At 32.5% G+C, this 144179-nt stretch overlaps 5 protein-coding genes and 1 pseudogene across 7 annotated transcripts; 1 reads left to right on the top strand and 5 right to left on the bottom strand.

Moving 5' to 3' along the window:
* Positions 1 to 1331: 1331 nt before the first annotated feature.
* LOC139526427 (uncharacterized) lies at positions 1332 to 8386 on the bottom strand. The gene is made up of 4 exons (XM_071321575.1): positions 8339 to 8386; positions 7554 to 7617; positions 4566 to 5063; positions 1332 to 1579 (listed from the first exon to the last, which is right to left on the bottom strand). The coding sequence occupies exons 1-4, from the start codon at positions 8384 to 8386 to the stop codon at positions 1332 to 1334; spliced, it is 858 nt and encodes a 285-aa protein (XP_071177676.1).
* Positions 8387 to 10995: 2609 nt separating this feature from the next.
* LOC139527771 (myb-binding protein 1A-like) lies at positions 10996 to 62946 on the bottom strand. 2 transcript variants are annotated; one of them, XM_071323436.1, is made up of 36 exons: positions 62729 to 62946; positions 62053 to 62157; positions 58713 to 58802; positions 57791 to 57862; positions 56762 to 56872; positions 55686 to 55808; positions 53998 to 54090; positions 53414 to 53519; positions 52498 to 52589; positions 51135 to 51236; positions 50138 to 50272; positions 49455 to 49519; positions 48994 to 49171; positions 48360 to 48456; positions 47468 to 47535; positions 46644 to 46700; positions 45290 to 45343; positions 44842 to 44937; positions 43987 to 44056; positions 43018 to 43160; positions 40398 to 40458; positions 33754 to 33962; positions 31905 to 32038; positions 31028 to 31085; positions 29322 to 29435; positions 28244 to 28319; positions 27409 to 27458; positions 25623 to 25685; positions 22990 to 23060; positions 20883 to 20934; positions 20119 to 20190; positions 18618 to 18662; positions 15788 to 15853; positions 14197 to 14292; positions 12858 to 12967; positions 10996 to 11391 (listed from the first exon to the last, which is right to left on the bottom strand). In XM_071323436.1, the coding sequence occupies exons 1-36, from the start codon at positions 62879 to 62881 to the stop codon at positions 11298 to 11300; spliced, it is 3381 nt and encodes a 1126-aa protein (XP_071179537.1). In that variant the 5' UTR covers positions 62882 to 62946; the 3' UTR covers positions 10996 to 11297. The 2 variants fall into 2 exon arrangements, with proteins under 2 accessions (XP_071179537.1, XP_071179538.1); XM_071323437.1 differs by having other exon boundaries at positions 33754 to 33959; positions 62729 to 62940.
* Positions 62947 to 65918: 2972 nt separating this feature from the next.
* Positions 65919 to 72136, top strand: LOC139527787 (centromere protein M-like). The gene is made up of 6 exons (XM_071323461.1): positions 65919 to 66091; positions 68141 to 68220; positions 68824 to 68922; positions 69536 to 69615; positions 70558 to 70649; positions 71771 to 72136. Exons 1-6 carry the CDS (start codon positions 66029 to 66031, stop codon positions 71900 to 71902), a joined length of 546 nt encoding a protein of 181 aa, XP_071179562.1. The 5' UTR covers positions 65919 to 66028; the 3' UTR covers positions 71903 to 72136.
* Positions 72137 to 73163: 1027 nt separating this feature from the next.
* LOC139527783 (cytochrome P450 4F4-like) lies at positions 73164 to 88047 on the bottom strand. 2 transcript variants are annotated; one of them, XM_071323456.1, is made up of 13 exons: positions 87935 to 88047; positions 86403 to 86578; positions 85411 to 85612; positions 82352 to 82479; positions 80927 to 81051; positions 80492 to 80554; positions 78725 to 78851; positions 77761 to 77890; positions 76573 to 76696; positions 75366 to 75561; positions 74591 to 74673; positions 73915 to 73980; positions 73164 to 73427 (listed from the first exon to the last, which is right to left on the bottom strand). In XM_071323456.1, the coding sequence occupies exons 2-13, from the start codon at positions 86571 to 86573 to the stop codon at positions 73328 to 73330; spliced, it is 1515 nt and encodes a 504-aa protein (XP_071179557.1). In that variant the 5' UTR covers positions 86574 to 86578; positions 87935 to 88047; the 3' UTR covers positions 73164 to 73327. The 2 variants fall into 2 exon arrangements, with proteins under 2 accessions (XP_071179557.1, XP_071179558.1); XM_071323457.1 differs by having other exon boundaries at positions 87926 to 88038.
* A 4746-nt stretch (positions 88048 to 92793) lies between these two features.
* LOC139526428 (Na(+)/citrate cotransporter-like) lies at positions 92794 to 105450 on the bottom strand (annotated as a pseudogene).
* A 1150-nt stretch (positions 105451 to 106600) lies between these two features.
* On the bottom strand, positions 106601 to 124752 carry LOC139527781 (Na(+)/citrate cotransporter-like). The gene is made up of 14 exons (XM_071323453.1): positions 124630 to 124752; positions 121800 to 121949; positions 119066 to 119181; positions 118341 to 118498; positions 117012 to 117057; positions 116092 to 116274; positions 115024 to 115143; positions 114094 to 114183; positions 113221 to 113325; positions 111911 to 111996; positions 111401 to 111519; positions 110240 to 110401; positions 108976 to 109113; positions 106601 to 108049 (listed from the first exon to the last, which is right to left on the bottom strand). The coding sequence occupies exons 1-14, from the start codon at positions 124726 to 124728 to the stop codon at positions 107879 to 107881; spliced, it is 1743 nt and encodes a 580-aa protein (XP_071179554.1). The 5' UTR covers positions 124729 to 124752; the 3' UTR covers positions 106601 to 107878.
* Between the last annotated feature and the right edge of the window lie 19427 nt (positions 124753 to 144179).

Below are 144179 nucleotides of genomic sequence, written 5' to 3' on the forward strand. Positions count from 1 at the left end.
ACCATGTAAAATCCACTTCACTTTGTAAGATAGTAGTCTCATTGGTAATAATATCCTATCTTTTTGAAGTGGCAAAGCAGGATTGGTCATGTTAGTCAAAGATTCTTGTTAACAAATCGGTCATCTGTGTCAATATCGCGATATTAAAAATATTGAACGGATGTTCACCTAAAACCCGAGAGTCATTACTTGCTTATAAACGACCATGATATTACAAATTGAATTTTAAAGCGATGATATCTAACACGTTGAAGTATAAATCTATCAAAAGGGCAGACACTATTAATCTCTACATGATGATATGGAAATAAACATCAAATGAAACTCGTTATTAATATAATATGAATTAAATAAAGTATGATTAGTAGATTTTGTATATAGTCAAGCGTTTTATATCTCAATACAATAAACTATGCACACATTCAATTCTGTTAATATCAGACGAATATAGATATTAAAAGTATATCAAATGCACTAGACTGTTAAATGTTCTATGCAACATAAAAAAAATCATGAATTTTAAAAGTACGCGGATTATTTGTTTTATTTTGCGCAAAGGAGCAATAAAGAATATTGTATTCTTATTCCGGATCATTTAAGTAGGTTGGGTTTTTTGTAATGGAATATTGAAATGCATTGTAAGACCGACAGATTTTGTATAAATTCAAACTTTTTAGGTGAGCATTTTGCAGAGATCGTTCAAACAAAACTGCGATTGCGTCTGGGCGGGGCATCTATAAGGAGTTTTATTTACCACCACTTGATTGATGTCACTGCTGGTGGGATTTTTCTTCCAGGGGTTTCAACAGCCCAGCAGTCCGGACTTCTGTGTTGACATGAATTATCATTAATATTGTCATAATTATAAATTAATTATTAACAAACCAAAAATCTGGCGTACAATATTTCATTCCTGCTATAAATGGTGAGGTTTTTTATTAGGTAACAAGCAAGGAAAGGAGCAATCTAATTTATATATATTTAGTAAAACACTTATTTTGTCGTGTTTTGATAGGATTAGAAATAATAGATATCTAGCAAGTTGATAGATTTTATCGTTCAACATAGGACTGTTTGATTCACAAAACAATGGTTTTCTTTTATTTTCACTATATTTAAGTGCATTAACGAAATGTTTCATACATGTTCAACTTTTTATTCTTGTTTTTTCCCAGATAATTTAAAGATAAAAACGCATAGTAAAGCAGGGCAAGCCAGCAACACAGTATTCAAATGATGCACCCCCCTACACACAAGTTTTCGTTGACGCATTTTGTGTAAAATGTCCAGTCATGATCAACATACCAGACCACCGGTTAGTTTAAACATATTTATTTATAGTGGATTGGGAAACAAGTTTTGCAACTTATATTAATCCCTTTCCACTTTGCGGATGCCGGTTGACCTCTAGCGACAAACTGACACTCTTTGATTTTATGATTCATGTTAATTCCCATGCAATTCTGAAGTAATGCACATTCCAAGGCACAGCTTATTATACTGGAATCCATTGAAGTGGTCAGAATGACCATATCACCATATATCCCATTTGCACCACAGTACTGACCATTGAATAGAGCTACAAAAAAGAAGATAGATCATCATTATAAAAGATGATGCAAGATACCAAGTTGACATAACCAACTCAGTGAGGAGCAGCTCACGGGTGACACATGTGGAGGAAAATCTGCTTATCCTTCCGGAGCATCTGAGATCAACACAAGATTTTGGTGGGATTCTTGTTGCTTTATCTTTGGTTTTCTATGTTGTGTCTTGTTTACTATTGTTTGTATATTTGACGGTATTTTTAAGCCATGTTCTCGATCTATAAATTTGAATGTCCCTCTGGTATCTTTTGCTTCCTTTTACAACGCCATGACAAAAAAAGAAAGACGACCAATAGTCAATAAGTTTTAAAAAAAAAGCACTACATAGAAAAGAAATGAATAAGCAAATCCTGAAAATATTTGATAGCAATTTACCCGAAAGGGCTCAGCAATCCGACCATTTGTCGTGTTGTTCACTGAAGGTATTTTTCGGTGATGTCATAATCGGCTAAAGAGGTGGAATTGTGATAACATAAATATGCATCAAACTAAAAGTGTCAATACTTTGTTTTAAGTATCAGATATGATAGGAACACCTTTTCGATATTTTCGATTGAACAGTTATTTGATGTTGGAATTCTTTGCGACTGTCGTACAAGTGAGAGGTTTAGCTATCTATAAACCTAGATTTGATCCACAATGCTCAACACAAGGAAATGCATGTACAAAGTCAGAAATGTGACAATTGAATTCGGTATTTTTATAGAGGACTTTCCGTTTTGGATTTCCCTTAGAGTTTTGGTATCATTGTTAATTTCCCTTTTTTATATTGATAAAAGTGAATATAAAGGAGAACTTTGGAAAATATCGTCTCTCCGTTACATTTTTACAAAACGCAATACCAATTGTCTTTTAATTTAGGTATTGACATGCAAATTACGTTACTAAGTTAAACACCCTTTTCTGCCGAGAGTCTGTTTTTCATATTTTATAACACCCAACGTCCACACAGACGAACATAATTTAAACATTATGATTATGTTTAAAACATGTAAAACTAAGCATCATATAAATACTTTAATGATAACAGGCTTAGTTATAAGATCAATTTGTCATTGTTACAAAACATGAACTTAATAAATATTTCAATAAACTTCAATTGATCTTTCCTAGCATAAAATGTAAATATGTTGCAATTAATATATATTGCTATATTTTTTCAATAAATAAATATTTTGCGGCTAATTTTTAACTGTAATTGTTATATTACAGCTGTACTACTAAATAATGGAAGCCTGTTGCTTACAATGTAACAAAGGTTTTTGATGAAAAAGGTCATCTACACATCAGATGTGTCACATATAGCGCAATGAGTATGTTCCATTTATCATATTCTGTTACATTTTTTTTTATTCGGCCGGATTAAGTAATGAACAACATGAATTATGCGGGTAGTGGAAACTGAGGACCGTTGCTCCCTCCCAGATTTTGGTTTGGCTCGTGTTGCTCGGTGGGGTATATTGCTTTATATTAGTGTTTCTTTGTTCGTGTTTCTCTTTCCTTCCTTCAATTATCGTTGTTGATTATCACAAAGAACAAAAGAAACATGATTTTACTTTTTACTGTACCCATTGGAAGTTATTGCATAAAAATAACAATATTTGAGTAGGTCCGGTAAGGGCCGATTTTGGCCTCAAATTTCAAGTTCATCTGACGAAAGATTTAAGACACTTTTTAAAAACTTAGATGTTTATTTCAGTTGGTTCAATTAGCTTATGTGAAAGAGTTTAACTCATTCTAGCTTAATATGATAATCGATCAAATATGCCAAAAAATGTCACTTTTCAGATGGTTTTTGTCAAAAATGAAATTGGCCGCATCCGTGTTCATCCTCAACCTTTATACATGTTATGTATTATCATCAAATACAACTTACATTTCAATATTATGAATGAACACAAATGCGGCCACTTTCATTTAAGACGGAAACTGTCTAAAATTTAACAAAAATGCTAAAATTGTGCATGACTTAATGATGCTAGTACTCGATATATGTGCAATGTATTGTCAAAAACAGCCCATATTCATGTAGCAGAAGCATTCTTTCCAATAATTAACTAAAAGCTTACATTTTAACAATTTTGCAAAACTGATATATTTTGGGGCCAAAAAGGGGTCTTACTGAACCTACTCCTTTGGACATACATCACCGAGATCTTAAGTCAGCCAAATGTTTTAAGAATTATTTTTTTCTCAATACCACTTTTAATATAACATTGCAAATACGAAAGTCTTCAAAACAGGCAAATGCAAGCAGATAATCATCGGCCATGACCTTTAATTGTACACATTTGCATTTACTTGGATATATAAAAAATATTAATCGAAATTATTTTTTTGTCAGTATGACACTCAGATTATCACGCTAGAAGTATCATTTGATACTATAGTTAGCCCATAAACAATGACATCGATCCAGTGATAGATCAATTGTTATATAGCCGATTGAAAATTGCAAAAGGATAGATGCATTTGTTCTGCAGTCTTTTACCTGCAAATGCTATTGAAAGTAATAATTGAATATCTACTCTAATTTCCATCATTTTTCCTTTTAATTACATTTAATTCCAGTGTTAATTCACGTGGATTGTATTAACGTCCATCAGTGTAGAAATATATATCTAAAAAAGTTTCTTTTAATTAAGTTTTCTCGTAAATATAAGGTTATACATGAAACGATCATTCTTATCGAAGAGTTTCAAAATAAATTAAAATGTTGTTCAATTGGTCATTACCTTGAACAAATATCATCGTACTAGATGAAAGACTTTCAAATTACAATGCCAATATATTTTAACGTATAAGTGTATACATGAATTTGGTAGCTGCTGTAACACTGCATAATTTAATCAATAGATATAGATACTGACTAGAATGAATTGTATACAAAATTTTAACATTTAAACAGTTATTACTTTTTTTTATTCACTAGTAACACATTCAAACCAAATAACTTACATAAGTTCTCCACAACCCATGTTCCGTCAGACCCCCAAGCGCCCACAAGTCCGACACCTTGTACATCTATAGGTATATTTCTGTCAGTCCAATTCATGACAATTCCCTTAGTTTCTGACCACAGAGTTATTGTACTGGAAACTCCCCAATTAAGTTCAAATAACCTGTAATCTTCACAGCTTAACAAACCATAACCATTAAACGCATATTGTTCATAATAGTTTGTTACATTCTGTCCAAGTTTACGTAGGTATACTGCTGTGTTTTCTGCTCCACCGATGCATACCTCATAAAAGTCCGGAGATTGTAGATCGATTGCAGCAGAGAGTAAAACTAAAGCGGCATCAGATGTTTTAATTCGAAATCTAAGAGATCTTCTTTGTGCGGGAAATATCTGAAATGTTGATAAACTGGTGTAATAGTTGAAAACATTTGGAGTCCTATAATCAACCTCTCCACTGTCTGCTGTTACAATCCACACTTCTTCCAAAATATTCCCTGCAATTACAATATGTATTTGAATATATTATTTTTGACATGTTTTTGTGCGATACTAGCTAGACAATTTACAATAATAGAAGATTCATACCACAAAAATTCCATTTGTCTAATAAACAAAAAAAGGTTGACAATTTTTTGTTGTGCTTCTATAGAGCTTTTGGTCATCTATTTACTTAAATGTTCCCAGGTAAAATTTACGAGCATGTTGGGATCTGTTTGGCTGTGCAAAAGCGTATATTTTTAAAGCACAGACTGGGTACGAACATAAACGTTAATGATGATGCATCATGCAGAGTGAGTGAGTAAAAACTTGACAAATTAAAAAAGCTAGAGTTTCAACTCCATCAACAAAGTTGGTAATACCAGAACATGAAGAATTTCGATTTGTTTATGTACTTTTTGAAGAGAGGTACAGTATTGGACAATCGATTTGATAGACACTTTATGCATGTTATTGGAAAGGTTATCTATTATTTCATAGTCTAACCTAGACAATTGAGTAAACTTGTAAGACCAAACAATTTTAATTGGGTATTAATTTGCCACCATTTGTATTCACTATATGTATCTATTCAATCGATTCTTTACAAATAGTTACATTGTATAAATTCAATTATATAACCAAAATTTACAAGGAGCAAGATTGTGCCACTGCTGATCAACTCAATTAGTTCTATTAATTTAATCTACTGGGGAAAAGATCTTATCGATCATATTCAATACGTGTATTTTCTACAATTTTAATTTGACAACCTTTGCCTTACCAAGTTATCCTTATATTTGTTATTCCCATCGGAATTCGTCTGGTGCTTAGTCCGTTTCTGTTTGTGTTAAATTTTAATTTTGTGTCGTTGTTCTCCTCTTATATTTAATGTGTTTCCCTTAGTTTTGGTTTGTTATCCCGATTTTGTTTTTTGTCCATAAATTTACGAGTTTTGAACAACGATATACTACTGTTGCCTTTATTTATCCTTACATTTTTATTAAGAATTAAACATTGACTGCTATACATCTGAATACTAATAAAACTGTAACAAAAAGGGCTAGTTATACTGTATATTTTCATAACTATTGATTTTTAAATTTTGTTATTTTTTTTTTAATATACGTTAAACATTAGATGGTATGTTCATATAGAAAACTAGTAAGTAATTGCTAGTATTCAAAATTATAAAATATATACAATATATTATTATGTATCCATTATTTCCATAGTGTTCAATAAAAAGAGAATTGTATTTAAGAGAGAAGGAGAGAATATTTTCATAATATTGTCAGGTTTCAAACAGACGATCATACTACATTGAAAAAGAAAGCCATCATTTCTTGTCCAATACACAATTTTCCGCTACGTACTTACATTATTGTTCGAAGAAAATATAAGTGATTGGAGCATTTGAGTCTCTGGCGGAAATATACAACTCTTATCACTGCACAATGGACAATACTAAGTTAAAAGAATAGACTTGTGTTCAACGTTTAAATTTCAAGTTTCTAAGAAGGAATTTTGATTCATAAAGTAAGTAAATAGTTTATCATAGTGTCACGATTCAATATACATCATCATATAAGCAATATAAACATCTTTACAACAATATTAGATCCCTGCCTTCAAAACATATATGAGACACTTTCATTTACTCAAAATTAAAATATATGCTATAATGTCAAAGTTAATTTAAATAATTAAACTTTCAAAATGCTACTAAAAATTCTAAAACTGTGTTTTTGCAGTTCCGTATTTACTGAAAGGTTAAACGTTCTTTGCTGGGAAATATCATTCGTTTGTGGAATTGATTGATGCAATTTATGTTGAATGGATATATGAATATCAATCAACACGATGAAAAATCACTTACCTTGATTGAAACATATTTATCAATCTTAATTTTGCATAAATATTTCGAATATTTTTCGCTTCATCTATACTTCATGTCTATAATATCAAACAATTTGAAACCTCGGTATATAACTAACATACAATGAACAGTATAGGTACACCTATAAGAATAATAAATATTTTTTTGTTTTTTACTGCAGCTTTTCAAAGAACGAAGGAAGAAATTGATGGTCATTCGTGTCATGTACATGGTGAAACAAAGAGTACTGCATAATAGAGAGGAATAAAATATTAAGAAGAAGTATATGCGCCAATGCAGGATGTAGGGTAATCTATGACACCAATATTTACAGGATGGATTGGATAGAGAGTGGTGGTGAGGTTGGAATGAAATAGTATGTGGTTGAATTTTTTTCTTCAAATACTAGTATCATCAAGCATAATCAAACTGCATAAATCTTTAACGTAGACTAGGTCAAATTTTTTACATTACCATCATATTATTGAATAACAGACCACTGATAACCAATTTCGAACTGAAACGGCATTTTTAATTGAATGTCCACAGTTGTAAATTCAATAATATTCAGACATTTTCTTTGCATTTAATTTAGATCTGTTCAGACGGTTCGGTAGTTGTTACTTACCTGTACGAAACAACAATATACTGATTTTGTTTTTAAACAAAGCCTTTGAACAGTTCTGTTTTGACTGCAAACCAAATATTCAGTTCTGAATTTACATGAATATATATCTGAGAAGTTAATTCTTATCAAATCCTAAATATGTTGATATTCGGATTTTCAAATGAAATTATTAAAGTTCATTTGGCCCTTTGAGACTCAGATGCATTTACTAATGGAAATAAGGTAGTATAAAGCCGTTCTAGATCTATTATGCATGTTTTCAACAAGAAATTATTTGTGTTGAAAGAAAAGGATTTTGCTTTTTTTAATTGAAATTCACAGTTATATTGTTTTCTTAATCTTGAAATAACTAAAATATCGGGAAGGTACAAAATGTATTATTGAGAAAAACTCGTTAAAGCTAAAACAACGCATTATGGCGTTCATTATTTGTGAAATACGACACGATAGGTATGCAAACAAGATCTTCCTATAATGACATGATTAATCTATATGTTCATATAAATAAGGTTATAAAATTAACGGTATCAATTTTCTTGCACCAGATGCGCATTTCGACATTACATGTCTCTTCAGTGATGCTCGTGGCCAAAATATTTGAAATCCAAAGCTTATATAAAAGATGAAGAGCTATAATCCAAAAGGTCCAAAAAGTATAGCCAAATCTGTGAAAGGAATCAGAGCTTTGCATGAGGGAGATACATTCCTTAATTTATAATAATTTCTATCATTTTGTAACAGTAAATTTTAATAACACAAAAAAATCCGTATTTTCATGCCAGTACTTCGGTACTGGCTACTGGGTAACAGGAGAGATGTCCTTTCGTTACCATGACATATGTGTCTACTTTTTGGAATTAGACCTTCAAGAAACATGGTATTTGAATATTTTTAAGACTGTTGTTTATATAACAATTAAATTTAATGGTATCATTCATACTGCACCATATGCACATACACAAAAATACTGAAAACTGATAAATTTATATTGTATCAGAACTACACAGAAGAAATACATTATTACGCATTTCCTAGATATCATTAAAACATTGGTGTGCGTATGCTAGTGTCGGGTCTGTTGTACTCTTGAGATTGTACTACAGTACTTTGCTGCTGAAACCTTGGGACTACCAGCAAAGCTAAAGACTATTATGTATAGACGTAAATAATGTTACTGTAGTTATGGAGGTCAAAAGAATTTTTCAAACCTAATAGAATCGTTTAATACCTAAATAATCGATAAGAATCTCAAATGTAGCTTAACCAGGGCAAGGTATGGAAAGCTATCAATTCCAGAATGTTAATCAATTATTTGGTTTCCTGAGATTTGGCAAGATTCTGCGGATTGCCGGTATCTGAACAGGTACCAAAAGTGCATCCCTAAAAGCTATCCGTTTTTATATTCAAATGAACCACAATCCATACTTAAAATGAGAAAAGAAAGAGGGCAATAAAAAAAGTCATGGCTAAAGGAAAAAGGATGAAAATAAACAACAATAACATTTTTTACATATAACAAACTTGACTGAGCAACACGAAATCCGCAAAATTGACTGATAAACAAAGGTTATTTTAGAGCTCACATTTCAGGGCTGAAATTATCAGTTAACTTGAAGGTCTGTTCCAGTTTTGTTTATTCATGGACTCAGGTCAACATACAATTTACGACAAACTAGATTGTTTTAACTTTTACATTGTCAATTTCAATGTACTATCATTTATTCTAAAACATCATATGGCATTTCATATTCTGATGGATGTATTTCGTGTTTGGCTATTCGCTCAAACGGATTTCATTAACAGGAATATGCTCCTTTACAAAACATCAACGATCTTCATTTGAATTTCAAATGGAGTTACAGTTTTAAACATATATAGACTATTGTTGTATTTGAGAACACCCAAATTCGTTTGTACAAAGTAAGTTTGTCTAATTGATATACGTTTTTTATGTTTAATTTAACGATCACAGCATTATTATTTTAAGTTTTAATTTAAAAAAAAATGTGTAGTAATTTTCTGTCATAGTTTAATGAGTGAATACAACAAAGTCCGAATTTATTTAGTATAATTTAATATAGGCCCTTTTTCATAAACAGTGACAGGTGGTTTTGTGGAAAGGGATTATTTAAATTCGCAAAAAAAGAGAGCATAAGCAATTGAAGAATTAACCCAAACAAATTATCAATACAGTAATTTTAAATTTAATATACTGAATCCGATACTGACATGATGTATCACAAACTGTTTTAATAGTTATCAAAGGTACCAGGATTATAATTTAGTACGCCAGACGCGCGTTTCGTCTTCATAAGACTCATCAGTGACGCTCATATCAAAATATTTATAAAGCCAAACAAGTACAAAGTTGAAGAGCATTGGGGATCCAAAATTCCAAAAAGTTGTGCCAAATACGGCAAAGGTAATCTATGCCTGGGATAAGAAAATCCTTAGTTTTTCGAAAAAATCATTATTTATAAGTTCCTGACACATGTACATAGGCAATGGTAGATTTAAAAAGATCCAATTCTTCATCTTTAGCTGGAATCTAACAGAAGAACAAGAGTGCAAAAGATGCTTGACTATTCATGATATGTTTTTAAGTTTATATTTCTAAAGATAATTTTTCTTCAAGTAACAAATAAACTTATGTTATCAATGATCAATAAAAATGAGGTAAACTTAGACAGACAGATATGTACACCTTGCAATCATTACAAACAGAAAATATAGTCTACCTATGGTTTATGGTATCTGAAAAATAAACCTGACCTGGAAACTTGTCTTTAACCAATGAACCATGAAAATGAGGTCAAAGACGGGTGACAACTGCCAGACAAAACTTAACACTTTACCATCATATCATACACAGAATTTAGTTGACCTGATCTATTGCTTTTGTATTAGAAAACCCAACTTAATCAAAAGAACTTAACGTTGACCAATGCAATAAACCATTGAAATACGGTCAAGGTCAGATAAAACATATAAGACAGACATGTACATGATACAATCATTCCAAACACTACATATAATTATCCTATTACTCATTATAAGTGAGAAATACTCTAACCAAAACAAAACTAATTTTCTTTTTATAACGATCAAAGAACCTTGAAAATAAGGTCAAGGACAATGATCATATGACAGACAGAAACTTTGTAACGTACGTATATACACAAAGTATGTAGCCTAAAAATCTGCTATCCTCTGAAATATATAGCTTAATACAAAAAGTTTAAAACCCATCTACTGTCACCACCAGATTGAAATTCCTATAAGTCATTGCAGGTGAAACAATAAAACATTATAATTCTATTTACAACTATGAAAAATAATGTTTGGTCCTTCATCAACAGAGACCAAAAGTTTATCATGGAGGAAGAATAAGAAATCAGCAACATTCAGATCATTGTAGGTAGATGAAGCAGGAGTGTTCCTAAAACATTTGCTATCATTGTATTAACATTTCACATGGATTTAAGACACAGGACTTACAGCTAATGACCCATTTTCATATAAATTGAGTTTTCAAGTTCGATTTTAAGGTTAATGAAATCAAAAAGACCCTGATTTATTTGTAGGTTAATGTTACTTCTTTCATCATTGATATGGGAAAATATGACCAACATCCATCCCTATAGATATATGTCCTGTATAAATTACTTATACTTGGTTGTTCACATGGGAAAAGGAAAGGATATATCAAATGCAAAATACTATTGTCACGTTTAATATATATTTTTATTGTTCTTCTATTTTTGTCTTCTTGTCTGTTGATATCTGTTCTGTTTTCATATCTGTATCTGATTTTCTTTTCTTTTGTTGTGACTGGGCACTGCAAAAACAACATTTTAAGTTATTTGCAAATTGTCATGATCGTGGTTCAATTATTCATATATTTAAAATAATTCTTATACAAGTTGTAAGAAGTTTTATATTTGAAATAAACTGCACAGAATGAGAAATAATAAAAATAATAAGAAATACTGAACACAATGAGAGATATACTTAACACCATGAGAAATACAGTACACATCATGAGATATACTACATACAATGAAAAATATACTACACACCATGATGAGAAATACTACATACAATGAAAAATACACTACACACCATGAGAAATACTACATACAATGAAAAATACACTACACACCATGAGAATTACTACATACAATGAGAAATACACTACACACAATGAGAAATACTACACACAATAAGAAATAATACACGCAATGAGAATTTTACTTCACACCATGATAAATACTACCCACAATGAGAATTATACTTCACACCATGATAAATACTATCCACAATGAGAATTATACTTCACACCATGATAAATACTACCCACAATGAGAATTATACTTCACACCATGATAAATACTACCCACAATGAGAATTATACTTCACACCATGATAAAAATACTACCCACAATGAGAATTATACTTCACACCATGATAAATACTACCCACAATGAGAATTATACTTCAAATCATGATAAATACTACCCACAATGAGAATTACTATCCAGGCAAAATGTAGTAGATTACCGCATCTAAACTGAGCAGGTAGAACCACAAAATGTTAATACAACTGAATACCAAATACATTGACTTACAATAAGAGGTTCCCTTAAATTGACCTTACCACAAACTTAGTATTTAAACTATGCAGAAATTACGAAGTCAATGAAACATGACTGAGGGGTTAGGGACTGACAAATTATGTCAATCGCAATGATCTTTTTAGGCTATCTATCATAATTAAATAAAGCCTGTTACTAGTAGTCATGGTAGTGCTCATTATGAAAGTTAAACCAATAAAAAATTTACACAAAACACCTGTATGTGTAAAATAAATATTATTCACCCAGTTACTGACTCAATTAATAAAACCCAATCTTTCTAGGAAACAACAGTCAAAATTCAAATATCTATTATCATGGACTTGAATGACAACATTTTATTCCATTTGATGTAGTGCTTAATCTATACATAGCTAGTTCTTAAAATGAATAATATTTTTAAAAAATAAACTATATGAGAGTATTTTATTATCTCGTACTGTTGATTCATTTATTTTCGTGGGTATCAATTTTCGTGGATTGCTGAAAACTTGCATATTCGTGGATATTTGAGTTTGTGGTTTTTCCAATATTTAAAAAAGCCTATTGAAAATATGCTTTTCATGGAACATTTGAATTCGTGGTGCACCTGTACCCACGAAAACCAAGAAAATTAATATCTAACAAATAATAATGAATCCATAGTAATTAGACAAACCAAATATATTACCTATAAATGTGTGCCTGCTGTTTATTCATAACTATATTGCACCTCCTTCTAACATTTGGGCTGAACTTCTGTTTATGTGATAACAGAATTTTAACTATATCTCTGGACAGCTGTAAGAAAGATTACAATAAGAAGTATTAGTTATAAAAAAAAACAAAAAAAAACACAATTCTGGAAAAGCTACATACAAATACTGTTATCAAAATATTAAATCACCATTACAGCTAATTTCCTATTGCTTGTAGAGTAAAACTTTGGTTGGATTGCTTGCTTTGTTTGAACAAAGTTTAACCTTTAGGCTTTGTAATTAAGATTGACATCTTTAAACAATATATATAGGCATATTCAAACCTGTATACTTAGTGTTATGATTTGATTGAATGTTATCTCAATATACAAACAAAGCAAGCAAGCTAACCAAAGTCTACAAGCTTTAGGAAATTAGCTGCAATTTTTGAGAAACCTATCTTGTTGTAAATTTTGCAGTAACAAAAACATCATAAAAACTTTGAGTATCGTTATTTACAAAGACTTGAGTACACTTCAGCTCAAAAGCATTTTTTTCAGTATTATCTGATCACAGTGGGCACAGAGCAGATAAAAACTTCCATTAATCTTTATTGACGTCATGAATAAAACTCCAAGGAAACACATAATCAATGTCACAATCAAGGCAATATACAGTCAGCAGGGTTTCTTTCTGCTGGCAGTCACCGTTTTTGATTTTTTGAAGAAAAAATAATAATAATTATGGCGATTGAAACTGCAGGCAATTTTTCGTGAATTAAAGAAAACTATTATGTTTGGATATTTGATTTCGTGGTTTAAATGGTTTAGCAAAAGTCTGCATAAAAGGATACAGAAAATTTCTGATTCATTGGAGATTTTAATTCATGGTTAACCTGTACCCACGGAATCCATGAAAGTTGGTATGAAACAAATAATAATGAATCCACAATAAACATCTTCATTCCACAATTCACAATAAAGATCTTCATTCCACAATTCACATTGAGCAAACACAAACAGTATAGTCATGATCAATGGCCATAGAATTACAAATTATACAAGAGAAAATGAACAGTTGTATATCTATCCCAAATTCATGTATTTGGTTTTGATGTTATATTTGTTATTCTCATAGGATTTTGTCTAATGCTAAGTCCGTTTCTGTGTGTGTTACATTTTAATGTTGTGTCGTTGTTCTCCTCTTATATTTAATGCGTTTCCCTCAGTTTTAGTTTGTTACCCTGATTTTGTTTTTTGTCCATGGATTTATGAGTTTTGAACAGCCGTTTACTACTGTTGCCTTTATGTATACAAACATGACAATCCTTACCACAGCTTTCTCTGACATTTGGAACAGCCTGCTCAGAACTATAACTACTTCTTCCAGTAATTTACTCTTTTGAAATCTGTCCATATTTCTCACAGCCTGTAAAATAAACTAATCATAGATACCAGGATTGAAGTTCTATATTTGGGCCAGATGCACAGTTGGTCTACAATAGACTCATCAGTGACACTCGAGTAAAAAAAATGGTTAAAGGCCAAATAAGTACGTAGTTAAAGAGCAGTGAGGACCGAAAATTACTAAAAGTTTTGCCAAATACGGCTAAAATAAATATAACTTTAAGGAGTGAATACTAAAGAAATGCATTTATGTCCAGTATATGTAGAAGTCTTAAAAAAGGTGACTTAAAATCCTCATGATTCTGTTTGGTAATTAGTATATATACGCTTAATACAGAATATTAGAATTATTGATGATTAGGTAAAGACCTCAATAACACTACTTTGTTACATAGAAGTTAAAAATTTTCCTTTGGCATTTTTATTTTTTTCATATTTACAATTGGCTTTCAGTATTTCAAATTTGATCAGAATGACAAAATAAATTTTAGATAAGAGCAATTCTAAATATCAGGAGTAAATTTAATGCAGATCTATCCATTGGCTTTAAAAATTTTACTTTGAATTAACAGGAATTTTGTGATACAACAGTTTGAGATAATTGTAGTATATTGTTAAAAGTCCATGTACTATAATTTTTTGGTAGATTATTTCATAGCAATACATATCATTCTGCTATGCAGTGTTTTGTACTATAAGTATTATATTTCAAACACGACCCAGATTTCAGATAAGACAATTTGTATTATTCAAAAACAGATTTAAGTATTAAAATGTGTTCTTTTCTATTGGGAATAGCTTGCCATTGAAGTGTGTATAAATGCATGTGTTAAATCGTGCAAACGTGATTACAAGAAAACTAGAACCTTGTAGTGCATGCATATTTTATGTTTGATGAAACAAAAAGCATTAAGTCAACATAAAATATCTGAGATTTTAAATACTCAATGGAGTATTGTTAAAAAATAACCACTACTGATCATGAAGCGTATATCCTTTCATATTAATATTGTCAAAAGCTTAAATCTTTCCCGCAACAATCTTTTGCCTTTGAATCTATTAATTTTAAAATAAACAAGCATTCTGAGAGTATTGAATGACAAGAAAACCATGTTTGCTAATATTGTCAATTTAAAAAAATAAGGATACATTGTCAAGAAATATTACTGGTAATTGTTCAAGTGTGCAGCGATATTGGTAGAGTTTAATGTTATACTGCCACCATCTTATGTTTTTCATGGAATATTAAGTTGCTCACCAATAAATTACAATTTCAAGTTCAGTGTAATCGTCACACTTTCATCATTCCAAATTACGCATTTAATCATTCACTAGACACCATACCCAAATTACGCATTTAATCATTCACTAGACACCATACCCGTTCCTCCATTGTATTATTAACAATATTGAACCATTCAAAATAATCAATTAGGGACCAACAATCATTCAAATGACCACATTACTTCAGTGTTTTTGTGATGCAAATAACAATGTTTGTATAAATAAAAACTTACATATTCAATGGCCTCTAAAGACTCTGTTGTTAAGTTGTCCCACTCAGATTCTTCCAAACTATCTTGCTAAAAATATAATGTTTTATGTTTGATATATTATAATAAAACTCTGTTTAAGGGGGTAGACCTTGGTTCAGGGAGATAACTCTTTAAATCAGTTAAGCGTTTGTAAAAGTCAAGTTCATCAATGTTTTTTAAGCATTTACCTGAAACAGATTAAAAATAATCTATGTAACCTAGAAGCTTAGAATATGTTTTTGAAAATGGTTGACACAAACGTACTGATGATTTTAAGAGTTATTTCCCTTAACCTAGGTCTACCTCCTTAAGGACTAAGAGTAAAAAGTCTGGAAAATGACAGTTTTTATCCATTTGTTTGATGTGTTTGAGCTTTTGATTTTGCCATTTGATGAGGTCACATCCCGTTTTGAATTTTCCTCTGAGTTCAGCATTTTTATGATTTTACTTTTTAGACTCGCATAAATTTAATAAATGCCATATTATCTAAAAACATATACAGCTTGCCAACACTACTTTGAGTCTACAGCAACCTGACAAAATCAACTAAACTAACATGACATAATCAAAGCTATGTTATCATTTCAACAAATCATGGGGCACACATGTATAGCATCAAAATTTAAATTGCAACCCCGACAAAAGATCGAAAAGGACATTTCCATATGGGCTTTAATTGCTATGAAATTCAATAAAACTTGAGATAAATTTACTCTTCATACAACCATGAATTGTGTTTTTTCTCTTGAAATAATGTTCCTTATGGCTGCCTTTGAGGATGTTTGAACAGTTTGCTTCAAAAGAAAAAAAGTGAAAAAAGGGTGAGTTTTATGGGGATTGAATCCCCTTTCTTTGGATAATCAATGCATTTGAATGGGGACATATGTTGTTTGAAAACCTCCCCCCTTTTATCCTGGGTTGGAACCACCTCCTTTTAAAAAATGATGGATCTGCCCATACATGGGTATCAATTTTTGTGGATTGAGCAAAAGTTACATGTCCTTGGGTTCTTGAAATTGTGGATATTAGATTCTGAAATTTGAACCCATCAGAAGCAAACTTAAGATGTTTGAAAATACTCATATGGTGTTCATTTTCCCTAACATGTTTATTTTTTATTTCTGACAACATGCAACAAATTTTTGATAAAATAATTGCTTTCAGAATTAAACTCATTTATCTCTGGAATATAAATTGTCAGAAGTGATGACACTAATTACATGAATTAACCAGAGATTGAATGATCAACAGATCAAAGATCATCAAAAGTTTTAATTGGGTCCTAAACATGCCGTTTAAAGAAAACGGTTGCATAAAAAAGCCACAAATGTACTTTGAATTAATACTTATGAAATAAAAAAACAAGACCAATATGAAATTATAATTTTTATTTGTCTTTCATTTCTGACAATCTCATCAAATTTTTTATAATAAAATAATTGCTTTCAGAAATAAGCTGAATCATCTCTGAATACAAATTGTCTCATTGAAGGAAATTGCAAATTAATTATTCTAATTGTTGCACACCTGTAATCAGATGTTATGACACTAATTTACTTGAGATCAAAAGATCAACAGATGAATGATTATCAAAGGTGTTCATTGCACTATAAACATGCCATTTAAAGAAAAAGGTTTCATAAAAAAAATGCCACAAATGTACTTTGAAGTAAAACCTACCAATTAAAAAAGCAAACCCAATATGAAATTTATATTTTTTTCATGAGAGAATTATGAGAAACAAGATTGTGTCCTCAGTACACGCAGGCCCCACTCGCACTATCATTTTCTATGTTCAGTGGACCGTGAAATTGGGTTAAAAACTCTAATTTATAATTAAAATTACAAAGATAATATCATAGGGAACATGTGTTCTAAGTTTCAAGTTGATTGGACTTCAACTTCATCAAAAAGTACCTTTACCAAAAACTTTAACCTGAAGCGGGACAGACAGACGGACAGACCCACAGACGCACGGACAAATGGACGCACAGACCAGAAAACATAATCATGATAATGCCCCTCTACCATTGTAAGTGGAGCATAAAATATAAAGATTTAATCTTCATATTCATTCATGTTATTGAAAAGAAAATGCTTTAAATATCACTTTTTCTACCTTTAAAAGGTGTACAACTCAACGAAATTAAAAGCAAAAAAAAATCAAAATCGAGCTAGACATTCATTTGGTCATAGCAAAGACCATATCTAATTTTGATAGGATTTTGTCAAAAGTGAATGTTATTGCATGTATACTGTTTAACAACTGCCCACCAGCAGTTGTATATCATATTCAAATTAATAACCAATATATTTCCTTTGAATATTCAGTAAAAAATTGTACTTCCTTAGTATAAACATTGCGTTTCACATATAAGAAGATGATATTTTATTTCCAATTATGAGCACCAAAGGGCATAAACATTACAGCATCAATACTTTTCATAAGACAATACAAACAATGAGATAAAAATAATAATACTTCCAGTCATATGATATTTGAAACATTTTCTGTATCTAGGGAATCTTAACACTATTCCAAATTAGAACTGCCAAGGAACAATTCAACAAACATTTTTCCTTCTCAGTTTAATATCTGCAGCACTAATGAATTTCTTCCATTTCCATGTATTTTCCAATAATTACTATCTAATGCTTTTAATATATAATTACTGCATTTGATCAAAACAAAACTTATTGGTAAGATATATAGATACAAACATATAAGTGGTCTATACATTCTTCCTTACATTTTCTTAGACAGCTTGAAAATAAAATACCTAATTTTGTTCTACCTAATCAATATACTCACAACATTTGTATTGATGATCACAGCTAACAAGGAACAAGCCTGGATCTGTAAATAAACACAATAATATTAATATTGTGAAATATTTGGAGGTTTTTATGCTTGGCTTTTATGGTCAGGCCAATCATCATTGTTAATCGGCAGAAATGCTTAAATAGTTTTAAAACTAAATATACTTAGAATGATTGTGATCACGTTTGATTTCATATGACTGACGATGCATGATCACAAAAAAAAAACGGTGATGGCCATTTTTTTAAGATGAGCTTACTGAAAATCAGAATTGAAGAACAAACACAGACTCTTTGCTGATACTGAGCAGAGTCTAGTCAACCTGTGATCCCTAAAAACCAGTATAACCTTCAATATCAAACTTTTCACAAACAGGACCAAATGCCTACAAATATAGAATCACATCGGTTCCAGTTGTAGGTTTACCAAAATGTAAGAGCTGACTTTTCCCTGCTGAGAACGCAAAGCTCCAACCTTTGCTGTACTCTTCGCAAAATTTGACCATAACTTGTGAAGATAGGCGATCAGTTGCAATTATTGAAATATCGTCATAAAAAGTATGTATTGTAAACTGGTTTCTGTCCGACTACAACACTGTATGTTCGAGTGTAGCGTTATACAAGCAGATGCCAGTTAGTATGTAAAATAGTAAATATGAAATCGAGTGCGGAAGGCGGAGAAAATAATCCACTTCTGTAAGTTCTGGTCAATGGTATCGGAAACATGCCACTGATAGCTTAATTTTCCAAAAATGTGAACAACAACAATGCTATAAATTGGTATTGCAATAGTGAGTTTGGACCAAACAAACTGTCTTCTTCCTATAGGTCAGTGTGGAAGTGATCATAACTGTTTTGTTTAATGAATATTTACATCTGCCACAACATGTGAGGAACAATGTTATGAAAAGAGAATGTAGAAATTAGACCAATACAGTGTCTGAATATGTGTCACTGCATCTAATTGATGCAGGTTTTATCTCTACTGAAGCATGACTGACATATCCCAAAATCATTGAATCCAAGAAAACTATGACAAAAATTGTCCTTGAACAGCCAGTGATGTAAAATTTCAAAGTATCAGCAAACAGGAAGTGCAAACTCAACATTATCAAGGGATAAACCAAAAATTCAACCATTCTCTTCCAAAGAAGCCAAGAAAGGTTTGACAAATATTTCCTTACACATTAAAATTTGTCCATCCAAGATTTTTAGACTAATGAATGGACAAATAGAAAGACAGACAGGCGGATGACCGACCTTCATATCCATAAGTTACTAGACTCGCTTCCACAATCAGCAACTCAGGTACAAAAAATTGAACACATACTTGGCAAATTTACCTTGACCTTTTGCAAAATTAAATAAATATAAACCTGATAGATTTCTGAATTATCTCCATCCCGCCCTTGGTGCTATATCTCCCTTTAATGATGTAATATGTAGCTAATCGTATAGTATAGTAAATCAACTTATATATCATATATACTTACTTTGAAGAATCCTTTAGGATCATCCCCTTTCAGTATTTTAAATAATGTTTTAGATAACGGCCAGTATATTGCCTGAAATGTATAAAATAGAGGGATAATATTTTTTTTTTCTTTCGAACATTACGACTTCAAGGTTAAGTAATCATTAGGGACTTTCCATTTTGAATTTTCCTTAGAGTTCAGTATTTTTGTGATTTTACTTTTTTCTCCAATGCATTAATAAAAATAAGGTAAATTCATAAATTATTAAGAGGTTTTTGTTAATGTAAAAAATGCAACTGGTTGAATAAGGCAACAATAAAAACATGCATTCAGATATCAGATAAATATATTTGTATGCCGATTTTCATGAAATTAAATTACGTAATATCATATTCATGCCCATTCTTCAAAAATGGTAATAAGAAATGATTGCAATAATTTCTAAATTAACAGTATTTTAGAAATATTTGTAAAGGGGAAACACTTCTTATTTACCATATTTTCAATGTCACTCTGCAATAGACATTGAAGAATATTTACATTTTTTTCAATATTAATACTAGTCTATAATTGTTAAATGTTTCTAATTGTTCTTTGATAAATGTTGGGTTGCTGCTGTAATGGAGTGCAAAACAAACATGGGTTTATTGATGTCTAAAACTTTAGCATGAATCATGAAAATTCTTCTGATTTTTGAATTCATACAGCAATATATGTACTATTTCAAACTTGTTTGGAGTGTGTGTATTTTGATATTTCTTAAGTCTAATAAAATTACTCACTGGATCTTTGGAAACAAGGTTGGTAAAGAATTCCATATTTATTTTACTCTTCCTGAAAATGAAAAAAAATATGCATTGCTGATTCATTTAGCACATAAACAATTCAATTTTTATTTTTTTCCCTTTGAGAATGAGCTGTTCAGAGCATTTTTGTATTTGGCGCACACCCCTGATTATGAAAACAGTATAATAATTTGTGTTGTTTGGTTGATGTTTTTTGATAATTTCTGTTGTTTGGTTGATGTCTTTTTTGATAATTTTTGTTGTTTGGTTGATGTCTTTTTTGATAATTTTTGTTGTTTAGTTGATGTTTTTGATAATTTGTGTTGTTTGGTTGATGTTTTTTGATAATTTCTGTTGTTTGGTTGATGTTTTTTGATAATTTTTGTTGTTTGGTTGATGTTTTTTGATAATTTCTGTTGTTTGGTTGATGTTTTTTGATAATTTTTGTTGTTTGGTTGATGTCTTTTGATAATTTCTGTTGTTTGGTTGATGTTTTTGATAATTTGTGTTGTTTGGTTGATGTTTTTTGATAATTTCTGTTGTTTGGTTGATGTCTTTTGATAATTTCTGTTGTTTGGTTAATGTCTTTTGTTTTTTTGTATAGTTTGGTTGATGTTTTATTGAATTTACTAGATATAGGAAGATGTGGTGTGAGTGCCAATGAGACAACTCTCCATCCAAATAACAATTTATAAAAGTAAACCATTATAGGTCAATGTACGGCCTTCAACACGGAGCCTTGGCTCACACCGAACAACAAGATATTTTAAAGTAGTTTTAGGTATACTACTTATGTGTATAAAATTCTTCCAATAATTAGGAATACCAAGAAAGTTCTGTCATATAAATACATAATTTAACACTAGATACAAATTGGAGTGAATATCAATAATAAAACTATACAAACAAAGCTAGCTAAAACTTCCCTGTACAGATTTAAGGAGAATAATCTTGATTTTTATACAAATGTAGTACGAAGAAGTGAAAATTAGTAGATATTCCAAATAATCAAAGCTGGTATATAGACAAGATCCATATAAATTAAAATAACAAAAAAACATTATACAAAGTATCAACAGGTTGAATTAACAAGAAAATACGATTTGAGAGTACTCGCAGTTACTGACAGCTAGTTAATAGCCAAAAACAATTAATAATAAAAAATCATGCATAAGAGACTAAAATCAATTTAAAACACATCCAAGGGATTTAGTATTTTAACATCATGAACAGGCAGAGAAGACATGACTTGTGCAATGCCAAAAATAAATGTATTGACAAGTAGTAGGATAGTGTTGAGCGACTTCTTTAGAGATAAAAATTAACATGTGTGTGTCTCTATACATTCCGCCTCAAAAGAAGATACAATTTAGTTATGTTTTTTAATTTGCTAATGACAAAATCGATATTAGTGCCAATGTTAACTATATTCAGAGATCTAATTACAATATTGGTACAATAACCCTTATAAGATGAATTTACACAGATCACATAGTACAATATTACCGTAAAATTTAGGATGTGAAATACCATTTATAATAAGTTTTCTACAGGTACAGCCAAATTTAATAAACAAATCTTTGCATCTTTAAAAGAATTAAGTAAAGTTTTAAGTAATCTATGGTATCAAAATCCCTGAAACAATAATTTCCCAGTGATGCATTGATTACGTTCGTTAAAATCTATGACATAGGAAAACACACACAGGCATACAGAACGAGTTGGGATATATAAACTAACATGTTTAACCCCGCCACATTATTTATGTATGTGCCAATCCCAAGTCAGGAGCTTGTAATTCAGTGTTTGTCATTCGTTTATGTGTTACATATTTGTTTTTCGTTCATTTTTTTTATACAAATAAGGCTGTTAGTTTTCTCTTTTAAATTGTTTTACATTGTCATATCTGGGCCTTTTATAGCTGACTATGCGGTATGGGCTTTGCTCATTGTTGAAGGCCATACGGTGACCTATAGTTGTTAATGTCTGTGTCATTTTGGTCTCTTGTGGACAGTTGTCTCATTGGCAATCATACATGTTCTTTTTTTATATCTAAATACTTTCCTAAATACATTAAGGCAGTATGCTTCTACTTTTTTCTTACTTTTTAGTTAAACATATCTCTAATTCTTCAGCCAATATTCTGATAACTTCTTTATGTAATCTTTCATGTTCCTGTCCAGAAAATCAAAATTATGTAAAACAAATATTGATAAATGAAACAAACTGAGTAAACAATATAAACAATATATATATGTTCCAGACCGTATGAGTATTTGGACCGTACGCGTACGGTCCGGACCGTATACTTATACTCGTACGGTCTGACCATACGCGTACGGTCGGACCGTATGAGTATACACGTACGGTCCAGCTGACCATACATGTTTTGGGATCATATGGGTTAAATTCAAACAAATATTTATCAAAATCCTGAATTATTATTAGTTATACAAATTGTTATTATTACAATAAGATGGATAAAGTGAATAAGCGAACAATTGAAATTGAATATTTGTTTGATTTTATATCCGTGAATCGGTTTGTGTTACTCTGGCCCAAGGTGATACTTGCTTCCACAAGGAACGTCATATTTTTTTTACATTTTCATGCATGTTCCTTTGCATATGCATTTTTTTGTAAAGTTCCTAAATATTCTTCAACAATTGTCCTCCCACATTATGTTTACTTCCGAGAATTTCAATGAGCATACTTGGCTGAAATTAATGAATTACTGACATGCTTAAGACAGGAGATTAACAGATTAAATAAGCGTGACTTTTTTAAAATTTAGAATATTAAGTTTTTATTTCAATTTATACCATAATTGAAATTTTTATATTAATTTGAGATAGAAGTTATTTTGATACTTGTTATATATACATTTGTATGTATTAAACCTGACCAACTTCTTAATATTAGTCAGACCGTACGCGTACGGTCCGACCGTAAGCGTATTTTGAACAAGTACGCATACGGTCCAAATACTCATACGGTCTGGAACATATATATATAACCCTGATCTCTTAATAATGGGTTAAATATCAAATCAAAATTAACAACAGCCTACAATATTCTAATGCTGTGCATTTGATATTCCATTTTTGTTCTTTTTACAATTATTGAAGGAAAAGCTATTAAACATCTAATACATTAAATGAATTAAAATGAAAGTAAATGTCCGGTAAAATTATTGAATAGAAGCATGTTTTCAGCTTCTTTTTGATAGCTAAGGCCTAAATTAAAATATTGTTTGTTTCCCCAATCCCGACCCTGCCAAGTCAGGTGTGGGTAGGTAGGTAGGGAAATAATTTTATTTTTCCAAAAAGCTTGACATTATCGGACGATCCGGCAAGCCTGAAAATCCAAAATGAATAAAATAATTTTTCACTTAGTTTTGACAATAAAATTTTATGAGTAGCACCAATTTTGCAGGGTCGGTCGGGATTGGGGAAACAAACAATATTTTATTTTAGGCCTAATGGATAGTTATGATGATAACAAGACTCAGCTAGTGTTTTTAAGAAGTGTCCATCGAAATCACGGTTGTGTTTGCGTACCTTAACGTAATATTGAGAACATTGCTAGAAAGATAAACACAGGGTTTTGTCAAGAACGAAATCAGTTGAAAAAAGTGAAAGGCCTAATCAATTATGACATAATATGTAGTTGGAAAGCATCGGAAACCAAAAGTTCTAATAAGGGACTAATTAACCCTGATTTATGTAAATTAAATTGAACAGAAACATTCAAGTATAATTTTAGTTTATATATTATTTTTTCATTTTAGTTGATATCACTCATCAACTAAAATGAAAAAATAATAAAATGAAAAAAATGAAAAAAAAATGAATACACATATTGGTTTTTTTACGTCAATGCAGCTTGACACTTTCTGCGTTTTTGGTCTAATTGTTTTGTATGCTTAAGATAGTTGTCTTATTGTGCAGTATAAAGTTGTCATTTATTTATTTTATGTTGGAGAATTATTTGTAAATTAAGTTGAATGTGGTCTCCATCATTAAACCACCTTATAAATCTGGTCAAGGTTTTTGGGCTATATCTTAAATTTTGAAACTACTTATTATTTTTATTCAAAAGCAAATCTGGCAAATGGGTGAAAGAACTGGCAAAACTTTCTTACAGCACCTAAATTTCATATATATTACATATAATCTAAAACACTTAGCCACACTTATCCCAACTAAACTGAAGGGTAATCATATGGGATCTAGAAGGTAATCAGTTACTGTCCAACTATAGTGACACCAGCTGCAATTTATAGAAATTGTGAGAAAATACAATACTGGCAGAACGTTTAAAACGGGACACAAAAATGTACAATTGCTTGTCAGTGAATAAACCAAATAAAACAGCTATCACATATACAAAGAAAGATACATATTTAAAATTGAAAAACATCTGGGGTTGATATATATATATATATAACATGCCTAAATATTCAATATGTGTTGATGAAAAAAACAATACATTAAGGAGTTTGGTGGTGAAAACCCCAATTTGAGGTATGTTTGAGGGGTGAATTAGAATTAATAATGCAATTAAAAAACTTCATCACTCAATTACATAAAAAAATGGTGGGTAAAAACCCCAATTTGTGAATTCTTATCTGCAGCTCTGGGGAGGGTTGGGATCCTGCTAACATGTTTAACCCCACCACATTCTGTATATATGTTTTGTCCATTGGAATCATTTTACTAACCCGAAATAACTTACCTCTGACTTTGTCTTCTTGGGTTTTGCAATGTCACTGGGTTCCACATTTATTAATAATTTTGTCTACAAAATGAATGAAAATTATTCAATGATTAACTTAAGGTGGTATGGGTGTCTAAATTAAAAATGATATAATTTTTTCATACTTTGCCAAAACATAGTATATATTGAAAAATATAATAAAAATAATAGGTCACCGCGCATTTTCTCAAGCTACAGGTTGTGACAAAATGACAAATTTTGTATAGATTATACAGGAAAAAACATCATTATGTGAATAGAAGCTAAACTAAATGATATAATTGTAAAATAAAATTCAAGATAGCTTTTGGAAAATGCCTTCAGAATGTCAAAAGAAAATAGGGTCACCGTGCATTTTTCCCGGCTAAAATACAAAAAAGCAAAATTCTATGTAGATTCGTTCAGAAAATGCACTATTTCAGAGTTACCTCCCCTTAAAATGCCAATCTAAGAACATTAGAAAATCAAGCAAAAATAATTTGATTCGAGCGTCACTGATGAGTCTTTTGTAGAAGAATGCGCGTCTGGTGTAAGTGTAAATTTTTAGTCCTGGTATCTATGATGAGTTTATCTGCACTAGTAAAAATATTAATATTTTTAAGGTAAAATCTTATACATTTGTTCTTTTAAATGCAAATTCATATTAGTTATCTGCATTCAATAGATGAAAAGTAAGCAAAAGTTTCAAGGTCGAATAGACAATGACTAAAGGCGGCGGAAACAAATAATCTCCATGGAAATGAAATATGCCAGTGCTTATACAACTGCATACCAAATATCATTGACCTACCACTAGTGGTTCCCTATAAACTGACCAAATCACTAACTCATACATGTAAACTAAGCAAAAGTTTTAAGAGTCAATAGACCATGACTGAGGGGTTAGGGACAAATAATCTCCATGGAAATGAGATATGCCAATGCTTATACAACTGCATACCAAATATCATTGACCTATCACTAGTGGATCCGCATAAACTGACCTAATCACAAACTCATACATGTTAATTAAGCAAAAGTTTAAGAGTCAATAGACCATGACTGAGGGGTTAGGGACAATTAATCTCCATGGAAATGAGATGTTCCATTAATGCTAGTACAACCGATACCAAATATCATTGACCTACCACTAGTGGTTACCCACAAACTAGACCTAATCACAACCTAATACATTGTTGACAACAACGCTGCAGATGCTGGAAACAGCATACCTATGTCTAGCTTTTTAACACTGTCAATTGAGACATATTTATAAATGTATAGTAGGATTTGGATTTGGAAATGACACAGAAAGGGAAATGACAAGGCCGTATAATGGCCTATAATGGTTTAATTTTACAAATTGTGACTTGGATGGAGAGTTGTCTCATTGGCACTCTTTCCACATCTTCTTATATCCATTAATAACAATAATTTTGCTTCAAGCTTTTAAATGAGTATTTTAAACAAAAACGTGTACATAGAACATCATAGTTCTTTGAGGAGGTAGGACCTTTATCGGGACTCAGGGAACGGGTGTTTTCAAGCTCGGCATTTTGGGATTGATCCTTTTGGGATACAGGAATTTCGGGATGTCAGATTTTAATTTCTTTAAATTCTGGACCTCTGGATTCCATGTTTTTAAAGCCCCCACCTCTTCTTTTGATTCATGTACAGCTATAAAACACATTATTTTTAGTTAACCTATAAATTCACTGACTTTCAGTGTCAGGTTTATCCATCCTTTTTAAAACTCATATGTTGGTGCTTAAAATTCAATACTCACTATAAGGAAATAGGCATCTGATACAGACAGCAGCAAGGATCTGTCAATTACTGAAAATAAATCATACCATATATTACTTATATCACATTTTATTACACTCACTTCTGAAGGGTAATGGTAGTATATGTTCTGATTTTTTTTGTGGATTTTGTGGGTAAGTGTCCACTACAAATTCAAATGTTAAAAAAAATGAGCAATTTAATTATTGTATATGTTGGTTTGTATATTTGCTAATTTCAAAATAACTCCCACTTTTTGTATCAGTCATAGTTAAACTGGTTCACCATTCCATCTATATCTTTGCACCGAAGGAACGGTTGGAGCCATTACCACATTGGCATTAATTGGACGAGTTTAACAAATTCATTGATTTGCTATTAATAAAACTGACCAATTATATTGATAGGAAATTGACCTCCAATGATAATACTGTGAAGCCGGGAAATAAACAAGTATCTGTTAATTAACCCCATGGTGGTAGCACAGATAAATGAACAACAAGCGTGTTATCATGTTTTTGACAAACTGAGCTGGTGTCTTTCATTCCCTTGAGAACTCAGTAGGGTTATACATGTGTTAATTTCTCGTTTGATTACATAATTAACACAGCACATGATGCACTAGTCTTGTCGAATTATTAAATCCCGCAGTCAGAATTCTGACCACAGGATTTAGGCCGTACCTGTTGTCAGTGTAGCGATAAGTGAACACAACAGAGGTTCAGTTTACAGTCATAGTGAAAGATAAAACAGGAGAACCAAACAAAGGGAGACAAGTTTTGACAAACTCAATCAGATAACAAACAGGGGGAGATAACTTTTGGAAATCAACATACCTTTTTTAGACATCTCAATTACAGACTTTAAAGATTCCAAACTGCGTTCTGTATCTGCAATTGCACTGCTGTTTACCTGAAATTAACAATGCATTTTTAAGAATTACTTAAGATCTATATTTTTTCCTTACTATAAATTTTCTTTGCCATTGTTTTAGTGGCATAAAATACCTGATTTCTACATGTTCTAGGGTTTATATTTTGTTTTTAAGGATGTATTCTGCTGATGTTTCATTCTCGTTGAAAACTCATTTTGGAAAAATCTCTTTCTGAAATTATTTCCAAAACATGTAAAACAAGTGGAATACATGAATGAATTTTAAAAAATCATAATCAAACTTAACTCTAGATCTGTGAAATATTGTGTATCTAAAGTAATTTTTGAGTAATAAAATTAATTGTGAAACTGTGATTTTTTTATGATACTAACCCAAAATTGGGTAAAAAGGGACGAAAAATGCAAATATCATCAAAATTGGGTATTTTCCAATTACTGTAGCCAAAAAAAAAGTGCACCACCATATGATTTTTTCTTGGCCAATTACTTTTAAAGTCATATAAACCCAAAAATCAGACTAAGAAAAAAAGATTTACTTCTAGAAATTTTCCACTTTTCAGAGGTATATATCCTAAATTCAATTATGTCTCTATCAATTACGGAAAATAAAGAAGTCTTTTTATCAAACCACTTCTTGTTTTTTTTTTTTTTTTTTAAGTTTCCTAGTCTTATTCTGATTTATTTTTAAACAAATGTCTCTTAATTTAGTAAAAATTCAAGATTTTTTTACTCTAAAATATACTAATAAAGATAGTTCATAAAGGTTTGGTATAAATGTTTAAATCTCTATTTGTACATATTGTAAAGGGTCCGGCAAAAATAATTATCACCAATTGGAAACTAATACAAAATATAGTTATTGAAGTTAAAAAAAGATTGTTTTGTGACCCTCAAGCTCCAGCAGAATATTTCATCAAATCTCATGTCATCTGCTGAAAAACTATTTTTTATTGTTTTTTTGGTAACAAAGTTGTCATACACCATATAAAGTGTACAAGTTTAGTGTACAAGTTTTCTCACCTTTGCCCTCTTGTACAACTGTTTGAAAACTCCACATGCCTTGTTACTCAGTTCCCTGTTCTCTTTTTCTTTTTCTCCATGTATCATAAGTTCCAACAGTGGAAACAGTAAATCCTTTAATTTAGAAATTGATAATAAAATACATTTATCTTTACTACATGTATTAGGAGTTAATGTAAAAAGTAAAATCACACAAATACTGAACTCTGAGGAAAATTTAAAACGGAAAGTCTCTAGTCAAATGGCAAAATCAAATGATAAAACACATCAAACGAATGGACAACTGTCATATTCCTGACTTGGTACAGGCATTTTCAAATGTAGAAAATGGTGGATTGAACCTGGTTTTAAAGAGCTAAACCTCTCACTTGTATGACAGTTGCATCAAATTTCCTTATATTTACAATATGATGCATGAACAAAACAAACATAAGTAAAATAGTCAAAATATGGGTACAGCAGTCATCACTATGTCACAATCTCAAAACAAACAAATATTTAACAAAAAGCATCCAGATTTTTAACTCACTGCTGAAGGGTAATGGTAGTACTTACCATATAATTTACCATACAATTATAAAAAGCATCTATCAAATTAAAAAACCACATTCATTGCTTCGCGTATTTAAAGTCATAAAATGTCAACGTCACACAGGAAGAAATAGTAAATATTTTTTTCGTTATTGCTTATATGATTATCTTGTCTAAAAAAAAATTCTTCTAATGGTTTTTTACTGACGCTTAGGTTATCCCCCTTTGTTTAACCTATTCCTTTCCATAAAATCATTACTACATTAGCAATTGGACATAAGTAAAATCTCCAAGATTTCAAGGGAGACAAATTTGATAAAATTATAATATAAATTGGATTTATTTGTTTTGACTTTTTAAATTTATATTCTAATTCATGCTCACAAAATCCTTGAAAATAACAAACTAATAATTAACCTGAATTTTCTAGAGTTTTAAGGACTTATTTGTTGATCAAATATTTTTTAAGCTACCATGGTCAAGTTGTTTGCTTGTTGAATACAATGAGCACAATAAAGAAACAACACAACATTAGAATTATTCTAACCAAGTTCAAATCTAGTTTGCCCAGTGGTTTCTTTTAATAACTGAATGAATAAGTGAGAGATATAGTATGCCAACATTACAAAGTTATAACATTGATTGCATCACCATTTGGGCAAGTTTAGTATAAGCAATTGCTACTTTGCCCAATCTTAATTATTCAATAAAAGCTTTATAAAGGATGTTTGCTTTTTTTTTTTGCTAATTAATTTTATTTCTATATTATAAGGAAACAGATTTTAATATGTATATTTGTTTTATCTTTTTACAGCTGATTTCAATGACTGTGAAGCTAAAGGTAATATCTTTGGTTAGCGGGCTTTCTAGCAGAACCGTGAAGTCATTGTGAGGTAATGTATACTACTATTTTACCAAACCTATCATTATCAATTGACTTCAAGCTAGCAAGCAAGCTAACCAAAGATATTACCTTTGCCTACACACTCATTGAAATAGACTGTAAATAACAACATCAATTTTATACTAAAATCTTAAAAATGTGATTCGCTGCTCTTCAATATATTTGTATTTTACGTTCCTTTATAAGTTTTCAGAGAATTTCTCTGCATCATTTAACTTCTATAGCTTAAACCATGCTAGCTAATATTTCCTTTTGCAATCAAATCTCTTACCAATACAAGATCTCCAGAAAGTGGTGTTCTAACCAGTGTTTCTACCAAATCTAATACCCTGTAACATAAAATTAAAAATTATTTTTTAAAAGCAATTAAATTATGTGACACTTGGCCATCAGCTACATGGAAGATTTGTAAATTTACTTTTTAGACTGGAGATGATTAGAGCTTGACATTCTATATAGACTCCTTCTATACATGTATATTGTTTTTATTTATCTAAGTTGTAAACATAATGATATAATTACATGTAGTTAAGTTTTAAGGTCTATACTTTTATGGTAATTATATCTGTTTGATAGGATAATCTAGTTTACCAATTAGAATATAATGAAGACTTATATAGACTTTTAGTTGTCTTTTTGTTATTTGTGTTATTGAGTTGATTTTCTGATTAACACATTCCCCATAGATTCTTTTATTCAACACCTATGAAGATAATTAAATGATATCAGAAAACAGGAATGTGTCCCAAGTACACGGATGCCCCACTCGCACTATCATTTTCTATGTTCAGTAGACCGTGAAATTGGGGTAAAAACTCTAATTTGGCAATTAAATTAGAAAGATCATATCATAGGGAACATGTGTACTAAGTTTGAAGTTGATTGGACTTCAATTTCATCAAAAACTACCTTGACCAAAAACTTTAACCTAAAGCGAACTGACGCACAGACGGACGAACAGACGAACGGAGGCACAGACCAGAAAACATAATGCCCCTCTACTATCGTAGGTGGGGCATAAAAATCATAAATGATTCTAATGTCCCTCTGTTAAAATCAAGATATAAAATCTCATCACAAGTACATAGAAATATTCAGGATAAAGAATACTGGTGCATTGACTGATTAACTGCTTTAGTTTGACCAACCTTAATTTGAAAGAGCCAAGTTGTCTTTGTGTTTCTTTTTTCTCCTTGTCTTTATTTCTCTTGGAGTTTTTAAACACCATTGCCAAGGCAGCATCTAACTTAAACATCTCACTGTCACTCATATCTTCATCCTCCTATAAAACAAGCACACAAACTGGAATCTAAAATCTGGAAAGGTATATTGTTCTTGGGGATGTTATATTGTTCTTTTATTTGTCTTTGTTCTATTATCAATATTACTTTTACTACTGTAAATTCAGAGATTATTGCTATGTTTTTATTATTGCGAAAATTGTGCCAGTGTTAAAATCGCAATAATTTAAACTCGCATTTTTGAAATTTAGTATATGACTTTAATAGGATTTTTCTCAATATCACAAAAATTAAAATCGCATATTAGTCTAGAACGACAAAATCGCAATAATAAATGCACACAATAATTTCTGAATTTACAGTATTTGGTCTGTTTTCTCTGATATTTATTTGACGTGGCTAGGTACTTATACATCCCGTCAATATGTTTGTATAATCTTTCATTTTTGCTGGTGTTTTATATGTGACTTTTTGTGTTTCTTTGGTACATATGACATGACTCTGTACTTTTAAAGATCCCACTATTGTGTTATTGTTCTATTAAATGTCATTATGTTATTGTTCTATTATATGTCATTATGTTATTGTTCTATTATAAATTTGAAAATACTTTGAACCACATAATTGTTTTACTAGCGTAGTGGTATTAACCATATGTGGATTCTTAAAAATTCCACAGAACTTCTGGATAATTTTAAATCTCTGTCTTCTTCTGAAATTAGTTCTAACAAAACTTTTGATTTTCTAACCCTGTATACCTCCATTCCCCTTCTGAAATTATAATTTCTTTGAACGACAAAATTATTTTATATTTCATCATTTGTGACAGTTACATTTTCTTACGTCAAACACGAGAAGCAATAAATGTGGATTTTAAATTTGAAAGATGCTTTTTGCACTTTTTTGTTAAATATTTGTTTGTTTTGAGATTATGACACAGTGATGACTGCTGCACCCATATTTTGACTATTTTACCTATTATGTCTGTTTTGTTCACACATTGTTGTAAATATAATGGAATTTGATGTGACTGTCATACAATTGAGAGGTTCAGCGCTTAAAAACCAGGTTCAATCCACCATTTTCTACATTTGAAAATACCTTATACCAAGTCAGGAATATGACAGTTGTTGTCCATTCGTTTGATGTGTTTTATCATTTGATTTTGCCATTTGATTAGGGACTTTCCGTTTTAAATTTTCCTCAGAGTTCAGTATTTTAGTGATTTTACTTTTTTTGTTCCATTAAAACATACATGTTGCCCAAAGAAGGAACTTTGAAAGTAGGGAAACCACCTACAAAAGCAATATTCCAATAGGCAACTTCAGTTATTTCGGCCATATTGAATAGGGGGCAAATTTTTTTTTGAAAGAGGTATAAATAGTATAATAGTACGGGAAATCCAATGCATGTTTCAAAGTAACTGCACTGTTTTAATGATGTTTTCCCATATTTTTCAGACCTTTTTTACCTCTTTTATGAAAATCCGCCCTCTATCCAATATGGCTGAACTTACAGTGAAGGGGTCAATTTAAATGTGAACCACAAATTTGAATGAACAATAAAGTTTCACTATCAATAGGCTTGTATGTTGAAATTGTCAGAACTTCAACTGCAGTAAAATATGTTGTTGAATGAAACTAACAGGAAAGAAATTCAAAGGTTTGGAAAAAATCAATGGAGATGTCAAGTAATTTAAGAGAGGAGCACCTCTCCTCCTCGATAGAGGGTGATGATTCCGTAGCTATATTTATACCTCCTCATCGTCATCATCCTCCCCCTCCTCCACAGCAGCAGGGCCTAAAGCTGATTTGATAGCAGTCCTAAACTCTTCATCAACTTCGTCTTTCTCCTCTTCCGAATCACTGCTATCAATATCCTCATCAGCATCCGACTCCTCTTTTTCTTCTGCCTCTTTATCCTGGTCTTCTTCCTCACCATCAGATTCCATGTCTTCCATATCTTCTGAAATTCAAACATTTTTAAGCTAAAAAATTTTGCTTCCAATTTCTTTATTTGTTTATGAAACTCAAATTAATATTTGTCTTTGATCAATACTGTTTACTATTTTACATGATTGTCTGGGTGGATCTAGTTTACAATGTTATAGATCATCTTCAGGTTAATCCCATGCACATTTGTTTAAAAGATAAAATTATCAACTAGATATCATTGAGATGGGAGCCATCTCTGTGGGCCCCGCTGTGAATAATGTGCATTAAAAAATTGTATCTTTACCATAGGACATGAGTTTGTCAACTAAAATCAAAGTGTTTGACCTTGACCTTTGACCTAGGAAGTTGTAAATGAAATTATGACACACCCTTTGGTGTTGGTTTATAAACATGTCAAGTATAAACTTTGAAATGATAACGGTTCTCAAGATATAGAGCGTACACGATCTTTACCATAGGACATGGGGTTGTCAACTGAAACCAAAGTTTTTGACCTTGACCTTTGACCATGGAAGTTGCACATAAATTATGACACACCCTTTGGTGTTGGTTTATATACATGTCAAGTATAAACTTTGAAATGATAACGGTTCTCAAGATATAGAGCGGACACGATCTTTACCATAGGACATGGGGTTGTCAACTGAAACCAAAGTTTTTGACCTTGACCTTTGACCTTGGAAGTTGCACATAAATTATGACACACCCTTTGGTGTTGGTTTATATACATTTCAGGTATAAACTTTAAAATGATAACGGTTCTCAAGATATAGAGCGGACACAATCTTTACCATAGGACATGGGGTTGTCAACTGAAAAAAAGGTTTTGACCTTGAACTTTGCCCTAGGCAGTCGTTCATAAATTATGACACACCCTCTGGTGTTGGTTCATATACATGTCAAGTATAAAGTTTGAAATCATAACGGTTCTCAAGATATAGAGCGGACACGATCTTCACCACAGGACACAGGGTTGTCAACTGAAACCAAAGTTTTTTTACCTTGACCTTTGACCTAGGAAGTTGTACATACATCATGACACGCCCTCTGGTGGTGGTTAATAAACATGTAAAGTATAAAGTATGAAATCATAATGGTTCTCTAGATATGGAGCGGACACAAAGTTAAAGTGTTACGGACGAACGGACGGACAGATTGATCACTATAGGGCGACCCGCCTAAAGGCGGGGCCCTAATTACCAACCTCTTCTTATCTTACACTGGGAAAAATAAAGTCTAAAGTTCAATAAATATCATTAGATTTTCGATATGACAATATAGTAAGACAAAAATTTTATATAATGTCTACATAAAAGTTTAATGGCATCTTTTTCATAAAATATCATTAAACATTATAAAATAACTACATTATCATATCGGGGCCTTTTATAGCTGACTATGCAGTATGGGCTTTGATCATGTTGAAGGCAGTACGGTGACCTATAGTTGTTAATGTCGGTGTCATTTTGGTCTCTTGTGGACAATTGTCTCACTGGCAATCATACCACATCTTCTTTTTCATATATAATATATTTTTGGGGGAGAAATATGATTGACTGAGGCATGTTTAATATCAAACAGCAACCATTACATTAAATGCACAGTCACAAAGGTAAAATGTCAATGTGAATGTGCCCTGCATTGTACTAGACCAACACACTGGGTCAGATATTTAAGTAGCTGTCTGCCTAAAAATCATGCAAACAGTGGCATACTGATGATCTCAGATTTTGATAAAAATTTGCATAACACTTCATATTGATGGTCTAAATTAGCATTCAAAATGAAACTTTCATCAGTCTTTGGTTGCTAGCCAAAATGAAGCTATTTAGTTTCCATAGCAACTTGGTTTGATATTTTGGGCAAAATCAGAAAAATTACTAATTTTTTAGTTAGATTAGAAAAAAACAAGAATGTGTCCAAAGTACACGGATGCCCCACTCGCGTTATCATTTTCCATGTTCAATGGACCGTGAAATTGGGTAAAAAATCTAATTTGGCCTTAAAAGTAAAAAGATCACCCAAAAGGGAATATGTGTTCTAAGTTTCAAGTTGATTGGACTTTAACTTCATCGAAAACTACCTTGACCAAAAACTTGAACCTGAAACTCACACTTTAAATTTCTTTGTTCAGTGGACCATGAAAATGGGGTCAAAAGTTTTGGTTTTTTTTTTAAATAAGAAAGATCATATCATAAGGAACATGTGTACTAAGTTTCAAGTTGATTGGACTTCAGCTTCATCAAAAACTACCTTGACCAAAAACTTTAACCTGAAGTGGGACGAACGGACGGACGGACAGACGGACACACGAACAGACGGAAGGACGCACAGACCAGAAAACATAATGCCCCTCTACTATTGTAGGTGGGGCATAAAAATCATGTTTTAAGTAACTAGGTGTCGCTCACCTTGGTCTATGTGAATATTAAACAAAGGAAGCAGATGGATTCATGTAAAAATTGTGTTTTGGTGATGGTGATGTGTTTGTACATCTTACTTTACTGAACATTCTTGCTGCTTACAATTATCTCTATCTATAATGAACTTGGCCCAGTAGTTTCAGTGGAAAATGATAGCAAAAATTTACAAATTTTATGAAAATTGTTAAAAATTTACTATAAAGGACAATAACTCCTTAGGGGGTCAGACCATTTTGGTCATGTTGACTTAATTTTAGGTCTTACTTTGCTGTACATTATTGCTGTTTACAGTTTATCTCTATCTATAAAAATATTCAAGATAATAACAAAAAACAGCAAAATTTCCTTAAAATTACCAATTCAGGGGCAGCAACCCAACAACCTGTTGTCCAATCCTCTGAAAATTTCAGGGCAGATAGATCTTGACCTGATAAACAATTTTACCACTGTCAGATTTGCTCTAAATGCTTTGGTTTTTGAGTTATAAGCCAAAAACTGCATTTTACCCCTATGTTCTATTTTTAGCCATGGCGGCCATCTTAGTTGGTTGGCCGGGTCACCAGACACATTTTTTAAACTAGATACCCCAATAATGATTGTGGCCAAGTTTGGTTTAATTTAGCCCAGTAGTTTCAGAGGAGAAGATTTTTGTAAAAGTTAACAGACGACGCCGGACAACGACGACGGACGCAAAGTGATGAGAAAAGCTCACTTGGCCCTTTGGGCCAGGTGAGCTAAAAATGTAATTTATTACATGAAAGATACATATAAGCATAATACATTAGGTATATATCATAGACATATATTCTCCAAAAAAATTTGACTGCTAGCCATAACGCAAAAGATGATGTTTTATCTCTTAGTGAACTTTTTAGTCAAAAACTACAAAGCAGTTGTGAAGAAGATGATTTACATCATGTGAATTTTAACTCTTGTAAACTGTCTTTAAAACCCTTAGTTGATAAAAAAATTATTAATGCAACAGTTTGCATTAAATTAGCAAGAAGTGGTATTAATGTTACACATTTAAAACTTGCAAATTCTAGAGATGTAAATGGCATCAAACTCATTTTGACAGATAACAATGTAAACAATAGATATGCGAGTTCCATTATTGGGCATTTGTCAGGTTGTGAAGAATAATTTTTATGGAACAATATACATGGATAATATACATGTTATTTATTTTTAGTTCACCTGCATTTCACATCAGTTGGCATTTTTTGTCCTTTTATCATGTTTATAGTTTAACATAGGACCTCTAGATGTGAAAGACATTTTAAAATATTTTTTTCAGAACAAATGGGCTAATTAGAACCAAACTTGGTGGCAAGTTTAAAAAGTTTTCTTACTGTTGTGCATCTCACTGCAACTTTTAAGATAAAGAACAGCAATCAAAGAGTTGTTCCTTCTTGCAACTTCTGTCTTATGTACATGTATATTACCTTTTTATGTCAAAGTCATACCCATCATATCCTTTCCTTCATATGATTCCTATCTTTTGTTTTTTTTTTCCTCTAAGATTTCATATTTGATAAAAACACAGCACCTATCATCTTTATTTTTCTTATCTGATTTATATATGAGAATAATAGTATTGATGAACATTATTAACAAATAAAATTTTTCTTTTATTTGTATTTTTTTTTTTAAAATGTGTCTGGTATTTGTGTGATTGATTGGTTGGAATTTTGATGTAGGGATGGACAATTTTGACAGGAAATGAAGAAAACTCTAATTTTGCTCCGACTATCAATCAGAATTTAAATGAAATAGAGGAATTAAATATATATATATATTTAAATGTAAGTGTCTATACACATTGAAAACAAAGAAAGTTAAAAAAAACTTTTGAAAAAATATAATTTCATAAATTATTGTTTATCTCTTTGATATCATGGCAACTAATGTGTATGCTGTTTCATACTTAAGGAAGTTATCTACTCAGTTCCAAAATAAATAGCTTTTCATAAAACTAGTATATATTGATAGGGGATTAATAAAGGATGCAAAAAATATATAGAAGTCAATGTGCTTACTTTCGAGATACTAGCTTATATATATAGCCATTGAAATTTTGGCGGGAAAATGTTCTCTCTTGATTTTTCATAGCTTGATCATTGACAAGTTAAAGTTCTCAAAAACTATTAAAAGATAAATGAAATTTTAGAAGACTTTTACAAATGGCTTATAATTATATATGTATGTAAAATATTTATAAAAAGAAAAATTGGAGTTTAAACAGGCAAAAAATTTGAAGGCATTCAAATGGATAAAACCAGAGGACTCCAAAAATCTGACAAAAATTCCAAAACATGACAAGCAAACATCCTCAAATTGTTAATTAACGACAAGGTGAAAAAAGTCTTGATATTTTTTAATCTGTTAAACAGCAAAAATCATACCTATGAATTGTTACTGTCTAAGAAATATAATGAATTTTGACTGGAACTGCTGAGTATTTTTTTTTCCTGCTAAATTTTTACTATAGAAACACTTTGTAAAAGCAATAATATCATGATATTCCTTGATAATTACATAGAAGCCATATGTTGTAGCTCTAAAATAATTGAATTTGATCTCTTTATGTCTGGTAGATGTGATACTTGCACTTCAAAACAATGTAAAATATGAATTTTCCTACTTCTTGCCCTGTTGCCATGGTTACCGTTGTTCATAGCAACAAAAATTAGCATTTATTTTATTCTCATGTGAAACTTCATTAATGCCAGTAGTTTATACCAAAGATATAGCAACATATTCTTATTTTTTTACACACATTTTTGAAAGATATACAATATATTGCTTGTGATTACTGTGTTGGCAGGGGTAACAAAAAAGTTTTTAGGTCAAAATTTAATCTGGTGACCCTAATTTTTTTTTTTTTTTTTTTAAAGCTTATTATTGAGACCATATTATGTCAAATTTTAAAAAAAATTCAACGGACCAATTTTTTGGAAATTTATGAAAAATGAGAAAAAATCACAAAATTTGGGTTTTTATGTGTGCAGCTGTGTTGATAAAATTAGCTCCAGATTTAATAAATATGTATAAAACTGCCATTATTTGTGTTTTTTTTACATTTTAAACATTATTTTTGTGATAAATGAAGAACAAACCTTTCAAATTACTTTCAAAGGCTTGAAAAAAATCCAGAATTTTCATTACAGGTAGGTATTTACTCATACATGTGATGTACCAACTTTGGTGACCGTTACCATGGAAACGAGTCTGGTGACATACTATTTTTAACTCAAATTCTTATAGAGGCCATTGCATAGTATATGTATGCAAAATTTAAGAAGAATTCAACGGTGAAAAAAAATTTGTTATTACTGTAGGGATTCACCTTAATATCATGCATATTTCAACAACTATTGGTACTTTGACTTCATAAAACAAAATTCAAATGAGTCGGAAACATACAGCATTTCCGTTGCTAGGCAACCATAAGATGATCCATTTTTCAAGTTGGTGGAAACAGAACCATACAAAACATACATACTCAAATTGAAAATATGTCTTAATATCTTATCAATTCACATTTTCATATTCACTATGTAATTTTAATGAGTAAATGAATTATTTAAAATTTCCATAGTCACCATGATAACCAAATATTCCATAGAAACATAACAAAAAAAATGCTAACATATGTAGGGCTCTCACTAAGGCGAGTCCATGAGTCCATGAGTCTCATCATAATCTGTCTGGACATTTTCAAAACTTGTGAGTCAATAAATACATCAAAATTGTAAAATGTTGTAACAAAATCATTTTATAACAAGAGATAAAAAATAATCTAAATTTGATGTCATTTCCATGCTCAATATTGTCCAACAAAAATTATATCATATAACAATAAAATTACATCTTCCCACTGCTTGACTTGCCATGGCCAAAGATGAAGAGTCCGTGGACTCACCTTCAAAAATCCTTAGTGATTAACCAATCCTAAATATAACTTGCTTTCAAGGTCAGATATATAATTACCACAATTGCTGTATAATTCATGAACTAACCTTCATCATCCTCAATGTCTAATAAACTGTTATCTTCACCTGGATTCTGTACTTTTAATACCTGGAAAAAATTCCTAATACTGATATCTTGAATGTATATACTGAATGACTGATTGGTGTTTTAGGCCACTTTCAACACTATCAAGACTATTGTGCTTATTTGTGGCAGTCACTTTTTATTGTTGGAGGAAAAAGTAAAATCACAAAAATACTGAACTCAGAGGAAAATCAATTCGGAAAGTCCATAATCACATGGCAAAATCAAATAACAAAACGCATCAAAAAACGAATGGACAAGAACTGTCATATTCCTGACTTGGTACAGGCATTTTCAAATGTAGAAAATGGTGGATTGAACCTGGTTTTATAGCTAGCTAAACCTCTCATTTGTATGACAGTTGCATCAAATTCCATTATAATAATTAATAATAATTATAAGGAAGCCACAGTGCTTGGAGAAAAAACAATGCCTTTGGTAGGAATTAATGCATATATATTCAAATCTTAAATTCTTTCAATTTTGAATAATAGATGTTAACTGATCAGACTGGCAGATCTGATCAATTGAAAATATACCTTTTTACCTTTGAACAGATTGTTTATGGGCAAAACATTTTTTTTTTATAAAACGGTGAATTGGTAATCTGAAGCTTATAATAGGTTCAGTCAATTTAACAATATAAAGCAAGGAAATGGGGTTGTTAAATCATAGGATTAATTTCAAGGAACTTTCATATGGAAAAGAACTTTTCGACACTAAAGGGGGTCTCATTGGGAAGTCTGATCCCACATCCTGCTTACTGTTTTGTCAGATTCCCAAATCCTGCTTACACTATGTATGTAAGCAATTCTCATTTTTTTGTAATTTCCCGTGTCACGCAAGACATCATTTCCCGTTTTTACGGCACAATAATTTGACTTTCATGTGTCAAGCTTACAAAAAGACAGCAATCCTGTGTCACACTTAGATCCCAATGAGACCTACACTCAGGGGTCGAAATTAGCGCTAGTCCGGTAGTCCGGGACTAGTAAAATTTGCGTCGGACCAGTAGATTTTGTCAGCTGGTGGTCCAGCGGACCAGTAGAAATTTGTCGATAAAAATCACTGATTGCATCGCAATCTCCGTTTGTTTGCAAAACAATTTACTGTGAAATCAATTACACGGTAGTGGGGTGTATTACAATTGATCAAGTTAATTAATATCTCGTGTGAGCGTCCTTCACAACAATATAAAATGTAAAAATTTTTGGTTAAACCGCCGGACAAAAAAATTAAGATAACTGAAAATCAAAAGGAAGATCAAAATAAAGTATACGAAAGTGACAAAAGGAAACGCAAATACCAAAAATCATGGGAAAAAGATCGTGAATGGTTGCATTATATGGTAGATCGGAATTTAATGATCTTTAATGAACTGTACAATATGTGAAAAATTTATATTAGTGTTTGTCAAATTAATGTCATTTTAACAGGACCAGTAGATTTGGAGCCGGACCAGTAGAGTTTTCAGTCCACTTGTCCGGCTGGCCAGTACACAAAAAAGCTTAAATTCGACCCTGCCCACACTAAACCATGATGTCACTTTAGAACTATTCTGATTATCTAAATGTGAGAGGGTAGGAAGGTAAAGTTTATTTCAGACAAAGGTCATGGGGTGTTTCAATTTGATGTCTGCAAGGCAAGTAAAACTGCAAGGTTCTGCTCACTGATGAAACCCTGCCCAAATATTTTCGGTAAAAAGGAAGTTGTTGAGTGATGAATCGAAAATGCATCACACAGTATAGCTAAATCATATAAAATCTAAAACCAAATTTCAGAAATCCTTGTAATTGTAGTTCCTGGGAAAGATGTGATAAAACATATTCATTTGACTGACTGATGGATGGACAGAGGTAAAATAGTATACCCCACTTTTTTAGTTTTTTAAAGTTCATTTCAGACATGGGTGTATACTGTAAACCAACTAATTTTCGCGAGCGATATATTTTCGCGTCTTTCTTCAGTTGAAAAGTAACGCGAATATTAATCGTCGCGAATATGTTAAAATTGAAGTTTTCTAAATAAAATACATCAAGCAAATTTGAAAATCGCAAAATTAAATCGCCGCGAAATGGGCTACTTAGGGCTAAACGCGAAATAAAGTATCCGCGAAAATAAGTTGGTTTACAGTATCCAAGGTTACATCTAAACCAAGCTGCATAACTAAATTAATACTTCCAATTCTATCAATTGTTTAAATCTCTCTGGATAAAAGTAAAACATGGAGACTTTATTGAAGCAAAAAAGATTGGGATGGATTGGCCATGTTCTTATAAGACCTGACCAGAGTCACCCTTAGATGGAAACCTGAGGGGGGGGGGAGAAAGAAAAGACACCCCAAAACAACTCGGAGAAGAACAGTTGAAGCTGAAATGAAAGAACATGGAATCAGTTGGGGCGAAATAGAAAAGAAAGCACAAAACAGAGATGAGTGGAAAGATTTAGTTCTTGACCTATGTGCCTCCAGGCATAATAAGAACTAGGTAGGTAGGTAGGATAAAAGTAAAACTGAATTGGTAAATTGCAGGCAAGCTGGTTCATATTTGTTTGATTTATAATGTAATGAACAGCTACACATACCTCTGTAATCAAAGACATGGCTTCTGGGGTAATGTGCTTTGCCATACAAGCACAGACATTATTAGCAACCATTCTGGCAAATGTTGACCCTTGTGACATCATGCTGAGCAACAGTTCTGTTAATACCTCAATCCAAGCAGGTTCTGAAAGATATATAATATAGTAAAAATGTGTCTCTGTCAGAAATCATCAAACTACAATTAAGATTGAAGATTAAAACCAAGATTTGTGTTAGAGGTGGAATTCTGATGCCTTAACCTCAAATCTGCACGAGATAAAATCTGTTTACAATTTCAGATTTTTTAAACTTGTAAAACATATGTATATTCAATCTGTTTAAATATGCATCTTCTTGTTCCGGTTATTTTTGCAGGTATAAAATTTCGCGATTTTCATTGAATAATTGATGAAATATTTTGACGATCATTATTTTGGCCGATTCAATGTTTTAATCTATATCTTTGCATGTGCACTTTTAAATTAGCGGAATTTATTTTGGCAATTTTGTTCTATCCACTAAAATAAGTGAAAATTTACACTTTCAACTTTTTATTAGATATGAATAATTCATAATTTCTAATGGCTATTATATACTGTTGAAACGTTAAAATATCTCACCTGTGTATCATTTATTAAAACTATGCAAAAGTTGCAAAGTTGATATACCATGAAAGAGGTGTGGGATGAAATAATCTCCATGAAAATTAAATATGCCAAAGATAATACAACTACTATTTACAAACTATAATGATTGCTGTTGTGACACATGCCAATGCTGACAGTATAAACAGCAAGCATGTCTAGCTTCTAAGACTTCGGCAAGGCAACACACAAAGACACTTTCCATAATACCAGTTTTTTAAACTGAATGCTGAATTGATTATTTTCAGTACTTGTGTATTGATTTTGTCTCTCCCCATTACATTTTTCAAATATTAAGAAAACTTTTTACAAATAGTAACATATTACCTTTTTTAGGGGTCTTGCCGACAGATTTTCGTTTTGTTTCTGATGCTTTCTTATAACAGACTATCAAATCCTGAAAGAAAATAATTAAGAAAAAAATTGATCATATTTTTACAAATTTGAAAAATCTAAACACAGATTTTTTTGGGCTTTTCAAGTCAACTGTAAAATGGATAAGATGTCCTGACCATCTACCATTCATAAAAATGATTTTTTTCATACAAGAGAAATATTTTCAAAATGTCACACCAAAAACCTGTTCAAGTGTTCACTTATTTTTTTGTAACTAGTCAGTAGCTAGTTTCAGCTTTAATGAGGCACTCTTTAAACAAAAATCTAATATGAATCCAATATTCGTTTTTTGGTTAATCAACACAGTCAAGACAACGAATAATGCAGTTGAGTGCCACCTGAGCAATATTGATTTCAATTTAAGTAAATTTTAAAATAGGTAAAAGTAAAATTGAACTGATAAGTAACAAGATAATAATTAGTCATTCAATATTAATAACTATGTCTTAATTAAAATGATATATTTAAAAAAAAAAGTGAGAGAGAGAGAGAGAGAGATTGTATGCAAAGATTTCCATGTGAATAAAATATGAATATTATTTTTAAGAATTTGGGAGAAACAAGATGCAAATAAAAGGAGCAATTCAACTTTTTTCGAAAAAGTGATATCAATCTTTCAGATATGTTGATTTTCAACTAAGAAGTGCCACATCATCATATTTATTATCTATAATACCTTTTATCAAGGCAATATGTAAATTTGGTCAAAGGACTATGCTAGAAGCCCTCACATTTATGCAATTTTCAATCCATTATCAGAAATATGGAAAGTTTTACTAAACTTACCTCTAAGCCTGAATTATCTGAACTACCATCAGTAAATATTTGTATGGCATTAAAGAGGAACAATAATTCAAATGCATGATTGACTGGTGTGTCTTCCTGTAAAAATATCAAATGCAGAATTTACAATCAGTTTAATGATAAAGTACCAGGTAAGCATTCAATTTTAAAAACCTCATCCATGTATTAACCAAATTGGTATATCTTTATAAAATCTAAAGCCATTTACATGTATAAACTAGGGCAAAACAAATATTTTTTTTATATAAATTTTGACCTACACTAAACTTTGCAATTAAAAGAATATCTGATATTATACTTAAAAACAATTCTAAAAATTGTCTTAAGTGGTTAATTTATGTCGACATTAAAATCAAAAGTTGGAGAGTAGTCTCATTGGAACTCATACCACATCTTCCTATATCTACAAACAATAAAGCCTTTTACTTACTTTACTATGTATTTCTTTCAAATGCTTGAAAACTGTATCCCAGTCTGCTCTTGCCTGTGAAAACATGTCAGAACAATTTTCAAAGAATGAATAATTTATTTATAGAGTAATCAACCAATCATAATACTCAAACTAATATGCAGCAATTAAGGAGGTAGACCTAGGTTAAGGGAAATAACTCTTAAAATCATCAGTACGTTTGGGTCAACCATTTTCAAAAATATATTCTAAGCTTCTAGGTTACATAGATTATTTTCAATCTGTTTCAGGCAAATGCTTAAAATACATTGATGAACTTGACTTTTACAAACGTACTGATGATTTAAAGAGTTATTTCCCTTAACCTAGGTCTACCTCCTTAAGAACTGACGACAATTGAACTAGCATGTCTGTTGATTGTCTAGTCCCAATAATACATGGACACAATCATTTCTGAATTTACAATTAAAGAAGGAATGGACTAAAGGGAAGACAGACAGATAGACTCTCTATCACTCTATACCAGTGGCAGATCCAGAAATGTCCATAAGTGGGGCTCATTGGCTGCCTTAGAGGGGGCCCGCTCCAGTCATGCTCCAGTGATTCCCTATATAATCAACCAAATTTTTCCAACAAAAGGAAGGGGGCCAAGGCCCCTGAAAAACCCTCTAAATCCGCCCCTGTATACCTTCAGCTTTAGGAAAGCAAGGGTTATAGAAAATATTTCTTGCCTGAACTACCAAAAAAAAGACATGTGTATTATGAATGAAGTGGACAGCAGCATTAAAACATGTGCACTTCGGATATGGAAAATGTGTCTACAGAATACAAGGCCACCACAGCTCTTTTGTGTGCTTTGTCTAGATGCCTTTTTGTGTTTCTTTGTTACATATATATTTGTCTGTTTTTTTCTATTTTAGATTAAGATTATTACATAATGTTGACTGTTGTGCCCTTATTTTGACATTTTTACTAATTATGTCTGTTTATTTTATGGGACTGTCATACAAGTGATAGGTTTAGCAAGCTATAAACCCAGGTTTTATCCACCATTTTCTACATAAAATGCCTGTACCAAGTCAGGAATATGACCGTTTGGTATTTTTGGGATTCTACTTTTTTGGATATAAATGTATTACAGTAATGTGTGATGATCTTGATGAGACAACAATCAAACAACGACATAAAAGCAAACAGATGGTTCAAAGTCAATACTGCCTGCATACTAGGCAGCTCAATTCCTATAACTATTTATTTAAAATTGTCGTTGGAGATTCAAATGAAGTCTTTATGGTAAGTTTTTTTTTCTTCCTATTATTACTAAAAAAATAGCACAAAATCTGTTGTTTTGATGTCTAGATATCATCACAATTACCTGATGACGCATAGGTTTGACTAGAGCTACTGTATTGGTCTTGTCATCTAATAAAGTCTGAAAAGTAATCAAATTAACATTATTTTGAATGCCTACCGTTTAAAACATGTGGACATAACACACAAACAATGCCCAAAATTAACTTTCTGTCAGTCAGTAGATGTTTCACTATATAAAGTACCCTTTTATTGTTAGAACTGATTAATATTTCAAATCAAGTAATGAATATAAAACAGACAAAAGTTTACTTCATTTTTCTATTTTACTAAATTTACTGTCGATTTATTATAATCAGTTGGTTACCAATTTTCATGGATTTCATGGGTACAAGTGAACCACGAATTTAAACGTTCATGATCAATGAATTGCAAATTTTCTATAGGTTTGTATGCAGACTTTGGCAAAACCACCAAAATATAGACATTCTTCAATTCATGAAAATAAATGAATCCATCATAGTATTGTAATTTTATATACACATGTATCATATATTGGAAACAGTGTTTCTAGTATTAGAGGTAAAAAATAAATCACAAAAATACTGAACTCCAAGGAAAATTCAAAAAGGAAAGTCCCCAATCAAATGGAAAAATCAAAAGTTCAAACGTTCAAAGTTCAAGGTAAAAGATTGAACCTTTATTTCTCAAGCTTGAAGATGCCTAAATCTCCTTGATTTTTTAGCTACCATAATATAAATGTTAATGTATAGCAGTGTTTCTGGTATTGGAGCTCAAATATTAAACCTTTATTTCTAAAATAAGTAAGAAGAGTATAAAATCTCCTGATTTTTTTGGGCTGCCATAAATTAAATGTCTAGTACTTACCTGAACATATGTGGCCAAAAGATAAATTGTATCTTTGTAGGCATGTACTGATAACGTCTTAGAATTTTCTGAATAAGATAAAAAAATATTCATTGCTTAGGTTTTAAAAATAGCTTATATGCAAAAAATCATTATGGGATCGAAACTATTATACGCCCTCAATATCATCATTATGAGGTCTTTCTTCAAGTCTTTATAGCTTTTTAGCTTTCTTTACACTACAAAATGTTTTTTAAAACCAATTAATGCAATTACAATTTCATGTAATCGTGAAAATACATAACAAAATTGAGGCAGCTTCTACTTAGATGCCATTTTGAGAAATAGCAGAGACTGTGCTGTGCGTCGCCAATGAAGCATTTTACAATATTCTATTTCATCTGGTGACAGCTGCTGGCAATATTTCTGGCGCCAACATTTTCCTTTGTAAAAATGTTCATTTCTTGAAAATATCGATCTTCAAGTAAATTGGTATCAGTCCAACATAAATTGTGTGAAATTTTACTTGGCGACAAGTTTGGTAGAAGAAATCAAGACTCTAGCTAAGCTCTAAGTTTTCAAAAATGGCGACAAAATATAGGAGCTGGCATTTTTTCTGGCTGCAATTTTTGGGAGCCAGAGCAGCCACTGAATAGGTATAAAATAAAATTGAGAATGGAAATGGGGAATGTGCCAAAGAGACAACAACCCGACCATAGAGCAGACAACAGCAGAAGGTCACCAACAGGTCTTCAATGCAACGAGAAATTCTCGCACTCGGAGGCGTCCTTCAGCTGGCCCCATAACAAATATATACTTATTTCTTCATTTTTTACAATGTTACCACTTACTCTGTTTTTTTGTTGTGTGTTTATTTTAATGACATATTTTTATCTTCCGTCTATATACTCACCAGTTTTGTAAATAAGAAGTTGTGTCAGAGATTTATGTAAACTATCTTGGAACTGTTTTCTTATCTTGTCCTCCATTTCATCACATTTGTGATTACACTATAAAACAAACAAAGACATAGGATAAACTAAAAGAAGGTAGAGAAGAAAATATACAAAATGAAGTTTTCAGTGCAGCTAAAATGTACCATTATGTTTCTTGATTAAAAGTAAATGAAGTCTTTCTAAACTTTCTCGTCTTCCCCATCAGACAAAAAGCTTCATTTTGTGACTCACAGATGATATAAACAGCATCAAAATGTAGATAATCTGATAATTGGTACAACAGCTACTGAATATATAGAGGATATCTTTAACCTTCTTCTCATTATTATACCCCATTAGTTTCCTAATTGAGGTCCTTGTTCAGAGAAAATGAACCAAAAAAAAAAGTATCACCTGGTGGTCAATGGGTTTCAGGATTCAAACAAAATCTGATGTAGTCTAAACTACATCACAATAAAACTATAAAAGTAGGATTTAATTCTTGGTTAGAACCTTTGATTATGAACAGATATCTACAATGTATATGAGAGAGAAAAAACTGACAGTAACCCGTCATCTCAATATATTAACAACTTTCTAAGGTCAACATACATGTTTGATAGCCTTTGATTCCTTGACAACTTTCCAATATGAATGAAGCATTAAAAATTCCAACAATTCTAACTGCCATTGATGGTCAGCAGCTGTACTGGATAAACTGACCAGAGTCCGTAGGTGAATAAGCATATGTAATGATGTCATCATACCAATAGGTCGAGGATCTACTGACCTGTAATAACAATGATATAATGAATGAAATCAAAAGTTTTTTACATTTGTATCAAACATGGGTTTGTATACTGGTGTTAGTATTTTGAACTTTTCTTTTTTTTGTCATGGTGCTGCCAGTTTCTTTTTCATCTTATGTGTTTAAATGTCCCTTTAGTATCTTTCGCATCTCTATAAAATTCTTTCAAAAGCAAACACCTCCCAATATAAGTTTACACAGGCTTGATCATTATTAAATGTCAGAATGAACTTTAACTTCAATGGTAAAACTATAGATACATTACCTGATTTGCTGAATCAAGGTCTGCATTAAATAATTCCCATAATCCTTTGCTGCTTCTGCACTCAACTGTCAATGAATATTTGTTTTATAATAACGTTGACTTGTAACAATAAATTTAATCTTTCATATTTTTTCAAAGCATAGATATTTCTATTTTGTCTGATCTCAAGTTTAATTCCAACTCCAAATGAATATATCTTTGTACATAAAGAGGTGATGTTATAAATAATTTCACAGGTATTACAACTGATCATGGTGTTGTACAATATGGTATATATTTTTTAACTTTTCTACACATTGATTTGGACAATGAGAACGAGCATTTCCCACTTCAAATAAATATATTTCTATCATGGAGGAGATGTTACTGCTGTGGATTCAGTATTTTTTACGTTGGAAACCAATTTTTGCGAATTTTTTTTTATTTGAGTGAACCACAAATTTAAATGTTCAACGAATTACAATTTTTCCATAGACTTTTATGCAGCAAAACTACAAAATTAAATATCCGTGAAAGTGAAAGTTTTCATCAATCCACTAAAATAGTACCCACGAAAATAAATGAATCCACAGTATATGATATGGGTTGACAGTGGCTTATGTTTATTTTTCAGTTGGTCACTGGTAAATAGCTGTCTCATAGACAATCATACCCAATCTTATTTATATATTTCCAGTACGTACCTGAGTAACAAGGTGATCCAATGTTTTGGTTGTTTGATTTCCAGGAAAACCTTGTGTCTGTACAATACTTTTCATGATAGCTATTTGCATATCACTGTTGTTACATGATTTCATTATATTAACAATCTCAGTGCCCTAAAATAACACCGAAAATATTATCAAATTTGGAAGTTCACTAATAAAAAATTTCACACAAAGTATAGAGGAAAAATTCAAATGTATTCTTAATATAAAAGATATCATCTTTTAAATTGAAGTATTATGTACATGAACTACAATAATTGATACTTATTAAAAAGTTTATAAATCAAAAGTCACAAACCAATACACAATTTATTGATTTACAGCGGATTCCATTGAGTGTGTAGCCAAAGCTAATATATTTGGTTAGCTTGCCTGTTAGCTGAACCATGAAGTCATGGTTAGCTTAGGTAAACTACCTTACTTTAAGAATAGACTAGTCCAATAGAAAACCAATCGATCTGTCTGTTGGACTTTGCTATTTCCAAAGAAGGGTAGTATACCTGACCTAATAATGACTTCACGGTTCAGCTAACAGGCAAGCTAACCAGAGATATTACCTTTTGCTACACACTCAATGAAATCTGCTGTAATCTACATTGACAGTTCTGTGTGATATAACAACTAAGGGCTTGCAAATAATGAAAATTGGTATACAAATGACAAAATATTTGTTCTGCTTAGTTTTACTATGCATAAGAATTAAATTTTATCTTCAAAATGTGAAATGCTTAATTTTTATTAATTTACTAATTTTCCAAGAGAAATTAATCATAAAATTACAAAAGTCTATCATGAAAGAAATTTGATGATAATGTCATTATTTTGGCTCCTTCATTCAAAAATCAAAAAGAGCTGTCAGCTTAAATTTTTAAACCTTCAGATGTTAGGTAAATATTTTTCTGGTATTTCTATCTTTGAATTTTTCTTACATATTTTGCATCAATTTATACATATTGTATTAAGTTTTTCTTACCAAAGTTTTAGTTACAGTCAGTAAGGGGTTTAGATCCCTTAATTTTCCGTCAACATTCTTTACCCACATTTTGACAGTCTCTCGTGACAATAGTTGTTTCATCTGAAATAGAAATGAATTTTGATATTAAATCACCATAGCCTAATTCAATTATGTCATATTTTACATATGTGGTTTAATCAACAAAGGTCACTAGTCTATCAACAATAATGATGTGAGATTAAACCCCAATAATTTAATGGCAAGGTAATTCCAATTCTAATCTTAACTGACAAAGATAGTTGTTCTCTCAGAGTATTGTGGCTACCTCCATTAATAAAAACAACCAAGTTCTCAGGTGTTGAAAAATTACAAAAAAAAAACCCACCTGAAACAATTAAATAACAGCAGGTGTATAATTTTAATAAAAATGATATCTTTCAGTTAACTTTCAAAGACCTACATTGAAAACTGTAGAAGAAAATGATTCAAAATAAAATTAGTTACATCTTTGTTTTGTTCACACATCTTGGAATTTTATGTGACAGTTGCATACAAGTGAGAGGTTAAGCTACCTATAAAACCAGGTTTAATCCACCATTTTCTACATAAGAAAATGTCTGTACCAAGTCAGGAATATGTCAGTTGTAATCCATTCATTTGATGTGTTTGAGCTTTTGATTTTGCCATTTGATAACAAACTTTCCGTTTTGGATTTTTTAGAAGTTCAGTATTTTTGTTATTTGACAATTGACATATTATGCTGAAAAAATATCTAGGTTCCAAAGTTTGGAAAAATGGAGAAAATTCCTCAAGCTGTTCCATTATAGATTGAAATAAACAATTAATTTCCCCATAGGCGACAATGGTAGCCTTTTTCGAGATACAGACTTAAAAAAGTTGATTTTTTAACGAAACCTTGCTAGAATCAAAGAAAAGTTATTAGGACAGTATTTTTTGTTTCAAAAAATATAGGCTCGCGTTGCTTTTCTTAGCTTATTTTTTACTTATCTCCCAAACCTATCAATTTTGCCCTTTAAAATACGTGTCTTGTCCTAGCGTTGAAAAGTCATCTCAGTGCCTTTAGGGCTACGGATTAATTTTTATTTTGCCTTTTGTATAAAGCAGAGTGCACGAAGTCTCTAATAATAAAAAATAACGGGCGCACATATCGACCAATCAGGATTTGCCATACTCTTAATTCTGAATACCATGTTATGCTCATAAAATGGCTGCGCCCATAAAATCTAATGGTGTATTGTAACCTATAGTAGGTGCACAACTAGGTGCAAAATAGGTGCAATGTTAACCTTTTTGTGAAGTATCAAGATCTGCATTGAAAACAGTATAAGTTGATTACTGTTAAAGGACTTTAGTAACTAACCTCATCAGCTGTTTTGACTAAGGGAAGTAACTCTAACAACATATGGAATCCAAGGTTCAACAGTTTGACCTGTGACTTGCCAAACACAACACCTGTAAAAGTTGTTTCATTTAAACACACAATTTGCAAAATTGAGAAAAATAACAAACAAATGGAAGTTTTTAGCTACCTTGACTGGCTATACAGCCCTTGCACCATCGGTGAGAGAAAAAAATAAAAGTCATTGATAATTTTAAATTTTTTGTCTTTTCTATTATCTTTTAAAGTTTTTGCATTTTTTATTTCATTATCACTAGCATTATTCTTTTATTCTGCACCATCAACATACGTATAGATGACATATTTTCTAAGATTTCTATAGTTCCTGTTTGAATTAAATGTGAAATCTTATTGTGTAGATTTTCTTATGTTTTTTTTAAAAGCAAGAATATCAAGAAATTTAACAAAAAATGTATAACATTGACTATACACAAATACAAGAAAAGGTTGAAAAACATGATGTACATCCTAACTACAAATAATAGACCACTTTTGAGTTCATCCATCACGGGGGAAAAAACTCGTCAATTAAACGCGCCTTTATGACGTCATTTACCAGATAGAGGGGGTCGCCTGTATCCCTGCACTATTTACGCTTATCAAGCATCCTAGTGATCGTCATTGTGCAGAATAAAATAGAAATAATGGTTGTTCTGTAGGTACTTAATGGCAATTCCCTAATGACAGCAATGCAGATTGTCAATTTTGAGACTTCAATTTGCCGAAAAATTCGTACAATATAGAATTATAGTTTTTGAACAACTCGTTCAACATTGGAATGGAAGTGACGATGCCCCTAAACGCACAAATGACGTTCACTAAAACCAGAGTTTTTGACGGAAATGCATCAAACTCGAATGTTGTCTATTGATCTTACCCTGTCCTGCTTGCCAAAACTTTCCTAATGAACATTTGTTGTTTACCAGTTCCTGGACAACGACTTTGTTGACATGATGAATCACAGGATCACATGATGTTCCTTCCTTTGAGAAAAAAAGTAAATTCATAGTGTATAAGATTACCATATAATAAATGCTCTACAGTTCATCAAAAGAAAATCAAGTTTTCTAATTGTATGAAGCAGCTCTGTATCCATTTCATTCCTACATTCTCTAATAATTTTATTCACAATTTATTTACACTTAAGACAATTTTGAGCTTGGTACATTTCTACTGACTCTATATACAGCCGTTTTAACAGTATTTTAAGTAAATGCATGATATAATTGTAAATGTTTTATTAATAAAATTGAGAATGAAAATAGGGAATGTGCCAAAGAGACAACAATCCGACCATAGAGCAGACAACAGCAGAAGGTCACAAACATGCTGGTATTTGAACTGGAGTTTAAACTGTTAATGTAAAGCTCTAAAATACCATTAATGAAAAATGTTGAGAATAACTCACCTCTGACCTTTGACCTGAGGTTTTAGAATGTTTGAGGTGCATTTGATACTTACCATCAAAATATTCCATATTTTAGTGAAATGATCATCTTTAAACAATTTCTTTGTTTTCCAATGCTCTTGAAGAAAGTCTTTGTTTACCAATTCCTAAAACAACAACAATATTCTAATCAACATTAACAAACTAATTTCTAGAAGTGATTTATTTATTGGATTATCACAAGTAGAAATAGCAGGCAAAAAGAATGTGTCCTTAGTACACGGATGCCCCATCCACACTATCATTGTCTATATTCAGTGGACAGTTAAAATGAAGGAAAATCTCTAATTTGGCATTACAATTAGAAAGATCATATCATAGGGAACATGTGTACAAGTTTCAAGTTGATTGGACTTCAACTTCAACAAAATCTACCTCGACCAAAAACTTTAACCTGAAAACTTTAACCTGAAGCGGGACAGACGGACTAACAAATTAAACAAACGAACGGACGGATACACATACCAGAAAACATTAAAGAACCTTAGTGAGCACGCTCACATACCCCATGTCCCCACATTGTCATTGGAGAAATTAAATAAGTATAAGAAAAAAAATTGACGTATAAGAAAAAATATTGAATAATAATTTCCTGTCAATATACATAGTATGTCCTTATTATCTACAAAATTTCATGAAATTCTGTTGTGTGTTTTCAGAGGAGTTGAGATGACAAACTGTTGCAGAAGTACATTGAAGCAAATAAGTTCAAAGGGGCATAACTCCTAGAAAAAAAAATTGAACTGTAATTTCCTGTCGATATGCACATCTACATAGTATGTCCTTATTATCTGAAAAGGTTTCGTGAAATTCTGTTGTGTGGTTTGAGAGGAGTTGCGATGACAAGAAACAGGACTGACGGACGGACGGGTCAAAAACATTATACCCTCCGCAACTTCGTTGCATGGGGTATAATAATGCCCATAAATGGAGCATAAAAAGACTTACTAAGGAATTGTTACTTTTCACTAGGTTTTTTTATCAGGCGATGGTCTCATTGAACAGATTATTTGATATCCCAAATATGTACACATATTTTGTTAGCAGATCTAAACTAAAGATCTGTGTTTTGTGCTGTTTAAAAAATTCATAAGAACATGACACATTAATGAATGTTGAGTGTCAAATGGATAGTTGTAGTTGACATGTCAAGTAAACTGTCTGTTGAAATAAAATATGCTGTTGTATAATTTTTAACATTTAACATGTTCAATAAAAAAAAAATATGAAAATTCTTCTCTGTTTATACAAAAGCTTTTAACACAAAATCTGAAAGTAATATGTAACTACGCGAAAATATTGAGGTTGTTCTTTGACCAAAAAATCTAAAATGTCCTCCATTGCTTTAAAAGAGGGGCGAAAGATACCAGAGGGACAGTCAAACTCATAGATCGAAAATAAACTGACAACGCCATGGCTAAATATGAAAAAGACAAACAGATAAATAATAGTACACATGACACAACAAAGAAAACTAAAGACTAAGCAACACGAACTCTACCAAAATCTGGGGGTGATCTCAGGTGCAATGCAATGAACTTATATAGGTGAAATTAAATATTGGGTCTGACAAAATACCTAGATTGATCAGAGTTTTTCGACACATTGAGTTTGAAAGGTACTTGTATGTGTTGCTTTGTGCATGTGTGTGCAGGAGTAGGGGAATGGTGTGAACTAAGATTTAAAAATAAATAATATTTACAGAGTGTTGTTTCCTGCATGTTATCAATAGACTGAATACATCTGCTGAGCAGCCTTCCCATCCTTTCTTTAACTCTCCTTCTATCTCTGGCCAAGCATGTTGCTCAAAATCTTCACTGCTGAGCTATAATAAATTTACAATTATAAAATGGATCTATATTGGAATAATACAGATTTATAAATTCCCTTCCAACATAATGTCTGTGTCATTTTGGTCTTTTGTGGATAGTTGTCTCATTGGCAATCTTACCACATCTTCTTTTTTTTTTATATAAACCACTTTTAGTATTTTACAAAATACCCAGTGATGAAAACAGTACCTAAAATTCCAAGAAAAAAATAAAACCATACGTTTGTCAATATTTCAATATCAAATGGTCTGCTGTCTCTAGATGTGGATAAATGTACTGTAAATTCAGAAATTATTGCGATCCTTTTATTATTTCGAAAAATGCAACATGGTTACAATAGCAATAATTTAAACTGGTATTTTGATTTTTTTTTTCAATATGAATTAAACAGGATTTTTTTTCAATATCACAAAAATTTAAATCAAATTTTAATTTAGTTTAGTTTCCCTATCATATCAAAGCAAAAAAGTGAAATGAGTAGATATGTCATTTTGGCCATAACAACTTGTCAAGGAAGTGTTATTGGCAAAAACTAAAGGATACAGACACCTTTGGAGTTGAACATGTTAAACCATGGACATATTATCACAAATCAATCTATAGCATTTGATGTTCAAGATTTATCTCATAATTTCTAGAGGTTTTTGAGCGCAAAAATTTCTGTTTCTTGATACATCTTACAAAATGTTTCCTATAAATATTCTTTTGAAAAGAACAACATTTTCATTACAAACTGCGTGAAAATAAACAATGTTTCCAATAAAATGGTGAAAAAAAATATCTAATCCCTTTTATAACATGATGATTGCTGGTAAATTTGAGTCTTAACAACACTGACATGTCTGAATTATGTGAATCTATTAAGTTGTTTTTGTAAGGTTTTTGAATATGCAAAAATAGAATTTTTCACTTTCTCATCTATACTCCAACAAAGGATAATATTAACCTGTTGAACAACAAGACGAATGCCATTATAACAGATCTGTCGTAGGTACACTCGCTTCTCACTGACCCACAGTAATCCTCTAATCACTTTCTTTATAAATTGTCCGTCTCCCTGTAATGAATTGTATATGAAATCATGTAAGATGTATTCAAAAATTTAACATAATAATGACAATGGCAAATATAGTTTTAATTCATGCACTACTGTCTCTAAAATTGCAATCGGTATTTAAAATCTGTGAAAACACAAAAAAATACAAATATTTAGAGTTAGTTCATCTTTGACATAATGAAACAATAATAAAATAACAATAACATTTTTGCATTTGAAAGTCATGAAAGTCTTTCAACATGTTCAAGAAAAAAATGTCCTAACTTTTTAGAGTATTTTTGAACTCATACAGCTGTAAATAATTACAATTGAATTATTTGACAATGTACTACTAAGTACATTTAAGCTAGTGTGTTATTTGGGTACACTTTACTTATAGAAATGTCCTATTTGTTACCTATCACATATAAATGTAATTTTATATACCATGAAATAACTATTGATACTCTTTAAGTAAGTAACAAAAAAAATAATTGTTTCTGTTGTCCATATAAAATAAAAAATTAAGTTCATTGGTCTGTGTGCACACTTGGATACATGTACATGATGTAATTTGGTAAATGCCTTGGCATCCTAAATTTCACTTCAATATTTTTTATTAGATGTGCTTTACAGTTTTCTTTTACATTTTTTATTCAGTCTCTTTTCAATTTGGCTTAAGTGTTGTTGACGTTCAAGATTTTCAGATTGAGCATACATTAGGATTTGACTAAAACATGTGTTGTTCTTATTTTCTAATAAACCTTACCTGATAAACAATTTTACTCCATGTCTGATTTGCTCTAAATGCTTTGGTTTCAGAGTTATAAGCCATATTCTACATTTTACTTCTATGTTCTATTTTTAGACATGGTGGCCATCTTGGTTGATAAATAATTAAGACATAGAATCATGTTATTGATCATCCCACATACTTACTTGTAGAAGTCTTCCTGATTGTATCAAAGTCAAGTAAGCTAATGATTCTCCTAAAAAGCTACTCCCTTTCTCCTAAAATTGAATAAATATATCAACTTCAAATTCAAATATAGAGAAAACCCCTGTTTACCTAGATTATTAAATTATTACATCTGGATTGTTTTTAATAGTCACTGAACATATATAAATTTTTGAGGGGGCCAATTATTGTGGGTACCATTTTTTGTGGATACCAATTTTCATAGATTGAAGACAAATCATATTTTTCATGTTTTTCTGGAAACTTGATTTTGTGAACTTGTCAAAGTTTCCATACAAGCTTATAGGAATTTCATATGCCCTTGAAAATTTATATTAAATTGTGTTTTTTTTCTACCTACGAAATTCTCTAAAATTGGCATTCAATTCATAATAATGAATCCACAATATCATAGATGCCAACCCCCTTTTGACACAATCAGTAACAATCTATCAAACATGTCTAATTTTCCGTAATTTTGAAAAGTTTTCAGTAATCATTCAAAATGTGCATTTACCAGAAAAATTACAGACGAATGCATGGTTGCAAAGTAATGTGCACTAACATGTTTTGTTAAACATATTATCTGTAGTATGTATTCCATTCATTAATTGTTCAGACATTTTCGACTCGTACATTTTGTTTTGTCAAGGAGAAGTCCAAAAACCGGACCAGGCCGGAAAAGAAATGATAAAATTCCCTGTTTTACAAAATTGAACGGCAATGACTTGGAATCCGTAATAGCGTAGTTTTGATTGCTAAATCGTAAAATTTACGGAAAAATCATAATGGTTGGCATCTATGCAATATACATGCATATGACAAGACTTTTCTTAGGACAGAACGTACATATCCACCAAACTGGCATGCTTAACTATTGATAAAATTCTACATTAAACTTACAGCTTTAGATTCTTTCTTTGGTAACTTCAAATGTTTGGATATCAAATTTAAAAATTCTTCCACTGTTACTACATCAAACTTTCTTAGAATCTACAAAAAAACAAATGCAAGAATCATATCAGTTATCAACTTGGTTTTTTATTCCAAATACACAAGCATCTTAATTAAGTAAGTCATATTTTTCAATAGTTATTTAAAATTTCCTGTTGAAAATGGGGTAAACTATCAGTTGTTTTTTTCTGTACATGTACACTTTTAGGCCAAATAAAAAAGTATGTGTAGCTCCAGTTACATCTGAAAAAAAGTTAGGGTAGGTAGGTAGGGTTTTTTTTTTTATTTTATGGGTTTTTTTTACATTGAGTCTATGGGAGCAACATTCTGACTTTAACAGTGCTTAATGAAAAATGACAATAAAATCTTTAGGGTAGGCTACTTTTAAGCCGAAAAAGTAGGGACGGTAGGGTTACTGGAACCACACATATATTTTTATTTGGCCTTATCCTTTATTTTTTTCAACTTTTAAACAGACATTATCAACATGATCAATGACCCAGGTCTTACAAACTAGAGGCTCTAAAGAGCCTGTGTCGCTCACCTTGGTCTATGTGAATATTCAACTAAGGACACAGATGGATTCATGACAAAATTGTGTTTTGGTGATGGTGATATGTTTGTAGATCTTACTTTACCGAACATTCTTGCTGCTTACAATTATCTCTATCTTTAAGTATTGGCCCAGTAGTTTCAGTGGAAAATGTTAGTAAAAATTTACAAATTTTATGAAAATTGTTAAAAATTGACTATAAAGGGCAATAACTCCTTAGGGGGTCAATTGACCATTTTGGTCATGTTTGATTTATTTTTAGGTCTTACTTTGCTGTAAATTATTGCTGCTTACAGTTTATCTCTATCTATAATAATATTCAAGATAATAACAAAAAATCGCAAAATTTCCTCAAAATTACCAATTCAGGGGCAGCAACCTAACAACCGGTTGTCTAATTCATCTGAACATTTCAGAACAGATAGATCTTGACCTGATAAACTCCTTGTAAGATTTGCTGTAAATGCTTTGGTTTTTGAGTTATAAGCCAAAAACTGCATTTTACCCCTCTGTTCTATTTTTAGCCATGGCAGCCATCTTGGTTGGTTGGCTGAGTCACCAGACACAATTTTTAATCTAGATACCCCAATGATGATTGTGGCCAATTTTGTTTAATTTGGCCCTGTAGTTTCAGAGGAGAAGATTTTTGTAAAAGATAACTAAGATTTACGAAAAATGGTTAAAAATTGACTATAAAGGGCAATAACTCCTAAAGGGGTCAAATGACCATTTTGGACCTGTTGACTTATTTGTAAATCTTTCTTTGTTGAACATTTTTGCTGTTTACAGTTTATCTCTATCTATAATAATATTCAAGATAATAACAAAAAAAAAGCAAAATTTCCTTATAATTACCAATTCGAGGCAGCAACCTAACGAGTTGTCCGATTCATCTGAAAATTCAGGGCAAATAGATCTTGACCTGATAAACAATTTTACTCATGTCAGATTTGCTCTAAATGCTTTGGTTTTTGAGTTACAAGCCAAAAACTGCATTTTACCCCTATGTTCTATTTTTAGCCATGGCCGCCATCTTGGTTGGTTGGCCGGGTCACCGGACACAATTTTTAAACTAAATACCCTAATAATGATTTTGGTCATGTTTGGTTAAATTTGGCCCAGTAGTTTCAGAGGAGAAGATTTTTGTAAAAGTTAACGACGACGGACGCCAAGTGAGGAGAAAAGCTCACTTGGCCCTTCGAGCCAGGTGAGCTAAAAATGTATCGATTATCAGGTTGTCTGCATGTTGATATGGTTAAATATCAGCTGCGAGTCACAATATGAAGCTTTTTGTCGTGTGAGCACAGAGAACAAGATCAAAATAACTTCATATTTTGTTGAGCAGCTGATATTTTACCACATCAATATGCACATATAACCGATAATCAATTTATCAGGCTGTATTTGTATCTTTTGGAAGTGTTCTCTTAGTTTCACCAGCAACGGAAAGATGACTTGATAGCGTCCTGTCAAACTTATCAATGTCGGTTCAAACATTATGACGTCGCTGATAAATCTCTGTCAAAGTAATGAGGCCAGGTCAATGTATTTAACGTCACAAAGCTGTGATTTGCAATTTTATTAAGAGATGAGCAGAATGATATAGACAGTGGGACGTCCGATAACAGTATCTATTGTCTAATAACTTATCAAACAAACCACCTGTTTTACATAGATCTATTGTCATTGATTGTTCTAATATCAATAAATTTCAGTGGGAAATAGTTCATGCAAATTCTTCAAGAGAAGAAAATAGTCAAAAAAGACTAAAAGTGTGATAACTAAGATGAAGATCTGCATGATTTGTACCTCAATTGGAAAAGCAGGGTATAGTGGGTAAGGACTTTACACCGTACACAGTCAGTCTCCTGGCCTCAGTATGGGTTTTACTTCAAGGCAGGAGAAGTTAAGGTCTTCCATATGTTTTTGTATCCTAAACAATGTATACACAACCCATATAGTGTTAACTTAACTTGCACGTACAAAAAAATGTACCTGAAAATCCGGGCAAAACAAAATCCTTTTAGACAAATTTACAAACATAAAAACTGTAAATGATGTGCTTTAGTCAAATTTATGCAGCAACTAGTGCATGAAGTGTGCTTAGAAAGACATAAATAACATCATGCAAATCACACATACATGTATTATAAAGATATTGCTTTTTCCTAGAGAGCATCGATCAGCATGATTAGCATTGCAAATAAACGTTAGAAAGGTCTTCTCAAGAATTGTCATACAAACATGTATCACAGCTTTCAAAACATTCTTGTAAGTTTAAATGCCTTTAATTAGCTAAAATGAACTTTGCCTCAATATGTTGGCACATTCAGCTTTTTGTTAAATTAGTTTCCATGCCATTGTTTCATGAGTATCATTTTAGCTTCTATGTACCATGTGTAAACACGGTTTAGATTGATTGAATTTTGTTACCATTACTACATGTACATTGTACTAGTGGTTGTTCTAGATCTCGTTTCTTTAAACACAGGTTCAGCAAATTTTTGCATTTCTGCATATTTCTGTACATGTTTAACCAATTATTTCATTTCCATGTGCCTAAAACTTTTCATAAACTTTTCTATGCCCTATTTTTCTGTTCAATTTGGCTACTGTTCTCTTATAGGTGTAAGGATGACAAGCTTTTTCACATCCAAATAGAATATATTCAATAAATTAACAAATTTCAGCAAGCTATTTCTAGTTGCTAGCCATGTCCATTTTTATTTTTATTACCTGACAAAGAGCAACAGAAAAGCCTTGTCGTGCTGTTTCTCTACTTGAGGCTAAACCTTTTACCAATCTTTTTACACTGTATTCCAATTCTTGTGACAATTCATTCTAAAACGAAAATTAAAACATTATATAAGATCATATAACAACCAATAAAAAATCAGATGGTTTTAATGAGGCACAAAATGTCGACCTAGGCTATGATCATCATGACCATGGATGGATAGATTAATGTCTAGTGGCAAATTAAATGCAAATTCAGGATGATAACATTATAATGTGAAGAACTGATATGAACCAACACATACAATGTATCCACATTTTACAATGTTCCATGATGTATCTTCCTCCCATGATGTGGTGTACAGTACAGTGCCACTGCTGTAGAAATATTTTTTAAAATACAGCTAATAAGGGATGGTGTGGCACAACTATCGAAAAACTGCTTGAGACCCAGAGTCCCCACTCAAAGTCAAAGATAATTTGGAAAAGTCATAACAACTGTAGTCTGTAGATGCACAGTGGACAAATGGATCCACTCATCGGTGCTCATTATAAGCAAAATGATATGACTTCCAATTAAAACTTGAAAACAACAACTCTATTTAAATGTGCAACTCAAGTTGTTGATCTTTTTTACAGTATTTTTTGAAATATAAAATAAAAATTGGTCTCACACCTCAGTGTTTCGTTTTTGTTTTATCTTTAATAAAACCACCAGTTGGTCTGTTGCCTTGATGATTTCTGCAGAGCTGGATTCAGATAATGTCCAGAATTTATCAAGGATTTGTTTGTCGATTTTTAAGGCTTTTATTTCATTATTTTCTGTCATATTGTTAAAACGTGCGATTTTCTTTCCACGTGCAAATGCTCATTCAGAGTTTTGAAAATTAAAGTAAAAGTGCGCTTACATTAAACGCTTTAATGCTTGTCAACAATAAAAATGTAATAGTAAACACAAAATCGGATACTATTTGCCTATGTTCCCTTACAGAACTCTATATGGTACAACTAAATACACAATATACATTCTTTTACAACAGCGCACAATAACTCATACATAGAACCACATTGGAGTCACTGCTGAAAATTTAATTCATGGTGGAGAAATACTTGCCTCATATTTACAAACTCTACTAAACAGTTCTTTTGAATTCTGCTTTATACCCGATGTTATCAAATTTGGAATATTAACACCAGTCTTCAAAAATAAAGGCAACAAGAATGACGCAAAAAACTATAGAGGCATCACAATAACTCCAACTCTATCAAAGATCATAGAAACAGAACTTAAATTTCGCATCAATCCCAAAATTATATGTATACAAAATCCACTCCAGCGAGGCTTTACCAAGAATGCATCTCCTTTATATTGCTCTTTAATTATGGAGGAATTTCAACGAGAGAACAAAGATCTGAAAAAAAGAAACAATATTTGTTATGCTAGATGCTAAGTCGGCCTTTGACGTAGTAAAACATTCGAGCCTTATACGTAAATTGTTTCACATGGGACTCACACCGCAAGAAATACTCATGATTGATGATCTATATAAAAATGCAAGATCCAGTGTCAAATTGAACGGTGAACAATCAAATGCATTTAATATTGAACAAGGTGTCCGACAAGGAGGTACTCTTAGTGCCGACCTTTACAAAGTTTATGTAAACGATCTATTAAACGAAATATGTAACACTGGGTTTGGAGGACATATTGGAACGATCAACTGTAGTGCGCCTACTTGTGCTGATGATCTTACCATAACTAGTAATTCTCAGTTTGAAGCACAAATACTAGTCAACATAGCTAACGATTACAGCAAAAGAGAGTCATATATAATACAACCTACTAAAAGCTTTGTACTACCTATCCAAACCAACACCAATGCCCATAATGATATGACACTTCTTATGGATGATAGGGAAATGCCTACAGTTGATAAAACCACACATGTTGGGATACAAAGATCGAACTGTATAACACACAACTAGTAACTGCGGAGGAAAACATTAAGAAGGCAAGAAGACCTTTATACAGTTTAATGGCAAGTGGCTTGCATGGAGAAAATGGACTAGACCCAGCTACATCTATATCCACCTTCAGAACATATGTTATGCCTATCCTACTATATGGACTAGATGTTGTAATGACCAACAGCAAATCTTTGAAAATATTACAATCTTTTTACAAGAAAACGATAAAGCAAATATTATCTTTACCAATATCAACTGCAGACCCGGCTATATATTTATTATCTGGATTACTACCCATAAATGCTGAAATTGATATAAAAATTATAACTTTACTTGGAAATATTCTATGTTCTGACAAATCAACTGTTGAATGGAAAATAGCAAACCGTCAATTGAAAATTAAATCGTGCAAAAGCAACAGTTGGTTCATAGATGCAAAGAAAATTTGTTTTAAATATCAACTAACAGACCCAGTAGAATTTTTGGATACAATAACAACAAAAGAAACATGGAAAAGAAGCATGGTGAATAAAATAAAAACATACCGGCATAGAAAGATCTTGGATGAGAAAGAACATTTCAATAGCCTACAATATTTATCTCCAATATACAGCCTTGGTCATTGTCATCCGTTGATCAGTATATCTACTTCTGACCCAAAAATAATACAAAAATTGCCACCACGAGTGAAAATTGCAACAGGGGTATACATCCTACAATCACAAAGAGCCAAATATAACTCTAATGCAGTGGACCCAACATGTCAATTATGCAAAAATGGAGAAGAAAAATTATCCCATTTCCTGCTTACTTGTGTTACTCTAGATACTGTAAGAAAACCCATATTGGAAAAAATAGTGAGAACTGCTGGTAGAATTTTCTCTGAGAGCAACAGACTCAATAACATTGAACTACTCCGATTGATTTGCGATCCTTACAACTATTGCAAAAATAACAGTGATCAAATATTTGATAATATATCAAAAATTCTTGAACCTCAATGTAGGAAAATGTTACACCTACTCCATACAACAAGATATAGACTTCTCGGTCTGGATACTAAACAACTCAAAAAGAGGAGGAAAGTTTAAGACTATTAGTTAATTATATATAATTGTATATAATTAAAGTGTTATGTAAGTGACTCAGCATAAGACAGTCCAAATTACCACTTCTTATTTGGATAATTTTAGATTTTAAAATTGCCTATTGCGTATAGTATAAATTGACATTTGTGTATATAATATTCCGGTGGATGGAACCATTATTTGTGTGATATATATATTCGTGGTGGTGGATGTCACTCCAGCTATAATTGGAGGTGTGCCTTGACTGGCAGAATTTATTATACAGATTACAGATTACAGATTGGCACAACACTGAAAAAGACTTTACTAACACTTTATGTCTTATTCATTATACAAAGAATAACTAGATCTGTTACGATTGCCATAGAGATAACTTCCATAAACGTCAGGGGCTGATCCAGCCATTTTACAGGAAAAGGGGGGGGGGGGGGTTCTAACCAAGAAATTGTATATTTAAATATACAATTCCTTGTTCTAACCCAGGACAAAAAAGGGGGTCCAACTACATGTCCCCATTCAAATGCATTGATCGTTCAAAAAAAGGGGGGCTCCATGTACCATTTTTAGCCATTACCAATAAAGACAAAAACAAGTTTTTTTGTGAAAAGAGTCCCTGTTTCTTATTTGAATACACATTACTTTGACCAATAAAATCAGTCAAGTCAAGCATTGATATAGTAAGAATATTTGTTGATCGATTTCTTCTTATTTTTAGTTACGTTGTTGAGCTTTATCATAGTTTTTTTATTTCGGTGTTTAGAGTTAATCTCTAAAGATTCTATGTAAGAACTATGTAACCAGGCTGTTCACTTTCAACCGGATATAAATAGAAGGGAGATAAACAAGAAAATAACGCGCTAATATTTAAGTTTTTTGTAAACAAACACCAGAACTGGACAAAACCTTTAAAAAATGTGAAAATGACAGCAACTTTTCTTAAACCACACAATAAGCTACCACAGTACAATACAGTTACAGTTTTAGTAAATATGTTGATTATTTAACTTACAAAAAGGCGTGAAATGTTCACACGATAAATTATCTACTCGTCTCTGAATAACAGAAATGTGAATCATGGAATTGTTTTTATCTATATTTAATTTTCATTATGTAATTTTCTAATTTGTGTTATATATGAGTGTGTATGGTCGGAGTATGTTTTTGTGTGTAAGAGCATGAAGAGAGAGTTGTTATCTTTTTTAATACCAGTATTTTTTAATGGCAAACATTTATAATTTATATGTTCTAATGAATTACATGTACATACATGACACAGATTTCCCAGTGAAAACCCCCCTGATAATCAGGGGTGGATCCAGGATTTTCCGTTAGGGGGGGGGGGCGCACATTTAAATTTTCGGCCGATCGGAGCGAGGCGAAATTTTTTTGGAGGTATTATTATCGAAATTTTTTAAATATTCTTCTACAGAGGGTGCAATGTAGATATCTTGCCAAGCGTGGCGAGAAATAAAATATTTTGTGGTAAAATTAGCGAGAAATTTAAGTTTCAAGCTAAACCCGCATAAATCCACCGCTGCCAATCTGCAATCACCATAATTAACAAGAAATCTGCGAGGTCCTATTCATTAACTCAATAATAGCACACCGACCAATATAAGATTTTGAAAACAAGAATTTATACTTTTGCCAGCGATTTTTAATTGTCTTTTCTTAATATTTCTTTTCTTCTATTTCCGGAGGTCATGTCAAACTTTTTATATACATGTACATGTCTACCGCAAACCTGTAAAATCAGAATTAGGTCCCGTTGGGAAGATATATATATATGTTTATTTTCGTGGCATCCTATGTAATACGGTAGTACGGGTTGGGGCCTTGACCGTTTATGCATGCTTCGGCAAACTTTACAGGTTGAAAGTGAGAAACATATATTGATATCATACAGAGATATTAAACAATGATACAAATTAATAAACGAACCTTTCGCTTGATCCAGTATTCCTATCTTTCATTAAGAAAGAATTTAAACAGGACTGTTTTCTTGGCCGTGCCATAATGAAATAACCAACCCAACCGCGGGTAGGGCACTTTCGCCTACTGCGTGGGAAAGTGTTGTAGGGTTGTTTTTGAACTTCAATTATCGAAGAAATTGTTTATGAAATCTTCAACTACCCGGCATGTCACAATTGTTTTACTTGAACTGCTAAAAGCCTATGATATTTTTTCACCAAACGCAGAACCGCGATTGACACTTTCTTTGATTTTATAGAACTTATAAATAAACCGTAGGTCAGTTTATTAGTAATCACGTTGATTCTGTTAAACTTACTGTTTTATTTACTTCTTTGAATGTTAAAATAGATGAAATGCGACGACATTGATATTTGTCGTCTGTTCAGATACTTTGTTGAGCTGAGGACAACCCATGCTTTGCAAATTTTAGGGGGGGGCGCACGCCGCCACGCCCCCGCCTAAATCCGCCCCTGATAATTTCACATAATATGAAAGAAATGTAGTTATTTCACTCCCCTGACATGTCTGACGTCATACAACAATAGGCATTGTAAAGACATAGATAACGTCAAATCAAAACAAATTGTGAATCTAGTCATGTTAGTAACAGTTAACTAAGTTCCTTTCATTTGCTAAAAATAAAAAGAATAAGTAATCGAAGAATTCAAATATCAAAAAATGTTCAACTCGTGACCAAACAACACTGATAATTATTTCATGCCCTATGCGCATTCGTGAATTAAAATGTATTGTATCATCAGTTGTAGAATATTTCTCTATTTGAATTCTTCGATAAGTTTTCTATAAGTATCACAGTGGCGGACCCTTTTTTTGCATCAATGCATTTGAATGGGGACATATCGTTGGAACCCCCAGAGGCGAATTTAGGGGGGGGGGGGGGGGGGCAGGGGGTTATATAGGGAATCACTGAATCGTGACTGGAGTGGGCCCCCTGTTTGGCAGTCAGTGCCCCCCCCCCCCCCCTTTGTCATGGGTTAGGAACCTCTCTTTTTAATATAACTGGATCCGCCCCTGTATCATCATGTTTCTCTTTGTAGTTAGTAGGAGCTGAAGGTACTGGAAAACATGAATTAGCCAAAGGAATTATTTCTATTGATGAACCTTTCTCTGTGCAGATGTAAGTATGATCACAATGTAGGTTTGAACTTCTTGATACTACCGGTACTTAATATGAATAGCACAAAGGAGGGTCTGAAAAGGATTTACAGAATAGAGAATTATTTGCAAAAACTGCAGAAGAAAGGACAGACAAAAAAAAGAAAAAGGAATAATTGGGGTCTAGATTACAAAGAATGGAGAGCATGGAGAGTCCAGGGGTGCAAGATTATATAAAAAAAAAAGAAAATAGTACAAAAAAATAAAGATATGTCAGAAGGACCCCAATCGAGACACTCTTACACTCTTACATGAATTATCAAGAATGTGACAGCAGACCAGACAACACCATGTGAACACTATTTAACAATACCTCTCAAAAATGAATGTCAAATATTGGCTCAGATACATGTACATGATGTAGATACCTGATGGTCATTAGTACAGGTGGTACAAATGTAAATGTGGTGGATTAAACAAGTTTTATATGTGCGACTCACACAAATTTATGTTAATTATCACTACAATATTTTTGGATTTAATAACCACACTATCAAAAACTACAAAAAGGCATGTTGGTGACATGTCAATTTACTAGTTATATTTTCAGTTATATCTTTTTTAGTCGTACAGCCACATGTTTACCACTATCTACTGAAGATGAGGAAAGCAGACCTAGGATTGATTTTATATGCTTCATTGTAGATCTAACCAACAGAGAAAGGTAACATCTTTTTTATTTGTTGAGTCTTGTTGTATATAAATAGCTACTGAAATTCCTATATTCCAAGATGCAGGAAACACAGGTTTGAGGTGGTGCTCCCTAACATGCATAAGGCCTTGTTGTTCAAAACAACTTTTTCAGCACCTGATTTTATTATTCTGTTTTAAGCCATTTGCAATTTTCTTTGAGTATTAAATAAGTATTTGGAATTTGAAAACAAAAGACAATAAAATAAATCAAATAACTCTGTTAACATGGTTAAAGCTTCTTTTGAAAGAAAAAAGTTTATAATCATAGAAAGTCAAAGACCATATTAAAATTGATTTTCTGCTTCTTTAAGTATTACTTATTTTAAAGCTGATGTGTCAAAGAGAAAAGCAAAGAGTTCCAATGGGTCTTCAACACAGTGAGAAAATCCAGCCCCCTTAGGCAAAACTTTACCTGTTGATCTAGAGATCATGGCATTCATACTTGATGTATCAGCTGCTGTACCTCACAAAAGATTTCATACAGCAATATTATGAATATCACTGCTAGCTGTCAGCCATAATTTAATATATACATTTTATTTAATTCTCACTTATTAACATAAGGAATACTGTTCTTCTTTCAGCATGAGAGTGGTTGAGGAATCAGTCAAACATGTAGACCTCAGATATTTTCTAGGAAGATCTTGTTTTGTGGCTTTAAAAGGTACATAATTGTAGGCAGGAGATATTAGATTAATGCATTTCCTATAAAGGGGGTCTCATTGGGGGGTTCTGATCCCAGATCCCACTGACTGTTTTGTCAGATTCCCGTATCCCGCTTATACTATGTACCTAAGCAATTATTCTAATTTTTTTATAATTTCCTGTGTCCCGCTAGACCTTAATTCCCGTTTTCACGGCACAATAATTTGACTTTCCCCGTGTCACGCTTACGAAAAACAGCAATCCTGCGTCACGCTTAGACCCCAATGAGACCCACTATAAAGACATTAAGTCAAAGTTATATTAGTATAAGGCCAAACATCGATCAGACATTGCTTGAATGATTTGTATGTGACCATGAGGGTCCTGACATTTAGTAGACTTAGAAGATCTTGTTTTGTGGACTTAGCTAGACATCTGGTATTTGATGTGAATATCATGTTATATGATAATGAAGGTTACAGTTGTTAGACTGGAAGGCAGTAGGTATATCATGCAAGGATCATGTTTCTATGGCCATAAAGGGTAAAAAATATTACATACCCACTTCACAGAAGTCCAGAAAATTTCGTGTTCAAAAGTGCAAGCAAAATGCATGTACAAAATGTATGCAAATATTTGCAAAGAAAATTTTGCCGGTAAGAGGAAATTCAAAATGCAAATTTTATGTTACTCTGTACCATTGACATCAAAAGGCAATGTGTAGTTTATTGGACACTTGAAATTCAAGGATTCACATACATGTATATTCCAGCTTAAGACATCCACGAAAAGTATTAACCATGAATGAATATGAAGCTACAGACCAAGTATCTTTCCTTTTCAAATTGCAAAGAATTTACTGTAATTTTATATTTAAGTTTAAAAACACGTGTGATGAAGACAGATTCTACTGTAATAGGGTTTAATACGTATGAGGTATATGTTCTTTTTTTTATTGTAGTGAAATGTCCTGAGAAGAGAGGAGTTGGTTTGGAGTTAGTTTCTGAGTTCTGTGATCATTATGGTGCTCCTATATTGTATGGAGCACTTGAGGTAATACTTTACAATAATACAGCATAGCTCCTATATTGTATGGAGCACTTGAGGTAATACTTTACAATAATACAGTAAAGCTCCTATATTGTATGGAGCACTGGAGGTAATACTTTACAATAATACAGTATAGCTCCTATATTGTATGGAGCACTTGAGGTAATACTTTACAATAATACAGTATAGCTCCTATATTGTATGGAGCACTTGAGGTAATACTTTACAATAATACAGTATAGCTCCTATATTGTATGGAGCACTTGAGGTAATACTTTACAATAATACAGTATAGCTCCTATATTGTATGGAGCACTTGAGGTAATACTTTACAATAATACAGTAGTGCACTTTACAATAAGAATGATTTTAAACTGAATGAACATGTGCATGCTGTTATACAATTCTTTTTTTAACATCCAGGGACAAAATAGTGCACAACTGTTTGATTAAGTTACTTCACATGACTTATATTTTTTTTTGTCGGAATATAACTTGAAATTTATGACACAAAAATGCATCAATTTTTAAAGCATGCAAAAATCAAATCAAAACACTGGATGCTAGGTGCTAGGTCCTGATGATCCACTGGCCATGTAACTAGCCTAGTGGTATTAACATTGATGTCCCTTCTTTAAAATTGCAAAAATAAACACACACAATTTTTTTCTGAATTTACATTATTTAGACACATGTTTAGGGTTAAGCTGATACAGATAGCCACCCACCCACACTTTGCATACCTGCCAACTGTCACTATTTGCGGGGGATTTCCCCCATGGAGGCACCCAAATGGAAATTTTAAAAGAGCAATTGTGTCCACAATTTAAACAAAACAATTAATTTTACAATGGCTATATAGGCTTGTAAAAGTATAAAGAAGCCAGAAAACAACATTAAAATATATTTGAAGGCCCCCATAAAGGTTTTGTAGGACTATGAGAGCCATCTTACACGCAAAACCCCCATGGGCATTTTGAAGTTGTCAGGTTATGACTTTGACAACAATTCTGGTCGAAGTGGAAAATAATATTACTCTGATAAAGTTGAATAATTATTATTTAAATGTACAATTACTATCATAACCAGTCTAGTGATTGAAAATGTTTTGATTTTTTTTCCAGACTGATCAAGAACAGATAACTCTTGCAAAACAGATTCTAAACATGGCAAAAGTTTCAGCAGGATTAGTGAACAATATTTCTCCATTGTTAATAGACTCTACAAGAAGACCATATGATACACAATTATCATGATGATATACATTAATTTGAAGATGGGGATAAAAACTGAATATGAATAGAAAAAAATCATCACTTTGGATGGATATTGAAATTGATTCTGCAGTTACAAAAACATTTACAAAATGTATAAAATGTCAAGTTTTCTTTTTAGTATAGAAACATTATATGTCGCATATCAACACGATGTAAATTCTATCCTCTATGAAATTCTTTCAAAGGGTGACTTGGGAATAGATATATGGTCTCTTTGATCTTCTTTCCTTACATCAGTAAAACCCCTGCCAAAGTGGGGATGTACAAGTACGCAGCCATTGTCAGGCCAGAATTGGGGTGTAAAATCTGATGCCTCGTGCACAAAGAGTTGAACACTCTGCATATCAAGAACCCTTGCAACAACTCTTTAAGGGTACCATAGGTGGCCTGCTGCAACACAAAATGTCTGTTCCTATCCAATATACCCTCATTTACAAGTGGCTGTCAAAATTTTTGCCTGACCTTCTTCTAGAATGGCCTTCATTACAGGACCTATCAGTCATATATATTCTTAATTTGTTCCCTTCCAGAACATGCATGAAATAGTTTTCCCTGTAAGTTAAGCACCTAACAGTCAATCAATCCTAAAAAAATGTGAATTCACGTTCTGAGGTGTACTGTGACTCCCATTTTTTTAAGCACCTCTACAAGGAACAAAATATAAATTCCTCTAATTATCTCTTTTTGGGTGCATAAAGAATTTGGCAATTTCTCTTGATAATGAGCTCTCCATTTCCCCTAACATGAGAGTTATTTAACAGCAGAACATATGACCAAACAGCAATATCAGCCAAGATTAGACTAACGCCAAGCACATACACAATAAATAGAAAGGTACAGTAAAACCAGCAGCATCCAAAAAGATAATACAGTGAAACCTGTCTAAACCGAAAACCTGTATAAACCAAACATGTTCGTGAAAACCGTCATATCAAATTATGTGCGTTGTGAACCTGATAAAACCAAACTTCGGCCAAAACCGAACAAAATCTTAAGTCCCAAAGAGGTTCCGTGTAAACAGGTTTCACTGTAAAACCTTATTTTTAACCAACAAACAAACCATGTTTTCCTAAACCAAAATATCAATCAGTACACCTACAACTGATTAAGTGTTAAAACTTCATGGGGCAATTCCAGAAAAGCATGCTCTTGTGCTAATCTTTCTTTCATGTTTGACAAACACCTTTCAATCCATTTGGATTTTAATCTAAATGCTCTGGATAAGTGATGAATGACGTAACAAAATATACATGATTTTATTGGATCAACTACATTTTCAGTGCATACTAATGTCCTGTTTGTAATGATACTTGCTCCATCATATTAAGCTCATTTCTATCATCATAGACATACTTTTTCGTTCCAACTAATACAAATTTAACAGTTCATTTCTGCCTTTTTCACTTAACGACTCTCTAGTTTCACTTTAATGCCATGTTTTGCTCTCATTACAAGTTCAGGATTTATATCATAGTTGTGTCCTTCCACCAGCTTTACTTTGTATCTGAAAACAATAAATCACTATATAATGTACAACAGTAAAAGTTTTTCGACAACCTTTGTCATACCACTAATAAAAGATTTAGTAACCTAATGGTTGTTTCAAATATATGCATGATTAGGCTCTGCATATATACATGTATCAATAAATATTGTAACAACAATTTTGTATAAGTTTTGCCATCACAAATTTGGTTTCAAGAAACCCAAGTTTTCGTTGAAATATGGTGTGGTTCTGAAAAATATGTCAAGCTTGTGTTTTCGATAACTTTCCTTTTTCACAAAAATATTTTCAAAAACAAACAAAAAATCGGTGAGTTACTAATGTGATTCCTTTCAAGTATGATTTAATATGTAAATAGAGTGCCTTTAATTGAGGTACCACATAATATTTGGGGCTGGACATTAAGTGGAACTTTATAACAACAACAACAAAACTAAATATGAAAATATTGATCGAATAATAGTTAACTTTAGTATTTTATACCTACCTATGAACCAACCTGCCTATAACTACTTTTATTTCATTCATAGCAAAATTCTGTCCGATACAATTTCTGTAATTAGAAAATTTGATTTAATTTGAAATATTTAAAAGTTTTAATTTTGAATACTCTTCGTAATTGACTTATACTTCTAATTGTTTTAATTTGAGCCATACTATATATGTTTGGTTTTTTTTTGTAGCTGATGAAATGTTTAATCAAACATACTCTTTTACAAGGCTCCACATGAGGGTGTCCAAGTAATCAGATAATCACATATTTTTTGCCGATATAATTGTATAACCATTAATTGTTATTTTAAACAAGATAATCAATTAATAAGAAATACAGTCCTTGATAATCAAATAATCCTGTAATATTTGGTCTTGTAATCAAATAATCACTATAGAAATGGCCAAGTAACATAAGGAAGCTACCATTTGATTTTTATGGGGGGCTAGGATGAAAAATTTTGTCCTGCATTTTTTTTTTAGTTGTAATCTCTGTCCTGCCTTTTTATTTTTCACTCTATTCGGTCCTGCCTTCTTTGCAAAGTGTCTCATCCTGCCTTTTTTTTTTACTCAAAACTCCTGTCCTGCCTATTTTTTTCAAATTTCATCCTAGCCCCCCCATAAAAATCAAATGGTAGCTCCCTAATTTAAAACCGTATGAGGAGTCTCACCTTGGGCCAGCAGCAAATGGAACAAAACTGTAAGGATGTCTTTCCGTTAAATCGTTTTGAAGAAATCTTTCTGGTTTAAACACCTGCAATATAATATTTATTCATATGTTTTCATACTTTAATGACTTGTTACTATGTTATATATAATATTTTACTTTTTGTTTTATAATTTCAAGAACTAGATACAAGTAGTAAATAACTTGATTTAAAAGTATGTTGGTTGAAAACCATGGTTTATATAGATAAATATCTGCAATTTGATATTGTACATACTTGGATAAGTAATTAGTTAACATGAATCCCAACTTAAATCTAAGAGGAAAGTATATGGAGCTTAGATATGGTACACCATGTTAATTTCTATGTTATTCCATGGCTAAAGTTCCACCACATTTCTGAGGCCCCTCATTGGGGTGTCTTTTAAATTAAAAAGAAATCACCTATTCACATTCATAATCATTAACTACCTTCTTAAACAAGATAACCAAATAACCAAAACTTCAGACCTTGATTAGTAATTAATTATGAAATATTTTGTCTGGTAATCACATAATCACAATAATAACAGCAAAGTAATCATATAATAAACAAGTGAAGGTCAGTGGTTTTCTCCGGGTACTTCAGCTTCCTCCACCAATAAACACTGGCGGCTATGCAATAGCCTAAATGCGGTGCTTAAAAGTGGCATTAAAACATCACAACTAAAATAAATATAAAAAAGGCCATGAGGAGGTTTATTTTCTGTTATTATTGTAAAAAGAATTTGTTATAATACCTCATGTTCCGGCCAAACATCAGGATGGTGGTGGATCATGTGTTGATTGACATCTACATTTACACCAGCAGGTATTACTACGTCACCAATCGTCATTGGTGATGTCAGCTGACGTGCGCCCATTGGAACAGGTGTAAACATCCTCATTGATTCTTTTACAAAAGCTGTCAGTTGTGGCATGTCTTGAAGATTTTCCCTGTCAAAATATATCAATTACATATATTGCTACAACATGGTCAAATCCAATCTGTGACATTTGGACCTGATGTCTCATTCAGTTAAAACGGCATATGCCATAAAAGCACGAGGTTTGGCTAGTGACTAAACCAGGTTCAAACCACCATTTTTTTCTCGAAATGTCCTGTACCAAGTCAGGAAAATGGAAGTTGTTATCTTATTGTTCGTCTCTGTGTGTGTTGCATTGTCGTTTTTTTGTTTTTTTTGTTTTGTTCACTTCAGTGTTTCTGTCCTTTCGTTAATTGTTTTCCTCTTATAGTTGATGTGTTTCCCTCAGTTTTAGTTTGTAAACCTGATTTGTTTTCTGTCATTCGATTTATGACTTTCAAACAGCGACATACTACTGTTGCCTTTATTGAACACCGGTTTAAAGTATTAGAAAAAAATCCTTACTTCTATTATGTGTTTTTAACGACCTTCACTGGCTATAAAGCCCTCGCATTTAACATTTTCCTTAAAAATGACGTAAGGTAATTTTTTAACGTGACCTTGCAACCTAAGGGGTATCATGCTGGACCCCCACATGTACAGACCACTCTGACATAGTCAACCCATACAGAATCAATTAATATTAAAAAAAAAACTGCTTTCAATTCAGATAGTACAGGTAGATGTTTTCATCACTGGTCAGATGATACTAACGGTCGATGAATTGGGGCGATCTGAGGAACAGACATGACTAACATTGCAATGTTTTTCATTTAAATAGAATTCACACTAAAACAGAGATTTCGACTCATGATCTTAAGGCGATGCTTCCAGCATGACCACTACATCTTTTCAGTTTTTTGTAGCTACATGTTTCTCAGACTATTGCCACACTTAAATTTACCGTCACCACCAATCCATTCAGATCAATCTTGAAAAAAACCGCTGCTGATTTACTGGCAACGACTTAATTGAGGTTTTCCTATAATTGTTATTTGCTCTGTATTCTGGTTTCGTTTGACAGCATTCTTAGCTTACTTACCAACTGATTTCTTTGTTGTTTCTTAATAAGTTTGACATTTCTTTATAGACTATATCTTGTTCTCTTGAATATTTCCCAAGCGAGTATATTGCCCAACTTATTGCCGATGCTGTCGTATCATGACCTAGAAATTTATGAAATAAGGAGTATGTTTAATGAAAACTCCTCTATCAATTTGTTTCTCAAAATAAAAATGAACACACCGTAATACGGCATCTGATAAAAGGCAAAGTGGTACGCAATATATGATAACCTAGCCTAAGATCTATAATTAAAAGTTAACTACATAGATGGTCACAACCACTAACAAGATAAATTACAAACTTTGACTCGAATCCAATATTAGTTGACCAGGATCGCAAGTTTTCCTACCGAAGGTCAGTGGTTCTCTATAATACTACCAAATTATAATCTTTATCATCATCATCGAATACGCTAAATCATAATCATCGTCATCAAATACTCCTAAATCAAAATCATCGTCACCGATTACTCCTAAATTAAAATCATTGTCACTGAATTCTCCTAAATTATGATCATCGTCACCGAATTCTCCTAAATTATGATCATCGTCACCGAATACTCTTTCATCATAATCCTCGTCACCGAATACTCCTAAATCTTAATATTCGTCAACGAATACACCTAAATAACAACTATCGTCACAAAAAACTCATTAAAAATGGAGGATTCGTGAGCTTGTTTTCGAGAAATAAACCATTGAAAATTTGGCGAGAAATTTTTCTCTCTGGATTTTTCTTTCACTTAACATTGGCAACTTTTTTGTTTAAAAAAACTATGAAAAAATAACAAGGATTTCATAAGACTTGGAAATATGGCTTTTTAAACAATATGTAATAAAAATATGAAAAGAGAAGTAGGGATTAGTGGGCAATTTTTTTTAATGTTAATACATGGATAAAACCAGAGGATTCCGAAAATCTGACAAAAATTCAAAAAAAAAGAGGAGCATACATTCTTAAATCACAATCATTATCGTCACCAAATACCAAAATCACAATTCATCGTGAAGAAATAATACTCTATTTTGATATGCTCTATTTCTTACATAAAATGAATAAGGATAAAAACATATGTATTTAATAAGATAAAACAAATCAACTTCTTAATGAGAATCTAACATACTGAAATAGAAATATAAATATGTGATTCCTTTATTTACACTACCTTCAAACATAAAAGTGTCAACTTCGGCTCGAATATCTTCATCAGAAAGTCCTATTCCATTCTCGTCTTTGGCAGTTAGTAAAATGTCCAAAAAATCTAGATTGCGCTTTGTAGGTGGGCCTTCTTCAATCTATTCATTTTAAACATATTTACAATTAACAATAAACGTATCCATTAGTAAACTTTTCGTTTAATTTACCAAGTTTAACATCATTATTTACACCCCACTTGTAATAAAGTGCAGCGGGTACCAACTACGGCAAGAAACTGTTTACTTTTTCAATGTTTCAGGAGCACCGGAGTTCATGGCCAGGTTTTTTTTCGAGGGGTCAATCTTTTGTTTTCTGTTTATTAGAGTTTTAGTCGATGTTCAACATACAACGGATTTATTTCGAATTGAAATGTCACATTTGTATAATATAGTATAAAATTAAAAGCAAAGCAACACAAAAAATTACAAACTTTTTTTCTTCAGTTCTTCGATTAACAACCGATTCCAATATAAAGTGTGTAAGTAAAGGTAATATCTTTGGTAAGCTTGCTTGCTAGCTGAACCGTAAAGTCATTATAAGGTAAGGTATACTACCCTCCTCTCGAAGTTGTTTTGTCCTACAGACACTGCCGACTAGTCTACTATTAAAGGAAGGTAGTTAACCTGATCTAATAATGGCTACACGATTCAGCAAGCACGCAAGCTAACCAAAGATATTACCTTTACCTACACACTCATTGCAATCTGCTGTAATATGTGGCACACGTCGTGTTGCTCAGATAAGTACAAACTCGGTAGGAAGTTTAATTCGGGATGTCCCATTTGGGGATAAGGGGACTGGATGGTAGTTGTATTTGTAAACTTAGTGTTTATCGACAGAATTAAAAACTTTGAACTAAATAGCATTGTATCAATGTTTGACAAACCTTCATAATAGGTATTGGATTTTATGCGTTGTAAATTATATCATACCAGAACTTTCTTTCTCTTCTGTATAATTCTATTGGAAAACTCATGTGCATAATCACAACACTTTTTATATTCTCTTCCTTCGCTGCTCAAGTTATAATAGACGAAGTCGTGCATTAACCAAGGTTGTCTAAATACAAAAGTGGTCAGTATTAATTCCTTACCAGTAAAGAAATATACCGATGTATATGTTATGAGATGCAAAACGACTTCTCTGTTTCTGACATTCTTTAATTTCACGTTATGGGAGAAACTTTATATGGTCCTTTATTTTTAGTCCGAAATTCAATTAAAAAAAGTTGGGTTTTTTTTGGCAGAAACTCTTATAACTGCCTTAATGTCGAAGAGTAAGAAAATAGAAATTGAATTTTAAATGAATAGTATAAGTTTATATAATCATAGTTTACAATCAATTATGCTTTGGTTTGTTAATTATTCCGTCTCTGTGATCATGTGAAAGAAAGTTAATTACTAATAGTTGCTGTATCTCCACTTTGGAAATTGAAAGGGGTAGATACAAAAATATAAAAAGGGAAGAACGTTTATGTCAACATTGTTGTCTAAATAAAATAGATGATGAAGAGCATTTTTTATGTACAAAAAATAAAGATTTGAGATTTGAATTTTTGCAGAAAGATAGAAATATCTATTCCGATATAGATAATATGGATAATTCCGATAAATTGGTTTTATGTCTTTCTTGTCCGTCAATTAAGCAGTATACTGTTTCATTTGTTAAAAAGTCATGGTCACTGAGGAGGGTGGACTCAACAACTGCAAGATAGATACATATATGTATATAATGTTATGTTCTTTTGTTGTTTTTTTTCCGGTATGATGTATTGTAAAATTATTATGTTGGTTTACATGTATGTATGCCTTCAACCCATATGGGTAAAAATGTGCATTTATATTCAATAAACTAAGCACACAGCCTTTAAGCATAAAAACATTGACTTGTAGGAGCTATTGTTGGAAAATGTGACTGAGTAGGACGCATAGTTCATGCTCATAATACATCGACTGTTCTCCTCCCGCTATACATGTAATATTTGCCCCTGTACATTAAGCATCAATTTATACACCCATCTTGTCATTATTGATATATTCTGCTTTTTGTTTATTTTGTCACAAATAATATCAGATGTTTTGCATGTCAACACCAGTTTATAACGCTTATTATATATAAAAGAATTCAAAGAGAAAATAGAATATGTAAACATTGTAATATAAATGCGATTGAAGATGAAACCCACTTTTTCTTAAAATGTAAAATTAATAAATCTTTACGTAATCAGCTTGAAAAAGATATATATAATATATGTCCAGAATACTTTAAATTGTCTGAAACAGATAGATTACAATTAATTCTATCTTCATTTGATATTATGCAACTTACTGTTTCGTTCATTAAAAAGTCATTTGCACTGAGGGGAGTGGACACAACGCCTGCATAAATATTACTGTTTTACCACTTTATATATGATGTTTTATATGTTTATATTTTAATTGTGTACGTTGTATTGTATTGTTTGTATATGCCTTCAACCCCCAGGGGTATAAATGTGCATTTCATGAATAAATTATAAGTTTTATCCTATTGGTTGAATTAGTGTGACGTATATCTTTTTATAAAGTCTAATGCATATAAACCAACGTTTCTGTGAAATAGTTCGATATGATTTGTGTTCTTGATATTTTTCTACGCATTTATTCAGTCAAATTTCCATGTTAAAATAATTATTGATGTTTTTTTTCTTGTATACTTACAGCAATCTGCTTACTAAAAGAGATGACAGCCTGTTTACCGCATGAACATATGGGTGCTTGGATCTAAATAGATAAAGAGGAAAATAGTTACAAGTTTGTTCAATGACTAAATTACGAGAATCTGACTTAATTGGGATGGCAAATATTGAATATAGCGGACTTAAAATATTTATGAGAGCTCAAGTCATCCCTTGCCTGCAATGAGACATCACAACATAAGAAGAAACTGTAAAAAGAAAAAAAAATCAAGTTTTCCAGTTTCGTCTTGAGTAGAAAGTGTGTAGGTTTAGTTGAATGCTGTCAATCCGCTAAAAAAACGATCACTGTGTTTCACTTCTGACTGCAGCTTCGTTACATCTGGCGCCACAGTTAAGCAGTTCCTAAATGGTTCGGATTAAATATGTTTCACTGTATTATGCATCTATATCTCCTTACCCTTGGCCTTGAATGTTCCCTTCGTATGAAAATGCACATCTAAGTATTGTATCCAACGTCGTTAAAGTCACATAGGGAAAAATGTCAACTGCCTCGCCACTCTCGGCATTGGGTTTAACCTGGTTCTGTGAAAATAATCGAATAGTTAAAGCTTTTTATTTCGATACTCCTTTTCTAAAAAAAAATATAGTTATCAGACGTGAAAGATGATATGATACTGATGAAAACTATTAAATTGTTCTTTCAAAAATTTTCACACTTCCACTTGAAAAGTTTGCATTAAAAAAATTTCAAATCAACAACTTGTGATTTAAAAATGGAATGCTTCTTTTTGTAACTTCATTTGGGTTGAAAAACCGAAGTACATTTTGTATGAAAGCGCTTCATTCTAAAAATGTGCGCACGGTCAACGCTTTTACAACCCTATGAAGTTACAAAAAGAAGCTTTCAATACTTATAATTACATATTTTTAGCTAGGATCATGAAAGCAAGAATTTTATCATTTTTTTTTTTATTTAAATCACCTGTGCACTTTATTATGGGATGTCGTGTTATCATGAATGATAAGTTTTATTGGGTAATGCACGTGATGTGCAGTTAGCCAATCAAAATAACGTATTATAATGAAACATGCATCTAATGTAATTATTGTGATGTAACGGAAATCAAGACACTTAACTTGTATGAAATTTGACATGCATATTAATTTACATGTTTTGATAAAAATAGTTGAGTGTTACATATTTTTCCTATAAAAGCATTATTGCATTTAAACTCTAATAAATCGACGAACTATAATTTCTCACAAAAAAAAAAATTACTACAAAGATCGATTGATCGGAGGTATACTGAATTGGTCATGACTTTCGACCAATCTGGTCCGAGACCACAATTATTTCGTAGTGCATTTCTTTTAGAACATAAATGAAAATAAAAAAAATCCCACCTGCGCTTTCTCGAAGAAACTTTTACAGTGTGTTGTACTACTTTTGGGACAAATTATATGAAATTATAGAAAACTTCATCGTCTCTAACTCAAAATATGGACAACTTTATGTTTAGGGCGTCTTGAAATCTCTTGACAGCTTTCGAAGTGCTAAGTTTAAACCTTTTTCAGCTGGACCAAATCACGCATTAAACATGGAGAAATAAATTTGGAAGGGGTATTAAAATTAATGGCAAGTAACCCACTGTCAACACTAGGGACTATATTTTTTAGGGGGCGTTATTTTGTTTTTTAATTGAAGGATATTTTGGTGGTATAATTGTAAGCATGTTTTCCCCCGTCACATTAGAAGAAAAACAGAAAGAAATATAGACGATTTATACTAAATTCATTTTCCCCATTACTCTTAAAGAAAAAAATCATATATCCTGGAAAATACTCAAATCAATATAACATATACATGTAAGGTTTTACTCACCAGGAAAATGTCTGTAACCGTGTTATACACCTTAACATATGGCTTCAGTATTTCAAAATGGAAGGCTGGGGTTAGCAGTCTTCTGTTTCTCTCCCATTTCTTTCCACTAGATACCAGCAATCCATCACCTACAGTTAACATTAACAACACCAAATCAAAAACAAATGAACATTGAAAACTCTTGTAATCGCTTAGTTCAGATACACACATGTTTGCGCATACGATACATATAATCTAATTTTCGTATCTGATAACAATAATTCGCATGATTTTTGTATTATCGAAATGAAGAGATGTGGGATGATTGCTAATGAGACACCTCTCCACAAGAGACCAAAAAGACAGAGAAATTAACAACTATAGATATGCCCCGTATGGCTTTCAACAATGAGCAAAACTTATACCGCATAGTCAGACATAAAAGTCTCGAAATGAAAAAAAATGTAAATCAATTCAAACGAAGAATACATCATTCTTCTTATTGATGCAATATGAGACACAACAAACCTCGTTTCTTCAAATATAAATCTCTGAAATATTTTCTTCGTCCTTTTTTAATTTGCTTCTCTTAGTTCGACATAACATCGTATCGACCTAATACAAAGTCTATAATTGTAAACATTTTACAGTTTTATGGAAACGTTTCTGTGTGTGTTGCATTGTCGTTCGTTTTTTGTTGCACTTTAGTGTTTCTGTTGTTTTGTTGTTTTCCTCTTGTATTTGATGTGTTTCCCTCAATTTTAGTTGGTAGCCCGGATTCGTTTTATATTTTATAAGATGTACAAGTGTGGACACAGATGAGTGTGGATAGTATGTTTGAATGTTTGACAGTGTTTTATGATAAATGTAGTTCTATGATTTTCCTATATGTGTTATTAACTGTGTTGCACGATGACAACCAACCGGAGCATTAGGAGTATTGTTTATTTTATATGTAGTTTAGTTTTTATGTTCAAGACAGGCATGGAAGAGACACTAATTGCATTAGTTACCAAATGATTATGATAGAATATGTTCCACATCTTTGATTTTGGATACATTTTATAGCTAGGAGAGCAACACATAATAGGTTCAATTTTTCGTGATTTTTTTTAAATTGGGAGATGATATCTGAGAACATGATATAAGGAGCCTGTGATTCAGTGGTTGTCGTTTGTTTATGCGTTACATATTCGTTTTTTCTTTATTTTTTGTACATAAATAAGCGTTATTTTTCTCCTTTGAATTGTTTCACATTGTCATTTTGAGACCCTTTATAGCCGACTATGCTGCATTAGCTTTGCTCATTGTTGAAGGTTGTGTGGCGACCTGTAATTGTTAATTTCTATGTCATTTTGGTCTGTTGTGGAGAATTGTCTCATTGGCAATCATATCACATCTTTTTTTATATGTATTTGCTAACTATTTGTATGGTTCTATTTATATATACTGAGTGCCAATGAAAACGCAACACTTGGTTTTTCAAAAATAAAATTTATATTAGAAATCATGATCTTTCAAAATGAATTGTTCTTGAAAATTAACAATTCTAACAATAGATCGATATCAAACAAAAATGTTTCATTGTCATCTTTCGGGCGCAATAGATAAACGAAACATCCAATGTCGAATCATCAAATCACAGTCCTAACAAAAAATGTTACAACCCTGTTGTGCAGCGCACTCTCGACAGCGCCGCGGAATTGATCATCCCGGACGTTTAATGTGATCTCGAGGAATGTTATTCCACTTGTCCCGCAAAGCAAACTCAAGCTGACTTTTTGATATTGGTGGTGGTTTTCATCGTCTAAACCATGTCAAATCTGATGCAAAATTTGCTCTATCGGACCTAAATCTGGCGAAACGCATGACTTTTGGCCAAGGCGGGTGCCAAACGTCTATGTAACCACCACTGACGATTTTTGGTACATAATGAATGATTTTTGGTCTACAGAATTCGATGTTTACGCCAGACGGCCATTAAGATGTTGGCTGTGGTGTTCTTTAACTGTTGAATTTCTGCGCAAATGGTGCTTTACTGAAATTGCTTCAGAGGATCTACTCTGACTACCATTGAACTCTCGTGACCTTTGGACATCCATCAGAGTCGATATCGGATATGTTAAAGACCAAATGTATCGGTTTTGCTGAGTGTTTCTTGCTTTTTGAACCCCGGGATGTGGCTTATCATTAACTGATCCATTTTTGTTGAATTTGTGGATGATTTGGGTTATTGTAGAGGCTACAGTCTTCTCGAAATTGTATGCTGTGAAAGGCTTCATTGGATCATGCCGGAAACTGCATGTCGCTGGTTGTCAGAAAGTCATGGCATTTACTCAGATGTTTATTGCAGTTTCCTTACAATAAGGGCGGGAAAATTCATGACATTAGCCAAGCTTTAAATGACAAAATCGTGAAAATGGTGCGTATATTGAAAAGCGGTGAACTCGGTTTATGTCCGTTCAAAATAACCCTTACTTCGCATTTGTTCCAAAAATCACCCAACCGTAAAGTTGTCGACAATTGTCTTTAAAGTCATTTTCAACCAACTTTACAAAGTTCTAATATAAAATAAATAAAAATTATCAGACTTTTTTGAAAAACAAAAGTGTTGCGTTTTCATTGGCACTCAGTATATCTTTGTGGTGGCTTGTCAGTATCATTAGTAAAACACTTTAAAATGTTGAATTGATCCTCAGATTAGAAGAAATTTATTGGTTTTTAGTAATGACAATGCCTAACATGATGCTTGTATAAGATGTATTAATAGTAAGCTCACTCCTTCTCAAAAACCATATACTTATAGAAAGTATTTCTTTATACAATTTTAGCTTTTACATTTGACTATATAAGTCTATATATATATATATATTCTTTTATATGTTACCTCATCCGAAATTTTGAATTTTATGCATTTTTAATGCATTTTTTATTTTTATGTATATTATTTTTTTAACTTCTCTGTAACCTTTGTACTTGCATGGTTTTATGAAAATAAACTATCTATCTAAGTTTTCACTCAATCGATTTATGACTTTCGCACAGCAGTATAGTACTGTTATTTAGGTACTGTTATTTACCTATCCAGTCCTTGATATACTTATAACTCCCTGCTGTAGAAATAGCTTTTGGTTCGGAGGACTTATACAAGATCTGTGCACTGTCTGGGTGACAGATTCCAAAGTTAGGAAAGAAAAACATCACCCATGCGCAGTAAACCTTAGGTCTCTCATTATCCACAATTGATCCAAGAAGTTTGAAATATGAATTAAGATCAGTAAACTGCAAATAGAAAATACATTTGTTTCATAGGCAAGAAACTGTGAGAATTTTTATTATAAATTTCTATAATGTAAAAAAAACGTTGTCTGATCGAATAATTCACCCAATTAGTGTAATTATATGTTTTTGCATGCATATAGTTATTTTTCTTTGATATAAAAACTGAAACTTATTTTTCGCTGATTTTAAAATCTGATTTTCGTGCATTTTTTTTCATGCACATACAATAAGAAGTACTTTACTTTTTTAATCAATGTTGAACTATGCTTATTGGCATTGGATACAGGAGTCGGTTTTACAAAAATACTTAAGACAAAGATTGATCGTAAGTCATGAACAATTCAGTATACTTACGATCAATCTTAGTCGTGAGTTTATTTGTGAAATCGACTCGAACAAGGAACGTATGATTTAGCAACAATAAGAAATCTCATGTGTGCTGGTGGTGCTTTAATTACAGGTTTGTGTATTTGTCTAGAATTTGATTTTCTTTTTCCTTTTCAAAATAGTTCTGTATACATTTAAAATACGCATTTGTTAGTCTTGTATGATTTTTAATTTTAGTGTCTTGGGTATAATTCGGAGTTTTAGTTTGACGTCCATTATCACTGAACCAGTATAGATATTTGTTTAGGGGCCAGGTGAAGAACGCCTCCGGATGCGTGAGTTTCTCGCTGCATTAAGACATATTGGTGACCTTCTGCTGTTGTCTGTTCTGCGGTCGGGTTGTTGTCTCTTTGACACATTCCCCATTTCCATTCTCAATTTTATTAACTCTAATGACACTTACCAAGTGAAGTGAGCCCCATATTGGATGGATTGGACCTACAATAGCTATGTGTTGTTTAAACGATGCAGCTTTCCATTTTCTGTATTTCCTCACGAAAACAGATATGTGCCATAAAAGATATGTAGTAATGGCTATAAGTATGGCCGAAATCAAGTAACTGCCTAAAACCATTGTGACTAAATAAAAAAACAAAAAGACAAAGACAAATGTATATTACTAAATGCGAAATGATACGTTGTATAACCCTTTGTTTTTGCAATATAGCAGCCCTATGTTAATGTGTAAAAAATTAAGGTGCATTAAAGAACCAAAAAGAATAAGGTAAAGGTTCCGTATCGCACGTTTCCACTGTGAAATATACACAGTAGCACCTACTTTATTTCGTGGTAAGATATGGAACTCTTGTAAAATTTCGTACTGAATTAAAATATAAGAAGAATGTGTCAGAAGAGAAAACACCGCCTCTCAAGCTTGCTCATAATACGTAAAAATACTTTTTGAGAGCAGTTGATGTCACTAGATCTATTGTTCTAGACATAGATATTTTTGTAGTGCCTGTTATTTTCATATTTTCACTGTTGTGAGTTTCATATATCTGTTCATTATGCAAACTTAAGTAAGAGTGCGAACACGAAAAAAATGAGGGTATTACCTTACGAATGATAAGTGACTCACTGTCCCAAATCAAACTCTGTCTGCGAGTTTTTGTATTTATCATTGTATAGAGTAACATAACAATGGATGAGGAAACTTTAAAAGACGAGTGCGGAAATGAAAATGGGAAGGACGGTCAAGAAAAAAAGTACATGATTTAATTATAGACTAAAAATACTAGAATGGTCCGTAGAACTCATTGACTAACCAAAAAGTTATTAATAAATCTTTTTGTAATTTTTAGTTTTAAATTGATTTTTACAATATCAAATAAATATGATTAATTGCCTATTGTTTGCCCGACGTACAGTGACAAATATTTCATACATGTTCAGGACGGAACAAAATTAACAATAAGAATAATTAAAGTAGGTACTACAAAGCTTTTTGACTGAGATGTTTGGAGGGATTTTTTTAATGCCACTTAAATAAGAAAAAACTAATTGGTAAGCCGTGCAACAAACCACTTGTAGTTCACTCGAAGACAATCTGAAAAAATACAGATCATATTCATATATTCATGCTTTTCTTACAAGGATTCTGACTTTCATGGATTAATTAATTTTTTAATAAAATGCACATGCATACCCCTAGGGATTCCTGAAGGCATATACATAAAAATGAGGGGTATAAATTAAACCTAAACATCTCTGGCTTACATTTCACTAGCTGATGTAATGATTAACAGAACAGTATGTATATATACGTCAAACAAATTGTTTTTACGCACATGTATATAAAAGGTCACATGTAATCAATGAAGTTATACATGTAATACATTTTGTTCAATTATTTGTATTTCAATATCATATAGCATGTTAAAAAAGTACACATGTGCATGATCTTCTTAATTTTAATACTGATCTTACGTAACTGACCTTGAGTATGTACTTCCACTGGACAGGTATCTCTTCTTTTTATCAATTACATTTTTACGTCTACTATATATACATAAATTATACACACATGCTCTGGTATGTACTCAGATATTGAACTTTTAAGAAGTTTAAATACCGTATTTGTAAATCATGTAAATATTGGTCTTTCAGCGTAAACTCGTCATATGTATTACATGTAGTATTGTGAACGTGGAAAAAGTCGCACTAATTTATGTATTTCTTATTTCGGACATTTAGACTTGTTTCTTATATTATTTATAGTTTCTGTTTATTCTTTCGGGCAATTTCATTCTAATTCAACAGACAATGTACTTTGATTTGCATTCTTAAAGATCTTTCATGTGTGTCACTTTTTAATCTAAAACTGTGAGAAAAACTATACAAGGGATTGTGTTAATTTATGTTACACAACTATTTCATTTCATAATTATTTTAATCCGTTAATGTCGTACATAGATAATTCTTTTCAATATATATTTTATCAGTTCTTGTCCAGGACATGTTTGATAACAATGACATTAATCCGTTTTTCAATTACGGTCTATTGTTACTTTAAAGTGTTAATCTTATGTTTGTAAAATTTGTCAACTTTATTGTTATGTAATCTTAATTCTTTGACAACCTGTAAACATTGTCTATCTTTATAATGTTTCGACTGAAGTTAATTCTTTAGTCGGAGTCAGCCTTTTGAACTGACATCATCCGTTCATTAAAGTGAAAATAAAATCTATACTGAAAGTCTTCGTTTGTATTCGCTCTACCAGTCTGTGAGTTAGTTCCGCCAGTGGATTTATGTTCAATAGGCAGGGGACCAGTCTTCGGTCACTGTCATTCGTTTCGGCATCTTCGCCAGTTTCAGCAACAGAACCTGTTGCACGGTATCAAACATTCCAGTTACAACAACGTTGTCACAGTATGACCGCAGGACTTCGATGTATGGATGTTATCTTGACCACTGAAAGATCTAGTAAAAAAATGACAACAATTTGAAAATGAGACAACAAATATATATATAATAATATATATATCATATATATATATTGATGCTTCAATCATATATATACCTCTTTCAAAATAAAGTCGAAAAAGTATTAGATAATAGGCTGTATTCCTAATATACGTTTCACATTATACATTTGCAAAATACGAGACCATAACGATCATTGCAGTTATTCAGAATGAGATGAGGATCCATGGTTCGAGGAAAAGGGGCGAAATAACAGTAGGTGATTTTTTTGGTATGATTTTATGATTGTCATGACTTTTTCAGTATTCAAATCCAACATTTTTTTCAGGTTTATAATCATTTGTATGGAATAACAAACCCTTTAAAAAATTCAGGATTTCATGTCTTCATTCTATCATTCAATCATACATTTATCAAGTAGATTTTGTCATAAATGAGCCGTTATTAATTTATAAGGGTTGTGAACCAAAATTTTCGCATTGTTGAAGGCGATAAGATAACAGATAAATGATCAAATTCACCTCATTTTGGGCCTTGTTGGATAACTGTCTAGTTGGAAATCATACCACTGATATTGTTTCATACAATCTGTTATCGAGCCTCTCACCAGTTTCGTGCCGAATGTTATGAAAATGATAACCTCTATTTCAAATGAAATTTAACATTCACGATGACGCGAGCTTCCAATGTATATATGTAAAGTGGACAGATTAACAAAAGAAAAACTTAATAGAGATTGCGTTTTCATGTCCCTAGCATAAAAATGTAATTACAAGTGTTGGATGCTTCATTTAGTAGTTTAGTAGGGTTGTAAAAGCATTGACCGTGCGCATTTTTTTTTAGAACGAAGAGCTTCTGCGCTTCATACGACATGTATTTCGGTCAACGCCTTTACACCCCAATAGATTTACAAAACTGAGCAATCTTAAATAAAACTTATTTTACACCACAAAGCGAATTCCATCAGATTGTGAAGAAAAGTCACGTGACATGAAGTCAACAATGCACGAAATATTCCTTGGTAAAGCAATAGTTCAAGCTTCGGTATATATACTTACATGATATTTAAACAAACAACTGTTATGAAAGACAGATAAGATAAGATAATTATTTTATTAACCTAACAATGTGCCTAAAATTTTAGAAATACCAGAGAGAAAAAAAACACAAAAAAACAAAGTACATTATTAGATTGATTACAGTGATCAAAATATATTTAAAACAAAAAGTAACTTATAAACAAAGTCATTGATTTTACGTCTTTCTGGCGGTCACTGTGGTTTATTTGTAATCGATTTCGAATGCTCTATCACTCATCAGTACCCACTCTTCGCAATGAAATTGTACTCATTTTACATGATTTATATTTATTTTCAGTCATCAATGACTTTGATGATCTGTTCCCATAAACTTTCGCCCGACGATTAACGCCGAGCGGGCAATAACTCCTAACTGTATAAAAGTTGAAAATGTGTTTAAGTATTACATATTTTTATTATTTCTATAAGGTATGATATAATTAAACAATTTGCAATTCTTAAATTTTTTTGGACATCATCAAATCAAAATTTCTCTTACTATCTGATTTAATATGTTTTATTTGTTTTTTAATTATGCATTAGTCAGAAAACAAAATCATATTATAAGTTTAATTAGAATACTCATTTTCAGGGGAAGTAACTCTACATTACTTTAATTTCATGTTTTTGAACTGTTTTGTATGGCGAGATACCCGAGTACATGACACGAACACTAAAAGCTGCTGCAGTACGTTAGTAAGTAAATAAATAAATAAATCAGTAAATAAATAAGTAAGTAAATAAATAAGTAAGTAAATCAAGAAGTAAGTAATTATGTTTAATCGGGCAGTTTATCTTCATATGAAGATGTTAACATTGAAAGGGAAGTTCTGTGCACTTTACCATGTTTACTATATAGAATATGCAAAATTATATATATTGATTGCTTGACTATTTGACAAAATACTGTTGTGATTGACAAATCTTTTTAATTTGGAGTACTTTTTTAGTCATTTTTTCACACTACCAGGGACATGCGTTAAAATACGTCTTTGCTGGAATGTAGTCATGGTAGTCCCAGGTCTTTTTTAAATTTTGATTGGCAGTTTTCTCAGGAGAAAACTTTCTGGTCAGATGGTCAGGGGCCTACTTCGATTCGTTCAACTTGGGTTGACTCGAGTTAAAAGGTGAGTGCTTATGCGCATGTGCACAACCTTTCCGACCTACCATCGAATTGACAAGGGAAGTGTACTGAACAAAAATGTATTTACATAGCATTAAAGTGTTTTTCAATAAAGTTTATTTAATTAAAATAAACAAAAAATACATTATGTTTCAGAAAGAAAAGTTTTGCCTATATGCTTTTGAAAAAATAGTTTGTTAGTGAAAAAATTGAGAGAAAAAAATGATTCGTTCTGATAGAAAAAGATAATTTCTGTTTTATTTATAAACGTCACCGACAGTTGATACACACATGACCAATATTTGTTGATTCCGAAATACAATCAAAAATAAATTCCCCCTGGTCAGCTACTTTCTTCGGCTGTATTTTTGGTAAAAAAACCTCAGACATTTTGTATTAATTTTGTGTTGTTGCATTTATTTGACGCCATCTTGAAACCCGCGACTCAGTGTTAAAGTCGAGTTTACTAGGGTAGGTTCAAAAGGTCAAACTCAGGGGGTTCGGTGTCAGTCGAGTAAACTCGGCAGACTCTACTATCCCGAGTTGGACGATTCGAAGTATAGGTTATCGTGACGTCCTTTGATTTTCGGGCATAAATATCTCAGCAAAGTAGTGATTTTCAATTTTGGTCCAGTTTTGAAAAGGTCAAAAATTAGTATAGCTGAAGCTGTCGAACTAAACTACAAACCCCCTTAACATAAGTATTTTGAGTTAGAGTCGATAGACTTTTACATGATTTTAATATAGTTCGTCCCAAAATTAGTACCAACTACACTGTAAACATAAACAATTTTCTTTGTATAGAGCAGGTTCGATCGGGTTTTTTTAATTTGCGTTTTTGTATCTGAAAAAAAATGCACTACTGTATACGAAATAACTTTGTTGTTGATTCTTAGTTTTATTGGAACTGCAGGCTGATTTGCATTGAGTGTTGCTAATTTTTGTTACCTCTACATACATTTTGGGTGTTAAATCCTTTATTTAAAAGTGTAACACAGGCTAGGAATGGTATCAATCATAGTTTTTTCAACAGTAGGTTTTTCTATCTAGATAAGTTGTAAACATTGATATATATCGTGGGGGTGGGGGGGGGGGGGGGGTTCAGGGGCCCTTGATCCCCGCTTCCTTACCTCCAACTCCTAATTCCCTCACCATAACCTTAATTTCATCCGTACTTTCCGACGAAAATCGGTCAAAATCTCAGAAAAAATGTTATTTTACTCCCTTCTCCCCAAATTTCCGCCCGCTTCCCTCTTTGTTGAAGGCCATACTGTTACTTATAGTTGCTTACATTCACATCGTTTGGTCCCTTAATTATGGTAGATAGTTATGCAATTGGCAATCAAAACGCACATTTCCTCCTATCTATAAAGTACGACGTGTATAGAATTTAAGGCAGACATAAGGGAATTTTATATCATTATAATTACAAAAATGTATTGCGAAATTGTCCGACTAAGCAAATAGAGCTCAATTATGACTTAAAATGACTTGTAATATATGTTTTTAGAACTCTAATTAATAATCAATTTTGTTCTGGATTCCTCTGATATTATACACGATCTCTTGATTTTATATTGGTATGAAGTACGACAACAACATACATTGTGAAATGGTCTATATAGCACTATAATGATGGCAATATCAATAAACAGACAAACAAAAAACAAACAGTTTCATCTTTTATTCAATAATCTCAAGACACTCGTCTTAAAACAAATCATTGTAACGATGTAGAATTAATGTTGGATATATTAAGATTCATTGTTTGATCTGAGAGAAGTTTCCAGTCTGGGTTCTCATGTAGATCTAAGAATGCTGCTCCATATGTTTTGATGGCCACTGTCACAATTATCACACAACTGAAGTTTAGGAATACTCCGATCTTCATCTGAAATTGAAAAAAAACCACCAAAAAATTACATCTGTTTCATTTATTTCCCGTTGATGAAATTAGAAATGATTATGAAAAAAATGATGGATTGGTGGCTGTTAAACATCTAATGACAAACACAATGCATATTCAGAAAGAGCACATGTTAACGTTATGTGAATGTGAACTCTGTTTCTTCGGCTTTCTTTACTATTTTGACCTGAGCGTCACTGAAGAGTCTTATGTAGACGAATCACGCGTCTGTCATATTAAATGATAAGCCCGGTACCTTTAATAACTATTAGAATGTCGTAATGTTCTATTGTATTGGTTATTGGTGTATTTCTCTGTCCTGAATGTTCTTCCACTTAATTGTATTGTTGTCCTGTCATGTAATGACGTCATTTTAGTGTTATATTTAACTTTACAATAAAAGCGGGAGGTTTAGCAAGCCAGAAAAAAAAACACCCACCATTTTTTAATAAAATGTTTGTACCAAGTCAGGAAAATGACATTTGTTATCTTATAGTTCGTTTCTGTGTGTGTTGCATTGTCGTTTTTTTTGTTGTTGCACTTTAGTGTTTCTGTTGTTTCGTTGTTTTCCTCTTATACTAGTATTTGATGTGTTTCCCTTGGTTTTGGTTTGTAACCTGTATTTGTTTTCTTTCAATCGAATTATGACTTTCGAACAGTGGTTTACTACCGTTGCCTTTATTTCGTACTAGATCGACCCACAAAGTCGGATGTTTTATGTTCTAGTTTACAGGGTACACTCCAAAGAGAGACTAGTCACCCTATTCGAAAAAGTAATGTATACTCATGATCAGAGCCGATAAGTTTTTGTTCTTATTTCTAAATGCCGACTGAATGGTATGGAAGCAAAACATTCCAAATTTGAAGTTTTACAGTTTAATCCAAACCGGGATCTTATCCATGACATCACACGCTCGAGGTTAGGAGGGTACGATATAATCGTCACACGTAAACACGAATTTAGAGGATTTTGGTTGATCTTTATTATTCCCTTTTCCTTTTTAGCCTAGTCTTTCATTTTTGCTAATGTGCTTTGTTTCTATGCCTTTTGTGTTTCTATGTTACATATGCTATGGCTCATTACTTATACACCCAGCCATTTTGTTCTGATAAGTTTTTGTATTCATTTTTGCTAATGTGCATTGTCTATGTTTTTTTTCCCTTTGTTACATAATTTTTATATGTTTGTTTTTATGGTTATTAAGATTATAACACAATGCTAACTGCTGTACCCTATTTTTTGATATTTTTACCTATAATGTTCACACATCGTTGTCAATATAATTGAATTTAATGCGATTGTCATACAAGTGGCAGGTGTAGCTAGCTATAAAGCCAGGTTTAGTCCACCATTTTATTTTTGCATAAAAAATGTCTTTGCCAAGTCAGGAATATGGCAGTAGTTATCCATTCGTTCGATGTTTTTGAGGTTTTGATTTTGCCATTTGATCTTGGACTTTCCATTTTGAATTTTTGTGATTTTACTTTTTGGTAATATAGATCCTCATGATTGTATACATCCTGTGAATTTATTGTTTTGGTTTTAAGCATTGTTATGAAGGAGAAACATGTCGAAAGTTCCATTTGAGTTTCATTTTTAATAACTTGGTTTTAAACCAGAAAACATAAAAAGCATATCAGTTTCTTACGAAGATTATTTTGTCTAGTTGTATTCTTATTTTCTTTTAGACCATATGCAGTATAGTTGTTTAAAGGGGCATACGCTACCAGATATGAAGAAATGTTACAATAAGTGTTTTTTTCAATCATTAATGAAAGTGAAGTAGTTCAATAAAAGTTCGCCAATATGATTCAATTTTGTCAAAATAAGCTACATCAATGATACATTATTCACTTAAAAGTGAATAGTTCGACCTCATCGAGTCCGTATTCATGTGACCTTCAATTTAACCTCTAAGCTAGAGATGGATTACGCGTGAATTAAACAAGTTCAGTCATGAAAAGAAAAAAAAATATGTCAAATCTGAAAGCGAAACAAAAGTTAATCATTAGATTGACTGATTCGATCTACAAAAATTTATTCCTTTACAGGTAAAAACGATCATTAATATTTTTTTTTACCTAAAATATGAAATCAAACAAAACTACAAAAAAATCCAATTGCACGAGTTCACTATCTATATATAGATATTTTTAGATTTATACCGGGTTATATTACAGTCAGCAGTCTTCGGAGGTTAACTGAATAGTTGATTAGATGGCATCTAAACCAAATACACATGAAACGATGATACATATCATCGAGCTCATTCCTTGTAAATTGCTTATTGTAGACTTTCTGTAATTTGGCTATATGTTTTAGTATGTTATAAATCAAACATTAGAATTTGATTTAAATCAGTGAACATGAATTTAACAGCCAATGCCTCATTTAAACTATCTTCATTGAATTAAGTAAGGGCGCTTTGCAAGTTTGACAATGCAAAAATAATGATAACTGACAAGCAATTCTTGAATTATTACCAGACGTTTTCAGAAATTCGTTATTTATACGTAATGTTGTTTTTCGTTCAGGTTTATGGTTCAATTCAATTGCAAGGTTCTTGTCATGAATATATAGAGTATTAGAATTATTACTTAGTGATAAAAAAAAAAACCAAGTTAAATGATTGGATTCTAAATTTTACTCACCATATCAGTAACTTTAAGGTACCCGTATGAAAATGCTATGATATTTGGCGGCGTAGATACAGGAAGCATAAAAGCAAACGAGCAGGCGACAGTAGCAGGTAACATTAAATATGTAGGATGGATATGCCATGCATACCAGCAGCCTGTATGAAAATAACTCATTTAACTCATTATCCCAGATAACGACAAAGTCATAAATGGTTATTACTTACGAATTTTTCGAAAAAACTAAGGATTTTTTTTTATCCAAGGAAGAGATTACCTGAGTCGTATTTGGCACAACTTTTTGGAATTTTGGGTCCTCAATGCTCTTCAACTTTGTACTTGTTTGGCTTTATAACTGTTTTGATCTAAGCGTCACTGATGAGTCTTAACGAAACACGCGTCTGGCGTATTAAATTATAAGCCTGGTACCTTTGACAACTATTAACACATCTCCTTATTTTTATATTGTTATACTCATTTTTAAAAATATGCAAAGTAGAGATTATCGTTGTGATAGAAAATAGAACTTTTTATGTAATTTTAAAGAGATGGGACTGTTTTCTTGAACTTACAGTTTGATAGTGGCTACTGAATAAGTATACAGACAGTTTGTGGATAATAAAAAGAAAATCACAAAAATACTGAAATCATAGGAAAATCTAATCGGAAAGTCCATAATCACATGGCAAAATCAAATAACGCAACACATAAAAAACGAATGGACAAGAACTGTCATATTCCTGACTTGGTACAGGCATTTTCAAATTTAGAAAAAGGTTAATTAAACCTGGTTTAATAGCGCTAATCCTATCACTTTGTTTATAGTATCATTAAATTCCGTTATATTTACAATGATGCGGGAACTAAAAAGACATCGGGTATTCAAAAAATCAGAATGTGAATATATATGTTCAAACTCTCTTAGGTCATTTTTTAGTAGCAATAAACAAAAAAACTATGTTAATTGGACATGCTTTGATACTATATATGCCCTTGAATTTTTACTAGATAACATTTTTGTTCGCTTTGGGGATTCCGTATATCGTCAGATTATCGGAATTCCAATGGGGACTAACTGTGCACCACTTATTACGGACCTATTTTTGTATTGTTATGAGTTACAATTTATGACAAAAATAAGCAAAGACCCATCGAAACAACATCTGATAAACAAATTTAATAATACTTTTAGATATTTGGATGATATTTTGGCTCTCAATAATGACGACTTCAGTATGTATATTAATGAAATTTATCCTGTTGAACTTACTTTAAATAAAGCTAATACTAACAATGACCACTGCCCTTTTCTCGATCTTGATATCTATATCACTAATGGAAAGCTGAATACTAAAATTTATGATAAAAGGGATGATTTTTCATTTCCTATCGTTAATTATCCGTTTTTAGATGGTGACGTTCCCTTGTCACCATCTTACGGTGTTTATATATCTCAACTTGTACGATTCGCTCGTGTATGTAACAATGTTTTAGATTTTAACGAGAGAAATTTATGTATTACTGAAAAATTATTACACCAGGGTTTTCGATATCACAAACTAGTCAAAACATTTACTAAATTTTATCATCGGTATAAAGACATCATTCGTAAATATAGCTCAACATGCAGACTTCTAATACGTTCAGGTATTTCACATCCAATTTTTTATGGAAATATTCTTTATAAAGCACAAAGGTGTCAGTATTCACCTCAGAAACTTACAAAACCTTTGAATAGACTTATTAAGAAGGGATATAATTACGATACTGTTGTCAAGTCATTAAAGATTGCATATTTTGGAATTAATATTGAGTCACTGATAAGGTCTTTGCATCGGAACTAAACACATTTATTCTAAAAACAGTTGTTGGCATGACACGGGTTATGTTCTTCTCATATATGTTATGATGGTATGATACTAATCCCCTAACGGGAAGGATTGTGTCTGATGTTCATATGATGAAATCATAATCTTTCAGTCAGTTTAATTGAAGTCTGGAGCTGGCATGTCAGTTAACTGCTAGTAGTCTGTTGTTATTTATGTATTATTGTCATTTTGTTTATTTTCTTTGGTTACATCTTCTGACATCAGACTCGGACTTCTCTTGAACTGAATTTTAATGTGCGTATTGTTATGCGTTTACTTTTCTACATTGGTTAGAGGTATAGGGGGAGGGTTGAGATCTCACAAACATGTTTAACCCCGCCGCATTTTTGCGCCTGTCCCAAGTCAGGAGCCTCTGGCCTTTGTTAGTCTTGTATTATTTTAATTTTAGTTTCTTGTGTACAATTTGGAAATTAGTATGGCGTTCATTATCACTGGACTAGTATATATTTGTTTAGGGGCCAGCTGAAGGACGCCTCCGTGTGCGGGAATTTCTCGCTACATTGAAGACCTGTTGGTGACCCTCTGCTGTTGTTTTTTATTTGGTCGGGTTGTTGTCTCTTTGACACATTCCCCATTTCCATTCTCAATTTTATAATAAATAAAATAGTCAAAATATGGATACAGCAGTCATCATCGTGTAACAATTTTAAAAGGAACAATTTAACAGAACACAAAAACATCTATCTACAAACACATTCATTGATTCGAGTGTCTGACGTCAGAAAATTTTAAAACGTCACACATTTTTGTCGTTCAATGTTTATACAAACAATTTTAAAATTTCACATAGGCAATGTAAGCATTCAGGGTTAAAAAAAATCAGAAAACACATTGCCTCTTTTCTTACAGTTTGATAATTGTTTGTGGATTAGGATACAAACAGTTTGTGGAAGTGGATAATTAAACGCGTCTGATATAATGACAAAGGTGACCGTTGAACTTACCACGTTTGCCAATACGGGAAGGACAATATTGCATGCGGCGATATTACTAACTACTTCGGTTGTCAAGGAAACAAAAGTACACATGATAAATATCATAATCCAAACGGGTACGTCTCGAAATACTGACAGCTGTGCACCTAACCATAGTGATAGTCCATATTCCTAAAAGACAGAAAGAATTATCTACTAGAAAATAAATGTCACCAGCAAAGAAACATTGGATATTAAGAGGTCAAACACTTTTGTTTATTTAAAACAACAACACCTGACTAAAACGTGGTTGACTTGAGCATACCATATATGAAGGTTATCACTAATATCACGGGAACACACGATGTGTTAATAGTATTCAGTTTCATATCCATATATGCATGCATGTATTTTTATCCAAGTCATAAATTTACGCTTTTAAAATTTAATATTGTCCTTTTGGCATTATACGGCTTGCTTTGAGGATTCCTGGCGAAGTTTGATCTTTAATAATCAGATACACCGTATCAACTATAGCGTCTGTACCAACTTAAGATTGAAAAATAAAATAAAACTTCTATATCTCGTAGGATTGAATATGTCTGAAACCGATTATTCTTTTCTTTTCTCTTGTTGTCTCCGAAAATAATGTGGAGTGTTTCAATTTGAAATGCTTAATTATAAAAAAGAAGATGTGGTATGATTGCCAATGAGACAATTTTCCACAAGAGACCAAAATGATACAGAAATCAATTTTTAGTAAGCAATTCGTTTCAAGTAAGACTACGCCTTGCACGACGGAGGTTGCACATTTAGATGTAGGTCTACACAAAAATAGATGAAAAACGAACTTATGAAGTAAATCATAAAATTTAATCGCATTACTGATTTAAAGTTACTGTTAAAAAACATGTAAACTAATTATGTTTCTTTAAGATCCTGCCCCAAGCTGAGAGACAAGTTCTAATTAATTTTATGTTTTTAGGATTAACAATAACAATCAATATACTGGATAATTGATCTGTCTAATTAATTAACACGACGACAATGTTTAAATAAAACATAACTATTTAATGATTTCTATACAAATATATCAAATCTACCAAAATTGAAAAAAGTCCGGTTAACCGGTTAGCGATTTTGGTATTCGGTATTTTCGGTCGTTCGAACGGTTAACCGGTTAACCGTTGACAACACTAATTTTTACAAGTATTCCTTGAAACGGAATAAAAATAAACATAGTCTTAAGTTTGCCATCGGATCCACCTAAAACGCCATTAGCTGTCAAATTCATGTTCAGTTCATCCATTTGACTCAAATAACTCATATCTAATTTGTAACATAATAAAACGTTTACCCAATTATAAAAATGTCTATAAATAAACAAATTACAATGCATGTGATCGAAACCTTTGTTTCACTTTCAATATTGAGATTCATTTCCTTTTAGCAAACGAACATGCCTAATTCATGCGTAAACCATCAATAACTAAAGTGTTAACGTGGAGGTCACGTGAATACGGATTCAACGAGGTCGAAGTATTCACTTGTAAGTGAATATTTCATCATCGATGTTTCTAAGCTTATTTTGACAAAATTGAACCAATCTGGCTGCTAAAAGCGTATTTGGTAGATAATGTCCCTTTTAGAATATTGCAGTTATTATCTTTCTCACCCCAAAATGTTTGTTCATCATCTGATAAAGAATTCTAAATGTATGAATCATCACAATACCTCTTATTTCATTGATATATAACTATATAATATACATCGAAGGTATTACATGTTTGATATATAATAATATTTGACATAACAGAAGATAAAATCTTAATAAGAATATTTTTATACTTGACATGCGAATGCCAGAGCAAGTCAACCACCCTTTAGAAGTGTAACACCCCATGGTATCTTTTGCACAAATGTTTCCCAATCTAGAAGTGGAGGTATTACGCTCGTATCGTCCTTGACTAAAACAAATTGACCATGTAGAAGAATTGTGGACACTTTTAAGGGTGGTAACTTGAATCAAACCTGTAACTTTTAATTTTCATTTCTCTAGAACCTTTAAGGGATATATGATAATTTACAATAATAATAACAATAACATATATTCAAAACAATGAAATGAATGGAGTGACATAAGCAATGGTATATTTTTTTTTATTGAATTTAGAAATGACCTGTTTTATTAGGTTTCTAACTTACCGAACTGATCTGGGGTTGAAGTCATAAAACTTTGCTCAGTGCTCGGAGCACAAAAATCATGCTCGAAACATGAAATACAGCATTTTAATCGGTTGATTTTCGAGTACGAGTACAAAAAACTGACTCGAAAGTTTTATGTCCGCAAGGCTTGGTGTCTAGTTCGCAAGTTAGATACATTCCATTATGAAACCAATTTAGTAGATAAAGGCAGCAGTAGTATACCAATGTTCAAAAGTCATAAATCGATTGAGAGAAAACAATTCCGGGTTACATCCTAAAACCGAGAGAAACACATCAACTATAAGAGAAAACAAAGGAACAACAGGAACACTGATGAGCACCAAAACCAAACGCCAACATACTTAAAAAAGAACTATTAGATAACAACTGCCATATTCCTGACTTGGTACAGGATATTTAAAAAAAAAGTGGGTTAAACCTGGTTTTACGGCTAGCCGAACCTACGGCTTATATAACATAGTTAAACAAAATATCGCTGAATGACAACATCACGTGACAGAAATTCAGAACAAACATTCATCGCACAGTGTATGTTTTCTATATGACTCGAATTATGAACAGCTGCACACTCACCTGCAGAAATTTGATATTCAACACTCAAAACAACACGTGTTTTACATATATATATATATTTGATTGGAAGCATCATTGGTGTTGTTGCTGTGTTGCCGACCCACATCGACATAAACCCTGTTGTAACCATGAATCCAAATGTCAGCCAACTCAATTAAAAACACTGAATATAAATAAAGGCAGCAGTAGTATACCGATGTTCAAAACTCATAAATATAAGAGTGTGGCTAACGACATACATATTTCCAAAAAATAACTAGCTTAAACCTCACACATAACGGACTCGCGTTTCGTCTAGATAAGACTCATCAGTGACACTCAGTTCAAAACAGTTATAAAGCCAAACAAGTACAAAGTTGAAGAGCATTGAGGACCTAAAATTTCAAAAATGCCAAATACAGCGAATGTAATCTATGTCAGGAATAAGAAAATTCTTAGTATTTCAAAAAATGCAAACTTAATTTTGTAAACAGGATATTTATAAAAATGACCATTTAATTGATATTCATGTCAACACCGAAGTGCTGATTACTGAGCTGGTGATACCCTCGGTGACGAAACGTTCACCAGCAGTGGCATCGACCAAGTGTTGTAAATAGTTTTCAAATGTATCAAGCTTATACTTTAATTCGACAGACGATAAAATTGCCGCCATTAATATAATTTATGAAATATAATAGTTAAACAAAGATGTGCAACAAACACAAATGTACAAATCGACACAATAGTCATAGATGATAAAACGTAAAATAACAAAAATATTGAACTCCGAGGAAAATTCAAAACGGAAAGTCCCTAATCAAATGACAAAATCAAATGATAAAATACATCAAACGAATGGACAACAACTATCATATTCCTAACTTGGGACAGGTATTTTCAAATGTAGAAAATGGTGGATTGAACCTGGTTTTATAGCGCTAAACCTTTCACTTGTATGACAGTTGCATCGAATTTCATTATATTTACAACGATGCGTGAACAAAAAAGACATAATAGGTAAAATTGTCAAGATATGGGTACAACAATCATCACTGTGTCACAATCATTGTCTTAATTGTGACGTCCAGTTTCAAGTTCATTGTAAGATTAGGACGAAAACATGTTAATGGAACATGGATATGATGCTCGCTTTATACAAGATCACAAAATTACAATTTATAGGAAGGCTTAGCATCCAACATTACGCATGGTTCTGGATTCAGAAAAAGAATGGTTTTTGTACTCCTTAGTATTGTATGTTTGGTTGAAAAACACTCAAAACTAATTTTCAAGATTTTTGTTTGAACTACCAAACTCTATCAAGGCAAGCATGCTACTATGAGACCACATACATGACAGATGCGGTCTCCAATAGAAAGTACAAAAGTAAATAATCTTACCAGTTAGTAGATGTTCCTAGAAACAAGAATAACTTGAGAGCAAATCGTGTATGTATTTTCCATTTCTCTATACACATTGCTACCGACATACCACCCAGGAATACAAATATTACATCCTAAAAAGTAGATTATTCAATGAAAAGTACTGCTTAGAGAATCGACAGTGTCTGAAAGCAGTTGATTTAGAGAAACTTAAGAATGATTCTGAATTTTCTAAGAAAAATATTATCAAAGTTTAAGAAAACCTTTTATTGGGGTGAAATTCACATTGCATTAAATCTGATGACACCAGCTGTGGATACTTTTTTGGATTCGAGCGTCAGTGATGAGTCTTTTGTTGACGAAACGCACGTCTGGCGTAGATATAAAATTTAGTCCTGGTATCTATGATGAGTTTACTTAGATGTTGTGATTAATTGTTGTGAACAAATATTTATTAGATTTAGGAGAGAAGATCTAGGTGTTTTGAAAATTTACCGTATTAAATAAAATGGTTCATGAAACGAGAATAAGAATCGATTATACAACTCATCATCAAAGAAATAACTGTTCCTTGGGATAACCAGAATGATATGTGTAGCCTATGTTGTCATTTGAAGACGAAAAATATATTTTGGCCTTGCAAAATGTACAGCACACCATTACGGACCCAAAAGAATATTTATAAATAAAAGGATAGGAATTAAAAAAACTACTTACATAAATTGCATATTAAGAGAAAATAACTGTTATATTGAACACTTCGGTCAAAACTAAACACTGCATTCTGACGAAATAGCGAGCAATTAGATAAAATGAATTTGTCCGTATCTTTTACGGTTGCGAGAAGTGGCTTCAGGGCCAGTTTTAAAAGCGTATAATCTGTTCGATATAATAAACTAAACAAAGCGCCATCTTGTGATACATTTAGTTTGCAAAAAATAAAATAAGCGGAAGAAAAAACCTAATAAGAACAAAAAAAATGTGTCTTTCAATGTAAAGAAGATAAGCCAAATTAAGGATTTTGTCGCTGATCATTTATGGATTCGTAATAAATATCACAACAAAAACGTCCACACTATAAGACTTAGTTTAGTATACATGTTTATAAGTTAGATTCCAATAGTTATCAAAGGTACCACGCGTATAACTTATAATCCAGGTACCTTTGATAACTATTAATGCGCGTTTCGTCTACATAAGACTCATCAGTGACGCTCAGATCAAAATAGTTAAAAAGGCAAACACTTGTTATTTCGAACAAATCATACGTTTGCAAACAGTAAATTAATAAAAACACATTTAAAGAACAAGAAATTGTGTCATATGATTTTGATATGTAACATGCTATAACTATTACAAGTATTACCGAAAAATAGTTAGAAGCCAAATCTCTCACTCTGCATACACCCATCAGTGGAAACAGAATGATTGACAGCATTGCTGTAACATATAACGGTAGGGCTTCCGTAATCCATAGTACAACCATTAAAAGAAGTCCATACTCACATTTTGATTCCTGTAAAAAAAAGTGTGTTTTTTTAATCAAATATCTTAACCGCAAAAGTATATATGATAATTTGCAACAGAAAGGCACTTAAAAGGGAATGTATCCTGCTAATTATTAATATTGAAGAGATTTTATTTTTTTTACATCGCGATGATCTTGAGGTCATTCCGAAATATTGCCGTCGCCTAGATTTCCATTTTGTAAATTAGTTTTGAGATTGTAACCGATCTATAAACATGATAAATACGCGCACATAAACGAGTGCAAAATAACATTCCTTATCGTTTGATATAAATACATCTCTTCAAGAAATACTGATAAAAATATTTTTGTTCACAAAAAAATCAATAATATGAAAATGTTTTGTAGTTAGATATATATAAGTAAACAATCATTGTTAAAATCAATGCACACATACCGAAAAAGTGTGTCAAAGCATGCGGAAGAATATCTCAAAGAACGTTTTGTGACAATACCGGCAAGGACCGGTAACTCTTTTATTGTTTTGTTGGAAATAATGAATGCCTACTCGTATCCAATCTTTTAGAAAATTCGAATTTTTACAGAAAAGTGTTCACCATGCACTTGCATTGTACTATTATTAGAATAGTAGAATATAATGATATACAAATGGATGGAAATCAAATTTACATGTAACTGTTATTTTATATAATATATAACAACACATCAGTGTATACTGATTTTTTTAATGTGTGCATCAACTTTTTTATGTTATTTCGAATAGGCAAGAAAAATATTACAGTCATTTCTTATAATTCAATTCTTAATTCCATTTTAAAATTTTTGTATATGTTAATTATTTTCGCTGTACTGTTTCAAAATAACGAGCTTTTTTTTTTTATAAAATTGTTCTTAATTGATAGCAAGGATTTGTATAGTAAGACTATACAAATCCTTGTTGATAGTATATAATTAACGGAATTAAAAAAAGCATTTACAATGAAAGGATTGTGTGTTTTTATAATATTAAAATATGAAATTGGCGCGAAATAAATCCATCTAGATTTCCCATGTTTTTAGCTTTAGCTCTTTTTTTCATTCGAAAACCATTGATTTTACAAAATGTCCCAAAAACTATATGTGATAAAATTATGCAAAGAAAAGTATTAGTTAACTGGTCAACATTTTGATGAAACTTTTATTATTATTAGAGATGGCAACGAGTACTCGATCGATAGGCCGAGTACTCGAGTACAGTTTTAGTACTCGGAAACTCGTTTGACTGTTATACATCTTGAAATATTTCTCTTCACATTCCCACTCACTTTAGTTCTTTTGAAATAACCCATTCGTAATACTTCAATAAAATCAATTAACAACATAAATATAATATATTGAGGCTACTTTTTGTTATAGTAGTACCAGCAACGTCCTTTCCTTCCGAGGGAATTTTTCTATATACATTTATTATAACAAAAATAGAAAGTCAAACAGTCTCTCGGCTGAAATTGTTGACCAGATCATATTTCTAAACAAGAACAAAATGACCTGCGTTGAACCCTACACAACTGATTAGAGACATTTTAACGGTGTTTGTACACGATCAACACTTTCATGGATTAATAATTAACTCATCACAAGCCGTAAAAACTTACTTTTGTTTGTTAATCAAGATTTCTATGTAAACGTAAATGGTATGAGATGTATATTTAAATTCATTGAATTACTCTGTATTTGAAACTGAACCTTAATTGTTTTATTTCCAATTTAAAGATATAGGTGAGAGCGACATTCAAACCCAAAAGTCGAAAATAAACTGACAACGGCATGGCTAAAAAAAATAATCAGACAAACGATAGAGCAAAAATAAAAACCACGGAAAAAGTAAGACTGAACAACACGAATAAGCACAAGTAACTGAAGTTCAATGATGTTGTTGCCAATAAATGGACAAGTCGTATTATAAAAAAATACGAACTCCTAAGGAACAGACGAAACAAACATGTATATTGTCTACTTTGTCGAACTTTATATATATATGTAAATATTTTTGATTTTTGTTTGGAATTAGGTTCATGAAATCGAACACAAACAATTATTGCTGTTATCATTATAGGTTATTTATAGAAACGGCAGTCGGTAATTCATTGTTTCATTGACACAAACAAAACAGCATCAAGCTATGTTTGTAGTACTACGTTTGTCTTTCGTTAACATGTTTATGAAAGGTATTAACAAAAATACTGCATCCCACCTAAAATCTAAACTTTTCAATAATCATTTAAGCTTCACCCGAGTACTCGCGAGTACTCGAGTATCATGACCGAGTATCCGAGTATTAAATTTCAGATCTTTTGACATCCCTAATTATTATCGATGTAATATTATCAGGAATACAATAGTAACAACATTTGTTTGATATATACTAACAGTGACCGCTTTGAATAGTAAACTAAGAATTGATAGTAAGTCGTAAACAAATGTTTTTTTTCTAATAACTTTATTTAAATAAAACACACACATATACAAAACGAAAGAAAAGAACAAGGGGATTTCAAGGGATGTGACAAGAAAGAAAAGTACCTATACCAAAAATACTCGAAACATAATGAAAAAACATTTCTTACCTTTGTATTCACGACAAGTGGAAGCGGTAATAAAATTAACGGAGTTATAAATAAAATTAATTTTCTTCTGTTTCTTCTGAGGAAATACGTAATGCCATCACAACAGGTACATAAACAGTTATCAGTGTTTATCCAAATGTACTAGTATGCTAGTACTTGACTTAATTCATTTCCTAACATTCACTGACATTCGTTGCTAGAGTTTTATATGAGTTCAAAAGTTCAGTTCATTTAATTCTTGTCATTGCTTCAATTTTAATTTAGATGTACATAGACCATTAATGAAACGATTTAAAATAAGCAGGTTATGTGAAACCCTCCACAACAACCTTGTCAAACAATGTCAAACATTATCTTGAAATATTCATGATGTATAATTACCATTGTTTACTGCATCAAGATTTAATAGAAGCCTTCAAAAACTGCTATTGTCTGTGTTATTTTGTTTCTTATGGACAGGTTTCTCATTAGAAATCATACCATATTTTCTTGTTTTGATATGTTAAACATTTCCTTATTTCTATCGTATTTAATTTAAGTCAGATTTGATGGTAAAAATTATGGAATTACTCGTGTTATTTACATTTTGTTATTAATACTATTACGAAAATTGAGCTTTATGTAAGCAGATATAGCTTAAAAATTAAAATCACAAAAATACTGAACTCAGAGGAAAATCAAATCGGAAAGTCCCTAATCATGGCAAAATCAAATAACAAACACATCAAACACGAATGGACAACAACTGTCATATTTCTGACTTAGTACAGGCATTTTCAAATGTAGAAAATGGTTGATTTAACCTGGTTTAATAGCGCTAAACCTCTCACTTTATACAACAGTGTCATCAAATTCCGTTATATTTACAATGATGCGTGAACTAAACAGACATGATAAATAAAATAGTCAAAATATGGGTACAGCAGTCATCATCGTGTTACTTTTTTAAAAGAAACAATTTAACAGAACACAAAAGCATCTATCGGATTAAAATAATGACTAGACAAGAATTGCTAACATAGTAAAGAGATATTTTTCAAGTCAAAGCCATGAAATAATGTGTATAGCACTACAATGATGGCAAAAAACAACTCATTTTATGTTTTATTCACTAAAGTTTTACATTAGAAGGCATTCGTTTTACAAGCAATCATTGTAACAATGTAGAATTAGTGTTGGTTGTATTAATATTCATTGTTTGATCTGAGAGAAGTTTCCAGTCTGGATACTCATGTAGATTAAAGAATGCTGCTCCATATGTATTGATGGCCACTGTCACAATTATCACACAAATAAAGTTTAAAAATACTCCAACCTTCATCTAAAATTTGAAAAAAGACAACAATAACAATTTGAGGAAGTGTTTGATTTGTTCGATCGGGATAATTATTATTATCATATTTCAAATTATATGTATGTTCCTGTTTAATGGTATTTGTTCCTTTGTCCTCGTGGATATGTTACCAACTTTTATTTTGTTTTGTTTTGTGTCATCAGAATTCATTTAATTTCCAGAGGTCGGTTCCGTGCCATGCACTTAACTTAAACACAGTTTCTTTGTTTTACCGTTGATAGATGTATAAATGATTCTAAAGATAATGATGTATTGATGGCTCATTGTATACTTCATTTTGGTCATTTCCACGACAAAACGTAATTCTGAACACACGTTTCGTAATTGCCACATTGATCAAATGTTATTTTATTTGCTAGTTTTAACAATGGAACAATGCATTACTTATGAAAAATTCCAGGTTCGTTTAGCTTAATTTAAACTACAATTACTAAAATTGACATAGGGGGATTTGCTAATATACAATGCAATTACTGACAACAGCATTCAAATAAAATAAGCAGATTTTTGCAGGTAATTATTTATTTATAAATAACACTGCTTCAGTATTATTTGTTAATTACAGTATATGGTTCTAGTTTCAATATCAAATATTAAAAATGTCATTAAAAGAGGGATGAAAGATACCAGAGGGACAGTCAAAGTCATAAATCGAAAATAAACTGACAACGCCTTGGCTAAAAATGAAAAAGACAAACAGACAAACAATTGTACACATGACACAATATAGAAAACTAAAGAATAAGCAACACGAACCCCACCAAAAACTATGGGTGATCTCAGGTGATCCGGAAGGGTAAGCAGATCCTGTCGTGTTGCTTATGTGAAAACAAATCCGGTAAAAGATAGAAAATCTATGTTTAATTATGGAATGAATTCTAAATTTTACTCACCATATCAGTAACTTTAAGGTACCCGTATGAAAATGCTATGGTATTTGGTGGCGTAGCTACAGGCAACATGAAAGCAAATGAGCAGGCGACAGATGCAGGCAACATTAAATATGTAGGATGAAGATGTATGCCAGCAGCCTATATACAAAAAAATGAATATCATTTAACTTATTGAACCATATTATAACTACATGTTCAACAATAGGTATGTTAATATTTACATATTTTACATATAATATCGAGGAGGCTTTTTTCAATGGAGAAATTGTTTAATTCATTTCAAAATTAATCTTAATCGAAACGAAACTGTTTTTTTTTATTTTTCAGTCATCATGATAGTCATTTTTGAGTATGCGCATAGTTTTCAGTATGCTTTTGGATAATAATTGTTCTTAATTGTAAAAATAAAATCAATTCCAAAGAGGAACGAAAGATACCAGAGGGACAGTCATACTCGTAAATCGAAAATAGACTGACAATTCCTGGGTAAAAATGAAAGAAGAAAAACAGATAAACAATAGAACATGACACAACATAGATATCCAAAGAATAAGCAAAACGAACCCCACCAAAAACTAGGGGTGATCTTAGGTGCTCCAGAAGTTTAAGCAGATCCTGCTCAACATGTGGCACTCGTCGTGTTGCTTATGTTATAACAAATCCGGTATATAGTCTAATTCGGTAGGTCACATTTATGAAAGGGAAGGGGATTGTATTAACGACGTAAGGAACATATCCGATATCATTTGTGAAACGGTTATTCTATAACGGTCAACCAACTCGTGATGGCGTCCGTAAAAGTTAAGAAAGTATGATTTCAACTTCACCATTTGGAACTCAAATTATGTAAAAAAAAAAGTTCACACTTATTTATTGTTCTTTTACAGTATGGATTTTGCTCATTACTTAAGGCCGTTCTGTGACATAAGGTTGATTTCACCCACGTCATTTGTTTTCGGAAGATGGTTGTCTCCATGACAATCATTCTACAACTTATTTGTTTAACTCCATTTCAACAGTATTCAAGAGAAATATGCCAACAAAATGTTATCTTTGTAATGGAAATGTATTGATTGATTGTTGGTTGTCTGATCTAATTGAAAATGGTACTTTAATGTTACTCTGAAAATATCTCCAATACAAGCGAAAACATTATCCTTTTTATTACAGATTGATCATTGTTACGATAGTATGTATACATACAATATGTCAATTTGATAAATAACAGCGCTTAATAGAATAAATGAAGAAGACTTGAACTTACCATGTTTGCCAATACAGGAAGGACTATAGTACATGTGGCTGTATTACTTATAACCTCGGTTGTCAAGGAAACAATAAGGCATATTATAAATATCATAATCCATACGGGTACGTCTCGAAACACAGACAGCTGCGCACCTAACCATAGTGATAATCCAGATTCCTTTAAAATGGAAAAATTGTTTATCAAAACTGATTTTTGTAAAATAAAGATCTCCAGCAAAGATGCAAGGATCTTCATCAAATAAAAAGCTCGTATTTGCTTCGAATATACGAGAATGCAAAAGAACTATATACATAAAAAAAAATCATTTAAATACGAACGAAGACGTCAATGTCATTTTGTTGACATTTAGACTGTTCAATATTTAGTTCTTTTTTCCTATTGCTCTTGCAGATTTCTGGTTACGATATTGCTAGTTCTTTATTTTGTAAAACTCAGTGTTGATAGTACTTGAAACGTGACAGACAAATAAAATGATTGGTTGATTGATTAGTTGTTTGTTTTTTTAATTTATGTTCATTAGCAAATATTTCATGCATGTTCAGGACGAGACCAACTTAATAATTCCTACAAAAAGAAGATCTCGTTGAAATTAAACAGGAGAAACACAGTCTCTCAATTAAGAGTGTTGCAGTTATTGCCTTACTTATCTCAAAGCTTATGTTCAACATCTAATAGGAACTAAATATGTCTTTTGAATTTGATTTGAATTGGAAATGGATACCAAGAATGTGTCCGGAAGAATAGCAGAAAACAGTCAAAGACTACCAACAGATCTTCAACGCAGAAAAACATACCGCGCCCGCAGGCGGACTTCTACTGTCTCTAAACACCATATACCTCACTTATTTACTGCGGATTCATGTACTTTCGTGGATAATAATTTTCGTGGTTTGAAGAAAACTTGCATATTCGTGAATATTCAATAACGCGGTTTTCGCACAAAGTCTGCATACATTATTTCAGAAGTTTGGTAATTCGTTGAACATTTAAATTCGTGGTTCCTTAGTACCCACGAGATCCACGAAAATTGGTATCTAACAAATACGAATGAATCAACAGTATAACTAAAGAGTTTGTCGTAGAATTTACATACCTGATACATATTTTGAAATTTCAGAAGACAATATCTATATATATTAAAATTAATTTTCATACTTGACATGCGAAAGCAAGAGCAAATCCACCACCGAGTAGAAGTGTAACTCCCCACGGTATTTTTTGCACGAATGTTTGCCAGTCTAGAAGTGGCGGTATTTCATTCGTATCGTCCTCACCTAAAACAAATCGACTATGTACTAAAATTATGGACACGTTAAAAGGAGATAACTTAAGTTAAGCAATGATTTTTTTGGTCTTGGTTCTAATTATTCTAACTTGTTCATGTCAAGTTAGCGAATTAAGACATTTTACATATGAGTATTTTTAAAATAGGTGTTTCTATATTAATCGAATCATCATGGAACTCAGATAGCACATTCACATGTAGAAAATTGATATTCACCGCTCACAATGTCACGTGTTTTACATGTGATATTTTCACATTGGTTTTGGCAAAGAATTGTCTTGAAAAAATACATTTGCATTTAATTTCGAATAGCATTACGAACGTGAGATACCAAGCATTATATAAAAAATCAATAGAACTGTGGATGTTGTAATATATACCTGTATCAGTTTTAGATCGCCTTCTAGAAGGAAAAATAAACAAGCTAGTAGCTATTATCATTCCTGGTACTGCATCTGAAACGTACCTGCAAACAAATAGAAAAATGTAACATAAAGCAGCACAAAATAACTAGAGATGAAAAGCAAACAATACAAAAAAGCAAAAGATAACATAGTAAAACACATATAGCAAATGAATTACACATAAAATAGCAAAGGATACTATAATATAACACAAAATAAAAAATAAGTAGTAAGAGTTAACCTTATTCCATGAAGAGTGTTCTTCCGTTCTTCCTGAAAGAACACAGATGTCGATCGGATTTCAGAAGCTACATTCGTAATCATTTTCTTTTCATTCTTGAATTAAAAAGTTTGGAATCTCTTTTTTTATAAAGCTTTGAACTGATACTTCTGCACAAATACTTTATTAACTTTTCGTACTTTATGGAAAACGAAACCGTTTTAATATTAAGTATATATTCATCTATAACATTTTTGTGCAACCAACTCGTTTTTTTGGTAGAGGAATCCAGAGAGAATCACTGACCGTTGGCTTGAAAATTAAAATCCTAGTCAATACGAGATGATGTGGATTACACCTGTCATGTGCAGGGTTCGAATAATATTAACGGTACAAATTTTCCTGCACCAGATACGCATTTCGACAATACATGTCTCTTCAGTGATGCTCGTGGCCAAAATATTTGAAATCCAAAGCTTATATAAAAGATGAAGAGCTATAATTCAAAAGGTCCAAAAAGTATAGCCAAAACCGTGAAAGGAAGAATCAGAGCTTTGCATGAGGGAGATACATTCCTTGATATATAATAATTTCTAACATTTTGTAGCAGAAAATTTAAATAACACAAAAATCCGTATTTTTTATGCCAGTACCAAAGTACTGAACTCTCCACTTCAGTAATAATAGGCTATTGATACAGTATATGAACTTCTTATACCATTCGATCACAGAGGCCCTTACATGCATATAAAGATAACAGACATAGGAAGTGTAATTTTTTGTCCCAAGTTAGGAGCCTCTGGTCTTTGCTAGTCTTGTATGACTTTTTAGAGTTTAGTATGTCGTCCACTTTCACTGAACTAGTACACATTTCTTGTAGGGGCAGCTGAAGTCCGCCTAAATGTGTCTCTTTGAGTCGGGTTTTTGTCTCTTTGAAATTCAACATTTCCATTCTAAAATTAAGTACTGCTGGTGCTACTGTACAATGAATGATTTATAATTGCCTTTTGATGTAAACTGAGAAGCATTTTGCTCAATATGAATTTTGTTACTCTATAACACATACCCTTTCTTAAAGAAATGTCCCCAGCCAGGAACAAACTCTGGTTCTAATGAAAACCACAACAACACAAGCATTACAAAATGGACACAAACCGCTTTCTGTGCAAAACTAAAAAAAGAAGTATTACAATAATGTGATAAAAAATTTAGTCAAACAAGACATGGCAAATTGAAAGGCAAACTAAAGAATCAAAATCATTTATGAAAACTTCTAATTATGTCATTCATGCCTTATCCGATACGAAATGATGAAACGCCCGTCTTGCGAGCTTAATACCACGGTTGGTATATTCAGTCTGTCACAATTTAAATAACAAGTCAAAAGAAAAAGCACAAAAAGTTATATTCGAATTAACGACCCAAAATCATTATGAAAATTTCCAACAATCTATGGCTTGCAAGAATTTTTAATTTTTTTTTTTAAATATATGTACTATAAAAAAAATATCTGAAATCTAAAAGCGGCATTGCAACATGTTTTGTATCTAAGCTAGCTAAAATCGACAGAAGTTTATGAATAATTATTTTTTAAAGAAGTAACTTATGAATTCTCCTTAACAAAATTGCGTTTGTTTTTCTTTTCTTTTTTTGAAATACTCCTGGCTCATGGTATCTGTTTAACGTACTAACACTAATCCATGATATCTCGTATACATACGTTACTATTATTCATATGTTTTGGAGTTGAAGTATGATGTCCATTTTCACTGAACTAGAACGCATTTTTGTTAAGGGGACAGCTGAAGCACGCCTCCGGGTGCGGGATTATCTCGCTGCGATGAAGACCAAGTGTTGGTCTTCTGCTGTTTTCTGCTCATGGTTGGGTTGATGTCTCCTTGACATAATTCCAATTTCTATTCTGAATTTTATAACTTACTTTATTTCTCCGAGGTTTTCATACTGCTTTTGCAGAACCATTTTTATTCTTTCTGGATTTTCACTTGTTTTGGATTTTGTAAATGGGCCCCTTGAATTAATAAATTTTAAGGAATATGAACGAAACTTGTTTCAATACATAAATTAATGAATGTTATGTATTAATCAAATGAATGTATTGTATTGAATTGTGATAAGTGAACTTCTCACGAAAATGCCGGTACCAAGTCAGAAATGTGACAGTTGTTTTTCCATTCGTTTGATGTGTTATACTTTTGCCATTGAGTAGGGACTCTTCGTTTTGAATTTTGCTCCGAGTTCAGTGTTTTTGTGATTTCACTTTGTTTTCAAATGGCGACATATGCAAAACATGACACTAACAGGAATTGTAAGTTGTAAGTAAGAAATTCTCAAATATGTTGGAATTCATTTTATTGAGTTGTTTGCGAACCTGGATTTTTGTTTCAAACTCTGCGCTGTTGTTTTGTTTTTTGCAAATAATGAAAGCAGACAGCATCGTGTATTAGATGTAGCTAGCATTTATACCTAACTTTATTTCACTTGATTTAAAACTTGATGTGTGTTTGAGGTCGAACACTTATTCCTCTGCATGTTAACCCCGTTCTACATCGCATATAACCTTTCACTACTTCGATTACTATGACTCTTATTTGTAGACGTAAATGCTCGCAAAGAATGCAACTGGACGTTTAGAAAAAAGTACATCCAATTTGTATTCTCATATACTCTCTTAGTTGTTGCACATGTTTTTACTACCTTATCAGTGTTCCCGTGGATAGAAAACCCAGCAAACAGTAACAAATTCCTGTGGTGGGAATTTGGTTGGAGAAATCTCACTGTGGTGAGACATGAATGTGAAAAGAGGCCATTATGAGTTAACATGAGTATACTCCGCTTTATACTAACTCACCTCCAACCAAAGAACATAATCTGTAGAACTACCCAATTTATTAAAACGCTGACTACAGTTATAGGAAACCCGAAAATAAACCATGTAGCAAATGTTATACCGGAACTTCCACCAGCCAATCTAAACGAAAAGTTGGAAATAAATAGAATATACATGAATAATGTAGGCAAACAACTAGCATATAATTTATCAAATGTTATACTTGCAATAACGTATGTCAATTAGCATGATTAGTGAAAAGATGTGACAGGTCTGAAATATAGTAACAATCGATACTCCATCAGTCAAGATATGTTAAAATTTGCAGTTTTGATGATAATATGACTCTGTACCATTTTCTGAAGTTTGCTATCCATATATCTAAGTTATCTATTGGCAATCAATTCCCCAACACGTTGATGTTTTCTATTATCTGAAAGAAGATATACTCCTCTGTACTCTAACTCTCTATTTTTCGTTTTGATGCCGCGGATACCGTGCGGTCTTTTGCACATTCAGGCTTCTACATAGAAAACATTATCTCTCTATTAAGTCACCTATTTTTTTATAATCGTAAAAAGCCTTTGTTGTGAAAATCATAGAAAAGAAAGTAAGATATGATAAATTAACAAATTTTAATGTGTTTAGTGTCAATTTCTACGCTATTTGCATTTTTCCAACTTCCGCTTTTTGCTATATGGTCCAAAAATAAAGTTCCTTATTACTGAATATAAGATTTTGCTTTTAGATGGTCAGAGTTAATGTTTTGGGTTAATCATGCATATAAGTAAATATAAGGTAGATAATAAAATCAACGGTACCAATTTTGTTGCACCAGATGCGCATTTCGACAATACATGTCTCTTCAGTGATGCTCGTGGCCAAAATATTTGAAATCCAAAGCTTATATAAAACATGAAGAGCTATAATCCAAAATGTCCAAAAAGTATAGCCAAATAGATAAGGGTTGCAAGTATATCTGATGTAGGTAAAGGATGAATTTTGGGTAAGGGTTTAGTATAACATCATCAAGTAAGGATATTTCAAATTGTGATAAAATAATCACGACAAACATTGGTTTATAATTACTGATCGAGTTGTCCCTTGAGTACTAGGTTAGGTCCAGTACCAGTTAAAGTTCCAATGCCACCACAATTAGCCGAGTAACAAATACAGAGGCATACCAGTTTACAAAGGTCCTTTGACTCAGTGTCTAACTTTTCAAATTCAAATGTGTCGCTATCCTCATTGCTCTTTATCAACTTCAGTTTACTGCAATTTATTTTTATTTTTATTTTCATTAGTATTTTTATCTACTTTAAACGAAAATAAACTGTTTCATTAAAACAAATAAAGGATATAAAAGTTAACGTTTATTAAGTAGAACAAGAAGATCACATATAGTCATGTCACGTAGTGTTGTCATTTAAGCGGTATTTTTAACATTGTCATTGTAAGCGGTAGGTTTGGTTAGCAATAAAACCAGGTTCAATCGATAATATGGTTTTTTTTCTTTACCAAGTCAGGAATATGGCACTTGTTATTAGACAGTCTGATTCTCTGTATGTTGGCGTTTTCTGTTGTTTTTCTCTTATAAATGATTATTTACCTCGGTTTTAGTTTGTAACGCGGATTTTTTGTGTTTAATCGAAATATAACTTTTGAACAGCGATATACTACTGTTGCCTGTGCAGAAAGTTAAACGCGTTAACTGTATATGTCCACTGTTTTGATCGAACTTGCCCTGTTTTTTCGTGTACGTGACATAATGTTTGAACTTCAATAGATAAGGTCAAATCAGATTTAACAGGATGCATAATAAAATTGCATAAAGAAAAAAAAAAGATATTATTAAAGATATCAAAATAAGCAAAAGCGTATTAAACGTCTGGATATTTCAATATTTTTACCCAAAAGAACAAACATCAATATAATATCTACAACGCTGGCGATAACAAAGGTTTTTCAAACTCATTTTTTTCAAAAAGTTAATTTCTGAATGATATTACCTTTCATTTTCTTCTAAATTATCGATCTTTTCGACAATTTGTTCACCTGAAAATATAGTATTTAATTGAAAATGGTGTCAATTTCAGCACTATAGTTTATGGAAATTTCGTTAATAAGATAACACCATCTCAGAGACAGTAACTTTTGTCAAGTGATAAAAAGTACAAACTTTTCTATTCAGATTTCAGAACGTCATGTTACAAAATATTTTAGATTACCATAACTGTATTTGAAATATTGGGTACGCAATACTCGTATTTTATTTGTCCCTATTCACATCTTTTTATTTCAGTGTCACATATGAGTCTTTTGTAGTCTTTTGCGCGTCCGGTATTTATTTAAAGCTTAGTATCTATGATGATTGTATTAGTAAAACCATTAGTGTTAAACGTATGATAGAGCTAGAAATCCATGATATCTAGTTTATTGGTGTCAAAGGAAGAGAAACGTAAGCCCTTTCTTGTTAAGGGCATACGATACAGTTTTGAACCTGTATTTACAAGTTGATGAAAATTTGCATATAGGCTATTTTTTACCTGATTAAATCAAATATGTAATAAAAAATATACCTGCATGTGCTACTTTTTGAGTAAAATGAGGTCGAAATTTTGTATATTTGCTCAAAATTCAGATTTGTGTCCGTATTTTCTTTTTCGAAAGAACGACGTAACTTTTTTGCTTTAAAAGATAAACACAAATTGGTTTTTTGTTAAATAATCGGTAATTTCTGTATTTAAAAAGTATCATTAAAAATTATGCAATTTTTATTCCGAAATAACTCTATTTTTATAAAATGTTCATGAATAGAGGAAAAAACGTCATTTTTTGCTGCATGTTTATCAAAATTAAAAAAATTGCGCTATTTACAGTTTTATAAAATTTGGGTCACATAATCTTCTTGCAAAATAAAACAAATTGCTGTTTTAAAAAATAAGGGTCCATGCACTCGTTTTCAAATTAAATCAGTTTGAATGATAAAAATCAGTCGAAAAATGCATCTTTTCCCGATATGTCATAGTTTGACGTCGCGAAAATAACATTTTACGTTAGCAACGTCATTACCTTCCCTGTAACTGTATCGTATGCCCTTAAAAACCGGTTTCGCAAATGTTTGATTTTTGGCATTTGTGCCTTGTCAAATATAATAAGTTTTTTTAACAGCCTGCAGTGAAATATAATTGTTGTTATTAGCTTAATATATCCATCTCAATAAAAAAAAAGTGAATTTTGTGCTTAAGATTAGTAGTCCGAATAGAAATATTCCGTATACTCTAGTTATTTAGCCGTTGAAAGGAAAACATATTAAAAAAATATCATAAGAAATTAACCTATATCTTTCTCCTCTTGATCGATTGATTTCCCTTTACGTGCTCGAACAAGCTCAACCAGGACAGCTTGACCAATCGGAATCATCATGGATGTTGTTGCAGTGTTGCTGACCCACATAGACATAAATGCCGTGGTAACCATGAATCCAAATGTCAGCCTTCCAAAAAATAACGTGACAACAGATATAGATATTTCCAAAAACCTTATATTAATATATATAAATGACAGTATTATTGAAACCAACAAAAAAAACCAACAACAATCAAAAATGTTTATCAATGTTTTAATAGTTATCATTCAGTTCTTATAACAACGAATTCTCACCATGAGCAACATGACGGTGTCCTCTGTTGAGCTGAATATATTCCCTTTTGAGTAGCAGTTAAGATCAAAACGTGGCTTTTGTGATATCCGTCACGGATACTCAGTTTTTTTCATTTTTCTATGTAACAGAAGTAATTGGACTTTTTTGTCATTTGTCTTTTTTTTTTTTTGCCTTTTCGTTGCCAGTTTATCTTCTTCGACTTATGAGTGTTGAGTGTCCCTTTTGTATTTTATGTCTTTTTTTAAAGAAAAAAAAAGAGAAGCAATTTAAATAGTGCGAGATATTTAACAGTTATAGTGCTAACTTTAAAACGTGTTCATTCGTTTTGAAACGACAACATTTTGGGTTTTTTTAAATTCTGAAATTCACCAAATAGAAAACGAATTATATATATGTTACCATTTAGTAGACGTTCCTAGAAGGAGGAGTAACTTGAGAGCAAATCGTCTATGTATATTCCACTTCTCTATACACACTGCTACCGACATTCCACCCAAGAAAACAAATATTGTCCCCTAAAATAAGCATGGTATTCTTTACTATTGATGAGTATTAATAAAAAAAAAAAAATAAAAAAAAAAAAAATAAGCAATTGTTTTACAGAATTTTGGAATTTTCTTGCAACTATCTTACAAATAAAAAGCGTAATTTCGCATTATAGAAAGTCCACATTTAAAAAATGCTGGTGACACCAGTTACGTTACCATTCAAGAAACGTAGATATTGTGAATAGTTGCACAAAAGTGTGGAAAGCAGAGATTTACCAAAGATAAGAAATTATCGCGACGTCCGGAATATCAAACGGAAGTTAAATTCATTTATATAGATTAGTATATATGATATGAAGCACACATCTAATATTTGCAATAGACAACCAACAGTCCTACAGTAGGTTTTTTTTCGAGAAGGCGTGGCATTCTAAACACATGGGTATCATATTTCACGTCCCAATTCCAACCAGGCGTGTCTGTGTATTTATTCGTCCATTGCAACATTTCAGATAACGAACTAATTATGGATTGATTATCCAAATATGTTGAAGAAGTAAAACAGATGGTTCACATCATTTATTTAAAACAAGAAAGAATTATTTGCTCTTAAAAAATATAGTTCTTGTTACACATGAAACCAAAATAGTATTTGTTATTAAATTGATAAATATGATTACTATATTACCTATAAAAAAAAAAAAAAGTGCCTAACAAGATTTTGTGAGGTAGACGAAATTGACTTTAAAAAGATCGTATTGACTTTTGATGTCCAAAAATAGGCAGATCGGACATATTTTGACTTCATATACCTACTACTTAAGTTTGGGAGTTATTGTAATTAACATATTCCAATGAGACTGAATAATGCTTTTTTTTGTTATGATAAGTAATAACTTTACCTGCCGTAGCTGTGCGTAAAATGTATTTCGGCATTTCTCTTAAGAAAATGACTTGTTTAATGGATCAAAACGTCTTATTTGTAAACTTTCTCTTTTATCTCCACAATAGGCTTTTAAAAAATAATCTATCAACTGTGTAGTCGGAAAATTTTGTGAAAATAGAAGAAGTGGCAATTCTTACCTTTCATACCTTAACTTTCATTGATAAAACATAATATTGACTCGTCCAGTGTCCAGTTTGAAGGTCATTTTAGTTACCGTACACATGCATGCACGTTCTTATTATCAATAGTCATGTATGAAAAGAATAAACAAGTTTGAAGGTAAACTAATTACAAGTTAATCCAATCAAATTGCGTACGAATTAATAACAATGACCAGTCCACATCATAAACAATAATAGGGGTAAACTGGGTAGGGAGAAAATGTCAGATATTTTAAGTTCATTATTTTGCAATAACGAATAAAAATTTGTAAACCAAAAGATTTGCTATAATTCCATAAACATGTCGTTCTGTATTGGTATAGTTTTTGGATCTTTTATTTGCGTATTTAAGGCTGTAAAAAGTTTGGGCTTCAAAAGTCAACATAATTATTGACTTTATACAGAAAATTCGCCTTTTTAAAACATTGAATGTTTCAAAAATAATACGCGACAACAAAGTAAAATCATTTTCTAAAACACTTCAAAAATAATCATACAGATTGATGCAGTGGTATTGTCATAAATTGCGTTGGAGTGAACAGTGGTACAGCAAACGTCGAATTCCCTCACACAATGTTATCACACACTATAATTAAAACGTGTTTGATCACGATTGTGACAACGAACTACCTTTTTCATTTTTTTCTAACCACTTTTGATATATAATGGAAATTTAAAAATTGGCCTATGATATCATATGAGCTGCGTAGGATAACATTCGACCATATTATTTGGTCTATAGAAATTGATCTCATTGGCATTCATTTAACATCTCCTATTATATTGTCAGACGAGTAGAAAAGGAGTTTCAAAATGTTTACCTCTACAAAGTTATATACTTTATCCACAGAACCTTTAAAAAAATCAATTCATGGCAAAAATATGAATGTCTTCTTTGATCCTTCTTCATTTTTTCAGATATTTCCATTATTACATCTCTTCTCTTAATATTTAGCACTCCGTCATTCCCAATTCTTTAACTTTTGGTCCATTTATCTTTTTGTGTCAATTATTCTCTATTTTGTAAGTCCCATCCAAACCCTCATTTTTGCAAAAAGACAAACATAACATTTCTATGTTTTATTTGAGGGGCTTATCAGAGGCCCACGCACCTCTGGGGTGTCGGATTTTCTCGCTGCAGGTTAATGTTGTCTCTTTGATTTGTTTACCATTTCCATTCTCATTTTTTTTTTACATCATTTGATATAAAAAAAAATGTGGTATGATTGCCAATGAGACAACTGTCCACAAGAGACCAAAATGACACAGACATTAACAACTATATGTCACCGTACGGCCTTCAACAATGAGCAAATCCCATACCGCATAGTCAGCTATAAAAGACCCCGATAAGACAATGTAAAATAATTCAAACGAGAAAACTAACGGCCTTAGTTATATAAAAAAATGAGAAAAAAAAAAAAAAATATGTAACACCTAAACAAGCGACAAGCACTGGATTACAGGTGTATGTTTTTGTTTTTTTCAAAAAATATTATCTTATCTAAATAAATCAAATACTAGTGCATATATATTACCGAAATATATTTCGAAGCCAAATCTTTAACCCTGCTTACTCCCATCATTGGAAACAGAATAATTGGCAGCATTGCTGTAACAGATATAGGAATGGCTTCCGTCATCCATAGCACAGCCATTAACAGAAGTCCATACCCACATCTTGCCTCCTGTAAAACATGACATTACTAACAAATCTCTAAACCTCAAAGGTATATCGGATAATATGGTCCGAGAACACAGTTATTTCGTAATGTATTTATTTTAGTGTGTTGTACTCTTTTTGGGAAAAATTGTACCAAAATTATAGAAAACTTCATCGTCTTGAAATCAAAATATGGACACTTTTATGTTAAAGTCTTGAAATGTTTTGACAGCTTCCGAAGTGCTAATTTTCAACCTTTTTCAGCTGGAACAAATGACTACTTTACATTAAAATTCATAAATGTGTTACAGTGTAATTTCATCCCCCACTTGCTATTTGAGGCATAAAACACGAAAAAATACATTTAGAAGGGGTATTAAAAAAATGGCAAGTAACACACTGTCCACAATAGGAACTATATTCGGACAACGAAAATCAAGGGACGATAACGGTGTTCCCGGACCATATTAAATCAGAAAATCGCTAAATCTCATACGAAAAATTAATTTACTACATACAGTTCAACAAACATATGCACACCTCATACAAACAAAGGCAAAAGTGCCATGCTGGTCTGTTGAATATTAACACCAGAACACAGGCTAGGTGTACACTGGACAGCTCATTTAGTTAGTCATCGTTTGTTAAACATCCTGTAATATGTTTTTTGGTTGATTATATAGGGAATCACTGAAGCATGACTGGAGCCCAACCCCCAATATAAAAAATTCTGGATCCGCCACTGAAAAGTTCGGTAGGTTATATAAGTGGATTTTTCAGATGGGAATGGTATTGGAAATGAATAACTGTTTAATGTTTTCTATACACGACAAAAATAAAAAAAACAGTTATTTCACAAATTGCACCATTAGTAAGATTGATTTTACATGACCTAGTAACAGTGCCTATTTTATTTTCGGCGCAATCAATCAATTTTCTTTTATAATTAAACACTTTATACGGTATGTGGAAAATCTAGATTCAGATTTTGTTTTTGCCATTTGCTAGACCTGAATATTTTGTTATCAAAATGTTTATATGGGAATCAGAATATTTTTTTTGGAAAAAAAAACAAACCCCTCTGAAGTTAAATGGTTGCTCCCTTATCATTCATCTAATTTATAGAAAATATAACAAATATTGAAATTAAACTATGATACAAAATGTGATAAATTCTATCATACATTTTTGTAGTTTAAACGGTTTTCAAATCACAATTTTCGACAAAATGTGGCATGTTGATCCTGAAATTCTATCTGTTTTATTAATGTACCACAACTGAAAACCACAGATATTTATCAACTGTATATAAAGACAAAATCAAAACTACTCTCAATATTAAAGTCACCCACGATATTCTGTTGATTCTTAGGCTTTCAAACGCTTTAAATTGGACCGAAACCGAAAAAATGTTGCAATCTAACTTATTTATTTCTTGATTGAATTGTTGTACATATTGTCAATTTGGGGCTCTTAATATGTTACAGATAAACGTTAAACGCATGAATCTGACAGTTAAAATTCAACTCTATCGACACAAACAGTACCCGTATGTAAAATGTTTACGCCCACAAACAGCGCCATCTATATTTTTTTTTACGGCATCTTTGAGAACGATGTCCGCTCTGTAGTAAATTAGAACATTAAATTAACTAAAACGTAGAAAAGTAAGTAAAAAAACAAATTGAAAGAATATTTGTTACTTTTCGATATATGTTTGCTTATTGTTGAAGGTCGTAGATCTACGGTGGATATTTGTTTCACTAGCATTCATACCACACATCCTTATTTTAAGGACATGCGCACGTGAAAAAGTCGAAGGGAAATTGGCAGCACCAATACGAAAAACGAATAACGAAGAAAAGCCAAAAACCAGCTTCCGTCGAAAACTTTATACTAACCAACAGGGACTCTACAAAAAACAAGAATGTGTCCATAGTACACGGATGCCCCACGATCATTTATTTGGCATTAAAATAAGATCATATCACAAGTAAAATGTGTACTAAGTTTAAAGTTGATTGGACTTCAATCTCATTAAAAACTACCACGACCGAAAATTTTAACCTGAAGCGGGACAGACGGACGAACTAATGGACGAACGAATAGTCGGACGCACAGACCAGAAAACGTAATGTACCTCTACTATCGTAGGTGGTTCATACAAATTCCAATTCTAGGCAGGCCCTCTCCCTAGCAACATACTGGTATCCCAGCTCAGAGCCAAATAGATAAGGAACGGGAAACCAGTCTAGTCCAATTTGTTCCGATCCAGTTGTTCTTGAATACACATTGGTAGATAGATTCAATGTCAATGAATTGTTTGCCAAGGCACAAGGTCAGAGCGATAATTTGATTCAAAATATAATTTGAAAATTATTCAAAAAAGACAGAAGTTTGCAACTTGGACAATCTTACGCCATATTGTAATACATGTACTTCTAACTGTAAATTAGTATAAGGAAACATACTTCTGACAGCGTGTTTTTTGTAGTTTCAATTGTTTTCGGGATTTTCAGTATTATATTTACACTAAATATACCGTCATATGTTTACGATTTTTACTTCACTGTCCACAGTGATCACTAATGATACATATTGAATTTTGGAGAAAAAAGGGGGTGGCGAATAAGAAATTATCCTGTCCCCGAAATTATCTATATCTGAAACATTCGAAATATCAGCAGAAAAACAACATTTCCTACCTGTGTTTTCACGACCAAAGGAAGAGGTAATAAAAGTAGCGGAGTTAAACATATAATCAATTTTCTTCTGTTTCTTCTGAGAAAATTCCGTAAAGCCATCACGATATAACTGGTACATATATAGTTATCAGTTTATATTCAAATTTATGCTAGTACATGTACATGTACTTGACTTTATCCATCTTTTTAAGACTATCAATATTCACGGACATGTAGCAAAGTAGTGTATAATGACGCAATGTACTCACAATAATCACTATAGGAATAAGTTGCAATATGAGGATACATGTATATTAACTAGTCATTGAAAAGAAAGAAAAAAAATGATAATAAAGATGGTAATATTAAATAACAAAATGAAAACTATAAAATTAAAAAAAAAGGTTATAGTTTAAGAATAGCCGTTGTAGAAGGAGAAAAAATGTAGTTCTTATTGTAAATATAAAAAAAGAAGATGTGGTATGATTGCCAATGAAAAAACTTTCCACAAGAGACCAAAATGACACATAAATTACGCATAGTCAGATACAAAAGGCCCCGAAATGATAATGTAAAACAATTCAAACGAGAAAACTAACAGCCTTATTTATTGAAAAAAATGAACGAAAAACAAAAATGTAACACATAAACAAACGACAGACACTTAATTATAGGCTCCTGACTTGGCACAGGCACATACATACAAAAAGTGGCGGGGTTAAACGTGTTAGCGGGATCCCAACCCTCTCCTAACCTGGAACAGTGTTATAACAGTACAACATAAGAACGAACTATAAATATCAGTTGAAAAAGGCTTAACTCATCAGATGGACAAAAATACAAGAAGACGTGGCCAGGTACTTGTACATCCAAACATCAAAAGGACACTAGGAGCAGATCTTAGAGTACTTCCACTTAACTGACAGCTAGTTCAAAGCCACTAACAACTAATAAAAAAAATCATGCATCTAAGACTAAGTAATGAATCCGTACACATCCAAGCTCCAATGGATTTAGTGTAAAGACAATTATTGTACCAAACAACATACGAACAATACAAAAAAAGTAAAATTACAAAAATACCGAACTCCGAGAAACGGTCTAAACGGAAATTCCCTAAGCAAATGGCAAAAACAAAAGCTCAAACACACCAAAAGAATGGATAACAACTGCAATATTCCTGACTTGGTATAGGCATTTTCTGTAAAATGGTGGATTAAACCTGTTTTTATAGCTAGCTAAACCTTTATACTGTATGACAATCACAAATAAATCCATTATATTGACATCGATGTGTGAACAAAACAAACAGACATAATAGGTAAAAATGTCAAAAATACGGGTACAGCAGTCGACATTGTGTTATATATATATATATATATATAAAAGGAAGAAGATGTGGTATGATGCCAATGAGACATCTCTCCATAAGAGACCAAATGACACAGAAATGGACAACTATAAGTTACAACACACAAGACCTTCAACAATGAGCAAAGCCCATACCACATAGTCAGCTATAAAAAGCCCAAAAATGACAAATGTAAAACAATTCAAACGAGAAAACTAATGGCCTTATAATCTTAATCACTACGAAAAATAGAAAATATGTCAACAAAGACAAACAAAAAGGCACACAAACAAAGCACATAATCAAATACGGAAGACAAGAATACAAAAATCTACCATAGCAAAGGATAGGACAATCGATGAGCTTAGGGAGTCAGCTAGAGCGACAACTGTTCTGCTCGAAGCCGGAATAGTATGTCCTGATAGCTGGGATGACTTGTATGTCTGTCTTGAACACATATTCAAAATCTTTTAACGTGTTTCGTCTCGATATTTTCATGTAATATTTGACACTGGACGTTTAACACTAATTCATTAACATCATTCAAACTGTTCTTTCGTCCAGTTTTTATTTTATTCATTAGAACAACCCAGTCTCGGAATTAAACGGAAAAGAGCAAATTCGTCTACTGCTAGTAGATATATTGTAATGGTGACTACCTTTCCGTCATTGCGCCATTGAACTTGAAGCCATAGTACCGGCACCGCCAAATATGTATCATGAAACAACAATACACCTGAAAATATGTATCCTGAAACCACAGTATACACCTCAAAATATGTATTCAGAAACTAATGAACGCAAATGAATTAGATTTTTTCAGTATATTTGCATGCAATTGTTATACAGATTAAAAGAAATTTCAGGGAAACAATTGTTAACTTGGGATTTATTCGTCAACTAAGGTAATAAAAATGTCACATTTTGAAGTATGACAAATCGGAGGAAAATAATGACCTGTATAAGTTTTTTAACAAGAGCCTGACAGAGTGGCCACTTAATACTGAAACTGTGTGATTCACCCGATCACAAAAAGAACGAATACTCTGATTGGCAATGACAACTCTGGGTCTGAAACTCTGGAAAAACTAACTCATGGGACTAAAGAACTTGCGATGAAAATTCAAGAATGTAACAAGCAACTGATGGAAAAAAAGAAATTTTAAAAAGAAACAAATCATAATTCAATACTGCAGAATGGAAAACTTTTATTTCCGGCGGACAGTGTCCAGTGTAAAGTCGTGGGTTGATATTTATAAAATTGTACTTAACTAATTTGTTCTCAGCGGACGGATTTTTTACTTGTCCTCCGGTAAATTAATAATACATTTTTGCACTTTCGGATATTTATTGGGAAAAAGCTTGTAACTAGAGAAAATAAGAAACTTCCTGTTATTCTATACAATCTTGTTACTGGTAGATATAATGGAAATATAGCTTGGTGTAAGAATGTAAAATCTGTGCTTGATAATTGTGGACTATCAAATGTATGGAACTCTAAATATTTTATAAGTAAAAACTGGTTGTTTGATGCTGTTAAATTAAGATTAACTGACCAGTTCAGACAGACATGGTATGCTACTGTACAGAATTCTCCAAAAGCTCTAAATTATGAATTATTCAAAAATAGTATAAATTTTGAAACCTACTTTGATATTTTAGATGACAAAACTATTGCTTCTTTTTGTAGATTTACAACTTTGAACACAAAAATTCCTATCGAAATTGGTAGATGGCAAAACATTCAGTGAGAAAATCGTATTTGTACTTTGTGCAATTCCGGTGATATGAGCGACGAGTTCCATTATATTTTAGAATGCTCGGCAATAGACGATAGCAGACAACTGCTACTAAAGCATCATTTTATAAACAGACCAAATATTTTAAAATTTCAAGGTCTAATGAATAGTAGCGACCCGTCTGAACTAAACAATCTGTGTAAGTTTATTAGAATTATTTTTAAATGCCTAGAATCTCCTGGGTAATCACTTCATGTCTCTACTTTACATTTGTATTTAAAATTTATACTATGTTAATTTATTTGTATATGTCTCTGTATCATTGTACTTTAGTTTTTGAGAATAAAGATATATATATAACTCGTCTAAACATCAACCCAACAATGTTAGATCTGTAAATTTGTTTTCGCAAATTTTTGGTTCTTCCCTCGCCGGGATTCGAACCCATGCTACTGTGATATCGTGACACCAGATCGCCTGCACTGCAGCCGTCCCGCTAGACCACACGACCACCCGTCCCGCTATACCACACGACCACCTGGGCTCTCATATATATAGAGAGATACCTTAAATATTAACCCTGTCGTGTGTCCACTCTCCTTCGTCAAAATATGACAAGAATAAACATAACAAATAATAATTAATCTTACTGATATTGTTCACTGTCAAAGATTATATAATATTTTGAACTTAGGAGAAAAAATGTGAATTCATAATCTGATTATGATAATTAAGAACATTTATGAATAAGGTAAATTTCACTAATTAGGTGACAATTCGACACGTGTCGCTCATTGTCCAAACTGAGAATTTCAAATTAACACATCAAAACATGATGGATAATTTAATTCAATTCTTTATTACTTTAAGAACATTATGCTTATCAGTGCAATAAATACAAATACATTTCTAAAACACAACATGACATAATACATCAGAGATGCAAATAAATATCAAGTATTGACCAATAACACTTCGGTCCTAGTATGATTAAGTGCATTGAACAAGAATTTACACAAATGACGCAAATCTTTTACATTTTCAGTGCTGAGAAGTTGCACTAATTTGAACGACGATGGACGTTTATAATAATAAGGTTTAATAAACTGTCTCCTTAAGTCTCTATAGCATTCACATTGTAAAACAAAATGGAATTCATCTTCAGTGATATTCAAGTACAAAGAGTACACTTTTTATCTAACCTATTTACTCCATGACAACGGCCTACTTCAACAAACAAATTATGAGAAGACAATCTAAGGCGAGTTAAATACACTCTAAAATTCATATATAAGAAATATAAAAGAAATTAAAATATCAAATAAAATGTTTAACACAAATAAATTTAAGTCGAAAATTGTCAAAATTGTGAATTTTAAGTAACAGTTCAAAATAAAACAAGAAGCAACTTTAAGCTTCGTTACATATTTGTCGAAAATCTTTAGTTTTTTTAACAGTATGTTGTTATTCAGAATGAAGATAAATATCTATAAATGATAGAAAAGTGATCAAATCAAATCAAATAAAAGTTTTATTTATTGTCGATATATAGTTAACAAAGTAACGCAAGCTCTAGTGATGTATGTGAAGTTAGCAGCCGGTTCGTTATTCGTTATTCGATATTCAATATCCAACCGGCTGCTAGCAGCCAGTTTGATATTCAAAATTTAGTGAAAAATCATAAGAAATTAAATACTTGAAATTATAAAAAGCACGATTTTCATAGTAAAAAGGACTGAGAAGATACGTAGGAATCATTAAATGACCTTTTCAAGCTGTCGCAATTTCTCGTTGTCCTCGAATATAAACCCTTTTCCGTGCGACTTAAATGTCTGTATGTAATATAGAGTTTTGTCATAAAAACGACTTCAAAGATGTACTTTTGTGTATAATGTTTCTTACGACAAAAAGAAAAACCAATAACTCTAGAAATATTTTTAACTATAAATAGAAATATATATGGAAAGCCAAAAAAAAAAATTTCAGTCAAAAAATGTCCAAATTTTAGGACAAAGGGCACAGGGTGATGGTGAGAGCCCCCTGATCTCTCAATCTTTCTAATATTTAACAGACATTTAGTCAATAGGTAGATACAAACGTGACTAAAAGGACTTTGGGTACACTTCCTGTCTTCTATGTTTACGGAGCGCCCAAAGTGCCAGTTGGATATTCAAAATATATAGCGAAAACCTACCCGAGACCGCTTAAATGAGGTTGAGACCCCCCTGGTCTTTCAGTGTCCCTAAAATTCAACCAAATCATTGACTCTGTATATATAAAGATTGTATTAGATGGAGTTTCCAGAAAAACGTCATCTTCAATATCTACGGAGGGCTAAGATTGTCACTTTTCAGTCAAAAAATGTCCAAATTTTAGGACAAAGGGCACAGGGTGATGGTGAGAGCCCCCTGATCTCTCAATCTTTCTAATATTTAACAGACATTTAGTCAATAGGTAGATACAAACGTGACTAAAAGGACTTTGGGTACACTTCCTGTCTTCTATGTTTACGGAGCGCCCAAAGTGCCAGTTGGATATTCAAAATATATAGCGAAAACCTACCCGAGACCGCTTAAATGAGGTTGAGACCCCCCTGGTCTTTCAGTGTCCCTAAAATTCAACCAAATCATTGACTCTGTATATATAAAGATTGTATTAGATGGAGTTTCCAGAAAAACGTCATCTTCAATATCTACGGAGGGCTAAGATTGTCACTTTTCAGTCAAAAAATGTCCAAATTTTAGGACAAAGGGCACAGGGTGATGGTGAGAGCCCCCTGATCTCTCAATCTTTCTAATATTTAACAGACATTTAGTCAATAGGTAGATACAAACGTGACTAAAAGGACTTTGGGTACACTTCCTGTCTTCTATGTTTACGGAGCGCCCAAAGTGCCAGTTGGATATTCAAAATATATAGCGAAAACCTACCCGAGACCGCTTAAATGAGGTTGAGACCCCCCTGGTCTTTCAGTGTCCCTAAAATTCAACCAAATCATTGACTCTGTATATATAAAGATTGTATTAGATGGAGTTTCCAGAAAAACGTCATCTTCAATATCTACGGAGGGCTAAGATTGTCACTTTTCAGTCAAAAAATGTCCAAATTTTAGGACAAAGGGCACAGGGTGATGGTGAGAGCCCCCTGATCTCTCAATCTTTCTAATATTTAACAGACATTTAGTCAATAGGTAGATACAAACGTGACTAAAAGGACTTTGGGTACACTTCCTGTCTTCTATGTTTACGGAGCGCCCAAAGTGCCAGTTGGATATTCAAAATATATAGCGAAAACCTACCCGAGACCGCTTAAATGAGGTTGAGACCCCCCTGGTCTTTCAGTGTCCCTAAAATTCAACCAAATCATTGACTCTGTATATATAAAGATTGTATTAGATGGAGTTTCCAGAAAAACGTCATCTTCAATATCTACGGAGGGCTAAGATTGTCACTTTTCAGTCAAAAAATGTCCAAATTTTAGGACAAAGGGCACAGGGTGATGGCGAGAGCCCCCTGATCTCTCAATCTTTCTAATATTTAACAGACATTTAGTCAATAGGTAGATACAAACGTGACTAAAAGGACTTTGGGTACACTTCCTGTCTTCTATGTTTACGGAGCGCCCAAAGTGCCAGTTGGATATTCAAAATATATAGCGAAAACCTACCCGAGACCGCTTAAATGAGGTTGAGACCCCCCTGGTCTTTCAATGTCCCTAAAATTTAATTAAATCATAGACTCTGTATATATGAAGGTTGTATTAGAAGGATTTCCCAGAATATTGTCATATTCGATATATATATGGAGGGCTTATATTGCAACTTTTCTGCTAATCATTATCAGAATTTTAGGACAAAGGGCACAGGGCAATGGTGATAGCCATCTAATCTCTCAATCTTTGTATTACTAAGCAGACATTTAGTTAATAGGTAGGCAGAAATTATAACCTTATGTTGGAAAGGGCCAACCATATCCCCACTTGGGGTTGTGAGAGATTAAAAAAGCAGCTGACCACCGTCTTGACAAAGAGAGAGACCGATTGAGCTCAGCAAATTGTGAGCTATGGGATGAAAAAAAAAACAGGCGCACCGGGTATGATTACCACGAATTTTATATTTTTTGATATGGACGATAGGATCGAAAGATCAAAAGCTGGGTCTAAAAACCGTTTAATCGTGGATATTGGTTTTGGGTGAAACACATTGATTTTATTTTGGATTGTTATAAAGATTAAGACATCGATCCAATAACTATTAATAGCTGGAATTAGTTGTTGAAAACGTCAAAGCCCTGAGTGGTATTGCCAAAATGAACCACCGCCGATGGTACTCCCGGATGAGGAAGGATCAGTTGGATCAGTTGATCGGAACGAAGACCAACATTTTTTTAGCGTTGTTCCAACCTTTTACTAGGAAGGATATTATCACCCAAGCCAAACAGCATGAGTTGATAGAGGTTAGCAGGATGTCGAAAGATCGACTACTGGATAAGTTACAGGAACAGATCAGAGAAGATAGGAAATCATTGGGGATAAAATTGAGGTACATCCACTGAAGAAAGCCTTTAAAGATGTATTTACTACCTGAAAGATGACCACTATTATTGACATGGAGGTGCAGACCTTCCTTGAGGTCTCTCAGATGTCAAGAGTGGAACTTATAGACGATTGGGCATTGAAAAGATAACCAGTCAATGTGATGCTGCACTGTGAAGATTAACCCAACAGGTAAGATGGATGATGAGAACGTGGGATACTTTCACTCGGGAAACCAGATTTTCCCTTCAACCACGGACTTGCTTGAAACCCTTGAGAAGGGTAGATTAACCCTTGATTTAGAATAGATGATAGTGAAGTATACCCGCTGCACATTTCAAACATTGGTGAACAGCGGGAGAGAGAACTCAACTTACTGCTGATCCAAGGCTACATGTGCTTAAACCACGTTTATAGCAAGGAAGTTCTGGAAACCAACAAAGAGTGTTGCATCAACCACAAGGCAGCCAAGATCAGAGCTGCCCAAAGAAGGGACATACCAGCTGACTTTTGTCAACAACACCCACCCGATGAGAGTCCCTTTCGTAGTGTACGCGGACTTTGAGTGCTTTGATTTTCCGATAAGGTTGAAATAAAAAACGATAAGGTTCTGTAGCAATACACAGTTTAATAGAAGTTTAGTATCGCATTATGGCCATGGTGAATTTTTTAAATATGAAAGTTTTTGTACAATGAAATACATTTTTAGATAATTGAAGAATAATATAGCCTCCTTAGTGGGGTTATATGAACATTTAGATTGTTTTTAGCATGTTTTATATGGTATGTATCTGTTTGACAGTCCGTATTTTTCTATCCGTACCACCCATAGGTCCATAAATTATTGTAGTGTTTATCAACAAATATTTATAGCTCGACCTTTTCAATTCAAATTATGGAAAAACGAGCAAAAATGCATGTGTGTTTTTTTAACCTTTCGATAGATATATGCCTATAGTTTCAGGAAAGGTACAACTGTTCAAACCAACGCTTAGGGGTGTTCAAACAAACGCTTACAGGTATTCAAACCTTCACTTAGGAAGGTTCACGTCAACGCTTTAAATAAATGAACGTTTATAAAGATTACAGACCCGAAACAGTGTGAGGCGCTCGCCAAGGAGTTGCAAGAGATCAAGCGGAAGATTCAAGCCAGTAACATGCAGCATCGCCTGGAGAAGATTGAACTCAACCCTGACCTTTCCAAGGTGTTAAGCCTGTGGTTGAGGCTCAGCGAGAGGCAGCTTCACCGATCACCTAAACGATCGTTTAACTTCCTGCAGCAGTGACAGCCCTCCAGCCTCCACCGCCCAAGTTTGACTACCCACTATCCATTGCACCACCTATAGACACCATCCTCGGACTTCGAGCACAGCAGTATTTGCAGATCAGTAACGATCCTTCGCCGACCACACCTTTGGATCTCGATCTCTTCATCGGAAGCTAACCAGTTACTTCTGACGACGATGATATTTTCGTGGATGGTGTGAGGTACAAAGGAACCCTTAACCTCTGGGAACTCATGGTGAAAAAGAAATCAGAATCTTTCGAGTCCGAAGTTTTTAAGACCTTGTCGACTATGCAGAGATCCTGCACAGTTCCGGTGCATGTAACAAGGCAATTAACCCTCTCGAGAACCCTAAGGCGATAAAGATCTAAGTGGACGAAGATTGTGTCTCACATCTAAAGCAAGATAAGCATTGTAGCGGACTTCAAACCGTGTTTCTACCCTCCGACTTTGACCAGCTCCTTTTTTGCTTGGATCTGTGCAACACTGCATACCGTGCTGGAAACAATGGTGTGCGCAACGCGATTATGGCGATCATCGATGCCATAAAGAAAGGCGAACACATCAGCATCACGGAATATAAGCAACTCCATCGTAATATCCTCAGTTAAGAAAGGTTTTGTTTGAAAGTATGCATACGGTGGTAGAAGTTTTTTTGACACTATCACCAGTATCGCTGGTCGCATGTTCACCTCCTCTGCTGCCAAGACATTGAAAAGTAGGCCTATGAGCACTGCCACCAATGCAGCCATGATAGGAGTGGTAGGTGGTAGTCGTCAACCATGTCGTTGACAAAGTGACCCGCACTCGAAAACCCATTGACCAACGCAGCAAGCCCAATCAACAGCTCAGTGTTAAACGCAGAAAGCCCAACAACCAAACCCAGTTAAACAATTTCATCTCTGGTCGTGGCATCGGTACCATCCCAACTTCCTCCAATGCTATAAATAAATACATAATGTCTGACATCCTTACAATCACAGAAGGGTTGACCTTCGATGAAAGTCTTCAAAAATATTAATACTAGGTTCATGAATTCGAACCTTAAGCCGGCGCCCAACTTACCAACTCTGGAGCGTCACTCCTGCAGACGAAAACAAGATGCAACTGTACAAAACCATCCAGAAAAATCCACGATCCTCTGTGGATTTCGCATGAGACAGTGTGATTTCATAGTCGTTCTCCAAGCCTCACAGTTTAACTGCCGCCTAGCTGCCAATAGTGGTCGCGAAAAGCCAAGATATATTATCGTTGCCTTTCAAACCGACAGAGATAATGACAAAACCAATAATGCTTCCGTGTTCAATCGCTGTCGATTGCAAAATATCCATGTCACCCTCAAAGCTGAACGCTACTCAGCCGTCGACTTTAATGCCGGTTTTTTTCAGAAAACAAGGTTGCCAAAGTGTTCAAGGAGGATGTAGACTTCAGAAAGAAATTCTACAACATTGACACCCTCCTTAGTAACGGTGATGTCAGCCCTCTGATTTCATTGACATATAGCCGCTGTTGGTCATCGATGTAAGTCATCAGTCCGAGCGGACATCCAAATTCGAGCGGAATTCGAGCGTTATGTTCCCACCAACACCGAAGCATTTGCACTTTCAATCTCCGTAGGAGTCCTAGGCATCTAGTTCGAATCGTTCGGTCAGTAGTTGAACGTCGTGTTTTAATAAATAAATGGACACCACACTGTTGCAGCAAATCGTCCACAACACAGACCTAAAACAAGGGTTTTCCATCCTTGTCTCTAGAAACGACAGTCGCAATTTTACTCTGTTCAACCCCCTCCCCCAACTACAATTTAAGGAATCGAACACCACATTGGGATTTAAGCGACAGCTCTACACATTTGATCGGGCAACAAATGTTACAAAGAGGGTGAAGACATTGTTAGCATCAGAAGCATCAACAGCATCCTGGTGAACAGTGGCATCATCAATAGCAGCTACATACACGGCTCCCAACAGTCCACTATCTGAAGCTCCCCCCCCTGCAATCGATTCCGGGGTAAAGATCATTCAAACCCCCAAAAAATATGGTGTTCTTACCCGTGATCTTGAGAACCACCAATCGCATGCAGACATACCTCACCAATCCAGACGGCGATCCTCCACAATCTCCGCAGAGAACATCTCACCATCCGCTTCCATCTTCGCGAGGCATGAATAAATAGTCTATTGAAATACGGTTTGAACTTTATAAAAGGTCAATCTAAATATTACAGAGAGCAGACAAAAAAGGTTTCCCGGTCACCATTCGTTTATCCCACACAAACCTGCATGGTGAACACAAGATGTTGTTTAAACCGCGACAGATTGAAAAGATCACCAAGCTTCTACAAAATGGTTCTAGTGGAAAAAAGCACTAACCAATTGAAGAAAAACATTCAAAAAGAAAGTGGATTCCTATCCATGTTAGCGGAAAGGGCAATGCGAGCCTTTCCTATGTTGGCGAACACAATTCATGTCAGCATGAGGTGTTGGAGCCCTAAGTTGTCTGTGTGAAATAGAGATCAACAATGCATTTGGACCTGGATTTTACATCAAAAGGGGTGGTTGTGTGAGCTGTGTGAAGGTGTGTGATAAAGGTCTGTATATTTTCCCTTCAACCTATAGTGACGGTTTGTATTTTAAACTAGGTCATCGATTCTACTAGGCCTAGGGTTCTGGTCTGATTTGATCTGCAGCAAACAGTCCGTTCAAGAACATTCCACTTTTGATACAATCTTTATATATATAAAATCTATGATTTGGTTGAATTTAATGGAAATTGAAAGACCAGGGGGGTCTCATCCTCATTTAAGCGGTCTCAGGTAGCTTTTCACTAAATATTTTGAATATCCAGTTGGCACTTTGGGCGCTCCGTAAACATAAAACACAGGAAGTCTACTCAAGTTCCTTTTATTAATGTGTGCATCTACCTATTGACTAAATGTCTGCATATTATTAGAAAGATTGAGCAATAAGGGGGCTCTCACCATTGCCCTGTGCCCTTTATCCTATAATTTTGATAATATTTAGCTGAAAAGGGACAATACAAGCCCTCCATAGATATCGAATATGACATTATTCTGGGCAATCCTTCTGATACAACCTTTATATATACAGAGTCTATGATTTACTAAAATTTTGTGGACATTGAAAAACCAGGGGGGTCTCACCCTCATTTAAGCGGTCTCAGGTAGCTTTTCACTATCTATTTTGAATATCCAACTGGCACTTTGAGCGCTCCGTAAACATTAAAGACAGGAAGTCTAACCCAAATTCCTTTTAGTCACGTGTGTATCTACCTATTGACTAAATGTCTGCATAATATTAGAAAGATTGAGCAATTAGGGGGCTCTCACCATTGCCCTGTGCCCTTTGTCCTAAAATTTTGATAATTTTTAGCTGAAAAGTGACAATACAAGACCTCCATAGATATCGAATATGACATTATTCTGGGCAATCCTTCTGATACAACCTTTATATAATCAAAGTCTATGATTTATTTAAATTTTGTGGACATTGAAAGACCAGGGGGGTCTCACCCTCATTTAAGCGGTCTCAGGTAGCTTTTCACTATCTATTTTGAATATCCAACTGGCACTTTGGGCGCTCCGTTAACATAGAGACAGGAAGTTTACCCAAATTCCTTTTAGTCACGTGTGTATCTACCTATTGACTAAATGTCTGCATAATATTAGAAAGGTTGAACAATTAGGGGGCTCTCACCATTGCCCTGTGCCCTTTGTCCTAAAATTTTGATAATTTTTAGCTGAAAAGTGACAATACAAGCCCTCCATAGATATCGAATATGACATTATTCTGGATAATCCTTCTGATTCAACCTTTATATATACAGAGTCTATGATTTACTTAAATTTTGTGGACATTGAAAGACCAGGGGGTCTCAACCTCATTTAAGCGGTCTCAGGTAGCTTTTCACTATTTATTTTGAATATCCAACTGGCACTTTGGGCGCTCCGTAAACATTAAAGACAGGAAGTCTATCCAAATTCCTTTTGGTCACGTGTGTATCTACCTATTGACTAAATGTCTGCATAATATTAGAAAGATTGAGCAATTAGGGGGCTCTCACTATTGCCCTGTGCCTTTTGTCCTAAAATTTTGATAATTTTTAGCTGAAAAGTGAAAATACAAGCCCTCCATAGATATCGAATATGACATTATTCTGGGCAATCCTTCTGATACAACCTTTATATATACAGAGTCTATGATTTACTTAAATTTTGTGGACATTGAAAGACCAGGGGGGTCTCACCCTCATTTAAGCGGTCTCAGGTAGCTTTTCACTATCTATTTTGAATATCCAACTGGCACTTTGGGCGCTCCGTAAACATTAAAGACAGGAAGTCTACCCAAATTCCTTTTAGTCACGTGTGTATCTATCTATTGATTAAATGTCTGCATAATATTAGAAAGGTTGAACAATTAGGGGGCTCTCACCATTGCCCTGTGCCCTTTGTCTTAAAATTTTGATAATTTTTAGCTGAAAAGTGACAATACAAGCCCTCCATAGATATCGAATATGACATTATTCTGGGCAATCCTTCTGATACAACCTTTATATATACAGAGTCTATGATTTACTTAAATTTTGTGGACATTGAAAGACCAGGGGGGTCTCACCCTCATTTAAGCGGTCTCAGGTAGCTTTTCACTATCTATTTTGAATATCCAACTGGCACTTTGGGCGCTCCGTAAACATTAAAGACAGGAAGTCTATCCAAATTACTTTTATTCACGTGTGTATCTACCTATTGACTAAATGTCTGCATAATATTAGAAAGATTGAGCAATTAGGGGGCTCTCACCATAGCCCTGTGCCCTTTGTCCTAAAATTTAGATAATTTTTAGCTGAAAAGTGACAATACAAGCCCTCCATAGATATCGAATATGACATTATTCTGGGCAATCCTTCTGATACAACCTTTATGTATACAGAGTCTATGATTTACTAAAATTTTGTGGACATTGAAAAACCAGGGGGGTCTCACCCTCATTTAAGCGGTCTCAGGTAGCTTTTCACTATCTATTTTGAAATCCAACTGGCACTTTGAGCTCTCCGTAAACATTAAAGACAGGAAGTCTAACTCAAATTCCTTTTAGTCACGTGTGTATCTACCTATTGACTAAATGTCTGCATAATATTAGAAAGATTGAGCAATTAGGGGGCTCTCACCATTGCCCTGTGCCCTTTGTCCTAAAATTTTGATAATTTTTAGCTGAAAAGTGACAATACAAGCCCTCCATAGATATCGAATATGACATTATTCTGGACAATCCTTCTGATACAACCTTTATATATACAGAGTCTATGATTTACTTAAATTTTGTGGACATTGAAAGACCGGGGGGTCTCACCCTCATTTAAGCGGCCTCAGGTAGCTTTTCACTATCTATTTTGAATATTCAACTGGCACTTTGGGCGCTCCGTAATCATTAAAGACAGGAAGTCTACCCAAATTCCTTTTAGTCACGTGTGTATCGACCTATTGACTAAATGTCTGCATAATATAAGAAAGATTGAGCAATAAGGGGGCTCTCACCATTGCCCTGTGCCCTTTGTCCTATAATTTTGATAATTTTTAGCTGAAAAGTGACAATACAAGCCCTCCATAGATATCGAATATGACATTATTCTGGGCAATCCTTCTGATACAACCTTTATATATACAGAGTCTATGATTTACTTAAATTTTGTGGACATTAAAAGACCAGGGGGATCTCAACCTCAATTAACGGTCTCAGGTAGCTTTTCACTATCTATTTTGAATATCCAACTGGCACTTTGGGCGCTCCGTAAACATTAAAGACAGGAAGTCTATCCAAATTCCTTTTAGTCACGTGTGTATCTACAAATTGACTAAATGTCTGCATAATATTAGAAAGATTGAGCAGTTAGGGGGCTCTCACCATTGCCCAGTGCCCTTTGTCCTAAAATTTTGATAATTTTTAGCTGAAAAGTGACAATACAAGCCCTCCATAGATATCGAATATGACATTATTCTGGGCAATCCTTCTGATACAACCTTTATATTTATAGAGTCTATGATTTACTTAAATTTTGTGGACATTGAAAGACCAGGGGGGTCTCACCCTCAATTAAGCGGTCTCAGGTAGCTTTTCACTATCTATTTTGAATATCCAACTCGCACTTTGGGCGCTCCGTAAACATTAAAGACAGGAAGTCTATCCAAATTCCTTTTAGTCACGTGTGTATCTACCTATTGACTAAATGTCTGCAAAATATTAGAAAGAGTGAGAAATTAGGGGGCTCTCACCATTGCCCTGTGTCCTTTGTCCTAAAATGTTGATAATTTTTAGCTGAAAAGTGACAATACAAGCCCTCCATAGATATCGAATATGACATTATTCTGTACAATCCTTCTGATACAACCTTTATATATACAGAGTCTATGATTTACTTAAAATTTGTGGACATTGAAAGACCAGGGGGGTCTCACCCTCATTTAACCGTTCTCAGGTCGCTTTTCACTATCTATTTTGAATATCCAACAGCCAATTTGGGCGCCCCGTAAACATTAAAGACAGGAAGTCTACCCAAATTCCTTTTTTTCACGTGTGTATCTACCTTTTGACTAAATGTCTGCATAATATTAGAAAGATTGAGCAATTAGGGGGCTCTCACGATAGCCCTGTGCCCTTTGTCCTAAAATTTTGATAATTTTTAGCTGAAAAGTGACAATACAAGCCCTCCATAGATATCGAATATGACATTATTTTGGGCAATCCTTCTGATACAACCTTTATATTTACAGAGTCTATGATTTTCTTAAATTTTGTGGACATTGAAAGACCAGGGGGGTCTCACCCTCATTTAAGCGGTCTCAGGTAGCTTTTCACTATCTATTTTGAATATCCAACTCGCACTTTGGGCGCTCCGTAAACATTAAAGACAGGAAGTCTATCCAAATTCCTTTTAGTCACGTGTGTATCTACCTATTGACTAAATGTCTGCATAATATTAGAAAGATTGAGCAATTAGGGGGCTCTCACCATTGCCCTGTGCCCTTTGTCCTAAAATTTTGATAATTTTTAGCTGAAAAGTGACAATACAAGCCCTCCATAGATATCAAATATGACATTATTCTGGGCAATCCTTCTGATAAAACCATTATATATACAGAGTCTATGATTTACTTAAATTTTGTGAACATTGAAAGACTAGGGGGTCTCACCCTCATTTAAGCGGTCTCAGGTAGCTTTTCACTATATATTTCTTTTATGGGCTTTCCATAAATATTTCTATTTATAATCCTAATTGTTTTCTAGAGTAATCGGTTTTTGTTTTTGTTTTTAAGAAAAATCCTGTATTAAAGTACTGTACCTCTTTGATTTTTGTTTATTGACATTAATCTATATTACATTTAGACAAATATGCAAATTAGAAAAGGGTTTATATTCGAGAACAACGAGAATTTGCGACAGCTTGAAGAGGTCATGAAACTATCTCCTACGTATCTTATCAGTTCTTTTAACTATAAAAATCATGCTTTTAATGTTATTAAGTATTATTCTTTTTTTATTTTCAACTTAATTTTGAATATCCAACCGACTGCTAGCAGCCGGTTGGATATTGAATATCGAATATCGAATAACGAACCGGCTGCTAACTTCACACACATGCTCTAGTGAGCTTTTAAAATCGACATTTTTCTGTATTTTTTTAAAACCGTTTTTTTTTTATGAAGTGAATATTTTCGAAGGGTTAAATATTTCGCGTAGCGGGCAATTTAACAGTGTGCACCACATTTTTTTTATGTTATTTCGAATAGACAGAAAAAAATATTACAGTCATTTCTTATAATTTAATTCTAAATTCCATTTTAAACCGTAAAAAAAAACATGAAAAAACGTTGATGACGTGACGGTCACATGACTAAATTGTGTCTATGGGCTGATAGCAAAATAACGTCAGCCAATCAGAAGACGCGTTACATCCAAAATAAAATTATTTTTAAATGTTTCAATTCCAATGATTCTAAGTGTGCGAATTTTTAAAGATGGAAGTTTAGAAGTCAAAAGTAAAATTTCATAACTGCTTATATAGTCTTCATATATTTAATGAAACGGAGAGCTCTTTCCTGTATTTTTTCATTTTTTTGCGTATTTTGTTCACTACAGAAATGCCAAATTACCAGACAATAATTAAAGTTTGAAAGAATGAAAGAGTAGTAAGCTGTTAGACGTCCCAACCTGTTTAGATATTTGACAATACGTTTAAGAATGTTTAGTTGTTTAGAAGCTTTTTTTACAAATTTGTGAGATATGTTTATCAAAATTTAGTTCAAAATCTATCGTTACACCAAGGAGTTTAACATCTTCATCACATCACATGAAATTTTATTGCCTTCTAAATTAAAAATTAAATTATAATTTTAAGTCTTTTTCCCAATAGCAATGGCCTGGAACTTATCCGGATTTGCTTTCATTAAATTTTGTGAAAACCATTTTATCATTTTCAAGTGTTTTTACTAAATTATCTACATCATTGTCACAGTAAGACAGGGTATTATCATCTGCATAATTATATATTGTTCTGTCTTGAACACAGTAGAAAATATCATTTATAAAAACATTAAACAACACTGGACCAAGAATCGGGGGGACCCCCTCTATCAGTATTTTATGAATAAAAGAGGAGCAACTGTGTATCTTCGTTACATATTTGTCGAAAATCTTTACTGTTTCTTACTTTCCTATGAGTTTTGTGTATCATATTTGTTTTTTTTTAACATTTTGTTGTTTTTCATAAATATCTATGAAAGAAAAGTGATAAATAAATTGTCGATTTTCTTGAGAGTACCTACCCCCCCCCCCCCTTTCCAAAAACAACCACTAGTAATTTTGGGCCCTTTATAGCTCATATAGCTTTATAATCATATGAAAAATTATTCAACTCATGTATTGTTCCTATACTTGATTACTCGTCTGGTGTATGGGGATACCGAAAATATCAGTCAATAGACAATATTCAGAACAGGGCTATTCGTTACTATTTAGGAGTACACAGATTTGCACCTATACTTGCTATACACAGAGATATCGGCTGGATCCCGAGTCAGTATCGGCGTTGGATCAATATGGTGAGATACTGGAATAGACTCATTCGATTTGACAACAACCGCATCACCAAATTAGCATTCAATATGGACTATGATCGTTGTAAAAGTAACTGGTGTAGTGAAGTAAAGGATATCCTAGATCAGCTTGAACTAGGACATTTTTACGAACTGAAATCAGAGGTCGATTTATCTTTGGTTGAAACTAACATTTTTCGTCTGTATTCAGATACCTGGAGGAATTCCGTCCAAGAAGTTTCAAAATTACGAACATATAGGAACTTTAAAACAGTCTTTGAAACTGAAAATTACGTGAATTTGAACTTGAGTAAAATTGAACGGTCACACTTAGCGCAATTTAGAAGTGGAATTTTACCATTAAGAGTGGAAACTGGTAGATACTCAAACGAAAGTGTAGAAGAAAGACTATGTATATTTTGTAAAAATCAAGAAACTGAAACTGAGTTCCATTTTATAATTGATTGTCCATTGTATATTGAATGTCGAGTTAACTTTTTTGGTAAACTTTTAATTGAGAAAAATTTCACAGATTTGAATCATGCTGACAAATTGAACTTTTTAATGTCTTTCCACATAAGAAAATTAGCAAAATATATAGTTCGTGCATTTCATATAAGACGTCAGTTGTTATATAACACTTAAATTTTTTTTACATATTCAAAGCTTAAATTTTTGTTTACAAATATTTTTATGTCTATATATTTTTGAAATTTACTTACGTCAACAAAAGATTAGAACGTGATATAATTGTTTAATAATTGTTTTACTTTATTTGAGGTGACTTATAGGTCCATTGGGCCGGGTGTATTACTATTTATCATATATTATATGTTTATAATCTGTACATAATTTACACATGTCACTATAATAAATAATTTACTTACTTACTTTATAGCTTTTTGTTCGGTGAGAGCCAAGGCTCCGTGTTGAAGGCCGTACATTGACCTAAAATGGTTTAATTTTATAAATTGTTATTTGGATGGAGAGTTGTCTCATTGGCACTCACACCACATCTTCCTATATCTATAAATAGGACAAAAGTGAGTTCCCAGTCAAAAAATGTCCTATCATTTCAACTAAAATCGATATTTTTCAAAAAAATATAACCAAGCGACATTATGAGCGATTTTAATGTTCAATATGAGGCTTAAGATATAAGCATCGTAAATATGTCTGCCAATGCTACATTTTCTCTATTTTCTCTTACATGTACATACACAACGGTTTTCAAAATAAAAGACCAAACTATTACACTTTATCTCAAAGTCCTATTTTTTCGGTCATGGTAGTTGGCAGTCGGTGTTTCATACCTGAACTCTAATGTGCGTATTGTTATGCGTTTATTTTTCTACATTTGCTAGAGGTATAGGGGGAGGGTTGAGATCTCACAAACATGTTTAACCCCGCCGCATTTTTGCACCTGTCCCAAGTCCGGAGCCGCTGGCCTTTGTTAGTCTTGTATTATTTTAACTTTTAGTTTCTTGTGTACAATTTGGAGTTTAGTATGGCGTTCATTATCACTGAACTAGTATATTATTTGTTTAGGGGCCA

The sequence above is a fragment of the Mytilus edulis genome, chromosome 6, assembly GCF_963676685.1.
Source record: "Mytilus edulis chromosome 6, xbMytEdul2.2, whole genome shotgun sequence".
Lineage (NCBI taxonomy): Eukaryota > Metazoa > Mollusca > Bivalvia > Mytilida > Mytilidae > Mytilus > Mytilus edulis.

Coding starts and splice junctions, on each gene's coding strand:
- LOC139526427 (XM_071321575.1), bottom strand. CDS start 8,386: ATGGTAACGAAAGGACATCTCTCCTGTTACCCAGTAGCCAGTACCGAA. Junction 7,618..8,338: donor ACCCAGTAGCCAGTACCGAA/GTACTGGCATGA, acceptor TTTGGTTTGCAG/TCAAAACAGAACTGTTCAAA. Junction 1,580..4,565: donor ATGGGTTGTGGAGAACTTAT/GTAAGTTATTTG, acceptor TCTTTTTTGTAG/CTCTATTCAATGGTCAGTAC.
- LOC139527771 (XM_071323436.1), bottom strand. CDS start 62,881: ATGACAGAAAATAATGAAATAAAAGCCTTAAAAATCGACAAACAAATC. Junction 53,520..53,997: donor AAATATGGAATATTTTGATG/GTAAGTATCAAA, acceptor TTTTTCTCAAAG/GAAGGAACATCATGTGATCC. Junction 20,935..22,989: donor GAGATATGTTTAACTAAAAA/GTAAGAAAAAAG, acceptor TTTCATTTTCAG/GAAGAGTAAAATAAATATGG.
- LOC139527787 (XM_071323461.1), top strand. CDS start 66,029: ATGACAGCAACTTTTCTTAAACCACACAATAAGCTACCACAGTACAAT. Junction 68,923..69,535: donor GATCTAACCAACAGAGAAAG/GTAACATCTTTT, acceptor TTCTTCTTTCAG/CATGAGAGTGGTTGAGGAAT. Junction 69,616..70,557: donor TTGTTTTGTGGCTTTAAAAG/GTACATAATTGT, acceptor TTTTTATTGTAG/TGAAATGTCCTGAGAAGAGA.
- LOC139527783 (XM_071323456.1), bottom strand. CDS start 86,573: ATGGTTTTAGGCAGTTACTTGATTTCGGCCATACTTATAGCCATTACT. Junction 82,480..85,410: donor GTATATCAAGGACTGGATAG/GTAAATAACAGT, acceptor TGTTAACTGTAG/GTGATGGATTGCTGGTATCT. Junction 80,555..80,926: donor GGGAACATTCAAGGCCAAGG/GTAAGGAGATAT, acceptor TTATCTATTTAG/ATCCAAGCACCCATATGTTC.
- LOC139527781 (XM_071323453.1), bottom strand. CDS start 124,728: ATGGCTTTACGGAATTTTCTCAGAAGAAACAGAAGAAAATTGATTATA. Junction 117,058..118,340: donor TCAAGAGGAGAAAGATATAG/GTTAATTTCTTA, acceptor CTATATTTTCAG/GTGAACAAATTGTCGAAAAG. Junction 113,326..114,093: donor GAAAACCTCGGAGAAATAAA/GTAAGTTATAAA, acceptor TTCTTTTTTTAG/TTTTGCACAGAAAGCGGTTT.